Source organism: Hyla sarda, unplaced genomic scaffold, assembly GCF_029499605.1.
Source record: "Hyla sarda isolate aHylSar1 unplaced genomic scaffold, aHylSar1.hap1 scaffold_31, whole genome shotgun sequence".
Lineage (NCBI taxonomy): Eukaryota > Metazoa > Chordata > Amphibia > Anura > Hylidae > Hyla > Hyla sarda.
The window spans coordinates 57,923-202,101 of NW_026609824.1; the positions used below are offsets into that span (position 1 = coordinate 57,923).

Genomic DNA, 144,179 nt, shown 5'->3' on the forward strand with positions numbered 1-144,179 from the left:
GTGCAAGCTGGGAGTTGTAGTTTATACAACAGCTGAAGGTACACTTTTCCATAGAAAAAATGTGCCTCCAGCTGTTGCAAAACCATAAGTCCCAGCATGCCCATAAGGGAATGCTGGGAGTTGTGGTGGTCTGCCTCCTGCTGTTGCATAACTACAGCTCCCAGCATGCCCTTTTTGCATGCTGGGAGCTGTTGCTAAGCAACAGCAGGAGGCTGTAACTCACCTCCTGCTGCTGCTTCATCACAGGATTGTCCCTCGCCGCCGCCGTCGCTCCTGGGGCCCCGATCCCAACAGGGGCGCCGGGGATCGGGGTCCCCAGCACCTGGGGTGCACGTCCCGCACCCGCTCACGTCCTCCGGAAGAGGGGCGGAGCGGGTGCGAGAGTGACACCCGCAGCAGGCGCCCTGATTGGTCGGCCGGTAATCCGGCCGACGAATCAGGGCGATCGTGAGGTGGCACCAGTGCCACCTCACCCCTGCACTCTCTGGCTGTTCGGGGCCGTCAGAGACGGCCCCGAACAGCCAGTAATTCCGGGTCACCGGGTCACTGGAGACCCGATTGACCCGGAATCGCCGCAGATCGCTGGACTGAATTGTCCAGCGATCTGCGGCGATCGCCAACATGGGGGGGCATAATGACCCCCCTGGGCAATATGCCGGGATGCCTGCTGAACGATTTCAGCAGGCATCCGGCTCCGGTCCCCAACCGGCTAGCGGTGGGGACCGAAATTCCCACGGGCGTATGGATACGCCCTGCGTCCTTAAGGACTCGGGATGCAGGGCGTATCCATACGCCCTGCGTCCTTAAGAGGTTAACAGGTAAAAAGTGTGAAAATAAAATGTTTTTCAATAAAAAGTGTAAAAAACTATATAAATGTCCCTTTTCTAATAAAGCCCTGTATTATAAAATAATAATTAAATAAAGTTATTTATCCCGCACAGTTAACACTATTAAAAAAAAGAAAAACCCTACATAAAAAGACTCTCTCCTAGGACTGTATCCACCTTTTCCAGCCCACCGGAGCACCTGAAAGCTATGCTAATTTATGCAGGCTAAAGTCAGCACCTGAAAGCTGAACTAATTCATGCAGGCTAAAGTCAGCAACTGCCGAGCTGAGGAGTTTGTGACGAATGAAATCACTGTAAGTTCGCTCATCTCTACACATGATTTAATAAGGTAAAAAAAACGTTCACCTACACCACTCTTGATGAATACCCCCCAGTAAATAGACCCAGAAGGGCATGACTCTGTTCATTATGTAAGAAAAGAATTACAAAACGGGCAGCGCTCATCCAAACAGTCAATAATGCCATTTATGTAGTAGAACTCACCTGGTGTATATGGAGGGACACAGTTGACACGACACCTGTTGAGCCAAGACAATGTATGTAGGCACTCCCTTCTCCAATTTCCCCAAATAGCAGGGGAGTGAAAGATATGGTAGGAAAAGAGTATGAAAAGGGGGGAGGTGTAGAATGCATTTGACTGATTTCACATTGGGACTAACCGGCAGGCATCAGCGGAAGTAAGGAGGCGGCAAAGGAGCAGCGGTGGAGGCAGCCGTGAAGATCAGTGGTAAGTGATCTTCACTGCTGCCTTCTAGGAGTTGCCAAACTACAACTTCCAGCATGCCCAGAAAGCCAAAGGATGTCTGGGCATGCTGGAAGTTGTAGTTTTGCAACATCTGGAGGGCCACAGTTTGGAGACCACCATACAGTGGTGCCCAAGCTGTAGTCCTACAGATGTTGCAAAACTACCACTCCAAGCATGCCCAGACATGCTGGGAGTTATAGTTCTGTAACATCTGGCCCTTCAGATGTTGCAGAACTACAGCTTCCAGCATGCCTGGACAGTCTCACTACTTATATATACCGGCAGGGGGTATATATTTATTAATGCGCCGGCGGGGGGTATATATTTATTAATGCGCCGGCGGGGGGTATATATTTATTAAATGCGCCGGCGGGGGGTATATATTTATTAATGCGCCGGCGGGGGGTACATATGTATAAATGTGCCGGCAAGGGAATTTATGTATAAATGTGCCGGGGGGGTATATATGTATAAATGCGCCGGCGGGGGTCATATCTTTATTAATGTGCTGCAGGGGGCATATTATAAATGCACTGGGGGGCTAGATATATAGGCTATATGTCTGCCCCCCCCTGTAGCACTATATATATCTTGCCCCCACAGCGCTTTTAATATAGATATGGCCCCCTGCTACTCACAATGGTAATTTTTAAATCTCTCGCTGCGAGCCCTGAATGGCCCCTCGGTATCGGCCGCAGGGTTGCAGAGTGCTATCAATCCCTCAGCCCCTGTACTACAACCCCATCATGGAACAGACTCTGTTCCATGATGGGGTAGTAGTACAAACACTAATGTAGCCTCCCCAGCTGTCTGCAGACTCCCGCAGCCAGGGAATTACTACTCCGATCATGGAAATAAGTCTGTTCCATAATGGGAGTAGTAGTAGTCCCTCAGCACTGCAGGAGTCTGCTGATGTCACCTCAGAAATAACGGATATTATAAACCAGGTGCAAACGGATGACATAAAGGCTCATCCGTTTGCCATAGACTTCAATGTTAAAAATAACGGCCGTTAATTTATCCGTTTCTTGTGACAGAAGAAAAATTAGTGCATGTGCCGTTAATTCTTCCATCACAATTAACGTCCGCTAGTCATGACGGACTATAATGGGTCATAACGGATAATCAAAAAATCCCGTAGACTTTAATGGGATTTTGTAATGGACGTTTAACATCCTTTTTTAAAGCTTTTCTAACGGACGTTTATAACAGATGAATTTTTATAGTGTGAAAGCAGCCTTAGTGTTAGCCCCAAAAACAGCTAGCGCTGACCTCCAAATATTACCCTGGTACCCATCGCCCCAGGGGTGCCGAGAAGCGACGGTACCAAAAGGGCCAGATCGTCAAACATGGCGCTCCTGGGCCTAGGCAATAACAGGCTGACATATCTTAGGCTGGGCAGGACCAATAATAATGGTCCTCGCCCACCCTGGTAATGTCAGGCTGTTGCTGCTTGGTTGGTATCTGGCTAATTTATTTATATTGGGGGGGGGGGGGAACTGAATTGCTAAACAATTTCATACATGTGAAGACAAGACCTACATAAAGGACTTGAAGGAGAAGGGGGCGGGGAAGGAACATAAAAGATACCAAAACTGAAGAGTGCATCAAAAATGCCAACAAATAATAATGAATTTTGGTCCACAATGAAATAAAATAAAGTACCCGCCGCGCCACCCCCCGACCCGCCGCACCGCACCCCCCACCGTGATGCTGGGCGGTATACCGGTATGGATTTTTGCCCATACCGCTATACTGGTCGGGCCCCTCCCCCACCCTCCGAGTCAATAAAAAAATTTAACTTAATGGAGGTGGTCCGGGCCATCCATCCTTCCTGTAGTGTCCGGGGGCATTCCGGGTGAAGAGTGAACCGGTCCGGGCTGTCCTTCTTCTCCGGCGGTTATCTTCTCCACTCCGGGCAGATTCCGGCCTAGTACACTGCATAGACGCCGCTACGCCGTGACGTCAGGTGCGTCGCTGTGCACGGGCGTCACTGCGCAGCGGCGTCTATGCAGCGTACTAGGCCAGAGCCTGCCAGGAGTGGAGAAGATGACCGCCGGAGAAGGACAGCCCGGACCGGTTCACCCTCCACCCGGAACGCCCCCGGACACTACAGGAAGGAAGAATGGATGGCCCGGACCACCCTGACAGGTAGGGGGAGAGAAGCGGGTGGCGGCGGCGGCCTATGGCCCCGCAAAAGCCACTGCAGATCATTGATTTAATGCGCCCGCTTTAAATCAATGATCTGCAGCGGTGTCGCAGGGGGTAAATAGCCGATAACTTATACCGGAATATCGGTATAAGTTATCGGCTATGGGCCCTAACCTGCACCGATTATCGGTATCGGCCCTAAAAAAACGATATCGGTCGATCCCTAGTACCTAGCTTGAACCTCTTATATGGTATTAAAAAAACGATCATATACCAATGGTAAATGTATGGCAATTTAGTGTAGTACTATTTGCTGCATACTTTATTTCCCTCATTTGATGCCCTCTTTTTTCCCAATTTAGTGTAGTGTAGAGTACTGTTGTGTAAAAAGCAAAATAATATATTCTACAATCAGATATCAAAAACAAATGTTCACACAATGGAATTCCACACGGAGCATTGATATTAATGGGATTCTGCTGCATGGTTTACACAGCGGAATTTCCACTGCAGATGCTTCTGCTGCACAAATCCTGATTTTGCAGTCTGCAAAAAATGGGCGTGTCTATTCTTTCTGCAGAGTCTGCACAGAAATGCATTGCTATCTAGGAGATGCAGCATTTCCGAGCAGTCCTAGCGCTGGCTTGTTCTGCCAGCGTTCCGCTGTCGGGGAAATGTCTGCACAGAATTTTTCCATGTGGACATTGCCTGTGTGAAAGTAGCCTTATGGTATGATGAAATTAGGGAGGTATTATCTTACAGAGTAATTAAAAAGTATGTAATATGGTATTATATGGTAAAAGATGATAATATGCACGCTCATATGGAGCGTGCGTGCATATGCCATAATTAACAAAAACAGAGTATATTCATGGTAAATATATATAAATATATATATATATATATATATATGAAACTCAATGTGTGTGTGTGTATGTATGTATGTTCCAGCATCACCAAATGGCTAAAAATATTAAAATGAAACTTGGTATACATGTTACTTGTATGTCAACAACAAACATAGGATAGGTAATTTAGGTTTTTGTTTAAAGTCCCATACAAGTCTATGAGAATTACGGTATATGTTACTGCATAACTTCCAGCTGGAGATATTTTGATGATACTTGGTCACATGTTACTTTGTTCACAAAAAATATAGGATAGTTAATTTAACCCTAACCTACCCTTATTGAGAGGGTCAGGGTTTTTGTTTAACCCCTTAAGGACACAGGGTTTTTCCATTTATGCACTTTCGTTTTTTCCTCATCACCTTCTAAAAACCAATTTTGCACATACAGACCCATATGAGGGCTTTTTTTTTGCGCCACCAAATGCAATTTATAATGACATCAATCACTTCACCACAACATTTTTGACGAAACCACAAAAAAAAAAATATTTGTGGGGCAATATTGAAAAACAAAAAAGCAATTTTTGATAATTTTGTGGGCTTCCGATTCTATGTAGTGCACTTTTCGTTAAAAATGACACCATTGGGGAGATTTATCAAAACCTGTGCAGAGGAAAAGTTGCTGAGTTGCCCATAGCAACCAATCAGATCCCTTCTTTCATTTTGCAGAGGGCTTGTTAAAAATGAAACAAGAAATCTGATACGGGTACGCAAAGTGCAATTTTGGACTTTTGAATTTTTTTACGTGTACGCCAAGCATATCAAACCCAAAGGTTAACATGGGCCAAAAAAAACAAGGTTTAAGTTTATGTGGGCCGCATCAAAAAAAAATAATTTAACTTTACTATATGTATCAAGACCCCAACCCCCCTGTACAATAACCCAACCCCCCCTGCACAAGACCCCATGCCCTCCCTGCACAACACCCCATGTCCCCTGTGCACAACAAGCCATGCCCCCCTGCACAAGACCTCATGCCCCCCTACACAAGATCCCATGCCCCCTTTGCACAAGATCCCATGCCCACCCTACACAAGACCCCATGCCTCCATGCACAACACCTCATGACCCCTTCACATGACCCCATGACCCCTTCACATGACCCCATGCCCCTTTTGTACAACACTCCATGCCCCTTTGCACAAGACCCCATGCCTCCCTGCACAAAAACCCATGCCCTCCTTTGCACAAGACCCCATGCTCACCCTACACAAGACCCCAGCCCCCCTGCAAAACACCCCAGGACCCCCTTCACAAGACCCCATGACCCCCCTTCACAAGACTCCATGCCCCTTTGCACAAGACCCCATGCCCTTCCTTCACAAGACCCCAGGCCCCTTTTGGACAACACCCCATGCCCCTTTTGCCCCCATGACCCCCCTGCACAAGACCCCATTCCCTGTTTAAAAAATAAATAAATCAAACAACAATATTAGCATTAATATTTACTTTTCTCACCTTGTCAATCTGGTGTCCTGTGTCTATAGCCGCAATGGTGCCGTCCGCAGCATGTGTCAGAACTCCTTTAAGGAGCAGCCTGATGACGTCACATCAGGACATGACGTTGACCTCTGCGCACCTCCATCCTCTCCTGGACCGCCTCCAACAGCTCCTTGACTGCCTCTGACAGCCTCCATCCTCTTCTGGACCGCTTGTCAGCTACTGGACTGCCTCCAACTTCTCTTGGACTGCCTCCACCATCCTTCAACCGCTCCTGGACAGCCTCTGACTTTTTTATTTTATCTCTGCCCGTTTCCAGGTAACCAGAGCAATGAATATCTTTGCCGGGCCAGAAAGATATTCATTGTGGGCCGCATGTTTGACACCCATGGTGTATGCTATTGATTGTGAAGTTTAATTAACATTATGTTTTATAGTTCGGACATTTACACACGCGGTAATACCACATATGTTTATTTTTATTATGTTTACGTATTTCTTATATGGAATTTTGGAAAAGGGGGTGATTCAAACTTTTAATATTGAAGTGTTTACTGGGTGTTTTTTAAAACTTTTTTTCTTTTTTTTTACACTTTTAGTCCCCTTAGGGGACTTTTAGGAGGAATCGGTAGATTCCTCATACAGATCAATGTGGTTTAGCCAGGCTATATCAATCACAGAAGAAGAAGAAGAAAACAGAATGCTCCAATGTGTAGAACGATTTGACGGTAAAAAAAGGGGGGGACCCTTTAATGAAAGGACTCACCAGATATAGTTGTGCTAGGATAGAGGCACAACAATCCGATGTGGACTGCAGCTATATCCCGCCCAGGCAACAGCGTGGGAATAAGAACGGCAGAGTTTTCACACCAGCCAGGTGTGAGGGGATGAGGGATAGATGATAGCGCTGTCCACAAGCTAAGTATGGGTAACTTTTATTCACATGTAACACGTTTCAAGGACGCTCCGTCCTTTTCCTCAGACATGCTAAATATACATAAAAACAACACATATATACTCATTTGGTTATAGGAACCGGAAATGACATCACAAATTAATTAGCATAAAATGACGTTTTTCCATGTGATCCAAGATAATATAAAAAAAAAACTTTTTTCTTTAAAAATTCTTTATATACATGGATAAATAAATAAATAAGACTCCGAACCTATCATTGAAATGTTTTATCTATTGTCTCATTTAATCCCCTTGGCCACAAGGAGTTAAGGGAATAAATCCAAAAGGATTCCCTATTCACTAATTTTTGAAAGCGGTCATCATATTCTAAAGGGATACTTTCCAAGATAGTTAGTTTCAAACAATTGTGGTTACTGTTGTGTAAAGCTGTGGTGTGTCTTGACACACTATGTAGTATAACATTGTTTTTGATATTATATCTATGTTTATTTATGCGGGCACGTACAGTTTGTACGGTGCGGCCCACATACTGAAGCCCACACTCACATGTAAGGAGATAAATAACAAAGGAATCGGAGCAGTTAAATTTTTCTTTCAAAGAAAAAACTTTGCCTGTAGAGAAAGATGTTACTGAATCACAGGGAGGAAATGCAATCCATTCGCAGCACAGACAGCGTTTTTTATCGCAGCGGAATGTACCAATCATGGTAGGTTTACAAAAATTTGGTTTGATAATTTTATTTTTTAGTTTGCTTGGGGCTAAATGATTTCTTAATGTTTTTGATCGTCTGAATGTTAGGGTAGGACGTTTTGGGATTAATAATTTTAAAATAGGATCCGTCATAATAATTGGCCAGTATTTATTTAATATGTTTCTTATTTTGTTTGTGGCATTGTTAAAAGTAGTAATAAAATTAAATTTGGGTGTATTGTTTTGTTTTTGTTTTAGCTCATATTTAATTAAATCAGTCTGTTTTAGTCCCTCTACTCTTTTATATGTGTTTGTTAATATTCTTTTAGGGTATTTTTTTTTCTTTAAAACACTTATATGTAATTTTTGATTGTTCTTTAAAATCCTCGGAGGAAGTACAATTTTTTCTTATCCTCTGGTACTGTCCGTAGGGGATATTTGTAAGCCAAATGTGGTCTATCGCCAGACGAGAGGCTGTGCGATGGGCACACGTTTCGCACCAAGCTATGCAAATTTATATATGGGTCTATTTGAGAGTGTGTCCATCGCACAGTCTCCCTGGTATTTTAATAGTAATATTATGTTTTTTAAGAGAATTATAGATGATCTGTTTATTTTGTGGAAGGGGTCACGGGAAGAAGCTTTTGAATTTGTTGAATTTTTAAACAAAAATGATTGGGGTCTTAACCCCTTAAGGACACATGACGTTCTCATACGTCTCCATTTCCAAGTCCTTAAGGACACATGACGTATGAGAACGTCATGTGTTTTACCGGCCCCCCGCAACCATCTGGAGCGGAGACGGTCCCCGATGCCTGCTGAAATCGTTCAGCAGGCATCGGGGCATATCGCCCCAAACTGTACGTGCCCGCATAAATAAACATAGATATAATATCAAAAACAATGTTATACTACATAGTGTATCAAGACACACCACAGCTTTACACAACAGTAACCACAATTGTTTGAAACTAACTATCTTGGAAAGTATCCCTTTAGAATATGATGACCGCTTTCAAAAATTAGTGAATAGGGAATCCTTTTGGATTTATTCCCTTAACTCCTTGTGGCCAAGGGGATTAAATGAGACAATAGATAAAACATTTCAATGGTAGGTTCGGAGTCTTATTTATTTATTTATCCATGTATATAAAGAATTTTTTAAGAATTTTTTTTTTATATTATCTTGGATCACATGGAAAAACGTCATTTTATGCAAATTAATTTGTGATGTCATTTCCGGTTCCTATAACCAAATGAGTATATATGTGTTGTTTCTATGTATATTTAGCATGTCTGAGGAAAAGGACGGAGCGTCCTTGAAACGCGTTACATGTGAATAAAAGTTACCCATCCAGCTTGTGGACAGCGCTGTCATCTATCCCTCAGCCCCTCACACCTGGCTGGTGTGAAAACTCTGCCATATCAATCACAGAGCCGGGACAGCCTCAGAAGGGGAGGCAAGCCCTACGGGTACGCCCACAGTGGATTGCACTGCGGGGGGGGGGGGGGGCAATCCACTCCACTGGACCACCAGGGATGGTTTAAATATCCCTTTAGACGCTGCTGTCAACTTTGACAGAGGCGATCTAAAGGGTTAATAGCCGCCTGCGGCTATGTCGGTTAATAACGGCAGCCCCCAGCTACAGGAATCAGCTGGTGGCCGGCCGTTATGATGCAGCCTGAGTCATACATCGCTTGCGGTCTCATGACAAGCCGGCTCGTCCTTAGACAGCAACCGGTTAAAGTCCAGTAAAAATAATACTTGGTCACATGTTACTTATATGTCAAATAAAAATATATAATAGTTAAATTAACCCCTACCCCGATATGTGAAGGATGGGGATTTTGTTTCAATTCCCATGCATGTATATAGGACTTCTGGTACCTTACTCCACAATCTCCGCTCTGCATCTCCTGAAAAATGCGTCAGTCCGGCTGGCAGGCCACATTCCATGCCCCATCTTGCACTAGACACGCCCACCATTTAAACCACACCCCTTTTATTTTCAGCTTACAATATCTTAACCACAACGCAGCCCCCCCTGAGGACAAGATATGAGGATTAGAAATGAGGATTAGATATAAGGACAGGATATGGGTCGGCATATGAGGTCGGGATATGGGGATGTAATATGAGGTCGGGATATGGGGACAGGATATGAGGTCGAGATATGAGGGCGGGATACGAGGTCGGAAAATGGAGACGAGATATCGGGACGGGATCTGAGGACGGGATATGAGGTCAGGATATGAGGACAGGATATGAGGTTGGGATATGGGGACGAGATATGGGGACAGGATATAGGGATGGGATATAAGGACAGAATATGGAGGTCAGGATATGGGGACAAGATATGGTGACAGGATATGAGGTTGGAATAGGAGGAAGGGATTTGGGGTCGGCATATGAGGAGGGGATATGGGGTCAGGATTTAAGGATGGGATATGAGGACAAAAGCTTCCTCCTATGTTACTTTTCCTCCCCCACAAGGATAAGGTAGGAAAAACTGGGCAGCACCGGGTACTCAGCTAGTTAATACCAGGAATGGCATGTATGACATTATTTCACTATAGGCTGCTTTTTTTCCCGGCACATCGCCGAGGGGTGGCCTGAGACCCACCCATAACAGCAATCGCTGTTTTTCAGGGCCAAGCTGGTGACCCAATGGATCGGAAAATAAGGGTGACCGGTGCTGTCTGAGACAGCACCTATTACCCTGAAGGGATTGGAGTGAGGTGGCAGGGGTGCCACCCCTCCTATCCTTGGCATTGGTTAGTCAGGAGGGAGCGGGGGCAAAATTTAGTCCCTCCACTGGTAGTCCAGGAAGAGCAGGGGAGGGTGAAGATCAGCGGCAGGCAGCTCAACCCTGGCAGGCAAATATCAGCGGCACTGCCATCCTGACAGGAGGCGTCGTTGTTGCGGAAGAGGTCCTCAAAGATCTGGGAGCCACAGTTTGGAGACAACTGTGCGTAGTCTCTAAACTGTGGCCCTCCAGATTTTTCAAAACTACAACTCCCAGCATGTCCAGACAGCCATTTACTCTCTGGATATGCTGGGATTTGTAGTTTTGCAAGATCTGAAGGGCCAGAGTTTGGAGATCACTGTGCAGTGGTCTCTAAACTGTGGCTGTCCAGATCTTGCAAAACTACAAATCCAAGCATGCCCAGACAGCCGTTTGTTGTCTTCGCATGCTGAGATTTATAGTTTTGCAAGATCTGGAGGGCTACAGTTTGCAGATCACCGTACGGTGGTCTATAAACTGTAGCCCTCCAGATCTTGCATAACTACAACTCCAAGCATGCACAAACAGCAAACGGCTGTCTGAGCATGCTGGAAGTTGTAGATGCGTGCCTCCAGCCTATTGCATATCTAAAAATCCCAAAATTAGGTCTCAAATGCACATGGCACTCTCTCAAATCTAAGCCTTGTCATATTTCAAGGCAACAGTTTAGGGCCACATATGAGGTATTTCCAGACTCGGGAGAAATTGCCTTAAAAATGTTGGTAGCTTTTTCTTCTATTACCCCTTATGAAAAGGAAAAGTTTTTACACTAACATGCTGGTGTTGCCCCATACTTTTTATTTACACAAGAAGTAAAAGGGGAAAAAAAGACCCCAAAATTTGAAACACAATTTCTCCTAAGTACGGAAATACCCAATATGTGGACGTAAAGCGATCTGCGGGCACACAACAAGGCTCAGGAGTGAGAGCGCACCATATACATTTGAGGCCTAAATTGATGATTTGCACAGGGGTGGCTGATCATTACAGCGCTTCTGACATAAATGCAAAAAACAAAACACCCACATGTGGCCTATCTGTCGGGGACATTTTATGCCGCACATAAAGCTCTCTCAACTGTGCCAACAGCCGGAAAGCTGGGCTGCCCTAGCTCTTTTAATACGGACACCATGCTTCACTAATATATGCCTAACCATGCATTTATGAGCTTCCCTTGAGTAGGGACATTTTCTGTTACATTTTTCTTAAAAGAATTGTCCAGGGTGGATTTAATATCTTCCACCACCACTACATCATTCAGAAGGGATGGATTCATTCTCCATTGCCACTGCAGCGCATATGAAGAGGGAATCAGAATAGTGATGGTTACCAATGCATGATCTGAGAAACTTATCGTATCAATAGTAGCGCATTGCATTATCTTGAGGTCATGATGCTTCAGAAAAAAATAATCTAACCTAGAGTACATATGTATCATATCATGTGCATAGGCCTCTGCACTGGAGTCTGAGTGAATTTGGGGAGGGTACCCTGATTCTGGGGGGAGATTTTAATGTAGCTCTTGAGCCTCACGAGTCAGACTTTCAACGTTGAGGCGTATTGGTACACTTCTCCATGAACATCGATTTATGGACGCGTGGCGCATTTGACATCCTGGAGAGCGTAATTATTCTTTATATTCTACGATACATGATATGTACTCTAGGTTAGATATTTTTTTTCTGAAGCATCGCGACCTCCAGATATTACAATGCGTTACTATTAATACCATAAGTTTCTCGGATCATGCATTGGTAAGAATCAGAGGGGAATTAGCTCAGAAGAGGCAGGAGGTCCGCTCTCTGATGCTGGATAAGGCCAAAGCTACGCTTACAAAATGCAGACGGCAATTTTATGAGTACGGAAATAAATGTGGGAGGACCCTGCCGGGGGCACTACTAAAACAACAAGCAAGATCTTATATACCTTCTATAGGCACTCGCTCACACTCTGTGGTGCATCTCTCTATGGAAATCCCTAATTTTCGGGATATAGTACAAGACTATATTGCTTCTTCGGGTATGCTTCCTCTTTGTGAAGAGGATGTAATCAACTTGGAGAATCCGATATCTGCAGAAGAATTACAAAGGGCAGTTGAATTTTCTCAGTTAAATATTCCCCTGGGATACTATCAGACTTTTCTTGATATTCTCTCACCACACTTTCTACGGGCTTTTAATGCACTGGCTAAGGGAACCAACTTACCAGCTGATTCTATGCGTGCTCACGTGGTGGTGTTACCAAAAGAGGGAAAGGATACGCCCACATGTGCTGGGTTTTGCCCTATATTCCTGCTTAATGTGGACCTAAATCTTTTTGCTAAAGGTACTGGCGACGCTTATGGGAGTAGTTCACTCAGACCAAGCATGGGATAATACCATGAAAGCAATTAATCCGGATCCACATTGCAAAATCGGCAGCTATACCTGCCATGTTACTTTCAACAGACGCCGAAAAGGCATTTGATCATGTTCATTTTTTTAAATTTTTTTTTGGGGAAGAGACACTCAGATTTATACAGTCGTGTTTTTAAATTGGATAATGGCTCTATACTCCTCACCAACAGCATGTGTAAGGATGAACCACATACTCTCAGGGGACTTCTCAATACATAACGGCACTGGACAGGGGTGTCCCCTGTCCCCACTGATTTTTATTCTCACCATGGGACCACTAGTGTAAAATCAGGTGGTCGCCTGATATTGCAAGGATACAGATAAGGCATCCTATCCCCTTAAGGACTCAGCCCATTTTGGCCTTAAGGACTCAGATAATTTAATTTTTAAGTTTTCATTTTTTCCTCCTCGCCTTCTAAAAATCATAACTCTTTTATATTTTCATCCACAGACTAGTATGAGGGCTTGTTTTTTGCGCGACCAGTTGTACTTTGTAATGACATCACTCATTATATCATAAAATGTATGGCGCAACCAAAAAACACTATTTTTGTGGGGAAATTAAAACGAAAAACGCAATTTTGCTAATTTTGGAAGGTTTTGTTTTCACGCCGTACAATTTATGGTAAAAATGACGTGTTCTTTATTCTGAGGGTCAATACGATTAAAATGATACCCATTATTATATACTTTTATATTATTGTTGCGCTTAAAATAAATCACAAACTTTTTAACCAAATTAGTACGTTTATAATCCCTTTATTTTGATGACCTCTAACTTTTTTATTTTTCCGTATAAGTGGCGGTATGGGGGCTCATTTTTTGCGCCATGATCTGTACTTTTTTTGATACTACATTTGCATATAAAAAACTTTTAATACATTTTTTATTATTTTTTTTTAAATAAAATGTATTAAAAAAGTAGGAATTTGGGACTTTTTTTTTTTTTTTTTCGTTCACGTCGTTCACCGTACGGGATCATTAACATTTTATTTTAATAGTTCGGACATTTACGCACGCGGCGATACCAAATATGTCTATAAAAAATGTTTTTTACGCTTTTTGGGGGTAAAATAGGAAAAAACGGACGTTTTACTTTTTTATTGGGGGAGGGGATTTTTCACTTTTTTTTTACTTTTACTTTTACATTTTTTTACATTTTTTTACACTTGAATAGTCCCCATAGGGGACTATTCATAGCAATACCATGATTGCTAATACTGATCTGTTCTATGTATAGGACATAGAACAGATCAGTATTATCGGTCATCTCCTGCTCTGGTCTGCTCGATCACAGACCAGAGCAGGAGACGCCGGGAGCCGGACGGAGGAAGGAGAGGGGACCTCCGTCCGGCGTTCTGAATGATCGGATCCCCGCAGCAGCGCTGCGGGCGATCCGATCGTTCATTTAAATCGCGAACTGCCGCAGATGCCGGGATCTGTATTGATCCCGGCACCTGAGGGGTTAATGGTGGACGCCCGCGAGATCGCGGGCGTCAGCCATTGCCGGCGGGTCCCTGACTGCGATCAGCAGCCGGGATCAGCCGCGCATGACACGGGCATCGCTCCGATGCCCGCGGTTATGCACAGGACGTAAATGTACGTCCTGGTGCGTTAAGTACCACCTCACCAGGACGTACATTTACGTCCTGCGTCCTTAAGGGGCTATGCTGATGACCTTTTGTTTTTAATCACCAAACCACGGATTTCCCATCCTGTCCTTATGAAAGAACTGGAATGTTTTTCAAAGCTCCCGAATTTTAAGATAAACTATTCTAAATCAGAGCCATTAAATGTATCCCTTAGAAGATGATGATCTTACCAAAATTTCTTCACGCTTTCCAATGACTCCCAATTCTGCTCTTGAATCTCTTCAAAATAAGTTTGTATGGGGAGGGAAAGTGGTGAGATTGAAAAGGGCTGCTCTCTGTAGCCCAAAGGCGGCTGGAGGGATTGGCTTTCTGGACATGCGGTCCTATTTTTAAGCTGTATTGTTAACACGAGGGGTTGACTGGTGTTGCCATGCTCACAGCAAGCCATGGGTGGAGCTAGAACAATCATTTACTAAAATCCTGCTTTGCTGTTTGCCTTGTGTCCTACCAACAAAGTACGGCCATTGCGTTTGACCCCCATTTTGGGTCCCACATTGGGGGCATGCGCAGATAGAAAAAGCAGGGTTTGTTTGTTTACTACAAATTCCCTTATCACGCCAGTGTTGGGCAGTCCTTCATTCTCCCCGAGCTTGAATGACCCGGTCTTTCAAGCCTGGATAACAGCGGGTAAATTTTGGGTTGGACATCTTTTGCACGAACAGGATTGGTTGACCAGCTCCGCTTCGATGGAGGTGGTGGACCCATGCCCGCTGGGATAATGGAGGACTGCCTAATTGCGCCATTGTTTGTTGACTTTTCCCTTGCCTTCTGCATTTGTTTCCCTATTAACAGTGATGGAGGTGCTTTGCTCAGGGGATGGCTCCGTGAGACACTCGGTGTCCAGAATTTATGAGGTGTTGATGTTTCCCCCGGACCGGGGACCCCTGAGTTTTATTTCTAAGTGCGAGGTGGACCTACAGATCTCTCTGACCCCCGTGCAGAGGTCTCAGTTTTACACCAGTCCACGATTAGTTCCCACTCCTAGGAAGCTAGATATAAAATCTTATCTAGGTGGTACAGAGTGCCAACTCAACCTCATGCCATGTGGTCACATGTAGAGTCTGCTTTCTGGCGTTGTGGGGACGCAGAGGGCTTTTTTGGTCATGTCCTCTGTTGACCCAATTTTGGGAGGGGGTAACACGAATCATAAAGGCTGCAACAGGCATGAAAATAGATCTGTCTCCAGCTCTTTTTCTTCTCCATCACTGTGAGGTACCCATTAAGATATATAAGAAGCCTCTTTTGAGGTTTCTAGTTATGTCCGCTAGAGCCTGTGTTCCAATTCTTTGTAAAAAAAAAATCTAATGCTCCATCTTTGTCTCTCTGGGTTTCCAAGTTAAATGATTTAATGACTCTTTAAAATTTGACTTCTTTTATCCATGATGCCGGTGAACAGTTTCAGCAAACATGGTATGCCTGGAGGGAATTCTGTGAGACGTCAGAATATAAGAATATAGAGGGTTTTCCCTGACAAGCTTTTATATAAGGATGCTCTTTATGAGTTAAGCAAGTATGAGATTAGGTCCTAGCGTCCTCCTTTTTCTTTGCGATATATGATAAGCTGGACCTAGTGCTGAGGGAGAAGAGGGGTTTGGGGTGGGTTTTTTTTTCGGGGCCTAACTGGGCATGGGGGGGGGGGGGGTTAGGGATTGGGGTTGGTTATTTATATGTCTTCAGAGGGGTGGAATAGGGAAGAGAGTGGCGATTATATTTCATCAAGTTGTTGTTGAGGAGATTGCTGTATTGTTTTATTTCTCTTAAATGGAATGTTATGTCTTGGATTATTCCTTTATTGATGTTATAGGGGAGGCCCTTCTGGCCTAGTGTACCACCCTTTTGGAGACTAAAAAGTTACATAAAGATAAAAAAAAAAAAGATATGATAGCTGCAGATGACATTACACACCTGAAGGATGGCGGATGAACCCTTTGGATCATAGGAGCACAGGTAATGTTAAGACATACCTGTGCATTGGACTACTAAACAGGCAGGAGAGATTGGCTGATTGTCTGGCACCTAATGATGAGTTAATCTACCTAGGGCATGTTTGACCGGGAGGACCACGAGGAAGGGTGTTGCCTTATTATCCTCCTGAGGACGGTGCTGCTGCACCGAAAACTAGTAGAGGGGGTCAATATTATTGGTTTTAATTCACAATACAGCAATCATAGAACAGTGACTGCAGACCCCAGTACCTAAGATTTGTGGGTATATCCCAACTGTATATACATAAATAAATGGAGCAGTCCTGCCATGCTAGGGGTATAAGATGAAAGATGAAGAATAGAATATTAAAGAGATAGTAGATGAAGAGTTGTGTCAAATATTAAACATTTATTAGTAGGGATCGACCGATTATCTGTTTGGCCGATATTATCAGCCGATAATCACGATTTTGGGCATTATCGGTAATTACCTTGCCGATAAGCCGATAATGCCCCGCCCCCGCACCGCCCCCTACCCGCCGCAACGCACTGCGACGGCCCCCCCCCCCCCGACCCACCGCATCGCGTCGCACCCCCCACCGCACCACCCGGCCCCATTGCCTCCCCCATCCCGGTTTTATAATTACCTGTTCCCGGGGACCATGCTACTTCTGGCTCCTGCTGCGTCCTGCGTTACACTGTGCGCAATGACGAGTGACGTGACGTGTGCGACGTCACCGTCAGTGCGCACAGTGACAGCTCAGGAGGACGCCACCGGAGCCAGACGTAGAGTGGACCCCGGGCCCCGGGAACAGGTAATTATAAAACCGGGGATGGATGAGGCAATGGGGCCGGGGCGGAGCGGTGGGGGGTCGCGGTGCGGCGGGTCGGGGGGGCGGTCGCGTTGCGGTGGGTCGGGGGGGCGGTCGCGGTGTGGCGGGTCGGGGGGGCGGTCGCGGTGTGGCGGGTCGGGGGGCGGTCGCGGTGCGGCAGTGGGGGGAGCGATGGCGGTGACAGGACTCAGGACCCCCGGACAGGCAGGGGGAGAGAAGCGGGTGGCGGCGGCGGCCTATGGCACCGCAAAAGCCACTACAGTTCATTGATTTAAATCGCCCACTTTAAATCAATGATCTGCAGCGGTGTCGCGGGGGGATAAATAGCCGATAACTTATACCGGAATATCGGTATAAGTTATCGGCTATCGGCACTAACCTCCACCGATTATCGGCCCTAAAAAAACGATATCGGTTGATCCCTATTTATTTGATTACATTAATTACAATAGTTTCATAGTGAGGTCCTCGGCAGTGCCCTTGCTTCGGACGACACACAAATAATATTAACCATATATTAAAAAATGAGTAAAATACAATTGGGGCTAATATTGCACTAGAGGGATATATGGGAGAGAAGGTGTCAAGCAATAGTCCAGGGGATGACGGTGACCTATTTCTGTGGATGATAGGTAATGAAAGTAAAAGTCTTGTAATAGTCACATAGCATACATAGCACTGATAGGGTTAATCCACAGTAGTTTTGGCGCTCGGCGGCGCTGTATGCTTTCAGAAATTAGACCACTTTCCCTGTCTGCGCAGGGTTTACTTAAAATAGATGCGCGTAATAGCGCTGCAGGCGTATCAGGTTATATACAGTTGTGCAAGATGCGCTCTCCTATACCCCGGCGGCACGGGGACAAAATACAAGAAGAGGTCAATGAAGAACGGGCATTATGTGCCTCTTACCGGCTCCTCTGAATTTGAATGCGCGTGTCAGCGCTGGAGGTCCTCCGGTGCCTGCCATCTGTGACCCGGCAGCATGGGGAAACAGGAGCAGGAGAGGGATGGAGGTCCGGTGTGAGATGACGTTGCTGGCTGTAGCGCTGGGAGCCTGTGCTGTCTGCGGCTGATTAGCGGTGACTGTTCGGGACTCTGCTGTGGTAATAGAATGCTCTGATGTGTCCCGGTCTCTGTGCAAGTAAGCAGTCTGTACCAGACGCGTTTCAGGGAGCCACGGTAGGGATAAAAGAATGAATCAGTCTTTTATCCCTACCAGTTTCTTCTGCTTCCAGAGGAATTTAGAGAACAGAGGCAGTATAGAGGCAAAAAATGCTTCCGGCAGGGCTATTGGGACCACGTGCATCCTATATGTGAGTTTCAGGAGAACATCACATTGAAGCCATGATATGAGGGTGATATCGTACTCCTCCAGTAAGGATGGTATGTCATGTAAAAGTGGTTTGTAGTTGGCATCATAGAGAGTGCCCATCTCTGCTGTGATGTGGATACCTAGATATTTGAGGGAAGTGGGAGCCCAGGCAAACTGAGACTGAGATTTGAGCATGGAGGTTTTAGAAGATGGGAAGGAGACATTCAGAAGCTCCGACTTTTATTAGACACCAGACACCCCCCCCCCCCAACCCACCGAAACCCCCAGCCCCCCCCCCTCCGCGCGCGACACCGCTGCAGATCATTGATTTAAAGCGGGCGCTTTAAATCAATGAACTGCAGCAGCTTTTGCAGTGTCAGAGACTGCCGCCGCCACCCACTTCTCTCCCCCTGCCTGTCCGTTGGTCCTCCTGAGTCCTATAACCGCAACCGCCGCACCTCCCACCGCACCGCCCCGGACCCATTGCCTCCCCCATCCCCGGTTTTATAATTACCTGTTCCCGGGGCCCGGGGTCCACACTACATCTGGCTCCGGTGGCGTCCTCCTGAGCTGTCACTGTGCGCGCTGACAGAGAGGTCGCGTTGAGGACGTCACTCGTCATTGCACAGCGTAACACAGGACGCAGCAGGAGCCAGAAGTAGCGTGGACCCCGGGAACAGGTAATTATAAAACCGGGGCGGTGCGGTGGGGGGTGCGGCGGGTGGTGCGGCGCGGTGTGGGCGGGGGCCATTATAGGATTGTCGGCAAGGTAATATGCCGATACCAGTAACGCCCAAAATCGTGAATATCGGACGATAAAATCGGCCAAACCGATAATCGATCGATCCCTACTTCTAGAGACTGCTTAGGGAGAGGGGTACCCTGGAACAGTGAGGAGCACAGGATTTGTGAGATGGGGGTAGTAAGATATCTTGAAACTCCTTGTAATAAAGTAGTCGTAGTCTGTCTGGACTAGGGCTTTTTCCGGGAGGGGGGGAGGAGAGCACTACTTTTACCTCTTCTGGTGTAAAAGGGGTGAGAAGCTCTGCAGACATGACCTCATGCAGTTGAGGAAGAGATAGAACTTTAAGGAACTGCTCAATCAGCAAATTCCGCTCACTCACTTTGGATGGGGGACTTTTATCGTTAAGGTTGTATAATTTGGAGTAGATCCGCTGGAAAGCAAATTCAATGTCTGGTGTGGAGGTGCTAAGAGCGCCACCAGTGGTTCTCACCTCATGAATGTGTTGCTTATTGTCATGAGCGTAGATGCGGTGCCTGAAATGTAAGTATGCTTTGGATGATTTATGGTTGAGAAGTTTTTCTCAGAGGAAGCATAGTTCATAGGTGTCTGCTGTATGTGAGGCTTTGTGGATCCTCTCCAATGCAGCTATTTATTGCAAAAGGGAGTCATTCTCATGCTGGCTAGCTTTCGTTAGTTTAGAGCCCCAGGATATGAAAATTCCCATAATGCAGGCTTTGTGGGCCTCCCATATGACTGGTACAGGCGGGCCAGAGTCACAATTCAGCTTGAAATAGGAATCAAGATGAGACTGAATATCTGAGACGGCCTGTGGGTTCTCTAGAATGTGTTCATTTAGGCACAATCTCCATGTTTAGAGGTGGTTTTAGAAAGGAGAAGACAGAGGTGAACAGGAGCATGGTCAGAGAAATAACATCAATACTTGTGGCTGTGAGGTGTGGTAAGAGAGAAGAATGGACAAACAAGTAGTCCAGTCTCTGGTAAGAGTTATGAGCTGCTGAAAAGTGCAAGTAGTCTTTGACGGAATGATTCTGCAGGTGCCAGGCATCTATGAGAGATGAAACTGAAACCAAAACCATAATTTAGCAACTTATTCTGTAGGTCCATACGATTACAGAGATACCAAATGTTTATGTAAACATTTGTTAACCCCTTTAGGCCAATTTTCATTTTTACATATTCATGTTTTTTTGTTTTCTCCATATTTAGTTATTAACCCCTTAAGGACCATGCCCGTTTGACCTTAAGGACCAGGCCAATTTTAGTTTTGCATTTTCGTTTTTTCCTCCTCGCCTTCTAAAAATCGTAACTCTTTTATATTTTCATCCGCAGACTATATTATGAGGGCTTGTTTTTTGCACGACCAGTTGTCCTTTGTAATGACATCACTCATTTTACCATAAAATATATGGCGCAACCAAAAAACTACTATTTATGTGGTGAAATAAAAAAGAAAAACGCCGTACAATTTATGGTAAAAATGACATGTGTTCTTTATTCTGTGGGTCGATACGATTAAAAAGATAACCATGATTACATACTTTTCTTTTATTTTTGTGCTTAAAAACAAATAGCAAACTTTTAAAACCAAATTAGTACGTTTAATCACGGCATCTGAGGGGTTAATGGCAGACATCCGTGCGATCACAGATGTCGGCCATTACCAGAGGCTCCTTGGCTGCTATCAGCAGCCAGGACCTGCCGCGCATGACCCGAGCATCGCTCCAATGTTCGCGGTCATGTACAGGACTTAAATGTACATCCTGGTGCATGAAGTACCGCCGCACCAGGACGTACATTTACGTCCTTGGTCGTTAAGGGGTTAAAGTGTACCTGTTGTCAACAAAAACTTTTTAGACAATGTAGATAATACCATTATATGCGTATTTGTAATATACATTGGTTAAAAAATAAGGAGATTTTTTAATGCTTACCGTAAAATCTCTTTCTCGAAGGATCCATTGGGGGACACAGACCATGGGTGTATGATGATGTCTCTAGGAGGTATGACACTATGGCAACAAAAAAAGTCGGCTCCTCCAAGCAGGATATACCCGCCTCCAGGCCCTGAGCTAATCAGTTTTAGTACCAGAGCAATAGGAGAGGACCGACAGGTCAAGGAAAAAACACGAACTGTTCAAGAACCAGAAGAAAAAGCATAACTAAACACACCCTTGGACAGAGAACCAAAGAGAAACCCAAAAGGGTGGGAGCTGTGTCTCCCAATGGATCCTTCGAGAAAGAGATTTTACAGTAAGCATTAAAAAATCTCCTTTTCTCTATCGACTCCATTGGGGGACACAGACCATGGGATGTACCAAAGCCGTCCCTTGGGTGGGCAGATAATCAGTCAGGCAGGCGGCTGTTCCACTGCCGCCTGCAGCACTTTACGGCCCAGACTAGCATCAGCCGATGCAAAGGTATGAACCTGGTAGAACCTCGAGAAAGTGTGCAAAGACGACCAAGTAGCCGCCTTGCAAATCTGCGAGGCCGAGGCTTTGTTCTGGAGAGCCCAGGATGCACCAACAGAATGGGTAGAATGAGCCACAACCCTGATGGGAGGAATCTTCCCCATACAGCGATAGGCTTCCAAAATGGCAGACCGGATCCACCGAGAAATGGTGGCCTTGGAAGCAGGTTGTCCCTTACGACCTTCCGTAAGGACGAAAGGGATCGCACTGACGAAATGAAGAAGTGATAGAGAGATAGGACCTAACAGTGAATCACCAGAAACGGAGAACAGCAGGAGAGAGCTGCCAATTCAGACACTCTCCGAATGGAGGTGATCGCAACAAGAAACGCCACTTTCCAAGAAAGGAGGCGCAGGGACACCTTCCTAAGGGGTTCAAAGGGTTCACCTTGGAGGACACCCAGAACCAGATTCAAGTCCCAAGGGGGAGAAGGTGACCGATAAGGAGGGGCAGCATGCGCCACTCCTTGAATGAAGGTCTGGACATGAGAATTAGAAGCCAGAGGACGCTGGAAAAGAATAGAAAGGGCCGAAACCTGACCCTTAAGGGAACAGAGAGACAACCCAATCCCGACTGCAAGAAGGAGATAAGACGGGGAACAGAAAAAGTAACAGGAGACAAGACCTGAGCTTCACACTAACGAAAATAAGACTGTAAATTTTCGCCGAGGAGGGCTTATGAGCCCTGAGCATGGTGCGAATGACTTGGGAAGAGAAACCGTGGGCTCTCAAAACCGCGGTCTCATCCGCCACGCTGTCAAATGTAAATTGGGGTGGCAAAGAGGACCCTGAGACAGCAGGTCCGGACGAAGTGGAAGGCGCAGCGAAGAGTCGTCCAGGAGCCTGACCACGTCGGAGTACCACGTCCTTCGGGGCCAATCTGAAGCTACCAGTATGGCGGGAATGTCCTCCGCTTTGAGCTTCCTCAGAACCCTGGGAAGGAGCAGAAGGGGAGGGAACAGATAGGGCAGGGCAAACCCTGCCCAAGGAATCACTATGGCGTCCACGGCTAGAGCCAGGGGGTCCCGGGACTTTGAAACAAATGGAAGAATCTTCCGATTGTGCCAAGACGCGAAGAGGTCCACGTCTGTAATGCCCCAGAGGTCGCAGATCTGCGCGAAGACCTCTGGATGAAGGTCCACTCGCCGGGGTCGGCTGAGGACCGGCTGAGGAAGTCCGCTTCCCAGTTGAGCACACACGGAATGTAAATCGCCTAAATGGCCGGAACCTTGTTTTCCACCCAGATGAGAATCTTTGTCACCTCGGCCATGGCTGCCGAGCAGCGAGTGCCGCCTTGCCAATTTATGTACGCTACGGCCGTGGCGTTGTCCGACTGGACGCGGACAGGGCGGGTCTGAAGCAGGGACTCCCAATGAAGAAGACAAAGAAGAATCGCCCTCAGTTCCAAGATGTTTATCGGAAGAAGGGCACCCCGGGGAGACCAGAGGCCTTGAACCGTTTAGTCCCTGAACACACCGCCCCAGCCCGACAGACTGGCAACTGTTGTAACTACCTGCCAGTGGAGGGGAAGAAATGATCACCCCTGAAGAAGAAGGGGGGAGCGGAGCCACCAGAGCAGAGACTGACGGATCCGACAAGGGAGAGCAATCTTGCGATCGAGAGACAGAGGAGATCTGTCCCATCGAGAGAGAATCGCCAGTTGAAGGGGGCGGTAATGAAACTGGGCAAAGGGTACGGCCTCCATGGCCGCTACCATCCGACCCAAGACTTCCATGCAAATGTGGATGGAAACTGGGACCTGGGCCCGAAGGGAGAGGACTACTGACAGGAGAGTCAGACGTTTGTCCGGCAGAAGGCAAATCCGGGCAGATGGCCGTGTTGAATTGAAGTCCCAAGAAGATCAGAGACTGGGTGGGAGAGAGGTCAGACTTGTCCCGGTTGACCATCCACCCGAAGCGATCCAAGGTCTGGAGAGTGAGATCCACATTCTCCAGAGTCTGGACTCTGGTGGGAGCCTTGATGAGAAGGTCGTCCAGGTAAGGGATCACTGAGACTCCTCTCGACCGCAACAGGGCTATCACTGGCGCAAGGATCTTGGTAAAGACCCGAGGAGCAGTGGCCAGACCAAAGGGGAGGTCTACGAATTGAAAATACCCCTCCGGAACCGCAAAGCGGAGGTACCGCTGATGGCCGGGAAATATTGGAACATGGAGGTAGGCATCCTTGATGTCCACCGAAGAAAGAAACTCCCCTTGTTCGATGGATGCCACTACTGAACGGAGATATTCCATTCGGAAGTGGCGGATGAGAAGATGACGGTTGAGACGCTTGAGGTCCAAGATTGGCCACACAGAACCGCCCTTCTTGGGGACCACAAAAAGATTGGAATAGAAACCCCAAAAACGTTCCCCTGGAGGGACGGGGACAATAACTACTTGGAGAAGTAGGGACTGGAGGGCCTCCCGAAACTGCTTCGCCAGAGAAGGAGACCGGGGGGCCCGGGACTGAAAAAAATCGATCCCTCGGAAGGGAGGCAAATTCGATTCGGTATCCGTTGGACACCACGTCCCTGACCCAAGAGTCCTGAATGTGTGTGGTCCAGATGTCTCGAAGAAGTAAGAGACGACCTTACACCGGAGAAAAAAATCTGCGGGTGGGGGCATCACTTCATGCGGAAGTGGGTTTGCGGTTGCCCTATTTGGCCACAAAACGTCCGGAACGGTTGGTGTCTGATTTCCAAGATGGGCGCGCCCGGAACGAGGGAGCCGTCTTGTCCCGCGAAGGCGCCTGCCCAGACCCCTTATTGGGGCCAAAAGTCCGGCATTAACCCTCTAGACACCGCAATCAAAGTTGATTGCGGCATCTAAAATGAAATTGAAAGCATCCTGGCAGCTCAGCGGAGCTGATCGGGACTATTGCGATGAAATCGCGATGTCTCAATCAGCTAAATGGACAGTGGAGGGTCCTTACCTGCCTCCTCGCTGGACGATCGGTCCTCTGTTGCTCCCAGCCGTCCATGCAGGCTGAAGCAGTAGAGCACTGATAACACTGATAGATGCTATGCTATTGCATTGCATTGAACAGTGTATGCAATCAAAAGATTGCATGGTATAGCCCCCTATGGGGCTTAAAAAAAAGTTAATATACGTGAATAAGCCCCTCCCCTAATATGAGCCCTCATGTAGCCCTGTGTGTATGTAGCCCCTATGGGGGCTATAACATTGCAAAAAAAAAAAAGTGGATAAAGATGATTTAACCCTTTCCCTAATAAAATCATCCCCCTTTCACCATAAAAAAAAAAAAAACTGTGTAACTAAAAATATTTATGGAATAAAAACTGATGGAATAAAGACTTTCTGCACGGATACACAGGTGAGTGCGGTTCCTCTCTCTGCATATTACAGTAGCGCTTTGTGCTCTTCTACCTGCACTACCAGTTTTAGCAGCCTCTTTAACCTCACGCCAATCAAACTGTGTGTGCTACCAGTGCAATCTACGCACTACACCCTTGCAGTGCCGGACACGACAGTCTGTATCTCCTACGAACACAATAATAGAAAGGTATGTAAAGATGGGCATCATTTTAATTGTATTGACCCAAAGAATGAAGAAACTTAATTTTTACTGTAAAGTGTACAATGTGAAAACGAAACCCTCCAAAATTAGCAAAATTGTGTTTTTTATTAAAATTTCCTCACTAAAAAACTGTATTTTTGGGTTCATCGTACATTTTATGGTAAAATGAGAGGAGTTTTTATAAGTACAATTGGTCACGCAGAAAAACAAGCCCTCATATGGGACTGTGGATGGAAATATAAAAGAGTTATGGATTTTAGAAGGCGAGGAGGAAAAAAATGAAAATGCAAAAACAAAATTAGCATTGTTCTTAAGGTCAAACTGGACTTGGTCCTTAAAAGGGGTTAAACATACTAATTTTGGTGCATGTAATTATAATTTTTTTTAAGGGTGTCTTTTTTACCGAAAGGTGCACTGCGTAGAAACGAAAGCCTTAAAAAGTTGCTAAATGGTCTTTTTTTTTATTTTTTATTTCACCCCACAAATAATTTTTATTTTTTTTTGCCGCAGATTATGTTACAAAATAAGTGATGTCATTATAAAGTAAACTTATTGGCGCAAATAAAAAGCCCTCATATGGGTCTGTAGGTGCAAAATTGAACGCGTTATGATTTTTAGAAGGGGAGGAGGAAAGAACGAAAATTGCCCTTAAGAGTTCTTAACCCCTTAAGAACATAGGGCGTATCCATACGCCCCCGTTTCCAAGTGCTTAAGGACCGAGGGATGGATACGCCCTGAGCATTTCCGGCCCCCGCCGCTAGCCAGAGGGGAGCCGGGGCCGGATGCCTGCTGAAATCGTTCAGAAGGCATCCCGGCATATCGCCCAGGGGGGTCATTATGTCCCCCCATGTCGGCGATTGCCGCAGATCGCTGGAAAATTCAGTCCAGCGATCTGCGGCGGATTCCGGGTCAATGGGGTCTCCAGTGACCCGATGACCCGGAATTACTGGCTGATCAGCCAGAGCCAGCAGGGGTGAGGTGGCACTGGTGCCACCTCACGATCGCCCTGATTCGTCGGCCGGATTCCCGGCCGACCAATCAGGACGCCTGCCCCTCTTCCGGAGGACATGAGCGGGTGCGGGCAGAAGACCCCGGGTGCTGGGGACCCCGATCCCCGGCGTCCCTGTTGGGATCGGGGCCCCAGGAGCGACAGCGGCGGCGGGACTGACCTGTTCCCTGAGCAGCAGCAGGAGGTGAGTGACAGCCTCCTGCTGTTGCTTAGCAACAGATCCCAGCATGCAAAAAGGGCATGCTGGGAGCTGTAGTTATGCAACAGCAGGAGGCAGACCACCACAACTCCCAGCATGCCCTTATGGGCATGCTGGGACTTGTAGTTTTGCAACAGCTGTAGGCACATTCTTTCTATGAAAAAGTGTACCTTCAGCTGTTGTATAACTACAACTCCCAGCTTGCACAATCAGCTAAAGTGCATGCTGGGAGTTGTAGTGGTGCATCTGGTGGTTGCATAACTACAACTCCCAGCATGCCCGTTGGCTGTCGTGACTGCTGAGAGTTGTAGTTTTGCAACAGCTGAAGGCACACTGAGTTAAGTAGCAAACCAGTGTGTCTCCAGCTGTTGCATAACTACAATCCCCAGCATCCCCAGCCAATGTAGTATGCCTCCGGCTGTTGCATAACTACAAGACCCAGCATGCCCTTCCGCTGTCCGTACATGCTGGGGGTTGTAGCTTTTGCAACAGCTGAAGGCACACTGGTTGCAAAACACTGAGTTTGTTACCAAACTCGGTGTTTCACAACCTGTGTGTCTCCAGCTGTTGCAAAACTACAACTCCCAGCATGCACTGATAGACCGTACATGCTGGGAGTTGTAGTTTTGCAACAGCTGGATGTTCCCCCCCCCCCCCCCCCCAATGTGAATGTACAGGATACACTCACATGGGCGGAGGATTACAGTAAGTATCCGGCTGCAAGTTTGGGCTGCGGCAAATTTTCTGCCGCTGCTCAAACTGCCAGCGAGAAACTACTGTGAACCCCCCGCCCGTGTGACTGTACCCTAAAAACACTACACTACCACAAAATAAAATAAAAAGTAAAAAACACAACATATACACATACCCCTACACAGCTCCCCTCCCCAATAAAGATGAAAAACGTCTGGTACGTCACTGTTTCCAAAACTGAGCCTCCAGCTGTTGCAAAACTGCAACTCCCAGCATGCACTGCTAGACCGTACATGCTGGGAGTTGTAATTTTGCAACAGCTGGATGTTCCCCCCCCCCAATGTGAACGTACAGGGTACACTCACATGGGCGGAGGATTACAGTAAGTATCCGGCTGCAAGTTTGAGCTGCGGCAAATTTTCTGCTGCAGCTCAAGCTGCCAGCGAGAAACTACTGTGAACCCCCGCCCGTGCGACTGTACCCTAAAAACACTACACTAACACAAAATAAAATAAAAAGTAAAAAACACTACATATACACATACCCCTACACAGCCCCCCTCCCCAATAAAAATGACAAACGTCTGGTACGCCAATGTTTCCAGAACGGAGCCTCCAGCTGTTGCAAAACAACTACTCCCAGTATTGCCAGATAGCCACTGACTGTCTAGGCATGCTGGGAGTTTTACAACAGCTGGAGGCCCCCTGTTTGGGAATCACTGGCGTAGAATACCCCTATGTCCACCCCTATGCAAGTCCCTAATTTAGGCCTCAAATGCGCATGGCGCTCCCACTTTGGAGCCCTGTCGTATTTCAAGGCAACAGTTTAGGGCCACATATGGGGTATCGCCGTACTCGGGAGAAATTGGGCTTCAAATTTGGGGGGGTATTTTCTGCTATTACCCTTTTTAAAAATGTAAAATTTTTGGGAAAACAAGCATTTTAGGTTAAATTTTTTTTTTTTTTTACATATACAAAAGTCATGAAACACCTGTGGGGTATAAAGGTTCACTTATCCCCTTATTACGTTCCCCGAGGGGTTTAGTTTCCAAAATGGTATGCCATGTGTATTTTTTTTTTTGCTGTCCTGGCACCATAGGGGCTTCCTAAATGCGGCATGCCCCCAGAGCAAAATTTGCTTTCAAAAAGCCAAATGTGACTCCTTCTCTTCTGATACCTGTAGTGCGCCAGCAGAGCACTTTTCACCCCCATATGGGGTGTTTTCTGAATCGGGAGAAATTGGGCTTCAAATTTTGGGGGGTGTTTTCTGCTATTACCCTTTTTAAAAATGTAAAAATTTTGGGAAACCAAGCATTTTAGGTAAAAAAAAAATTCACATATGCAAAAGTAGTGAAACACCTGTAGGGTATTAAGGTTCACATTACCCCTTGTTACGTTCCCCAAGGGGTCTAGTTTCCAAAATGGTATGCCATGTGTTTTTTTTTGCTGTTCTGGCACCATAGGGGCTTCCTAAATGCGGCATGCCCCCAGAGCAAAATTTGCTTTCAAAAAGCCAAATGTGACTCCTTCTCTTCCGAGACCTGTAGTGCGCCAGCAGAGCAATTTTCACCCCCATATGGGGTGTTTTCTGAATCGGGAGAAATTGGGCTTCAAATTTTGGGGGGTATTTTCTGCTATTACCCTTTTTAAAAACGTAAAATTTTTTGGAAACCCAGCATTTTAGGTAAAAATGTTTACATTTTTTTTACATATGCAAAAGTCGTGAATCACCTGTAGGGTATTAAGGTTCACTTTACCCCTTGTTACGTTCCCTGAGGGGTCTAGTTTCCAAAATGGTATGCCATGTTTTTTTTTTTTTGCTGTCCTGGCACCATAGGGGCTTCCTAAAGGTGACATGCCCCCCCAAAACCCTTTGTCGCTCCTTCCCTTCTGAGCCCTCTACTGCGCCCACTGAACAATTAACATAGACATATGAGGTATGTGCTCACTCGAGAGAAATTGGGTTTCAAATACAAGTAAAAATTTTCTCCTTTTTACCCCTTGCAAAAATTCAAAAATTGGGTCTACAAGAACATGCGAATGTAAAAAATGAAGATTTTGAATTTTCTCCTTCACTTTGCTGCTATTCCTGTGAAACACCTAAAGGGTTAATACACTTACTTAATGTCATTTTGAATACTTTGGGGGGTGTAGTTTTTATAATGGGGTCTTTTATGGGGTATTTCTAATATGAAGACCCTTCAAATCCACTTCAAACCTGAACTGGTCCCTGAAAAATAGCGAGTTTGAAAATTTTGTGAAAAATTTCAAAATTGCTGCTGAACTTTGAAGCCCTCTGGTGTCTTCCAAAAGTAAAAACTCATAAATTTTATGATGCAAACATAAAGTGGACATATTGTATATGTGAACCCAAAATTTTTTTATTTTGAATATCCATTTTCCTTACAAGCAGAGAGCTTCAAAGTTAGAAAAATGCAAAATTTTCATTTTTTTCATCAAATTTGGGGATTTTTCACCAAGAAAGGATGCAAGTTACCATAAAATTTTACCACTAAGTTAAAGTAGAATATGTCACGAAAAAACAATCTCGGAATCAGAATGATAACTAAAAGCATTCCAGAGTTATTAATGTTTATAGTGACAGTGGTCAGAATTGCAAAAAATGCTCTGGTCCTTAAGGTGAAAAAGGGCTCGGTCCTTAAGGGGTTAAGGTTTCAAATTATGTGGTATCACTGTGTGCGTAAATGTCTGAACTATTAAAATATGACATTAAGAAAACCGTAAGGTCAGTGTCATTGAATGTGTCATTATTAGAAACAGAAGCCCCCAAAATTTACAAAATAGAATTTATTTGCCCCACAAATATTTATTTTTTTGTTTCACAGTAGATTTTGTGATAACATTTGTGATGTTATTACAAAGTACAGTTAGTGAAGCCAAAAAAGGAGCCTTTTATGAGTTTGTAGGTGTAAAATGTAAAAGGCTATTACAAAGCAAAGAGGAAAAAAATCAAAAATCCCAATGTCCTTAAGGGGGGTTACATTTTATTTTAATAGTTTGGACATTTCCACACGCGGCAATACAAAATATTTTTGTTAATCTAATTTTTTTCACTTGTAAAATGGAAAAGAGGGTTATTTATTATTTCATTGGGGTGGAAGCTTTTTTTACTTATATAAACATTTTTTTTTTCCTCTTAACTCCATTGGAGAATATTTATAGCAGTCATTAGATTATGCATAGGCATAGCAGTGATAAGTAATATCAGAGATCTGCTTCTATGGTCTGCCAGAAAAAGATTGCCAAAGTGGGCCAGGAGCAGGTGAGAGGAGATTTGGCTGCCATCTTGACTCATTATACCCCAGAGATTGTGCAGTGGGTGGTCTGATGGTGATATGGTGGCCTCATATTCTCTGTTATGCTTCAGAAGCCGTGATCAGTATTGATCATGGCATCTGAAGGGTTAATATAGGGTATCAGCATGATGGCTGATGTCTGCCATTAGCCGCAGCTCTATAAAGTAAACAGCTACTGCGCTCGATTCATAATCCAATAGAGACTCAGGACATACATGTACGTCCTGGTGCGCCAAGTACCATGCAGCCAGAGTGTACAGTAACGTCCTCTGTTCTCTAGGACCTGTGGCCTCCCCAGACATTGTGACTTTTTAATATCCCTTAAAATCTTAGGGCGCCCTAAATCTACCGGTGTTCTTAGTTAAAAAAAATTCTTCCTCCCCCATTCTCGAGATATGAAGGTTTTTGGATCCTCTCTGACTGACAGTGAATCTGTCAGATGAGCATACCCTTCATTACAATACTGTGTTCTGATGCTGCAGTGAGGGGCTGTGATTTACATAGGGGGTGAGCTGGAGCTGATTGTGTGATTTCAGAGTAGGATGTTGTCAGATCTCTTACAGCACCCTGCAAGTGTAAGGGATGACTACTTGAATGTACACAACATGGGCTCTAAACTGCCGAGACCAAAGAATGATTTGTAGTGTAAGGGTCCTGGCACTGTGGAGTCCACGGTTTGTACATTCCAGTGCAGAGCTATTGCTCCTGTTCTGTACACCTGCCAGGACCTGCAGCCTACAATACAAGTCTTTTAATGCACAGGACTGGGAGCCGGGATCTGGTGCTGCACTCGCTCCTTCTTGGGGAGCTGAAACAACATGGAGGAGCACAACGGATCACAAATCCCCCCTTACCCCATCCTGCAATCACCCTGCTGTGATGCTATCTAGTCCCCCACTACTTTACCTACTTCCTACTTAAGGGAAACACTCTTCCCCCTAGTGTCGAGGCTCAGACAATCAGATTCAAGAAGAGCTTGTCTCAGAATTAGGTAGATAGAGCTGAGGGAGACCAGATGACAGGGAGTCAGGTACACAAATATATGAGGAAGAGAGCGCATGCTCTTGAAACGCGTATGACAAGGGAGGGTGTCGGTTTTACCGTGGAAAGTTTGTTTGTCGGATTCGGACCAAAATAAAGCTGCAACTTTTTATCCAAGTGCTGGATCAGTTTCTACTTTCTTTGTTGACATAAATATATGTTTTGTTTTACTTTCATGTCACCCCTAACAATATATAAAGTTTTTTTTAGCATCTGGATAACCCCTTAAAGGGGTATTCCGGGATTTTTTTTTTTATTTGACTATGCTACAGGGGCTGTAAAGTTAGTGTAGTTCATAATATATAGGTTTTCTTATTTGATTTATTTTTAAACAGCATACAAAATGACTGTTGTCTCAGATTTTTCCCAGGTTGCAATCACTAGTCAGCTGATGACAGGGAGCCTGTCTGCTTCAATGGCTTGAGCAATCGCTTGGTGGGAGTGAGCTCAATCTGCAACTAATGCAACAGCTGTAGGCACCCTGATTGAAAACACAGGTCTTTTGAATGGATGCAGCTGATTTATGTTTTAATGGGTCGGGTGGCTGATGTGTGGGAGGGAGGAAAATGGAATTATAGGATTTGTAGGCAAAGAAGAAAACTCAAACAGGAAATACCAGTTCACAAAAAGCTAGCCACAGTGTTATGGTAATCTCACAACATAGCCATTTAGCCCCAAGACAAGCGCAGATCCTTCCTAAGCATGTCCATTACTGTCTGGCAGGTACGTACTAAAATCACCTTATGGTGGATAACCCCTTTAATTCTTTTAGAATGCTGTGCATTTTCATTTCTTGTGCTTCTCCTTTTATTTTCTATATTAAATCTCCATATTCTGAGCCCTATAACCATACCTCCCAACCATCCCAGATCCGGCAGGACATTCCCGCTATTGGCCCCCACATGTCCCGCATTTAACTGTAAATGCCTCTTAATGAGGCGTCTGTAGTTAAATGCGGTGCTCGGTGGAAGGTTTGACAGAGCCATTGGCTCCTCACCCTGTCAATCACTCTTGTGCTCGCTGGCTCAAGTTAGCCAGAGAACACAAGAGGCCAGGCTGAGCTCTTCCTGCTTCTGCGAACGAGTGACTTCATCAGATGCCGGAGCACAGAGGAAGAGAAAGGAAGAGCCCATGCTAAGGAAGCCCCCGCCGCCGGAGCCGCTGGGAAGAGGGTAAAAGAGTCGCAGAAGGTAAGCATCCAGGAGGGGGAGGGGAAGGGCACTGCTACTGACTACCATGTGGGGGAAACTGTCTGGTATCATGAATGGCTTCCAGAGGAATGTGTTTCCCAACCAGGGTGCCTCCAGCTGTGCAAAACTACAACTCCCAGCATGCCCAGACAGCCAAAGGCTGTCCATGCATGCTGGGAGTTGTAGTTTTGCAACAGCTGGAGGCACCCTGGTTGGGAAACACTGATCTAGGAGCACAAAGTCTGAGCTAAACTTTCAGGCCATAATATTGGTCAATGTATAGAATATTTCTTCGAAGCTAGATGGCTAAAGCTGATGAATAAGGGGAAAGAATTCTGCATCTTTATGCCACAATCTCATCATGTCATACTGAGGAGCGCCTAAGGTCCTGGCAAATGCCCACCTACAGCTCCATGCATATTTTGAGGCCAGTTGGTGCAACATCTGATGGTAGTGGTGTAAGTGCAATCTTTAAAAGTTATCCTCTATATATAGGGTAGGAGACAGGGCTGCCATCAGAGATTTCTGGCCCCCTTACACAGGTAAAGGCCGGGGTTCACTTCAACCTAGTGGCCTGTCCCTGAGTCTGCCCCCAGGGACCCCCCCCCCCCAAATGATTTTTCTAATTATACATTTTTAATTAGATTACAGCAGAGGGTAGTGCAGTATAACACTGTGCTGCAAAGTATGTAACTGCGCCACACTCTGCTATAATCAAATATACCCTATTCTGAATACTGTAAAACTGCCCTAAAAATTTGTGAATATTCCCACATACTGGGGGAGATTTATGAAAACCTGTGAGAGGAAAAGTGGAGAAGTTGTCCATAGCAACCAATCAGGTGGCTTTTTTAACCTGTTGGGGACCACGGGCGTATGGGTACGCCCTTGAGTCCTGGTACTTAATCTGTTGGGGACGAAGGGCGTATGCATACGCCCTTGCGTCCTGTTACTTAAGGACAAAGGGTGTATGCATACGCCCTTGCGTCCTGGTACTTAAGGACAAAGGGCGTATCTATACGCCTGTGGGAATTTTGGTCCCTGCCGTGCGCCGGGTGGGGACCGGACCGGGGTGACTGCTGATATCAATCAGCAGGCACCCCGTGCAAATGCCCAGGGGGGTCATTAGACCCCCCCCCCCCCATGTCGGCAATCGGCGCAAATCGCAAGTGAATTCACACTTGCGATTTGCGCCGATTCCGGGTCATACAGGTCTATGGTGACTAAGACACCTGCGATCCCCCTGAAGTGATAGGAGTGAGGTGGCAGGGGTGCCACCCCTCCTATCCCTGCTATTGGTGGTCACCAATATTGGTGGCGACCACCAATAGCAGATCGGGGGCGGGGGGGTTAACTTTCGTTTTCCCCGTCCTGCCCACCCACAATAAGCGGCGCAGAACGGAGAAACCGGCGGGGACCGGCGCCGAAGATCCACTTACCGATCCGGAGGCTGCGGGCGACGGTGATCGGCGATGTCGTGCGGCAGAAGAGGACGGCTCCCTGGATCCTACGGAAGCCGGTAAGTTGCCTAGCAACATCTGGAGGGCTACAGTCTGAGACCATTATACAGTGGTCTCTAACCTGTAGCCCTCCAGATGTTGCAAAACTACAACTCCCAGCATGCCCAGACAGCTGTTTGGGCATGCTGGAATATCTAGTTTTGCAACAGCTGGAGGACTGAAGTTTGAGACCATTATACAGTGGTCTCTAAACTGTATCCCTCCAGATCTTGCAAAACTACAACTCCTAGCATTCCCAAACAGCTGTTTGCTGTCTGGGCATGCTGGGATTTGTAGTTTTGCAACATCTGGAGGGTCACAGTTTGGAGCTCACTGTGCAGTGTTCTATAAACTGTAGCACTCCAGATGTTGCAAAACTGCAAATCCCAGCATGCCCAAACAGCAAACAGCTGTCTCAGCATGCCGGAAGTTGTAGTTAAGTACCTCCAGCTGTTGCATAACTATATCTCCCAGCATGCTCTTCGGTGATCAGTACATGCTGGGGAGTTGTAGTTTTGCAACAGCTGGAGGCACACTGGTTGGAAAATCCTGAGTTAGGTAACAAAACCTAACTGAAGGTTTTCCAATCAGTGTGCCTCCAGCTGTTAAAAAAATACAACTCCCAGCATGCACGGTCTGTCAGTACATGCTGGGAGTTGTAGTTTAGAAACAGCTGGCGGTTTACCCCCCCCCCCCCCCCCCCATGTGAACGTACAGGGTACATGGGCAGGTTTACAGTAAGTTTCCTGCTTCAAGTTTGGGCTGCGGCAAATTTTTCGCCGCAGCGCAAACTCCTAGCGGGAACTCACAGTAACACGCCAGTGCGAATGTACCCTAAAAACACTACACTATACTACCACATAATAAAGGGTAAAACACTACATATACACCCCCTTACACTGCCCCCCCCCCCCCAATAAAAATGTAAAACGTATTGTACGGCAGTGTTTCCAAAACGGAGCCTCCAGCTGTTGCAAAACAACAACTCCCAGCATTTCTGGACAGCCACTGACTGTCCAGGCATGCTGGGAGTTTAGCAACAGCTAGAGGCACCCTGTTTGGGAATCACTGGCATAGAATACCCCTATGTCCACCCCTATGCAATCCCTAATTTAGTACTCAAATGCGCATGGCGCTCTCTCATTTTGGAGCCCTGTCGTATTTCAAGGAAACAGTTTAGTGCCACATATGGGGTATTTCCGTACTCGGGAGAAATTGCACTACAAATTTTGGGGTGCTTTTTCTCCTTTTACCCCTTATGAAAAGGAAAAGTTGGGGGTTACACCAGCCTGTTAGTGTAAAAAAAATAAGAAAATTTACACTAACATGCTGGTGTTGCCCCATACTTTTTATTTTCACAAGCAGTAAAAGGAAAAAAAGACCCCCAAAATTTGTAACGCAATTTCTCCTGAGTACGGAAATACCTCATATGTGGGGCGTAAAGTGCTCTGCGGGTGCACAACAAGGCTCAGGATTGAGAGCGCACTATGTACATTTGAGGCCTAAATTGGTGATTTGCACAGGGGTGGCTGATTTTACAGCTGTTCTGACATAAACGCAAAAAAATAAATACCAACATGTGACCCCATTTTGGAAACTACACTCCTCACGGAACGTGACAAGGGGTATAGTGAGCCTTAACACCCCACAGGTGTTTGCCAAATTTTCCTGAAAATTGGATGGGAAAAAGGAAAAAAATAATTTTTTCACTAAAATGCTGGTGTTACCTTAAATTTTTCATGTTCACAAGAGAAAATAGGAAAAAAGCCCCCCAAAATCTGTAACCCCATTTCTTCTGAGTAAGAAAATACCCCATAGGTGGATGTAAAGTGCTCTGCGGGCAAACTACAATGCTCAGAAGAGAAGGAGCACCATTGGGATTTTGAAGAGAAAATTTGTCTGGAATTGAAGGCAACGTGTTTACAAAGCCCCCATAGTGCCAGGACAATGGACCCCCCCACATGTGACCCCATTTTGGAAACTAAACCCCTCACGTAATGTATTAAGGGGTGCAGTGAGCATTTATTTTTCATTTGCACAGCCCACTGTTCCAAAGATCTGTCAAACGCCAGTGGGGTGTAAATACTCACTGCACCCCTTATTAAATTCTGTGAGGGGTGTAGTTTCCAAAATGGGGTCACATGTGGGGGGGTCCACCGTTCTGGCACCACGGGGGGCTTTGTAAACGCACACGGCCCCTGACTACCATTCCAAACGAATTCTCTTTCCAAAAGCTCAATGGCGCTCCTTCTCTTCTGAGCATTGTAGTTCGCCAGCAGAGCATTTTACGTCCTAAAGTAGGGTATTTCCATACTCAGACGAGATGGGGTTACAAATTTTGGGGGGCATTTTCTCCCATTACCCTTTGTAAAAATGGTAAATTTGGGGAAAAAACTGCACTTTAGTGAAAAATTTTTTTTTTTTCATTTACACATCCGATTTTAACGAAAAGTCGTCAAACACCTGTGGGATGTTAAGGCTAACTGGACCCCTTGTTACGTGCCTTGAGGGGTAAAGTTTCCAAAATGGTATGCCATGTGGGGTTTTCTGCTGTTCTGGCACCATAGGGGCTTTCTAAATATGACATGCCCCCAAAAACCATTTCAGCAAAATTCACTTTCCAAAATCCCATTGTCGCTCCATCCCTTCTGAGCCCTCTACTGCGCCTGCCGAACACTTGACATACACATATGAGGTATTTCCTTACTCGAGAGAAATTGGGTTACAAATTTTGTGGGGCTTTTTCTCCTATTACCACTTGTAAAAATTCAAAAACTGAGTCTACAAGAACATGCGACTGAAAAAAATGAAGATTTTGAATTTTCTCCTACACTTTGCTGCTATTCCTGTGAAACACCTAAAGGGTTAACACACTTACTGAATGTCATTTTGGAAACGTTGAGGGGTGCAGTTTTTATAATTGGGTCATTTATGGGGTATTTCTAATTTGAAGGCCCTTCAAATCCACTTCAAAACTGAACTGGTCCCTGAAAAATTCAGATTTTGAAAATTTTGCGAAAAATTGAAAAATTGCTGCTGAACTTTGAAGCCCTCTGATGTCTTCCAAAAGTAAAAACATGTCAACTTTATGATGAAAATATAAAGTAGACATATTGTATATGCTAATCAATATATAATGTATTTGGAATGTCTATTTTCCTTACAAGCAGAGAGCTTCAAAGTTAGAAAAATGCAAAATGTTCAAATTTTTCATCAAATTTTCAAATTTTTCACCAAGAAATGATGCAAGTATCGACGAAAATTTACCACTACCATGAAGTAGAATATGTCACGTAAAAAAAATTTATAAGTAAAAGCATCCCAGAGTTATTAATGCTTAAAGTGACAGTGGTCAGGGGGGGGGGGTTAAGGACCAAGGGCGTACCTGTACGCCTGTGAGAATTTCGACCCCTGCCTCTAGCCAGATGGGGATCGGAACGGGATGCCTGCTGAAATCATTCAGCAGGCATCCTGTGCAAATGCCTGGGGGGTCCTTAGACCCCCCATGTCGGCTATCGCCGCAAATCGCCAATCAATTCAGATCGTCGATTTGATGACCCGAAAGCCCGGAAAATAGGGATGATCGGAGCTGTCAGAGACAGCCCCGATCATCCTAAAGGATAGGAGCGAGGTGGCAGGGGTGCCACCTCCTCCTATCCCCTGCGATTGGCCGGTCAGGACTGACCGGCGAATCGCAGGGGCGGGGGTGAAAGTTAATCCCCCCCCCCGCTCTGCCCGCCCCTGGATGTCGGGGCAGAGCGGGGAAAGATGGCGGCAAAGTGCGGGGGCAGTGGATGCAGCGGGGAATGCCGGTGCCAGTTACCTGGGTTCACGCGGGGGCCAGGGACGATGGACCAGTGGTTGACAGGAGACGGCAGGCAAGTGGAGGCAGGCAAGTGGCGGCAATGTCCCAGATGCAGCAGTGAAGATTGCCGTAAAGTGATCTTCACTGTTGCTTCTAGGAGTTTCAAAACTACAACTTCCAGCCTTTGGCTGTCTGGGCATGCTGGGAGTTGTAGTTTTGCGACCACTGTCCTTCCAGAGGTTGCAAAACTACAACTCTCAGCATGCCCAGACTGTCCAGGCATACTGGGAGTTGTAGTTCTGTAACATCTGGCCCTTCAGATGTTTAAGAACTACAACTCCCATCATGCCTGGGCAGTCTCAGCATGCTGGAAGTTGTAGTTTTGCAACATCTGGAAGGGCACTGTTTGGAGACCACTATACAGTGGTGTTCAAACTGTAGCGCTCCAGATGTCAATTCAAAGCATGCCAAGACTGTCCATGCATGCTAGGAGTTGTAGTTCGGCAACATCTGGCCCTTCAGATGTTGCCAAACTACAACTCCCAGCATGCCTGGGCAGTCTGGGCATGCTTGGAGTTGAAGTCTTGCAACATCTGGAGGGATATAGTTTGGAGACCACTACATAGTGGTCTCCAAATTGTTCTCCTCCAGTTCTTGCATAACTACGACTCCCAACATGCCCTTCGGCTGTCTGTGCATGCTGGGAGTTGTAGTATTGCAACAACTGGAGGCACACTGGTTGGGAAACATTGTCTGTATCCTAACTCAGTGTTTCCCAACCCGTGTGCCTCCTGCTCTTGCAAAACTATAACTGCCAGCATGCACTGACAGACCATGCATGCTGGGAGTTGTAGTTTTGCAACAACTGAAGGCACATGGGTAAGGAAACACTGAGTTAGGAATCAGACAGTGGTGCGGAAACACTTCGTTAGTCTGTTACCTAACTCAGTGTTTCCCAATCCCAGCTTCCAGCTGTTGCATACAACTACAACTCCCAGCATGCACGGTCTGTCAGTGCATGCTGGGAGTCGTAGTTTCCCCCCCCCCCCCCACGTGACTGTACAGTGTACATTCAAACGGGCGGGGGTATACAGCAAGTTTCTTGCTTCAAGTTTGAGATGCGGCACATTTTCCGCTGTAGCGGGAAACTCACTGTAAATTCCCGCCTGGGTGAACGTACCCTAAAAACACTACACTACACTAACCCTAAATGAAGAGTAAAACACTACATATACACTACACCCTTACACTGTCTCCGACCCCCCCCCCCCCCCCCAATAAAAAAAAAAAAACGCCTTGTACGGCAATTTTTCAAAAACGGAGCCTCCAGCTTCCAGTATTCCCGGACAGCCATTGACTGTCATGTTGGGAGTTTTGCAACAGCTGGGGCACCCTGTTTGGGGAAAACTGACGTACAGCATTTTTGGTGGAGGAGACAAGTGAAACGCTTGCATCCGGGTACACCCTTATGAAAATCCCTAATCCAGGCCTCAAATGCGCATGGCGCTCTCTCACTACAGATCCGTCGTATTTCAAGGAAACAGTTTACGGCCACATATGGAGTATCTCCGTACTCGGAAGAAATTGCACTACCAATTTTCCCCTTATGAAATGGTAAAGTTGGGGTCTACACCAGTATGTTAGCGCAATTTTTTTTTTTTTTTTACACTAACATGCTGGTGTTGCCCCATACTTTTCATTTTCATAAGAGGTAAAAGGAAATAAAGACCCCCAAAATTTGTAACACAATTTCTCCCCCACAGCCCCCACACACACACATACACAGCACCCATATACACAACCGCCATATACACATACACAGCCCCCTATACTCATACACAGCCCCATATACACATACACAACCGCCATATACACATACACAACCCCCATATACACATACACAACCCCCCATATACACATCCCCCATATACACATACACAGCCCCCACACACACATGCACAGACCAATATACACATACACAACCCTCATATACACATACACAGCCCCCACACACACATACACAGCCCCCACACACACATACACAGCCCCCATATTCACATACACAGCCACCACACACATACACAGCCCCCACACACACATACACAGCCCCCATATTCACATACACAGCCCCCACACACATACACAGCCCCCACACACACACATACACAGCCCACACACACACATACACAGCCCACACACACACATACACAGCCCCCATATTCACATACACAGCCCCCATATACACATACACAGCCCCCATATACACATACACAGCCCACACACACACATACACAGCCCCCATATTCACATACACAGCCCCCATATACACATACACAGCCCCCATATACACATACACAGCCCACACACACACATACACAGCCCCCATATTCACATACACAGCCCCCATATACACATACACAGCCCCCATATACACATACACAGCCCCCACTCACACATACACAGCCCCCATATTCACATACACAGCCCCCACACCCATACACAGCCCCCACACACACATACACAGCCCCCATATTCACATACACAGCCCCCACACACATACACAGCCCCCACACACACATACACAGCCCCCATATACACATACACAGCCCCCCCACACACACATACACAGCCCCATATACACATACACAGCCCCCATATACACATACACAGCCCACACACACACATACAAAGCCCCCATATTCACATACACAGCCCCCATATACACATACACAGCCCCCTATACTTATACACAGCCCCATATACACATACACAGCCCCCATATACACATACACAGCCCACACACACACATACACAGCCCCCATATTCACATACACAGCCCCCACACAAACACACACAGCCCCCATATACACATACACAGCCCCCATATACACATACACAGCCCCCACTCACACATACACAGCCCCATATACTCATACACAGCCCCCATCTACACATCCCCCCAAACACACACATACACAGCCCCCACACACACATACACAGCCCCCATATACACATACACAGCCCCCACACACACATACACAGCCCCCACACACACATACACAGCCCCATATACTCATACATAGCCCCCATATACACATACACAGCCCCCACATACACAGCCCCCACACACACATACACAGCCCCCACACACACATACACAGCCCCATACACATATACACTGCCCCATACACATATACACTGCCCCATACACATACACTGCCCCCATACACATACACTGCCATACCAGAACAGAACAAAACCCCATACCGCGACTGAATAAAAACGCTATACCAGAACAGAAACATACCACCATACCGTGACTGAATAACACTGCCATACCAAAACAGAACAATATCGCCGTACCGTGACTAAATAACAATGCCATACCAAAACACAACAATACTGCCATACCTTGACTAACACTGCAATAACATACCGTGACTGAAGATGCAGTAGATATTTCTCACACATGCACGTTTTATATATTTATATATATATATATATATATATATATATATATACATACATACACACACACACACACACATCAGCGTTTCCCAACCAGGGTGCCTCCAGCTGTTGCAAATCTACAACTCCCAGCATGCCCAATTGCAGTTTTACAACAGCTAGAGGCACCCTGAGAAACATTGGTCTATGTGTGTGTCTGTGTGTGTAAATATCAGTGTTTCCCAACCAGTGTGCCTACAGCTGTTGCAAAACTACAACTCCCACCATGCCCAATTGCAGTTTTGCAACTGCTTGGGGCACCCTGAGAAACAATGGTGTGTATATGTGTATATATATATATATATATATATATATATATATATATATATATATATATGAATCACCGTGAAAATTCTAGCACAGGACGACTTCTAGTGCGGTGCAAAGTGTCCCCCAGTATGCCACACTGGATCCCCATAAAACTTCCTCCTCTAGGAAACAGCACCCAACACGAAGTCCAGGTATTATGCAGGCTACAAGGTTTTTATTTGCATCAGAGCATAAAGTGCGATGTTTCGGCTAGCAAGCCTTTTTCAAGCAATGCTTGTAGTCTGCATAATACCTGGACTTCGTGTTGGGTGCTGTTTCCTAGAGGAGGACGTTTTATGTGTGTGTGTGTGTGTGTATATATATATATATATATATATATATATATATATATACACATACATACATACATACATACATACACAGAAAATCTGCAGCACTCCAGGCCCAATAATTAAGATTCTACCATATGTGACTGAACTTGCATCTCCATCTCAAACAGGCAGCGCCACAGAAGTGGCAACTTTTTTCCTGCACCTTTCTCATAGTGAGGAAGAATACACAATGACATCAGTGACTACAGGTGACGTCTTCTCTATAGTCTTCCCTTATCTAATTCAGATGGTACATACCAGTGGGTCCAGCTAAATCTTCTCTCTGCAGAACTTGACGCCCAGATGGCATTGGTTCATTACTTTGTCACCGGAGTCTGATCCTCTATATGAAAATGATAATTAATATAATGCTGCCAAACACGGACTTCTCTGAAAATAATACTACCACACACTTTATCCTCTGAATAGAATACAATCGCACACTGTACCCTCAAGATATATAATACTACTACACACTGTGCTCTCTGAATATAATACTACTGAACACTGCGCTCTCTGAATATAATACTACTGAACACTGCGCTCTCTGAAAATAAACCTGCCACACACTGTACTCTCTGAATATAATACTACTGAACACTGCACTCTCTGAAAATAAACCTGCCACACACTGTACTCTCTGAATATAATACTACTGCACACTGTGCTCTCTGAATATAAACCTGGCACACACTGTACTCTCTGAATATAATACTACTGCACACTGTGCTCTCTGAATATAAACCTGGCACACACTGTACTCTCTGAATATAATACTACTGCACACTCTGCTCTCTGAATATGATACTAATGCACACTGCACTCTCTGAATATGATACTACTGCACACTGTGCTCTCTGAATATAAACCTGGCACACACTGCACTCTCTGAATATTAAACTACTGCACACTCTGCTCTCTGAATATGGTACTACTGCACACTGCACTCTCTGAATATGATACTACTGCACACTGCGCTCTCTGAATATAATACTACTGCACACTGTGCTCTCTGAATATAAACCTGGCACACACTGTACTCTCTGAATATAATACTACTGCACACTGCACTCTCTGAATATGATACTACTGCACACTGCGCTCTCTGAATATAAACCTGGCACACACTGTACTCTCTGAATATAATACTACTGCACACTCTGCTCTCTGAATATGATACTACTGCACATGCGCTCTCTGAATATGATACTACTGCACACTGCGCTCTCTGAATATGATACTACTGCACACTGTGCTCTCTGAATATAATACTACTGCACACTGCGCTCTCTGTATATGATACTGCTGCACACTGCGCTCTCTGAATATGATACTACTGCACACTGCGCTCTCTGAATATGATACTACTGCACACTGCACTCTCTGAATATGATACTACTGCACATTGTACCCTCTGAATGGTACTACTGCACAATGTACCTTTGGAATATAATAATACCACACACTATACCCTCTGAGTATAATACTGCCACAGATTGTATCCCCTATATATAACACTACCACACACTGCGCTCTCTGAATATGATACTACTGCACATTGTACCCTCTGAATATGATACTACCACACAATGTACCTTTGGAATATAATAATACCACACACTATACCCTCTGAGTATAATACTGCCACAGATTGTATCCTCTATATATAACACTACCACACACTGCACTCTCTGAATATGATACTATTACATACTGCGCCTCTGAATATAACTTTGTCATACATTAAACCTTATATGATACACCATACCTCACCCTCACATATAGTGATAATGCCTCCTGACCTGTGCAGGGGTAATACGCACAGTGATGTCACAGTACAGCGATGAAACACCCAATAATGTCACAATACAGGGATAATATATACAGTGATGTCACAATACAGGGATAATACAAACAGTGATGTCACAGTACATGGATTATACACACAGTGATGTCACAGTACAGGGATAATACACACGATGATGTCACAGTACAGGGATAATACACACAGCAACATCACAGTACAGGGATAATACACACAGCAATATCACAGTACAGGGATAATACACACAGTGATGTCACCATACAGAGATAATACACACAGTGATGTCACAGTACAGGGATAATACAAACGATGATGTCACAGTACAGGGATAATACACACAGTGATGTCACAGTACAGTGATAATGCACACAGTGATGTCACAGTACAGTGATAATGCGCACAGTGATGTTACAGTACAGTGATAATGCACACAGTGATGTCACAGTACAGTGATAATGCACACAGTGATGTCACAGTACAGGGATAATACACACAGTGATGTCACCGTACAGAGATAATACACACATTGAGGTCACAGTACAGGGATAATACACACGATGATGTCACAGTAGAGGGATAATACACACAGTGATGTCACAGTACAGTATAATGCACACAGTGATGTCACAGTACAGTGATAATGCACACAGTGATGTCACAGTGCAGGGATAATACAAACAGTGATGTCACAGTACAGGGATAATACACACAGTGATGTCACAGTGCAAGGATAATACACACAGTGATGTCACCGTACAGAGATAATACACACATTGGGGGAGATTTATCAAAACCTGTGCAAAGGAAAAGTTGACCAGTTGCCCATAGCAACCAATCAAATCGCTTCTTTCATTTTGCAGAGGCCTTGTTAAAAATGAAAGAAGCGATCTGATTGGTTGCTATGGGCAACTGGGCAACTTTTCCTCTGCACAGGTTTTGATAAATCTCCCCCATTGAGGTCACAGTACAGGGATAATACACATGATGATGTCACAGTACAGGGATAATACACACAGTGATGTCATAGTACAGGGAAACTGCACACAGTGATGTCACAGTACAGGGATAATACCCACAGTGATGTCACCATACAGAGATAATACACACAGTGATGTCATAGTACAGGGAAACTGCACACAGTGATGTCACAGTACAGGGATAATACACACAGTGATGTCACAGTACAGGGAAACTGCACACAGTGATGTCACAGTACAGAGATAATACACACAGTGATGTCATAGTACAGGGAAACTGCACACAGTGATGTCACAGTACAGGGATAATACACACAGTGATGTCATAGTACAGGGAAACTGCACACAGTGATGTCACAGTACAGGGATAATACCCACAGTGATATCACCATACAGAGATAATACACACAGTGATGTCATAGTAGAGGGATATACACAGTACAGGGTTAGAACTCACAATGGGGTGAGGATTGGCAGGGGTCAGGGCACAGTATTTATAGTGTTACCTATGTAACCTGCCTGTCATGCCATCATCCACTGTTCACCTGCACTCTGGTCCTTCCTCTGACCCCAGCAGGCCTCCGTATGAGTCTATGATCACATGACCAGCAGGGGAGGAGCTGAGCTGGAGGTTGAGATCGCTGTGTGTATGGCAGTGTTTCCCAAGCAGGTGCATACAGATATAGCAAAACTACAACTCCCAGCATATCCAGACAACTTTTGGCTATCTGGGCATGCTGGGAGCTGTGGTTTTCAACAGCTGGATGCACACTGCTTGGGAAACACTGCTATAGGAAGGCAGTGAAGGGGTCCATATGTGTACACATAGGACACAACAGAGCAGGTATATTTCCCCTCCCCTGGATCTCCACTGATGGCAGGAGCGGCTCACAGTTGGGGGCCCGGCTGTATGAGTCATCTGTGACTGTGGGGACTCATAATGATGCGCACAGTCCTGAAGCCGCCGGCCACCGCGGTGCCTGTCACAGGAGGGGGGGGAGGGGTGTTCAGCGGTCGGGATTGCTGCCCCCATGAAAAGTGCCTTATAGGAAAAACCGGCCCTGGCTGCAGCGCAGTGGACCCGTGGGGCTAAAGGGCTAGCTGCTTTGGGCCCCCAGGAATGCCCCATACACATACACTGCCCCAGGGGTCAAGTCCTGGAAAAAAAAGGGGGGGGGGGGGGGTGTTGTATGCACAGCCGAGATCGCAGGGGTCCCCAATGGCGGGACCCCTGCGATCAGACATCTTATCCCATATCCTTTGGATAGAGGATAAGATGTCTAGAGGAGGAGTACCCTTTTAAAGGAGTACTCTGGGGCAGTATTCCTGCTCCGTCCTGCCCGGGCTGCAAAAAAAATGAAAATAAACCATCTCTCACCTTCCTGGGTTCCCGCGGAGCGCCACTACAGCTGATCGGTCCTCCGGTCCATCCTCTTCATACTTCCGGGTGTAACGAAGCGTCACATGGCGCTCAGCCTATCGCCGCCGCGATGTTCTGCCTCGGCCCATAATAGGCTGAGCGCCATGTGACGATTCGTTCACACGGAAGTATGAATAAGATGGACCGGAGGACCCATCAGCTGTAGTGGCGCTCCGCGGGAACCCAGGAAGGTGAGAGATGGTTTATTTTCATTTTTTTTGCAGCCCGGGCAGGACGGAGCAGGAAAACTCTGCACCAGAGTACTCCTTTAAGTACCAGGGCACCAAGATGTATATTTACATCCAATGGGGGAGATTTATTAAAACCTGTGCAGAGGATAAGTTGACCAGTTGCCCATAGCAACCAATCAGATCGCTTGTTTATTTTTTTAAAAGGCCTCTGAAAATGAAAGCAGCGATCTGATTGGTTGCTATGGGCAACTGCTCCACTTTTCCTCTGCACAGGTCTTTATATATCTCCCCCAATGTTCTTAAGGGGTTATCATTCTGATAATACACTGTAACAAAAACCTCCTCATGTCCCTATCATCATGATAACACACTGTAAGAAACCTCCTCATGTAATCTTCTTAGAATTGGGGTGACACACTGTAACAAACCTCCTCCTCATGTAATCACCTTACTACTGGGGTGACACACTGTAACAAACCTCCTCCTCGTGTAATCACCTTACTACTGGGGTGACACACTGTAACAAACCTCCTCCTCATGTAATCACCTTACTACTGGGGTGACACACTGTAATAAACCTCCTCCTCATGTAATCACCTTACTACTGGGGTGACACACTGTAACAAACCTCCTCCTCATGTAATCACCTTACTACTGGGGTGACACACTGTAACAAACCTCCTCATCATGTAATCTCCTTACTACTGGGGTGACACACTGTAACAAACCTCCTCATGTAATCTCCTTACTACTGGGGTGACACACTGTAACAAACCTCATCATGTAATCTCCTTACTACTGGGGTGACACACTGTGACAAAACTTCTCCTCATGTAATCTCCTTACTACTGGGGTGACACACTGTAACAAACCTCCTCCTCATGTAATTACCTTACTACTGGGGTGACACACTGTAACAAACCTCCTCCTCCTGTAATCACTTTACTACTGGGATGACACACTGTAACAAACCTCCTCCTCCTGTAATCACTTTACTACTGGGGTGACACACTGTAACAAATCTTCCATGTAATTACCCTACTGGGGTGACATGTCTCCTCCAGCTCCGCCCCCGCCTCCTCCACAGCATCACACAGGTCCTTCAACCACGATCTTCCCTCTCCACCACAGCTAAGCTCCGCCCCAACATGTGATGGTGACATCATCACAGGTCCTACATCTCCAGCATCTAGCAGTCTGGGCCAGGGGAGGAGACGGAGGGAGGGGTAAGAACAGAGAGGATGGTCCTGCAGGACTAATGTAAGGAACAGCATTCCTCCTGTGGAAAATGCAAAGGAACGCTGTTCCTGCAGGACTCGAGCCCTGCACTGCCCCCATACACATACACTGCCCCATACCATACACACTGCCCCCATACACATACACTGCCCCATACCATACACACTGCACCATACACATACTCTGCCCCATACACATACACTGCCCCATACCATACACACTGCCCCCATACACAGCCCCCATACACATACACTGCCCCATACCATACACACTGCCCCATACCATACACACTGCACCATACACATACACTGCCCCATACACATACACTGCCCCATACCATACACACTGCCCCATACCATACACACTGCACCATACACATACACTGCCCCCATACACATACACTGCCCCATACACATACACTAGCCCCCATACACCGCCCCCATACACATACACTGCCCCCCATATACATACACTGCCCCCATACTCATACACTGCCCCCATACTCATACACTGCCCCATACACATGTACTGCCCCCATATACTCACATGCACTGCCCCCCATACACAGCCCCCATACACATACACTGCCCCATACCATACACTGCCCCATACCATACACACTGCCCCATACACATACACTGCCCCATACACATACACTGCCTCATACACATACACACTGCCCCGTACCATACACTGCCCCATACACATACACTGCCCCATACCATACACTGCCACATACACATACACTGCCCCATACACATACACTGCCCCCATATACATACACTGCCCACATACACTGCCCCATACCATACACACTGCCCCCATACACAGCCCCATACCATACACTGCTACATACACTGCCCCATACCATACACACTGCCCCATACCATACACCACTGCCCCATACCATACACTGCCCCATACACATACACTGCACCCATACACATACACTGCCCCATACCATACACTGCCCCAATACACATACAATGCCCCCCCATAAGCATACAATGCCCCCCCATACACATACACTGCCCCCATACACATGCAGTGCCCCCATACACATACACTGCCCCCATACACATACACTGCCCCATACACATACACTGCCCCCATACACAGACACTTCCCCCATACTCATACACTGCCCCCATACTCATACACTGCCCCATACCATACACACTGCCCCATACACATACACTGCCCCCATACACATACACTGCCCACATACACTGCCCCCATACACATACACTGCCCCATACACATAAACTGACGACATACACTGTCCCATACACATACACTGCCCCCATACCTTACACACAGCCCCATACAAATGCACTGCCCCATACACATATACTGCCCCTATATACACACACGTACACAACCCCATGCACACATACACTGCCCCTATAAACACACACGTACACAACCCCATACACACATACACAGTCCCATACCATATAAACTGCCCCATACACATGCACTGCCCCATACACATACACTGCCCCATACACATACACAGCCACCATATACACACATACACAGCCCCCATACACAAAAACAGCCCCATACCATATACACTGCCCCTATATACACACATAGACACAGCCCCCACACACAGTCCACCATACACACAAACACAGCCCCCCCCACACACACATACAGCCCTGTACCATATAAACTGCCCCATACACATACACTGCCCCCATACACTGCCCCATACACATACACTGCCCCCATACACATACACTGCCCCATACCATACACACTGCCCCATACACTTACACATACACCCATACAAATATACTCGCATACACAGCCCCATATACTCACCTACACTGCCCCATACACATGCACTGCTCCCATACACATACACTGCCCCCATATACACACACATACAGAGCCCCCATATACACACATACACAGCCCCATACAAAATACACTGCCCCATACACATACACTGCCCCCATCTACACACACATACACAGCCCCCATATACACTGCCCCATACACATGTACTGCCCCCATATACTCACATGCACTGCCCCCCATACACTGCCCCTATGTACACGCACATACACAGCCCACATATATACTGCCTCATACACATACACTGCACCATACACATATACTGCCCCTATATACACACATACACAGCCCCATACCATATACATAGCCTCATACACATACACTGCCCCTATATACACACACACAGCCATACACATACACTCAGGACCAGTTTTAGATTTAATGTGGCGCTGGGCAAAATTAAAAGTGGGGCCGCAAAAGCCAAACAAGTTAGATTTTATTGTGAAACGACTGATGTCATTACAAAGTAAAATTGGTAGTGCATAAAACAAGCGCTTGTAGGGGTCTGTAGGTGGAAAACTGAAAGCGTTATGGTTTTTAGAAGGTGGGGAGGAAAAAACAAAAGTGCAAAAACGGAAAAACGCTGAGTCCTGAAAGGGTTAAATGATCAGGAGCACAAGCCACAAAGCGTATGTCCCTGTAGACACACAATATTTGCTAGACACACAATACCGCTATTGTTCCAAATTAAAAACCACGATAAAAAGACCAATATTCTGACATACAATAACATATACTGTAGTGGTAGATACCAACTATACACTGGCACCCTGCAGATCGAATGAGGCCGGGTTCACATATGTCAGGCGTGCACTGGAGGGAAACTAATGCTAGAACTGATCCCATTTATTTGAATGGGGCAGTTCACAATCATCCAGCGTCTTAATTTTGACACCGGATTGTTGGACACACCGGAGAGGGAGGTTTGGATTACACCCCCTGAAAAGCACTACTGTGCGTGTGTGTATGTATATATATATATCATAGGAAAGAAAAATAAAATATATATATATATATATATATATATATATATTTCCCAACCAGAGTGTATCCAGCTGTTGCAAAACTACAACTCTCAGCATGCTGGGATTTGTAGTATTCCAACAGCTGGAGGCACCCTGGTTGCGAAACATTGATATATACACACACATGCATAAATCAGTGTTTCCCAACCAGGATGCCGCCAGCTATTACAAAACTATCAATCCCAGCATGCCCAAATAGCCTAAACAGCTGGAGGCACCCTGTTTGGGAAACACTGTTAACAATATATATATATATATATATATATATATATATATATATATATATATATATACAAAGTCCCGAAATCACAGGACCAGTCAGGTCATGGATCTTGAAATACTGGATTATTTTATTCTTCCCCGCAGCAAATGCAACGTTTCGGAAGTAGTAGCCTTTATCAAGCATAATACAAATACAAAATGTGCATATATATATATATATATATATATATATATATATATATATATCACAGATACATTTCATTGGCTACAACTCATGTGATACAAATGTATAATTATCTAAAAACGCACCTCTATTTAAATTTAATTGGAGCAATGCTCTGTTAATCACAGTGATGTCAAGTTGACATAGCATCCGTCTATATACAATACAATCAATACACATATAAAGTGCCCTGTGCCATATGACATACAGTGCTATATAGTGTTAATTAGGTACCTTGAGTATCAGCCAAATATATAACTCGATCGCACCCAGAACATGCCGATCGCTGCCATCTCCGTTCTCATTCTTGTTTGTATACAAAGCGACTGCTCATGCGTCGGAAAAGTTCCTACGTATCAGCGCATCACTTCCGCTCTCGATCGCTCACAGTAATGTGTGCTGATCAGGTGCGCGTAATGCCCTTACCCACACTAATCACCATTTGTGTTCTGCGGCTGCGCAAACGGGTCCGGCGATCGTGTTATCACACTGGACATATCGCGATCCAGCCGGCCGGCTGTGCATGCGCATTGTAACCAAACACTTGTAACCTAGCAAATCATGTTTGAATAGTACAACAGTAAATGCTGACATCAAATTATCATGCAACTGATATTTTATTTCTAGATGACATGAATGAGGGCATATATTAGAAAAAATAATAATATATAAGAGGATGGCTGCAATGGCTGCGATCTTGGCTGTAGTGAAGGTCCCCACGCATTTGCTGTGGGGAAGAATAAAATAATCCAGTATTTCAAGATCCATGACCTGACTGGTGCTGTGATTTCGGGACTTTGTTTTTATATATATATATATCTATATTCTTTTATTTTATTGAAGAGCTGAGGTATGTGCTCTCAAGTCACCCAAGTGCAAGTATTCACACAAAATACCGTGCACAAGGATGCGGTCTATTGCAAGCCCTTTTTTTACACTTGATCTTAGCCAAAAGGCCCAGAGGTGATAACAGGTAAAGGGGTGGAACCAACCATGCCCCCTTCATGAGCACTCACACTACTTATAGGGAAGAAAGGAAGGCTGGCAGGCGGCCTCCCATGCATAGGAAAGGAGGGAGGCAGGCAGTCTCCCATACACTCTCTGGGTGGGTGGCAGTCAGCCACCCGTACATACAGCACAGGCTAAATCCACATCATTGCTTAAAAGAAGGACAGGAGTCCATTCCACTCTGATGGAGCAATAAGCAATGCAATCCATACCCTGGCTTTTACAGGAACCCCTGTAATTGTGTAATTCACATTTCTTGCCACAAGATGGCAGTGGTGTTTTAAAATCTTGAACGCTGTGCACAGCTAACTCCATACTGTTGAAATTGCTCAGTGTCTGTCAGACAGACTGGTATTTAGACTCTTCTATCTAGTTAGTTCCGGTGCCCTGCTTCAGCTCGGGCACGGGAGTTACTAACTAAGCTGGGACACTGGCACAGCGTTATTATTAAAACATAATCCTCCCTTACTTTAAAGGAAGGGAGGATTACGTTTTATATCATGAAAAACTATTTCGGAAACTATGTCGGAGTTAGCTGTGCACAGCGTTCAATATTTTAAAACACCACTGCCATCTTGTGGCAAGAAATGTGAATTACACAAGTCAAGAAATATTTTAAAGAAGCATTAATAAAAGTAAATTTTTAGGGGATCTTTAGTCAGGGTTAATCCTGAGGGGATTTATTTCCCCAAGTAGGTTGTTCATTAATAAGTCGGCCCAGAGATCCCTAGGGGATTTAGCTAGTGTAGGTTTTCGTGACATATTCTACTTTAACATAGCGGTAAATTTTTGTGGTTACTTGCATCACAAAATGTCATGAAAATTTAGAAAATTTTGCATTTTTCTAACTTTGAACTCTCTGCTTGTAAGGAAAATGGATATTCCAAATACATTTTATATTGATTCACAAACACAATGGGGGAGATTTATCAAAGGATTTAGACTGATTTTTCCTGTCTAAATTTGTCGCACAGAAAGTCGCAGTCTAAATATGTGCGACTTTTCTGCGACTTTTGCTCTAGATGATTTTTAGAACATGATGCATGCAAGTCTATTTTAGACAGAAATGCATTGGAAAATGCATTGGTGCTGAATTTATCAAGTGCGACTTTTGTGCGACAAGTCGCATCTGCCCAAAATACGCTGAAATGTCAGACCATGCTGGAGCAGGACTAAATGCAGTTTAAGCTGTAGACCCTGAAGTCTGAGCACAGAATTTATCAAGGGCTGTGAGACCTTTGATAAATTAGGAGCACAATAGACAGGAGACTACCACATACGCTGGTCTATAAGCATACCCAGAATAGACTAGATTAGTAAATGTCCCCCAATATGTCTAATTTATGTTGGCATCATAAAATTGACCAATTTTTTACTTTTTGAAGACATTAGAGGGCTTCAAAGTATAGCAGCAATTTTCTAAATTTTCATGAAAATTTTAAAATCTGAATTTTTCAAAGACCAGTTAAGTTTGAACTGGATTTGAGGGGCCATTCTGTGAGAAATACCCCATAAATGACCCCATTGTAGAAACTACACCCCTCACAGTTTTCAAAATGACATTCAAAAAGTGTGTTAACCCTTTAGGTCTTTCACAAGAATTGCAGCAAAGTGGAGGAGAAAAATCAAAATCTGCATTTTTTACACTAACATATTCTTGTAGCCCCATTTTTTTAATTTTTAAAAGTGGTAAAAGGAGAAAAAGCCCCCCAAAATTTGTAGCTCAATTTCTCTCGAGTACGTAAATACATCATATGTTGACATAAAGTGCTTTGTGGGCTCACAACATGGCTCAAGAGGGAAAGAGCAACTGTAGGATTTTTTTAAACAAATTTTGCTGTCATGGTTTTTGGGGCCATGTTGCATTTAGGAAGCCCCCATGGTGCCAGAACAGCAAAAAAAACATATGGCATACTATTTTGGAAACTACACCCCTCAAGGAATGTAACAAGGGGTATAGTGAGCCTCAACACCCCACAGGTGTTTGGCGACTTTGCGTTGAAGTTGGGTGTAAAAATGGAAAATTAGATTTTCTCTATCGGCTCCATTGGGGGACACAGACCATGGGTGTATGCTGCTGTCTCTAGGAGGTATGACACTATGGCAACAAAAAAAAGTCGGCTCCTCCCAGCAGGATATACCCGCCTCTAGGCCCTGAGCTAATCAGTTTTAGCTTAGTGTCTGAAGGAGGTGGACATGGTCTGGAATTCTCCAGACCAGGTCTTCTGTTTCTTATTTTTCCTAGTTAGGGTATGTGTTAGTTTTTTATTCCGTTTTCTTTCATGTTTTCAAGTGGGGACTGAGGAACTGCGGCTCACTGTTTCCTCATTGTGATTGAGGGGGCACAGACATTGCGTATATGCGCTGTTCACCCCCTCTCGCCAACGGTCAGCGTCTGGGGTTGTACCTCATGGGTCCGGGTCCCCCTATTCCCTGCTCGCTTTGCTCGCACATGGTAGCTCAGCGTGATGCAGGTAACAGAAAGCTGACTGAAGACCTCACAGAAGACTCCATTAGGTAAGTACTTCTGATTGAGGTGAGTATATATTCTTCTCCCTTTAGGTACTGACTTGCAACCTCTGGAGACCCTCATTTTTTGGCCCACCTTTCAGGGTCCAAGGGGCTGGCCTGTGTTAGGGGCTCTATCTTTTATTCTAAAAAAAAGGGGCGAGCAATGGCATATTGGGAATGAATGGTTTACTTTATTATTATGCACGTGTGTGTGTGTTATACTATGCGGCTGACATCCGCGGCGCTTACTATGTGGCTGACAGCCGCGGCGCTTTTACTGTTCGGGCGCATGAAGCGCCGACTTACTTTCGCTTTCGGCAGCAGACGACTGTCGGCGAATATGTGTATCGCCCGCTCACTTCCCCGTGGGCGCATATGCGGCTGACATGTGCGCCTGGGGCAAGGAGCGGGCGCCATTACTATTGTTCTTCTCGGCGGCCGGGGAGCTATAGCTCCGCCCACAGGGCCGCCGGAGCTCACTGGAGGCGCGGATTGTCCTCCAATCAGCGCCGTGCGTGCGATTTTCGGTGGCAGAGGCCAATCAGACAGGGCCCCTGCTCCAGGCACGCCCCTCTCTAGCTATTGGCTGGCCTGTTTCTCCCTCTCTATCTACACAGAGCGGAGTTCTCCTCACAGCAGCCACCACAGGGGACACAGACTCGGGTGAGATATTTTTTTTTTCATTATGTTCGTACCCAGAATTGTTCCTCCCTCTAAACAGACAACTGGAGCGTTAGTTTCCTATTTGGTCTGTAAGAACTGTAATTCCAAAATACCTGGTTCTGCTGAACCCACTTGCTCTGCCTGCTCCTCTGCTGCCCCAGACCCCCTGGTACCCTCGGATGCTCTTTCAGTTCTGGTGGATTCGGCCGCCCCTCCAGCCTGGGTTTCTTCCCTATCCCAGTATATGGGCTGACTTGACTCAAGTCTCCCGTTCGGTGGCTGAGGCTTCTCGTGACGTGGTGTCTGCCTTGAAGAGGTCTGCCCTGTGCCAACCCTCTAAAGGGCCCCGCTCCTCTTCTCCACATACTTCACCCTCTCACAGGCGTACTAGGGGTGTATCTTCTGACTCTTCCATTGAGTCTTCAGGTAGACGTGGGTGCTCCCCTCGTGGGTCCCGCCCCCCCCGTGTCATCTGGTCACAAACGTCGCTCCTCCAGAGGACGTTCCCGGAATCGCCACTCTGCCTCGCAAGAGTCGCGTACCCGGTCATGGTCGCCCCCCACTTGTTCACATTCTCCTGGTGGATGAGGCTTTCGAATTGGCATCTGACTCGGAGGACCACTCGGATACAGTTGAAATGGTGAACTCATTGGTTGCGGCCATAAGAGACACCTTTCACTTAGAGGACCCAGGATCTTCGGATGTGACTCCTGAAGTATCTTTTCATCATGCTAAACTGGCACCTCAAAGGTTCAGCTCTCACGCTGAATTTGACACCCTTCTGGAATCTGCATGGAAACATCCGGACAAGAGGCTCCCGGGAATGAAGAAGGTTCAGGTGCGTTACCCATTCGACAAGGACCTTGCCTCTAAGGTGGTTTCCCCTCCCTTGGTGGATCCACCATTTTCCCGCCTCTCTAAGGCTACTACACTGTCGCTAGCAGATATGGCTGCTTTCAAGGATTCAACGGACAAGAAGGTGGAGTCCTTAGCGAAGTTTGCCTCTGAAGCAGCAGGCTCTTCTCTGCTTCCCACCTTCGCCTCGGCTTGGGTGTCCAAGGCCCTATCGGTGTGGTGCTCAAAACTCCGTCAGGGTATCCAGGCGGGATCCCCCCAGAGGATCTGTCTGCTTTGGTTCTCCAATGCTCTAAAGCTGGGGACTTTCTGTGCACAGCTTCCATGCAGTCAGCCCGTTGTGCTGCCTTTGCTGTGGGTCACCTGGCGGCCCTCCGCCGTTCCATGTGGCTTAAGGCTTGGGATGTGGATGCGGATGCCGCTTCCAAAAGGTCTCTCACCGAGCTTCCTTTTACTGGTGCCCGTCTTTTTGGCAAGCGCCTTGATGAGATTATCTCTGAGGCGACGGTTGGCAAGAGTTCCTTGTTGCCTCAAAATAAGGCTCGCTCTACTTCCCAGAGGAAGTCCTCTTCCTTTCAGTCCTTTCGGACATTTGGCCCTAATAAGGGGTCTAGGCAGGCGCCTTCGCGGGACAAGAAGGCTCCCTCATTCCGGGCTTGCCCGTCTTGGAAGTTGGACACCAACCGTTCCGGCCGTTTTGCGGCCAAATCGGGCAAACGCAAACCCACTTCTGCATGAAGTGATGCCCCCACCCGCAGATTTTTCTCGGGTGGGAGGTCGTCTCTTACTTTTTCGAGACATCTGGACCACACACATTCAGGACTCTTTGGTCAGGGACGTGGTGTCCAACGGATACCGAATGGAATTTGCCTCCCTCCCGAGGGATCGTTTTTTTCAGTCCCGGGCCCCCCGGTCTCCTTCTCTGGCGAAACAGTTTCGGGAGGCTCTCCGGTCCCTGCTTCTCCAGGGAGTTATTCTTGGGGTTTCTATTCCAATCTTTTTGTGGTCCCCAAGAAGGGCGGTTCTGTGCGGCCAATCCTGGACCTCAAGCGTCTCAACCTTCATCTTCTCATCCGCCACTTCCGATTGGAATCCCTCCGTTCGGTAGTGGCATCCATGGAACAAGGGGAATTTCTTTCTTCAGTGGACATCAAAGATGCCTACCTCCATGTTCCAATATTTCCCAGCCATCAATGGCTTTTTTTCCTATTACTCCTTGTGAAAATGAAAAATTTGGGATAACACCAGCATTTTAGTGAAGAAAATAAAATTTTTCATTTTCACGTCCAACTTTAATGAAAATTTGTCAAACACCTGTGGGGTGTTAAAGCTCACTATACCCATTCTTACATTCCGTGAGGGGTGTAGTTTCCAAAATGGGGTCACATGTGGGTATTTATTTTTGTGCGTTTATGTCAGAACCGCTGTAAAAGGTAAAAGGAGAAAAAGCCCCCCAAAATTTGTTGGGCAATTTTTACCGAGTACGGTAAAGTGAGAGAGCGCCATGCGCATTTAAGGCCTAAATTACGGATGCAAGAGTTAGACTTGCCTCGGATACCAAAATTACCCTATGGCAGTGTTTCGCAAACAGAGTGCCTCCAGCTGTTGCAAAACTCCCAGCATGCCTGGACAGTCAATGGCTGTCTGGCAATACTGGGAGTTGTTGTTTTGCAACAGCTGGAGACTACGTTTTAGAAACCGTGCCATACCAGAGGTTTCTCATTTTTATTGGGGGGGGGGGGGGACTGTGTAGGGGTATGTTTATAGGTAGTGTTTTTAGGGTACATTCAGACTGCTGGGGGATTACAGCGAGTTTCCTGCTGGGAGTTTGAGCTGCAGCAGAAAATTTCCTGCATCTCTAGCTTGCAGCGAGAGACTAACTGTAAACCCCCGCCCCTTGTGAATGTACCCTGTACATTCGCATGGAGGGGGGGGAAAACCCCCAGGTACCACCACCATCTTCTCCCCCCCCCCCCCTCTCTGCCTGACATCCAGGGGCGGGCAGAGCGGGGAATTTCCATGGTAACCCCTCCGCCTTTAACTTCCATTGGTCAGTAGTCATTACTAATGGCAGGGGATAGGGGGGGATGGCACCACTGCCACCTCGCTCCTATCCCTTAGGAGGATTGGGGCTGTCACTGACAAATCCTTTCATCCCTATTTTCCGGGCAATCGGGTCATCAGAGATCCGATCAGCCCGGAATTGCCACAAACGTCGATTTGCCGCCATGGCCGACATGGGGGGTTCTCAGGACCCTCCTAGGCATTTTCACAGGATGCCTGCTGAAAGATTTCAGCAGGCATCTCGGTCCGGTCCCCGACGGCTAGCGGCGGGGACCGAAATTCCCACGGGCGTATCCATACACCCTCAGTCCTTAAGGACTTTGAAACGGGGGCGTATGGGCACGCTCTCCATCCTTAAGGGGTTAAGATCTGCATATGAAAACAACACGCCTACCTTTGTTGCCTGCAGCCACCTCCCTGGCTGTCCGGACACGGAATCAAACCAACTGTAACGAGAAACTGAAAATAAACAGTATTCACCTGCATCCTTTTGGACTCTTTGCTGAATCAGGGTAATCTGACAACCCATGGTCGTGCTGTTGGTGCTTCTGGTTCTTCCGCTGTTTACACCTGGCAGTGGCATTGAATGACATTTAATAGAACTAAAGGTCCTGGGTGCAACAATCCTCCCATGAGGACCAGCCTCAACAGCTTTGTAGATTGCCCTCATGTTTGCAACTCCATATACATTTTATTTTCTTCATACTTCTTTCTTCATACTTTTTTCTTTCTGTCATTCAGACTTTCATTCATTCTCACTCACTCACTCACTTTAATTCATTTGTTCTCTCTCTCACTCACTCAATTACTCACTCAATCACTCACTCACTCTCTCTCTTACTCACTCACTCAGTCAGTCTCTCTCTCTTTCTTTCTTTTTTTTTATTAATTTTTTTCCATCTTCTTCTTCTTCTTCAGACCCCATCATAGCACTAATGCTTATCCAATACCACCAGCAGATGGAGACACTCCATTGCAACATTGGTTGTGAGCAGCAGTTTCTAAAAACAAATGCCTCATGGCTGATTTCTCATCAATCAATGGATGGCAAATTTTGTTTTTATCATTCACTGACCACAGAACCAATGCATGGTCAAGCAACAGCAATGACGCACCCTTGTGAATAACCATGAGACCCTCACATCATTTAACAGGATTCAGCACCACCTGCAAGACAGCTACGTATCATGTCATGTCAAACCTGCACAGGTGTGCTAGATTAGTATTATTATTAATTTTTTAGTTTTTATGACATCAATCAGTGTGCAAACATGGTCAGTAAAATGCCAAATGGATAGACGTTCATAAACCAGTCAGTGCAACTCATTATTGTGGTCTCTAATTGTGGAACTCTTTTTTTTTTTTGTGAGGACACGATGAGCTTATCCAATTAAGGAGGCCATTCAGCAGTACTGGGTCTGGACAGCAGCGGCACCTTCTGCAGCCAGACTGACAGACATGACAAGGCAGGCAACAGCTGCAGCAGCACCCACAGAGGATTAAATAAGAATCTGTCTTTTTTAACACTGGAATGGGGTGGTGCACTGTACCCGAAGATACTGCCATATCGGGTCAATGCATTGGGCGACGGAAGCAAGTTTCCAAATCGGCTCCCATTCTCAAAAATCCATTTAATTTATGGTCCCCAGATAGGGGACGTATCAGATATTAAACTGATAAGAACAGATTTTTGATTGAAAAAACCTTTATTACCAATCAATTGTCAATCACACAATAAATATATTCACCATAACAGAACTGACTTTTTTTTATCTATCTATCTATCTATCTATCTATCTATCTATCTATATATATATACCGTATTTATCGGGGTATACCACGCACCGGCCTATAACATGCACCCTCATTTTACCAAGGATATTTGGGTAAAAAAAGTTTTTTACCCAAATATCCATGGTAAAATGAGGGTGCGTGTGTGCGCGTGTATACCCCGATAAACCCCCAGGAAAGGCAGGGGGAGAGAGGCCGTCGCTGCCCGCTTCTCTCCCCCTGCCTTTCCTGGGGTCTAGAGCGCTGCTGTCGGCCCTTCTCACCCCCTGGTTATCGGCGCCGACAGCCAGGGGGAGAGAAGGGGCAGCGGCACCCATTGCCGGCGCCGCTGCCCTGTTGCCTCCCCCCATCTCCGGTGGCAAAATTACCTGGGTCGGGTCCGCGCTGCTGCAGGCCTCCGGCGCGCGTCCCCTGCGTCATTGCTATGCACGGCGCGGCGCATGACGTCAGTGCGCCGCGCCGTGCAGCGCATAGCAACAGGTAATTATGCCACCGGGGATGGGGGGAGGCAACGGGGCAGCGGCGCCGGCAATGGGTGCCGCTGCCCCTTCTCTCCCCCTGGCTGTCGGCGCCGCTTCTCTCCCCCTGGCTATCGGCGCCGGCACCGTTAGTCAGGGGGACAGAACGGGCAGCGGCGCCGATAGCCAGGGGGTGAGAAGGGCCGGCAGCAGGGCTCTAGACCCCAGGTAAGGCAGGGGGAGAGAAGCGGGCAGCGACGGCCTTTCTCCCCCTGCCTTTCCTGGGGGTGTATCGGCGTATAACACGCACATAGAATTTAGGCTGAAAATTTTAGCCTAAAAAGTGCGTGTTATACGCCGATAAATACTATATATATATATATATATATATATATATATATATATATATATATAGATATAGATATATAAAAAAAAATATTTTATTGAAGAGCTGAGGTATGTGCTCTTAAAGAGTAGCTATCCTCAACTAAAATGTCCATATTCCCCCTCCCCATCTTTCCCTCACACTGTCTACATCTATCCCTGTTTTTTTTTTATCCTCTTAAAACATTAGAACAATACCTTTTTCCACTCCTCTTCGGTAGCTCAGAGTTGAGCAGTCTCACGATTGCAGGAAGTCGGCGGGCGGGCCGGCGTGACGTCATCTGAAGCCTCGCCGGCCACCACTTCCGCCCATCTTGCTGTATTCTGCGCTCAATGTCGGGAGCGCGCATACAGGCGCGCATACAGGCTGGGAGGGATGGCAGCCTCTGAGTCTCCTCCTTTCTGTTTAGTTTTGCACGTACCATTCAGAGAGGAGGAGAGTCTGAGAACGGAGCTGCTGTACTGTGCCCTGAGGGAATTTATAATATCAAAATGGTGGGTAGTACAATTGATTATATGCCCAAAACAATAAAAATAAAATTTCACAAAGCTGCAATCCCCAATGAATGACTGCAGACCGCAGTGCATTATAAATGGTGTGAATAATAGTGATTTTATCCCAATCAAAAATGATGCATCATTTTTGAATGGGATAAAATCTCCATTATTGACACCATTTATAATGCACTGCTGGCTGCAGCCATTCATTGGGGATTGCAGCTTTGTGAATTTATTTATTTATTTTTTCATATAAAGCTGCACTCCCAAATGAATAGCTGCAGCCAGCAGTGCATTATAAATGGTGTCAATAATGGAGATTTTATCCCATTCAAAAATGATGCATCATTTTTGTAATGGAATAAAATCTCTTTTTTTTCACTATCTATACCAGTGGTCCCCAAACTGTGGCCCTCCAGATGTTGCAAAACTACAACTCCCAGCATGCCTGGACAGCCAACGGCTGTCCAGGCATGCTGGGAATTGTAGTTTTGCAACATCTGGAGGGCCACAGTTTGGGGACCACTGACCTATACTGCATTGCTGCGGTTTTATCGTGTACATGTGCTCACTGATTGCATATTTTATTGCATTAGGAACACCGCAGCAATTCAGGATAGGTGGTGATTAAAAAAAAAGATTTTATTCCATTCAAAAATTGTGCATATTTATTGATGGAATGAATTCACAATTTATATCCCCATCTTGACTGTATTGCACATAACACCATAACCTCCCCCCAATGGAATAAATGCGCTTTTTTTGCTCACCATCTATACTGGAGTGATCCGGTGTTACTCAATAAAACCACAGCACTACAATATAGATAGTGATCCAAAGTCCCAAATGAGTCCAAAATCAGAAATTTACCGTGCATACCATCCACACTCAATATATGATAATGAGCGTGCATAGCATGCAGGCTCAAAACATGATAATGAGAGTGCATAGCATGCATGCTCAATACCTGATATTGAGCATCCATAGCATGCACACTCAATACATAATAATAAACATGAATATTTTGAGCGTACATAGCCTGCATGTTCAATACATGATATTGAGCATGCATAGCATGCACAGTAAGTATATGATATTGAGCATGCATAACATACACACTCAATACATGATAATGAGCGTGCATAGCATGCAGGCTCAATACATTGTAATGAAAGTGTGTAGCATGTATGTGTAGCATACATTGAGCATCCATAGGATGCATACTCAATATATAATAATGAACGTTAATATATGAGTGTGCATAGCATGCATGCTCAATACATTATATTGAGCATGCATAGCATACACACTCAATACATGATAATGAACGTGAATATATGAGCGTGCATAGCATGCATGCTCAATACATGTTATTGAGCATGCATAGCATCCACAGTCAATACATGATATTGAGCATGCATAGCATGCACAATCAATACATGATATTGAGCGTGCATGGCATAAACACTCAATACATGATAATGAGCATGCATAGCATGCAGGCTCAATACATCGTAATGAAAGTGTGTAGCATGCATGCTCAATAAATGATATTTTGCATGCATAGCATGCACACTCAATACATAATTAACGTGAATATTTTGAGCGTGCATAGCCTGCATGTTCAATACATGAAATTGAGCATGCAAAGCATACACAATCAATACATGATAATGAGCATGCATAGCATACATTTTCAATAAATGATATTGAGCATGCATAGCATACACACTCAAAAATGATATTGAGCATGCATAGCATACAGGCTCAATACATCATAATGAGAGTGCATAGCATGGATGCTCAATATATAATAATGAACATGAATATATGAGCGTGCATAGCATGCACAGTCAATACATGATATTGAGCATGCATAGCATACACACTCAATACATGATAATGAATGTGAATATATGAGCGTGCATAGCATGCATGCTCAATACATGTTATTGAGCATGCATAGCATCCACAGTCAATACATGATATTGAGCGTGCATAGCATGCACAATCAATACATGATATTGAGCGTGCATGGCATAAACACTCAATACATGATAATGAGCATGCATAGCATGCAGGCTCAATACATCATAATGAAAGTGTGTAGCATGCATGTTCAATATATTACATTGAGCATCCATAGGATGCATACTCAATACATAATAATGAACGTTAATATATGAGTGTGCATAGCATGCATGCTCAATACATGATATTGAACATGTATATCCTACACACTCAATACATTATAATGAGCGTGCATAGCATGCAGGCTCAATACATCATAATGAGAGTGCATAGCATGCACACTCAATACATAATAATTAGCGTGCTTATCTGATCAATACCTGATGTTGAGCGTGCATAGCCTGCACAGTCAGTACATGATAATGAGCCTGCATAGCTGAGTGTGCATAACATGCACACTCAATACATGATAATGAGTTTGCTTAGCTGAGCGTGCATAGCATGCAGGCTCAAAATATGATATTGAGCAGCCCTAGCTTGCTGTCGCTATAAATACAATGTGCAGAGTATTATTAAACCTTGTATAATTGATTATTGTACTGAAAAAGGATGATAGCCACTAACATGTTATCTCAACAAGACCAAAACCAAGTAATGGAGAATTTTGCTTTAGGCTATTACATACTCTATTAATCTATTTACTAAAGGCAACTGGATATTCATATGCTGCAGAGGAGGAAAGGGATGAAGAATATAATCCTGAAGAATCTTCTGATGAGGTAATTAATATTCTTTATTATATATATATATATATATAATTTTTTTTTAATACTTATTATTATATTAATTCACTTTTTTTTTTTTTAAATAGGAAGATTATAGTATTCAACAGGAGACGGAAAGTGACAGTGAGGAGGAAACAGCTGCAACAATACATGAAATAACGCCGGTAAGCATATCAACAAGCTACACTTGAAGATCATTTGAACACTGTAATTGAACCCACACCAGGGTCTAACCTACACATTACTAACAGCGCCCTGATGTTTAGCTTTCTACCCCGTTTGACAAAAGATCTCCATAGACCACAATGCGCAAAATAAAAAAAATAAAATAAAATAATGTTTTAGATCTAGCCCATTCATTCCTATCCACCAAAAATAGACACTGGAGGCTGACTTCCAGTACCCTGCTGTTTAGCTTCCTACTTCATTTGACACAGGATCTCCATAGACCACAATGGGCCATTGAATTCAATGGGCAAAAAATCTCAATATTATAGATCTAGCCCATTCATTCCTATACACCAACAATAAACCCTGGAGGCTGACTTCATACTCAGCCTCCAATGGTATTTTGACTAAACAAACCTCAAATGTTTAATGGGTTAATTTGTTGGTGTATAGGAATGAATGGGCTAGATCAGTGTTGTTCAAACAGTGGCCCTCCAGATGTCGCAAAACTACAACTCACTCACAGTCCAGGCATGCTGGGGGTTTTAGTTTTGCAACATCTGGAGGGCCACAGTTTGAAGACCACTTGGCTACATCTATCTTCTACAATCTTCACTATCACCAATCTCTTCTTTCTCCTGCCCTAATCTAGCAGCCAAACATTACCATGACACCCTAAAGTCTACCCTGGATCAAATGGCACCCTCTAAAACACGAATCTCCCGACACAGACGGCAGCAACCCTGGCACACGCTAACAACCCGCTTTCTCAGGCGATGCTCTAGGTGTGCTGAACGTCTCTGGAGGAAAACTAAGACTTCTTCAGACTATCTGCACTATAAATTCATGCTTAAATCCTATTACTCCGCTCTTCACCTTGCCAAACAAACATATTTTACCTCCCTCATCTCCTCTCTGTCTAACAACCCAAAACACCTTTTTGACACGTTCAACTCTTTCCTTCGGCCTAAAGTACAGACCCCAATCACTGATCTCTGTGCTGAAGACCTGGCCAAATACTTCAAAACTAAAATCGATGAAATTCGTGATGAAATCCTCTCCCAGTCCCCTAAAAGTTCTGATCCAATTCCCAGCCACGTCTCCTCTTCATTACAGGCTCAAAAACTGAGAGTGATGGAGGATGAGGTTTCCAAGCTCCTCTCCTCCGCCCGCCCCACTACCTGCTCTAGTGACCCCATGCCTTTACACCTCATCCAGTCTCTCTCTCCTGCTATCAGCTGTCACCTAACTAAAATCTTTAACCTCTCCCTCTCTTCTGGGGTCTTTCCCTCCTCCTTCAAACACTCTATCATAACCCCACTATTGAAAAAACCATCTCTGGACCCTTCCTGTGCAGCCAACTATCGACCCGTCTCAAATCTCCCCTTTATCTCCAAACTCCTGGAATGCTTGGTCTACTCCCGCCTTATCCGCTATCTCTCCGAGAACTCTCTCCTTGACCCCTTACAGTCTGGTTTCCGCTCCATTCACTCCATTCACAGAAACGGCCCTAACCAAAGTCACTGACGATCTTCTGATGGCCAAATCAAATGGCAATTTCTCTTTACTGATTCTCTTGGACCTGTCTGCGGCTTTTGACACTGTGAATCATCAACTCCTCCTCAGTAGTCTCCGCTCCATCGGTCTCAAGGACTCTGCTCTCGCCTGGTTTTCCTCCTATCTCTCTGGCCGCTTCTTTAGCGTCTCGTTTTCTGGCTCTACTTCTTCTCCTCTTCCCTCTGCTGTCGGGGTTCCCCAGGGATCGGTCCTAAGTCCTCTACTCTTTTCACTCTACACATCCCCCATTGGAAAAACAATCAGTGGATTTGGTTTCCAGTACCACCTCTACGCTGATGACATCCAACTTTATACCTCCTCCTCCAACATCACCCCTGCACTCCTACAGAATATCAGTGACTGTCTCTCTGCCGTCTCAGACATCATGTCCTCTTTATATCTGAAACTAAATCTTTCTAAAACAGAACTTCTTGTCTTTTCTCCATCAACTGATACTGTACCTAACCCTGACATTTCCATCTCGGTATGTGGTACTACCATAACTCCCGGGCAGAAGGCTTGCTGTCTTGGAGTTATACTTGACTCTGATCTGTCTTTCACTCCCCATATTCAGTCTCTTTCACGTTCTAAAAAATGAAAGAAGCAATCCAATTGGTTGCTATGGGCAACTGCACAACTCTTCCTCTACACTGGTTTTGATGAATCTCCCCCATAGAGTTCTGTGATTATACTCATATTAGTTTGAACTTTTGTGAACTAGGTCAATTGAATACAACACATTACCTCCTTTTTCAATTAACCTAGTTGCCCATTTATGGTATCCAATCAACCTAGTTTCCACGGTTCAAAGTATCAATTGACCTATATCTGTCAAACCTAATTAAAGAATAATCACACAACTTGAGCTGAACCCAGGAATTGAACCCACACCAGGGTCTCCCATACATATTACTACCAGTACCCTGCTGTTTAGTTTCCTACTTCATTTGACACAGGATCTCCATAGACCACAATGGGCCATTGAATTCAATGGGCAAAAAATCTCAATGTTATAGATCTAGCCCATTCATTCCTATACACCAACAATAGACCATGGAGGCTGACTTCATACTCAGCCTCCAATGGTATTCTGACTCACCAAAATGATAATGTTTAATGGGTTAATTTATTCCTAAATTTCTGTACTTTCCTTTTTTGTCTGTAGCTTGATGCATTGGACAAACATTTTAGCAGGAACTGGTGGGTTTGGATAAAACAGTCCCCCATAGGGCTACTGTAAGTGGTCCCCAAATTTTTTTGTGACACCCCTATGTCCATTTAATATATTGTTCAAGAGGATTACATTTTTTTATTGTATACAATTTTTTATCTTTTTGTATTCATTTTTAGAAACGAAAAGCTCTTCTGGAAAGACTAAGAAAAAAGGCAGAACTACATGGCGAGCTACATGAGCACTCTTTCCAAAACGACCCAGAGTGGCCAAGCATCAATGACATCCCAGGTGACATAGTTACATAGTTACATAGTTAGTACGGTCGAAAAAAGACATATGTCCATCAAGTTCAACCAGGGAATTAAGGGGTAGGGGTGTGGCGCGATATTGGGGAAGGGATGGGATTTTATATTTCTTCATAAGCATTAATGTTATTTTGTTCCAGGAATGTATCTAATCCTGTTTCAAAGCTCTTAATTGTTCCTGCTGTGACCAGTTCCTGAGGTAGACCATTCCATAAATTCACAGTCCTCACGGTAAAGAAGGCGTGTCGCCCCTTGAGACTAAACTTTTTCTTCTCCAGACGGAGGGAGTGCCCCCTCGTCCTTTGGGGGGTTTAACCTGGAACAGTTTTTCTCCATATTTTTTGTATGGGCCATTAATATACTTATATACGTTTATCATATCCCCCCTTAAACGTCTCTTCTCAAGACTAAACAATTGTAACTCCTTTAATCGCTCCTCATAGCTAAGATGATCCATGCCCCATATTAGTTTAGTCGCGCGTCTCTGCACCCTTTCCAACTCCGCAGTGTCCCTTTTATGGACAGGTGCCCAAAACTGAACAGCATATTCCAGGTGAGGCCGTACCAATGCTTTATAAAGGGGGAGTATTATGTCCCTGTCCCTTGAGTCCATGCCTCTTTTGATACATGACAATATCCTGCCGGCTTTGGAAGCAGCAGCCTGACATTTCATGCTATTCTGTAGTCTGTGATCTACAAGTACACCCAGATCCTTCTCTACCAGTGACTCTGCCAGTTTAATCCCCCCTAAGACATACGACGCATGCAGGTTATTAGTACCCAGATGCATAACTTTACATTTATCCACATTGAACCACATTGAACTATAATGATCCAAGAATTGGGAATACACATTGGTGCAAGTGCCAAAATTGCAAAATTATGCCAACAAGAAATGAGAGCATCTGCTGCCAGGAGGAGGATATTCTTAATCCCCACTTTGATAAAGGACTAACTTGTATTCTACAACACGAGGAGTTAGTCAACTTGAGATTTAAAGAAAAAAGTTCAGTGGATGGATAAGTGCCAAAGAATTGTAAAAAAATCGCAATAGGTAATAATATTGTATTGTATATTAATTTTTATATCTTTTTTAGAAACATTTTTTTTTTATGTTTTTAAATATTACTCTCTTTTTTTAACCTTTTCATAAAACTTGAAAAATTAAAAATGTGCATATCAGCATTTCTCTGTGTTTACATGAACATAATTGCAGTTGCTATTACAATTCATTTTATTTTTTATTTATTTTTTTGTGTGCAAATAATTTACCAATCTCAAAGGACATTTACACAAACTTTAGCGTATACGGCTGGGGGAGATAAAACCGGGGGATCACGTATCCCTGCCATATGCAACCGTATGTTAATTCCTTTCTATGAGCCAACTGAAGTGAAATGCCGATTATGGTTGGCTCATTTTTGCCCTGTATGCGCTTTTTCCACAGACCTAAAGCCATAGTCGACCATGGTTTTACTTCACCTTTTTAGGTACGGTTGAAAGTGCATACGGGACAAAAATGAGCCAACCTCACTGAGGATCACTCCGGTCGGCTCATTGAAATGATTTACCATACGGCAGGGATACGGTAGCACATGGTTTTAGCTCCACCACAGCCTTATGAACTCATGTCAGTGTAACAACATGATGTAGGTCTTTATAAGTCTTCGCCCAGGTTTGTGAAATTTGAATCTAAATCCACATATCTGTAAATTATTCATAATTTTTAAACTATTTTAATCTTATTTTATTTGTAGGGTTATTCGCAAGTCCGCATATAGATCCTACTCTTGTTTTGCCCATGGAATCCTTGGGCCTAAACGACGAAAGCCAATACCATCATGTGTCGTCAATTTTATTAGGTCTGAATTTCCAGATCCTGACGGGCAATATATTGGATTCCACTGGCCTGATGAATACCCAGCAAGTGACATGGCTGCTGATGTTTGATTCACTATGACACTTACTTTCTGCACTTTTCATGTTACTACAGTTTTACATTGCACTTTTATTGTTTACAATTTTTTTATGTTTATTTATCTTGTTATTTATATTATATTAATTAGTTATTTAAATTTTTATGGTGGTTATTTTATTTTGTCTATTTTAATCTGTCTACACCAGTCATTTCCCAAACGTGGTCCCTCGGCACACTGCTATTCCATTTGACACTTCCCATTGTTGGAGTTTATTTTTCCGTTGATTTTTTTATTTTTTTATTTCCAGCCCTGGCATGCTCGCTGATGACTGACGGCACAGGGTGGAAGGGAAGCCTGCGTGCGAACTGCGCACAGTGTCCCCCTCCCCCTTGCGGCCCAGTGAGGCAAAAATGGAGCCATGGTGAAGAAGATGTAATACCTGCGGTGCCACCGTCACTGCGGTGTCACCCAGGTCCACCCTCTACCCACCCCAACTGTCAACCCCCCCCCCCCCCGTCCACACCCGTGTCACCATGTTCATCCTCCTGTCCTCACTGTCACACATGTTCCCCCTCCCCGTCAATCATGTCTACCCCCTATTCACATCTGTCACCCATGTACACTCCTCTACACCCCTGTTACCCAATTACACCCCTCTGTTACCCATGTACACTCCTCTACACCCCTCTATAAACCATGTACACTCCTCTACACCCCTCTATAAACCATGTACACTCCTCTACACCCCTCTATAAACCATATACACTCCTCTACACCCCTCTGTCACCCATGTACACCCCTCTGTTACCCATGTACACTCATCTACACCCCTCTGTTGCCCACGTAAAATAATTGCGGATCCTAATGTGTTTGTTTTGCATGTTTAACAGTGAAGAATTGTGTGTGGAATAAATAGTCAAGATGGCAACAATTCAAAGTAGAGAAGATATTATTTGTCAGTTGCTATATAAAGCAGAAATTTAAAATACATACCAACTGAAAAATAGATAATCCATACTCCTTGTATCTCGGCCAGCTGCAGCACCTGGCGTATGAGATAACCCCCGGTTTTCTATAAAATTTTACCTTGTTTAAAGGTAGTCTTATATGGCATATAAAAAAAATATTAGTTCCTTAGAAACTGAATATTTTTGATTTATGTTTTTTTTTAAACAATTGATGATTAAAATTTATTTTCTGTAATGAAAACATTTCACAAAAACAAGTAGTAATAATATTTTTTAATAAACAACACTATAATAATAAACCATTAATAAAAAAAAGTATTTTTTACTCATGAAAATATACATGAATATGCATGTTAAACAATATAGCACATAAACAAGTATATAGCACATAACAAACAAGTATGGAACGGTCTACCTCAGGAACTGGTCACAGCAGGAACAATTAACAGCTTTAAAACAGGATTAGATACATTCCTGGAACAAAATAAGATTAATGCTTATGAAGAAATATAAAATCTCATCCCTTCCCCAATATCGCGCCACACCCCTACCCCTTAATTCCCTGGTTGAACTTGATGGACATATGTCTTTTTTCGACCGTACTAACTATGTAACTATGTAACTATGTAAGTAAAAAATTAAAATCTTGAGTGGTGTTTTTCAACCATTGATTGTTTGTCTGGTTTTTCAATTGGTGCTATATTAGAAGCCATTGTTGACCGGCGAGAGGTCCAGTCTATGGAAATGTTTCCATCGGCAAGTTCCATTACATCCTGCATGATTTTCGAGACGAATTCCTGAGTGGTTGGCTCATACACTGATCGTACAAACCACTCTTTCCGGGCTTTTGAATAGGCAAGATTGTACCTCGGTGTGCCTAAAGGTCCGCTAGTTTCAGTCTCTCTTGTAACAACTGCTTGCACTCTATTCACATTATAATTATGGTCAAGAGCAGCAAGCTGTGTTCGAGCATACACCCCGTCTGTACTAAAATGAAGTCTTTTAGGCCTGTATTTTGTTAGTGAACTATGAAACACTTCCAGATCTCCAGTGTGACAAAAGTTGCTAAGATGTCTAAGGTCTTTTTGTAGTCTTGTATCCATGACAATTTTTCCAAGTTCAACATAACAGGCACTTTGTATTTTTAACCATTTTCGGGTGGACTGAATGTCCTCAGGGAGATGGTCATGATGACAAGATGATTCCTGACCATTATCATCCTACCAAAAATGAACGTTGGTGACATGGTACAAGACAGAGTTCCATCTGTTTACAAGTTCATCTGGATTGCATTCACAAGTATTAGAACTCCACCATAAATGATTTTTAATTGGTCCTATCCATTCTGCTAAATCTTGGCAGTTTTTTTTTGCTGACGGCAAGTAGCTTTTTTCCAATAGATTTAGCTAAGTGCCAGACATCAAACTGGTGACCAATTGTTTTATATTCCTCACGCAGCATTTTTTTGATGGATACGTGCCGGTCAGTGCAAATGATGTCTATGTCCACTTTATTTTGCAGTAGAAATTCCATGGCATTCTTGCACGCTATTTTTTCAAGGGCAACAGAGGATAAACCAATACCGATTTGTTGAATGTTGTTAGTTTCTACATCCATCAATGTGTATATACAATATTTTGCACTGTGCCCGGGTGAATCACATTGTCCATCTCCAGCAACACATACTGCATGTTGTGATATTTTTTCCATTTCTAATTTTTGATTAATTGTCCAAGAGTTTTCAATTGCAGGAAATATATATATTTTTGGGATACGGTAGTAAGTAGCCTGGCTAATTCCCAAAATATTTAATATTTTTAGGAACTGTTGGATTTTGATGTAAGTGTTTCCACTAGTAATGATAGCAGTAGCTAACTGTAAATTTCCAATTGGTTTCTTTCCCAATCGGGGCTGGCTCTGCCATATGCGTTTTAAATGTTTGGCCTCACATTCAGCAAAGACTGAAATATATGATCCCTTTGTTTTTTTATACACTCTTAGTATTTTTTTGTTGCAGGGTGGATTAGAGGTACAAGGCATCTTGTGTAGTAATGTGTCCAAATAGCTTTCATAAACTATGAATTTTCTTTCTTCATGATGTGGTACATTTACATTTACAAATTTTTCACTTTGCACATGCTGACTGTCCTCTTCTTCGTAGTCTTCATCATCTGAATGAACTGAGTCTCCCTCATCATCACTTGAACTACTTTCATTTGTTGAGACTGGAGTTGTGATTGTTGATAAACTTTTATCTACTTCTAAAACAGATATAGGGGCATGCAGAGTAGATTCCTCCACAATAACAGTGACTTCAGGGTCTTCAATAGGTTGTATAGGTGAAATTGTCAATTCGGATAAAAGCGTGGCAGGTAGTAGTTCGTGTCTAGCTCTACAACTTTCTTGAAACTCAGGTACACTGTTAAGAGTTGCTGATCCAGTTGGTCCTATATTTTTTTTCGGAGTCGAAAATATTACACTGGCACCTTGCAATGGCTCCGAAGGCAGGTTTCCAAATACCAAGCTTTGTCTTGATTTTTTTTTCTCAAGTTTTTTTTTTAACCAGTCTTCTGCATTGTATTTTTATAGAGAAAGTTGTAGGTTTTACTTGTATACACTGATTTCCGGTTCCCCAATTCCTGTCAAATATAGTTGCTGCTTCCTTTTTCGTTATCTCTGAGGCTTGTGGCTCCGTTTCAGTTGGGTTAACATGAGGTACAATATTTCGGCAGGTTGGGCACATTTCCCCTGGCTTTAAACCATTGGTTGAAGCTACGTCTTCATCCAATCTTTTCCTCTTTTGAGGATTCAGGATTTCAGCCTCAACTGCCTCGGCAGCTTGAACTTGTATATCCTGTGTAGGGAAAATACTAGGAACGGCAAAGGGGGTGAGCCTCTGTTTTCCCGTATTTGGATTAAAGGTATAGTCAGTAGTTTTAAAATGGGCTGAGCAGAGCCGATAATTGTTCGTTTTAGAGAGATGAATGTGGTCAACCAGTTCATCAATTTTGGGAAACTCTTGATCTGTAGCCAATAGCCATGCCATGATACGATCCCTCTCTCTTGGGAAGGAATGCATGATGATATTATGGTCGCCTTTTACGCTCCTTGACTTGCAACCGTTGACAATGCAGCCCGGCATTTTCTAAAGAAGAAAATGGAATAATGGATTTTAAAATAAATACTAAATATGTCTATATAAAAATATTAAAATTACATTATGTTTCTATTTTCTAGGAGAACATTTGAAAAATAATATTTATTGAAAAAGCACCATTCAAATAATAAATACAAGATTAATATGTTAGTTCACTAGTACAGTAATGTAACTCCTTCCAAAATTTTACAAAGCTTTCTAAATAATTGTCATTTTTTTACTTGGCCTGTACTTATTACTGTTTATCCAAAATATGGTTACTCCGGTTGTTGCAAAACTTCATTGGCTGTCATGTATGTGTACCCTCTGTATGTCTGAGATTGCTGGGAGTTTTACTTTTGCAACAGCTTGTGGCACACTGATTGTGAAACACTGCTTTAGTGTGTCCTGTTTTAACTCAAATATTTTTACAAGATGAACACAAATCTTTTCAAATTATTATCGTTTGAGTTGAATCATGGCTTGTGTTTCTTTTGAGCCTTTGTGATAGTGCGGGAGCATTACATTATTGAACTGAGGCATAAGATAGTATCCACTATAATCTAAGAATGGTGCAGAATCACGTGGAATAAAATAGTGTCCATTAGTGGAAGATGTTCCCTATTGTGCATAGAGGCTAAAAAAATCTTTATAAATTATAGAGTAGTGTCATGTACTAAATGAAGATTGTAATTAACTATAAAACCCTTAAATACAGTAGAATATCTGAGAGCCTTTTAGTAATCTACTAAAACCACCCCCCCATATGATTTTAACCACTGTGCCATATTATTTCACCTTGATCCGCCACTATGTCTACTACTAATTTTCACCCTACTATTTCATTGCCCCTTTATTACCTCTGTGTGGCATGAAGAGGAAATACATTTATGTATCTAAAGGTTGTTGGGTTGCCCAAAGCAAACAATCATATAGCTTTTTTGATGAAAGAAGCGATCTGAACGGTTGCCATGGGACACTCTTCAGCTTCACATCAGGACAAGTTGTTCTAAAATCACCCACACTATATTTATGTATTACATAACTTTATGTAAAATTTTTATGCAAACCTGAAAAGCGGCTCTGATAAGTAGTAGACAATAAAGCAAAAGAAAAGAGCTGTTGATGAGTCTTCTGAAAAAAATCAAAAAAGGATAATGTCACATTGACACACAGAACTAAACATCATTTTATTACTTAGATTTTTGATCTATGTTGCACAGCTTTTAAAAAATTTAACACATAGACACCATAGGTGAACTAAGCCTAAATAGACAAAATTTATAACACAACAAATGACAACTTATCACAAGTTAACCCTACTAATCGCTTTTGAAAATGGGGATGTGGCTTCCATAAATGTGTGTAGCCTAGGACTGCACACACCAATACCAAAATATTATACACATAGTAGTACACGCAATTACGAAGCCATTACCGTCTCACTTGAGAACTGAGAGCACGCTCCACTGATCACAACATCACCGCTGTCCAGCCAAATCGTGGCATTGGTCCCTGAACCTAGTCCAATAACACCACCATCTGCATTTTCCAGCAAGAGGCACATACTGGCAAACCTTCATTCCGCTTGAAACTTGGTTAATATTGTAACAGCACTGCAAGGGTAAAAGAGTTCCACAGCGGAGGACTCAAGTAAAGCAGTGCGCCCCTGAATGACTCAGTACTCACCCCCACCCCACTAAATATCACTCATACAGCAGGGCTGTGACGACAGGGTATATTGGGCAGAAAATAGAGGGACTCCAGCACAGCTACTAAACTCATTTTTACGTTTTATTTCGACTACATTGGCACAGTGACGTCCGTGCCAGCTACATGTAATGCTAAGACATTGATTATAACAAAAAAAAATTTTTATGTACATTTAGTTTATATTACATAATACAATTATGTATGTATTATTAAATGCCAACCTGTATAGCTGTTCTGTAGAGTAGTCAACAATAAACACAAATAAGATAGCTGTAGATGAGTCTTCTGAAAAATGAAAAGGAAAATGTCACATTGACATACAGACCAATACATTATTTTCCTAATTATGGTTTTGATCTATGTATCACAACTTGTTCCAAATTGAATGCATAGACACCTTATGGTGAACATTAGAGATGAGCGAACTTACAGTAAATTCGATTCGTCACAAACTTCTCGGCTCGGCAGTTGATGACTTTTCCTGCGTAAATTAGTTCAGCCTTCAGGTGCTCCGGTGGGCTGGAAAAGGTGGATACAGTCCTAGGAAAGAGTCTCCTAGGACTGTATCCACCTTTTCCAGACCACTGGAGCACCTGAAAGCTGAACTAATTTATTGAGGAAAAGTCATCAACTGCCGAGCCGAGAAGTTTGTGACGAATCAAATTTACTGTAAGTTCGCTCATCTCTAATGTTCACCATAAGGTGTCTATGCATTCAATTTGGAACAAGTTGTGATACATAGATCAAAACCATAATTAGGAAAATGATGTATTGGTCTGTATGTCAATGTGACATTTTCCTTTTCATTTTTCAGAAGACTCATCTACAGCTATCTTATTTGTGTTTATTGTTGACTACTCTACAGAACAGCTATACAGTTTCGTGACGAATCGAATTTACTGTAAGTTCGCTCATCTCTAGTGAACATAGGTTAAAGCATAAATATTGACACAATTGACGCCACAACAGATGACCACTTATCATAAGTAGTATAGCATCTGGTGTCCATTTTTTCAAGACAGTGGACAGGGCAACGCATAAAGATGTGTTACCCTGTCAGGTGCCCTCTCAGATGTCCAACCATCCTGCCTCAAAATTGATGTCCTACAAAGTTTCCCTCTGGCGTGATTTGCGGGTAAAATCATGCAAGAACTGATACCAATCTTTTCTTTTTGACAGTTCACATTCATCAAGAATCTAAATTTAATGCCAGATGGGTGGACATGATGGAGGGCTTATGACAGGGTAACACAACTTTCTGCTTTCACCTGTCCGTTGGCAAGAAACAATGGACGCATGAGTCAATACAATTTATGCCAAGTTTTCATAAGTTATTCAATCAGTTGTGTCAATATTTAGGGTGAGACCACCTATGCAGGATACCTGATATATGTGAACCACACCATATAGCGCCACCTCTACCCTGTTAATATATATTTTGAATACTATGTTACACAATTAAATTATTATGTTTTATTTTCAAGTTCATTAATTGTGAGGAATACAATTTTGCATTCTGTTGCCTATGTAGCTGGCTCTCCTTTATTTTGGTATAAAAACAATAAAATGGAGGGGAGTGCTTATTTCTCTAAAATTTTATAATTTTTTCTTTTATTAATTTATATTATACGGTTTAGTAGTGGAACCAATCGTATAGATGTAGTCCATTACAAACGCAGGGATTAGCGTTTGTGCCAAAAAATAAATAACCAGGAAGCGGTAACCTCCAATTATTACCAAGTTCACAACCTAAAACGAGGTACCGGGAAGAGCCGGTACCAACAGGCTGGTGTTTTTTAGTCTGGGGAGGGCCAGTAACAATGGTCCTCGTCCACTGTGGTAATGTCAGGCTCTTGCTGTTTGTTTGCTATCTGGCAGAGACTGAAAAAATGGTGACACACACGTTGTTTGTCAAAAATAATTACCAAGATGGGGAAAAAAAAAAAACGTGTGCAGTTCACCATATTTTCATTCTCAGCCAGATACCAACCAAACAGCAACAGCCTGACGTTACCAGGGTGAGTGAGGACCATTGTTACTGGCCCTCCGCAGCCTAAATAATGCCAGCCTGTTACCACCTAGGCCCAGTAGCGCCATTTTTGATTCTCCGGCCCTGTTGGTACCGGCTCTTCCTAGCACCCCTGTGGCGGTGGGTACCAGGGTAATAATGGGGGGGGGGGATAGCACTAGCTGGTTTTGGCGCTAAAGCTAAGCCCTGACTTAGTAATGGATTCTGTCTACAAGACAGTTTCCACTACTAAGCCTTATAATGTAAATTTATTACACAAAAATAAAAAATTACAACACGTTTTATAAAAATTTTATTGAAAGAAACACTACCACACAAGCTGTCAAAATATTTTTTTGAATTTACATCAGAGTTGTAGCCCTTCACACGTATCTGAAATAAAAACTAAAAAAAAAGTTACTACATGCATGGCACTCACCCCTGTGGAGAACGTTTTTTAAATGTGGATGCTCCAACTTTTGATAAAAAACAACCCCCATTTCCTGTGTGGGAATGATGGGAGTTGTAATTTAAAAAACATGTTGAGCCTAAAGATTTGCGACAGCAGAAGGCAACCCTTATCATGGGAGTTGTTGTTTAGAAACAGTTATTCATGTGTCTACTAAAATTACTGATGATGAATATAATGAAGTATATGTTTATTGGTCTCAAGAATGTTTTTATCATGTCAGTAAGCAATACATACACACACACATATATATCTCTATGGATATATATATATATATATATATATATATATGGGTATATATATATGGGTGTGTATGTGTTAGCACACTTTTTAAGGATAGTTACTGGTCATATTTTATCCGTTTTAATACAGGTTTTTTTTATGAGGAGGAATGGGTGGTTTAAAACTGTTTTAAGCTGTCCTTATGCTTTTAATCTTCCCCAACAATACAAGATTTTAGAGAAAATTTTCAACCTGTACAACTTTAACGGAAAAAGTATGAATGAAATAACTAATAGCAAAAAACTGTTAAAATATATTAAAGAAAGTGGTTTTATTGCCCCTGTGAATAATTTTAATGGAGAGAAATGCAGGAAAATATGGAAGATGGCAAATATGATTTATCTTTTTAATTCACAGAAAGATCTGGCCTGCAGCTGCATACACGAGTGTCTTCCATGCCGGGGATTTCAAGCACCGAAAAAGAATGGCCAACACTGCAGTATGCCCGAGGGAGGGCTGCCAGGAACCCGAGACCGGACTTGTTTTTATGCAAAAAGGATATGGACTAAAATACTCCCTCTGGTGAAGAAGATAACAGAAATAAAGGACTTAAACTCTGCAGCTGTTTTTTATGGATGTCTGGAATGCCCAATACGGACTCAAGAGATAATGGCATGGAAGATCATAAACTATGTTAAAGCAGCTCTATGGAATGCCAGAAACATTTTACTTTTTAAACATGAGATTTTATCTGTGAATGATGTTTTAGCTCTTTGTTTTAGTGATATGTACCAGTACTTTTTATTAGACAAGAAATATTATCCTTTATTAGCTAGAAAATGGTATTTTAATGAATGGAACGCCCTTTTGTAAAGCCACCAAGTGCCCATTTTAAGTGTATTATAATTGTATTAATGCGAACTTTTATTGTTATATGTGATTTTATTATCAAAATTTGTTTTTATTGAAAAAACTATATTTAAAAATCGTAATGCACTTTGTAAAATTTTATGAATTCTAAATAAAAAGATACCCCTCAGGGGTAGCCAAGTTAAAAAAAAAAATCTGTTCTTATCTGATACGTCCCCTATCTGGGGACCATATATTAAATGGATGTTTGAGAATGGGGGCCGATTTCGAAGCTTGCTTCCGTCGCCCTATGCATTGACCCGATATGGCAGTATCTTCGGGTACAGTGCACCACCCCCTTACAGGGTTAAAAAGAAAGATTCCTACTTTCATTGCTACCTGCTTGCTGGCTAGCCAGCTAGCCAGCCCTGTGGGCCTTGCTGCTGCTGCAGCCGAAAAACAAAAGGTGGTGCTGCTGCTGCTTGTGTCTGGCCGCTGTTGGAGCGTCCAGGCACAGGACTTCTGCTGCTGGTGACTAAATGGCCTCCTTAATTGGATCATCTGAGCAGCCAGCACACCTGTGCAGGTAGGGCATGACATGATAGGTAGCTGCCTTATAGCGGGTGGGTGCTGAATGTTCCTAATTGACATAACATGGGGGGTCTCCTGGCTGTTCACACAGGTGTGTCATTGCTGTACATTGACCATGCATTGCTTCTGTGGTATTGCAAAGGCAAAGACAAATGCTTCCAGCCATCCATTGCACTAATGGATTGGTCATCAGCTGGCTGTCTATGTCCCGCATCAATATAGACCAAAGTACAGAGGGTTAGGCTATGCTATTGTGCACCTACCTAATGCATCAGAAGGTGCGAGGCCCTTGCTAAATTCTGTGCACAGACTTTGAGATCTATGCTTTAGACTGTATCTAAACCTGCTCCAACATGGACTGACATTCTGGCCTACTTTCAGCCGATGCGACTTGTCTGTCGCTGAACAGTCGCTTTTTATGTATTCAGCACCTATGTATAATGTTGTAAAAATGCTCTAGAAGCTAAAGTCGCAGAAATGTCACACATATTTGGCCTGCAACTTTCTGTGCGACAAATTCAGACAGGAAAAATCAGTACAAATCCTTAGAAAATTATCCCCCAGTGTCTCCATCTGCTGGTGGTATTGAATAAGCATTGCTGCACTGATAGGGTATGCATTAGACGAAAAAAAAGAAGAAAAAGAAGAATAATACGCCGAGAAAAGAGGCGAAAAGGAGAAAAACGTGAAAAAACGTGAAAAAAAAGTAAGGAGAAGGGAAAAAAAGGTGGAATTGGGTTTAAAAGTGATTTCGGCGGAGAAATATATATATATATATATATATATATATATATACGCGCACACACACATATATATATATAAACGTATTCTCCGTTGAGATATTGCAGCCGCTGCTGTGTCCAGGCCCAGGAGCTTTAGCACTGTGCTGTGATGTCACTCAATACCACTGACATCACTAGGTGTAAACAACATCTCACCTTAGCTGTGTATGTGACTATGGAGCTGGTTGGTGATGTCGTCTATTATGGCCTTCATAGAAGCAACAGGAGATTGTTGCATCCATCTAGAACCCTTAGAACTACAGTGCTAAGATGTCACTCACTTCCACAGGCCTTGCAGAGTGTAAACAACAACAACCCAGCTTTGTTGTGTATGTAACCATAGGGATTGTGATGTCGCCTAGAACCTTCACAGCAGCGACAGCTTTATGAGGAGCATCAGCACTGCTCTGCCTGAGCAGAACCATCACCGCCATAGGTTGTCAAATAACCCGGATTTAACCCACACAAGTAAGTCCAATAGGGTGCAGGCATGTCCTCTATGCTTACAGCTTCCCGTGGGTGTTGGTTTGATACCGTTTGGGGACAGCCAAGGAGGCATCTGCAGGCAACAAAGGTAGGTGTGTGCTTGTGTGTGTGTTTCCTATGCAGATCCTAAGCCCAGTGTCACATGCAAGTAGGAGGAGTAAGAAGGGTTCCTGGCAAATCCGGGTTATGGATTGCATTTAAAAAGGCCCCGTGGGAGTGCAATGGGCCCCTGTCTTGCTGCTTAGCAATAATGGTATGGGTTTAGGTTCTGCTGTGTATACTGGTGGTTGACTGCCCCCCAGCCCAGAGTGTGCATGGGAAATTGTCTGGCAGCCTCCCTTCCAGCAAGCAGTGATAGTGCCCATGAAGGGGACCTTGTTGGGCCCGCCCCTTTCACGGTTATCGCTTCTCGGCCTTTTGGCTAAGATCAAGAGGTGCGAGGTGGATTGCAGGAGCTATCCCTTGCGGGGGCTACTGTGAATTGTGCGATAATGGCTTTCCAGAGCCGAATTAATTACCTGAAAGATGGAGAGACCAGGATAAAGAATGGATTTCGTGTGGATATCCTTGAAAGTGCATTGGACAAGTTCAGCTTGGAACATCTTGTGAAGAACATCTTCCTAAAGACCTTGCTGGTGAAAAAGCAGGATATTCTATGTCTGCAGCAGCATGGGAGAGCTTCATATGTCCTTGTGCTTGAATCTCACAGCGCCTGTCAGAATCTGCACTACCAATTAAAGTCCAAGCTGAATTCACCTGAGCTGGATGGACTTACCTTCACTGTGTTATACACTGCAGGAGAGACAAACCTGGTGGTGTTCATGTACAATCCGTATGTGAATCTGGCTGACATTGGGCGCTTTCTCCAGAGATATTGCTCTGAGGTGAAAGGAGGAGAGAAAATCTTCAATACAGAGGATCTCTGGACTGGTAAATACAAGTTCCGTGTGAAGTTTAGAGCTGATCCTGATGGAATTGAGGGCATGCAACATCCGCCCTCCAGCTTTACAATTGGCAGAGACAGAGGCTACCTGTTTTATAACAACATGCCGGAATTTTGCAGAAAATGCAGGAGCTTTGGCCACAGACAGGATGCTTGCACTTCACCATCTGTGCAGTTCTGTGGTCATTGCGGCAAAGCTGGACATACCTCAGGAGGTTGCATGGAGGAGGTGGTGTGCAATCTCTGCGGGCAACGTGGACATGTGTTCAAAGACTGTCTGTACAGGTCCAGAACTTGGGCGGAGGTCGCTGCATCATCTTGTGACCAGGCTGCTGCTGCTGCTGCTGCTATTGCTGCCACACCCGAGGCTGGATCCAAACCTGTGGACACTATTCAGACTGTGGATCCTGTTGCTGTTGCTGTTGGGTCTGTTCAGACTGCAGTCTCTGCAGTTAAAAAGAAAGAGACTGTAAAACCTGCTGCTGTAAAGCCAGATGTTATCCAGCGGAAAGTTGGTGGCAGTGAACCCCGTGCTGTCCCTGCTGTCACCATGGGGGCGGTGGAGTCGGTGGTCGCTGTCACTGAGTCGGACTTTGCCGAGTCAGATATGGAGCAGGGATCATCTGTGGCTACACTTGCAAGAGACTGGTCAGAGGAGATGGAGGTTGAAGACGTGAAAAAAAAGAGAAAGAAAGATCCTGTTGTCTCAGATGTGAACAGTGGCCAAACAAAACGGTTACTGGTTGCACCATCTCAAGTTATCCAGGAATTTACATCTCCTGAGTCTGAGGCAGCAACTCCTGAAAAGGGTTAAATGGCTACCATCAGCATTGCCTCGCTTAATGCGAGAGGAATAAAGAGTCCTGCAAGGAGGGCTGCTTTTTTTGCATATTTGTCAACTTTGAATGCAAGAATTTTTCTAATTCAAGAATGTGGAATTGATCATCACATGAATTATGAATACCTGAGAACTGACTGGATATATGGCCCATCTATCTGGTCAGGTGACAACTCAAATAAGAACTCTGGAGTTGGAATACTTTTTAAGGGCCAGGACTTTAACATCATGTCCTTTGTGGAAATTGTGCCTGGGAGGGCATTGCTTGTGAATGTACAATATAATGGAGTGGAGTTGAGGATTATTAACATCTATGCCTCCCCTGTTAAAGAAGAAAGATCCTCCCTCCTAGAGATTGTGCAGTTGTATTTGCATGGAGCTTCCTCTCTTGTCTTGGGAGGAGATTTTAACTGTGTGTTGCCTGATGAGAGGAGAGTCTCTGGGTCTGTGAGAAAAGACAAGACTGAAGTGCAGCTGAAGAATCTAATTCAGGACAACAGATTGCAAGATGCCTGGAGAAGTCAAAACCCATCTGACCCTGGTTACACCTGGGAAAGTAACATCTATAAATCCAGAATTGACTTTGTCCTTATTTCTGAAAATATAAAAATTAAAAATGCTAAACTCACAGATAATGTCTTGTCTGACCACAAACTTCTCTCTGTGGAAATTTACTTACCTGATGTCATCAAAGGGAAAGGTGTTTGGAGACTGAACTCACAGCTCCTAGAAGATGAAGTCATAAAGAGAGACTTTGTTATTTATTATAAAAAACTAAAAAATCTCCAACAGCGGTTTGCATCAATGCTGGACTGGTGGGAGCATGCAAAGGCCAAAATAAAAGAATTTTTTATGTGTGCTGGTGTGAACAAAGCCAAGGAGAAGCAAAGGTGGTTTAAAAGGCTAAACACAAAACTGCAAACCTGTTACCAGCTGAGGAGCATTGGTGTGAATATGGATGAAACAATTGTAAAGGTGAAAGAGGAGATAAAGAAAGCTGTGGAAGGAAAAGGTAAAGAAATAATTTATAATGCAAAAGTGGAACATATGGAAAAAAAATTGACTTGCTCACGCTTCTTTTTAAAGAAACTTGTTGAAAAGAAAGAATTAATAAAAAATCTTGATGGTGAGACTACTAAAGATGGACTTTTAAATAAAGCACACAGTTTTTATCATGATCTTTTTAGTGAAAAACACATTGACTCTGACTTTTTACCCGAAGTAATGGACTCTGTGCAATATTGTCTGAGTGATCAGGACAAAGATGTTTTGTGCAATAGTGTGAATATGGCTGAAGTGGAAAGTGCAATAAAGAGTTTTTTAAAAGGGAAAACTCCTGGATCTGATGGATTACAAATAGAATTTTACCTGTCTTTTTGGGAAATTTTAAAGTCTGATTTTTATGCTGTTCTTAAAGAGGTTTTTAACTGTGAGAAGCTGCCTGAGTCCTGGAGGAGTGGTGTGGTGACTTTGTTGTACAAGAAAGGAGACAAGACAAAGCTAGAAAATTGGAGACCAATCACTCTACTCAATGTGGACTATAACATTTTTGCAAAAATCTTGGTCAACCGCATGAAGCTAGTGATTGAGACGGTGATCCACCCTGACCAAGTATGTGGTGTTCCAGGGCGTGCAGTGTGGGAGCATCTCAATGTCATTAGAGATGCCATCTGGTACCAGCAGGAGCGCCAACAGAAGCTTGCAGTGTTATCTCTTGATTTTATGAAAGCATATGACAGAGTTTCCCACCAGCATTTATGGACTGTTTTTTAAAAAAAGATGGGTTTTCCAGAGAGTTTTATCAAGCATGTTGCACTTTTATACAATGACTGCTTTAGCAAAATTTTAGTCAATGGGTTTTTATCTGAAGATGTTTTACTGAGTCCGGTGTTAAGCAAGGATGCCCTTTGTCACCGCTGCTATTTATATGTGCAATAGAACCCCTACTGGCTATGCTGAGAAAGGACAAGGTGATCAGAGGGGTCCCCATACCAGGGGGTAATGGACAGTTTACGAAAACCCTTGCATATATGGATGATGTGACCATTTTATGTGGCTCAGAAGTATCTGTCAGAAGAGCCTTGATGAAGACTGAATTTTTTTGCCAAGCGTCTGCTTTTAAACTAAATATTGCTAAATGTGAATGTTTGGGGATTGGGAAGTGGTCAAATACAGACATCCCCCAACTAAAGATCCAGAGTGAGAAAATAAAGGTTTTAGGAGTGGTTTTTAATGCAAAAAATGATGGAGAGGAGAGTTGGAACATTATTAAAGAAAAGGTACAGAAAAAAATTTACTTTTGGAAGCTTAGGAAACTATCAATTGAAGGGAAGCTTTTAATTATACGTTCCTTGCTTTTACCTGTTTTATTGTACCTTAACACAGTGTTTCCTCCATCAGAGACTGTTCTTAAAAACCTGCAAAAACAATTTTTTCATTTTATCTGGAGTTCAAGGATGGAAAAACTCAAGAGAGACATTATGTACAAGCTGCACAAAAATGGAGGTAAAAACGTTCCTAATCTTAAAAAAATTTTATACCTGAAGTTTTTTAGCATGTGTTTTAAGACTGTTTTATCCTCTAAACAATGGACATTTTATCTAAAGTATGCTGCTGGTGATATATTTAGAAAAAGAAAATGGATTCACCTACCTCAGACATCCCCTGTTTTAATCATACCTCCAAAGCACTATATGGTTTTAGAGAAAGTGATTCGTCTGTATAACTTGAAAGACATGGACATTGAGATTCTAAAGCATCCCAAAAGAATAGAGATGGAGCTCAGGAGATCGGAGCAAACCTCTGGGATTTTAAACTTCTCTAAAACAAAATGTGACAGAGTGTGGAGGATGGTTAATGCACCGTATCTGGAGAATTACAATAAAGATCTTGCATGGTCAATAGCACATGAGTGTGTACCTACCAGACACTTTCAGCACAGACGGGGATTGTGCAATACTTCAAGATGTCCAAGAGGAAGCTGTGGAGGAGAAGAGACAGTCTTACATGTGTTTTGGAACTGTTTTTATGCTCAAGAGGTGTGGAAAAGTGTGGCGAGTCTTTTAATGTTTCTTAACGGTCTAAAGACTTTTAATCATGAAGTTGTTTTATTCGGGAATTTTACGAGTCAAAATAAAGATACAGAGAGAGTGATATGGACTGTTGTGAATACCGTCAAGAATGCCTTATGGAAGTCTCGCAATATTTTGGTTTTCCAGAAAGACTTGATTAGTGAAAGTGACTGTTTTAAACTTGCACTGAGTGATCTTTTTGTCTACTATTTATTGGACAAAAAGAGACTGGGGGCCCAGAAAGCTAATTCACTTTGGCACTTTAGTCTTTGGAATGCAATAATGTGATATGTAATATGATGCATTTTGAATAGTAGTGAAAGTTTACTTGTATGTATTTTTTGTTTTTGCACTTTACTAATAAAAACGTAAAAAAAAAAAAATCTGTTCTTATCAGTTTAATATCTGATACGTCCCCTATCTGGGGACCATATATTAAATGGATTTTTGAGAACGGGGGCCGATTTCGAAGCTTGCTTCCGTCGCCCTATGCATTGACCCGATATGTATCTTCGGGTACAGTGCACCACCCCCTTACAGGGTTAAAAAGAAAGATTCCTACTTTCATTGCTACCTGATTGCTGGCTAGCCAGCTAGCCAGCCCTGTGGGCCTTGCTGCTGCTGCAGCCAAAAAACAAAAGGTGGTGCTGCTGCTGCTGCTTGTGTCTGGCCGCTGTTGGAGCGTCCAGGCACAGGACTTCTGCTGCTGCTGACTAAATGGCCTCCTTAATTGGATCATCTGAGCAGCCAGCACACCTGTGCAGGTAGGGCATGACATGATAGGCAGCTGCCTTATAGCGGTTGGGTGCTGAATGTTCCTAATTGACAAAATAAGATTAATGCTTATGAAGAAATATAAAATCTCATCCCTTCCCCAATATCGCGCCACACCCCTACCCCTTAATTCCCTGGTTGAACTTGATGGACATATGTCTTTTTTCGACCGTACTAACTATGTAACTATGTAACTATGTAACATAACATGGGGGGTCTCCTGGCTGTTCACACAGGTGTGTCATTGCTGTACATTGACCATGCATTGCTTCTGTGGTATTGCAAAGGCAAAGACAAATGCTTCCAGCCATCCATTGCACTAATGGATTGGTCATCAGCTGGCTGTCTATGTCTTTGAGATCTATGCTTTATATATATATATAAAACAAACAACAAAAAATGTGGTCTCAAATGGCTGGAGGTGCTCAACCCCAAATGCGGTTGTGCATTTATACTGGGGGAGCAGATCCTGCCCTTGTAGTCCGTTGCTAGGGGCAATCCCCAGCATAAAAATGCATACAATGGAGGATGCCTGCAGCGGACTACAAGTGCCACAATAGAATCCTACACCAGATAAACGGTGTGGATGTGTAACAATTAGAATACAATACAGGAATATGGGTGCACTACTGTGGTAGATGTAAACAATACATTGGCTATCCCTCAACACTGATGTTAAAATTGAGACATTCGCCAGAGTATCCTCATATGAAGGACACACCAGAGCCCGCACACCAACGCCAAGGTTTCTCAAATTGGTGCGAGACCTAACGCTAATCCTACCTGTGCTTGATAAGCAGAACAGGGGCCAGTGGGCAATTACGGCAGCATTCGGTTGACTCACAACTTCCTTCCAGATACCCTCCAGCGTGACTGAGCACACATGCAATGGGAGGAGGGAGGCAAGCTGCAAGCCCCACCTGAGTTGGCTAATATGGGTGCCTGGCCTCACAGGTGCTACCTTAATGCTGCCTTGTAGATATTCAAGGCGCATTAATGTTGGAGTTTACACACCTCCAAATATAAAATTTAAACAAACAACAAAAAACGTGGTCTCAAATGGCTGGAGGTGCTCAACCCCAAATGCGGTTGTGCATTTATACTGGGGGAGCAGATCCTGCCCTTGTAGTCCGTTGCTAGGGGCGATCCCCAGCATAAAAATGCATACAATGGAGGATGCCTGCAGCAGACTACAAGTGCCACAATAGAATCCTACACCAGATAAACGGTGTGGATGTGTAACAATTAGAATACAATACAGGAATATGGGTGCACTACTGTGGTAGATGTAAACAATACATTGGCTATCCCTCAACACTTTTTTCTTTTTTTATCTAAAGCCGAGGAACGTGCTCTCGATTCACCCAAAGTGCAAGAAAAAGTGCAAACGTGTTACACTAAAAAAACGTGCACAAAGGATGCGGTCTATCGCAAGCCCTTCTCCGATAGGAGAGAGGCCCCCCAACAAACCTTACCCTTCGCCTCCGGACCAAAAGGTACCTGCGAGGTTCCAGGTTCGATGTCCCTTTTCGCCGAAGCTACTTGGGGACCACAAATGCTCCCGGCATCCCCCTTGGCGTTAGCCAAGGTATCTGCCCGCAGAGCCGATTACGGTAGGTACCCTGCCAAAGCAGGAGTACCCGGGGTGTTTGCAGGGAGGTGCGGAACCTAATGGCCACACACACCTCCCCTAGACCGCCAGGAGGGACACCCAGAAGGGCTACCGCATCCTGACAAATCCTGTGAACACACAACACGCAAAAAGTGACACAGTGAGACAAAAAAGAAATAAATAAGTGAATGTGTGCAGATATACTGCCCGGACATCCGGCCAGATCTATAAAAATTTCTCTGATCCTAGCCAGAAGGCCGGGAATCAAGAGGTGAGTGCCACAAGGTGAAGAGATTATGGTGCCCGTGCTTCAACTCAGTGAGTCTATCCTCCCAGTGAGTTTCGGCACCTCGGGGTCACCACTCCCCGAGGCACAAAAGTACCTCGGCTCTAGACCCTCTCAGCCTCATGGCGAGACCCGGAGGGAACAGGTCACATTGGGGCAGCCGTCGAGCTGATTCCTCAGAACCAGCCCCGGAAAGCCCTGGTACACCTGCATCCTCCATGCAGCACCCATCCCCACATCGGCGTTACTGTCCACCGGCATGAAAAACTGATAAGAACAGCTACTACACTTGATCTTAGCCAAAAGGCCAAGAAGCGATAACCGTGAAAGGGGCGGGCCCAACAAGGTCCCCTTCATGGGCACTATCACTGCTTGCTGTCAGGGAGGCTGCCAGACAATTTCCCATGCACACTCTGGGCTGGGGGGCAGTCAACCACCAGTACACACAGCAGAACCTAAACCCATACCATTATTGCTAAGCAGCAAGACAGGGGCCCATTGCACTCCCACGGGGCCTTTTTAAATGCAATCCATAACCCGGATTTGCCAGGAACCCTTCTTACTCCTCCTACTTGCATGTGACACTGGGCTTAGGATCTGCATAGGAAACACACACACAAGCACACACCTACCTTTGTTGCCTGCAGATGCCTCCTTGGCTGTCCCCAAACGGTATCAAACCAACACCCACGGGAAGCTGTAAGCATAGAGGACATGCCTGCACCCTATTGGACTTACTTGTGTGGGTTAAATCCGGGTTATTTGACAACCTATGGCGGTGATGGTTCTGCTCAGGCAGAGCAGTGCTGATGCTCCTCATAAAGCTGTCGCTGCTGTGAAGGTTCTAGGCGACATCACAATCCCTATGGTTACATACACAACAAAGCTGGGTTGTTGTTGTTTACACTCTGCAAGGCCTGTGGAAGTGAGTGACATCATAGCACTGTAGTTCTAAGGGTTCTAGATGGAGGCAACAATCTCCTGTTGCTTCTATGAAGGCCATAATAGACGACATCACCAACCAGCTCCATAGTCACATACACAGCTAAGGTGAGATGTTGTTTACACCTAGTGATGTCAGTGGTATTGAGTGACATCACAGCACAGTGCTAAGGCTCCTGAGCCTGGACACAGCAGCGGCTGCAATATCTCAACGCAGAATACGTTTATATATATATATGTGTGTGTGTGCGCGTATATATATATATATATATATATATATATATTTCTCCGCTGAAATCACTTTTAAACCCATTTCCACCTTTTTTTCCCTTCTCTTCCTCTTACTTTTTTTTCACGTTTTTTTTACGTTTTTCTCCTTTTCGCCTCTTTTCTGGGCGTATTATTCTTCTTTTTCTTCTTTTTTTTCGTCTAATGCATACCCTATCAGTGCAGCAATGCTTATTCAATACCGCCAGCAGATGGAGACACTGGGGGATAATTTTCTGAGGATTTATATTGATTTTTCCTGTCTGAATTTGTCGCACAGAAAGTTGCAGGCCAAATATGTGTGACATTTCTGCGACTTTAGCTTCTAGAGCATTTTTACAACATTATACATAGGTGCTGAATACATAAAAAGCGACTGTTCAGCGACAGACAAGTCGCATCGGCTGAAAGTAGGCCAGAATGTCAGTCCATGTTGGAGCAGGTTTAGATACAGTCTAAAGCATAGATCTCAAAGTCTGTGCACAGAATTTAGCAAGGGCCTCGCACCTTCTGATGCATTAGGTAGGTGCACAATAGCATAGCCTAACCCTCTGTACTTTGGTCTATATTGATGCGGGACATAGACAGCCAGCTGATGACCAATCCATTAGTGCAATGGATGGCTGGAAGCATTTGTCTTTGCCTTTGCAATACCACAGAAGCAATGCATGGTCAATGTACAGCAATGACACACCTGTGTGAACAGCCAGGAGACCCCCCATGTTATGTTACATAGTTACATAGTTACATAGTTAGTACGGTCGAAAAAAGACATATGTCCATCAAGTTCAACCAGGGAATTAAGGGGTAGGGGTGTGGCGCGATATTGGGTAAGGGATGAGATTTTATATTTCTTCATAAGCATTAATCTTATTTTGTCAATTAGGAACATTCAGCACCCACCCGCTATAAGGCAGCTGCCTATCATGTCATGCCCTACCTACCTGCACAGGTGTGCTGGCTGCTCAGATGATCCAATTAAGGAGGCCATTTAGTCAGCAGCAGCAGAAGTCCTGTGCCTGGACGCTCCAACAGCGGCCAGACACAAGCAGAAGCAGAAGCAGCAGCAGCAGCAGCACCACCTTTTGTTTTTTGGCTGCAGCAGCAGCAAGGCCCACAGGGCTGGCTAGCTGGCTAGCCAGCAAGCAGGTAGCAATGAAAGTAGGAATCTTTCTTTTTAACCCTGTAAGGGGGTGGTGCACTGTACCCGAAGATACTGCCATATCGGGTCAATGCATAGGGCGACGGAAGCAAGCTTCGAAATCGGCCCCCGTTCTCAAAAATCCATTTAATATATGGTCCCCAGATAGGGGACGTATCAGATATTAAACTGATAAGAACAGATTTTTTTACTTTTAGATATAATATTCTTAGACTAAAAGACCTTACGCAGTCCAGATTACACTTAGTCTGCTAAAAGCATATTCCACAGATGTAGATTCCAAAGACTTTTAGCCACTTTGTGACCTAATCTTTTTTTTATCCAATAAATAGAAAACATACATCTCACTAAGAGCTAGGCGAACACAATCTTTAGAGGTAATAGTGTCTCTTTTAAAAAGAAGAATATTCCTCGTCTTCCATAGTGCAATTTTAATACAATTTATACTAATCCACAAAACCCGAGACTTCTCCACAGATAAAACATTATAAAATCCATATAAAATAACTTCATGATTTAAAAAATTAAGATCAGAAATGAATTTTAGTAAGGGTCCTATCAAATGCCATATCTCTTGGGCGTAAAAACAGTTCCAAAAAATGTGTAAAACTGTTTCCTCACTAGGACACCCCATTCTCGGGCACTTTGCACTACGACACAATCCTCTTCTGTGTTGGAATTCTCTGGTAGGCAAACATTGATGTGCTATCTGCCAGGCCAGATCTTTTAAGTCATTAGATAAGAATCCCATATTCACCATCCTCCAAACTCTTAGAGATTTCTCAGTGGAATAATTAGATATTAAGCAAATCTGTTCTATCTTCCTGATTTCAGGAACTAATTTTCGTGCATTACTACAAATTTCTTGACTAAAATTAGCAATGCCATAAATACGAATAATCTTTTCTAAAACCACATAGTGCGCTGGGGGAATAAATAAGATTGGGGACGTTAAAGGTAAGGTTATCCACTTTCTTTTTCTAAAAATGTGACCTGCAGCATATTTTAAAAAATAAGACCAATAACAGTTTCTTTGCAAGCCATTAAAACACATAGAAAAAAAGTGAATATATAAAAACCTTTTTAAATCAGGCACATCCTTACCCCCCAATTTCTTTGTCTTCATCATTACATCTCTCCTGAGTTTATCCATTTTAGACCCCCATAAAAAATGAAAGCAAATCTTGTTTAAAAACTTTAAGGTGCGTTCACTCGGTGGGAAAACCAAGCTTAAATATAGCATGATAGGTAGCAACAAAGCTTTCATTATCAGTACTTTTCCTTCTATTGTTAATTTCCTCATTTTCCAAAAACTTATTTTCTTTTGCACTTTCTCTTTGACGATAGACCAGCTTTCCTCTCCATTATTTTCATTGTCAAAGATGACACCCAAGATTTTGATTTTATCATATTGCACATTCACCTCCGTATTGCCCCAATTCCCTATTGCAAAGCAATCACATTTATTTTTATTTAATTTGAAGCCAGAGCCCTCACAAAAAAATTCTGTCTGTCTGATAGCACGTTTCAGGGTTGGTTCATCTGAACATAGAATATTAACATCATCCATGTATGCTATCGTCTTTACGCTCTGTCCTCCACTTCCAGGGATTGGCACTCCTCTAATGAGCTTATCTTTTCTCAAAACATTCAACAGAGGTTCTATTGCACATATGAAAAGAATGGGTGATAGGGGGCACCCCTGTTTCACCCCAGACTGTAAACATACCTCTTGGGATAAAAAAACGTTAATTAAAATACGACTAAAACAGTTTTTATATAAAAGTGCAATTTTTCCAACAATAAAATCAGGAAAATTCATTTTCTTTAAAACCAACCATAAAAAATCATGAGAAACACGGTCATAAGCCTTTTGAAAATCCAAGGATAAAATTGCCAATTTCTGATCACATTGTTTCTGATACCATAAAACATCTTTTACAAGGTTTAGATGATCACTTATTTTCCTTCCAGGTACTCCGCATACTTGGTCACTGTGTATAACCTTAGCAATTACCTGCTTGAGCCTATTTGCTAAAATTTTTGCTAAAACCTTATAGTCTGTATTTAGCAGGGTAATAGGCCTCCAATTTTCTAATTTAGAGATGTCTCCTTTTTTAAAAATCAGAGTAACAACACCATCTCTCCAGGACGCAGGTAAAATCTCAGATTTAAAAGCACAGTTAAAAATACCTAAAAGATCATCTTTTAAAATGGACCAAAAACACAAATAAAATTCAACTGGCAACCCATCCGAACCAGGTGTTTTACCATTTAAAAAACTCTTAAAAATGCTTAAAAGTTCAGGTAAAAAGATTTCATCACAAAGGCTGTCTTGGTCAGTTTTGTCAAGTTTTGAATCCAAGGTATCTAAAACATCATTAGTAAAGGAAATATCAATATCTTTTTTATTAAAAAGCTCCTGATAAAATACTTGTGCTTCTCGCAACATCTCTTCATTAGTTATCTTCCCTTCTATTACAGATATCATTTCTTTCTTTCCCACCACCTTCTTAAAAAAGAATCTCGAACACTTTTCATCATTCTCCAGACATTGCACCTTGCTGTTAAAAATCATTTCTTTTCCTTTTTGACTAATGGCATTTTTTATTTCATTCTTTGTCTGAGCAATAACATCATCCATCTCAAGCCCGGCTTGCTTTAGTTTATAATATGTTTGGATTTTAGTGTTTAACATTTTAAACCATAACTTTTTCTCCTTAGCCTTTTGGATGCCCACACGGATAAAAAACAGTTTAGTCCACTTTTTAACATCCTCCCACCAATCCAAAATATTTTTATATTGGGATTGACGCAATCTCCATTTGTTATAAGCAGCAATAAAATCATTTTTTGTTTTCATGTCCTCTAATAAAGTAGTGTTGAGCTTCCAAACGCCTCTGCCTTTCTCTAGGCCAGGTAAAGTGACATGTGCATATAATAACTTATGATCAGAGAAAATATTCGATAAAAGAGAAACATCAACTAGATTAAAACTTTCCGATAAAAAAATAAAATCAATCCTGGATTTGCAGACATTATTTTCCCATGTGTAACCAGGGTCGTCTGGGTATTTTCTCCTCCAGACATCGGTAAAGTTAAAATCCTCAGTCATACTCTTAATCTGTTTCTCTGTTTTATCCACTCTGACATGCACACTTCCACTCTCACGATGATCACCACTCATACAACAATTAAAATCTCCAGCCATTAAAATAGGTGTTGAACCTGGGATAAAAGCCTGAATATCATTAATCAAGTCGGCTCTCTCATTTTTTTCAGGAGAAGCATAGATGTTAAAAAGCTTAATCTCCGAGCCATTGTACTTAATATTAACTAATAGCGCTCTACCAGGTATAATTTCTAAGAAGGACAAAACTTGTACATCTGAACCTCTAAACAAGATCCCAACACCTGAAGATCTGTTCATATTGTCACCCGACCAGACCGATGGTCCCAAAGTCCAGCCACGACAAAGGTCCTCATAATTTGGACTATGTTCAATTCCACATTCTTGTAAAAAGAACAGAGAACAGTCCAAGGTCTCTAAAAAACTAAACAAAGCAGCCCTTCTCGTAGTGCTCTTTAGACCTCTCACATTAAGAGAGGAGCACTTTAAGGAAGCTATACTGGAGTTTGAGTCCGATATTTTTTGGATCGGACGCTGATCTTATAGAAGGCCTCCATGCATGTTGACTGTCCTCACATTCCTCTGAGCTTTTTTTGACAGGCCGTTTAATGCCAAGTTGTGGCTCATCTCCGAGTTCCTTCTTCCGCTTGATCTCCTTCACGCCAACCTCCATGGCTTCACTGCTCACTAGTGACCCTCCACCGCCAGAACCCTCCACAGAAGGTCTCCCCTCTGTCTCAGGCACAGCAGCAGAAAGGTCCATAAGCTCCGCCACGACATCAGAAGTTACAGCCGGCTTTTCTGAAGGCGCCTCAGACCGCTGGGGTGCTTTCGCAGGTGGTTCTTCAGCTTGCACTACACCCACTCTCCCCGCTACACGGTCAGCCCACGATCTAGCTACACTGGAACGGAGACTGCAATCTTTAAAGGCATGGCCTTCTTCACCACAAATGTTGCAGACGATTTTAGCACAGTCCTTAGAAACATGGCCTTCTTGATTGCACCGACCACAGCGAACTGTAGTGTCCGTGCAAACTTCCATAGTATGTCCGAATTTCTTACATTTCCTACAAAAAGTAGGCATCTCGGGATAAAACAAATAGCCCTTATCCCGACCGATAGAAAAGTTGGAGGGTGGATGACACAACCCTCCAATGCCAGTAGCATCCTCCTTCATTTTCACAAAAAACTTATGTTTCCCCGTCCATAGGTCTTCTGAATTCATCACCTTATGGGAATACTTAACAGAACTGCAGTATTTCCCCAAAAAGAGCTCAATATGGGACACAGTCACAAAGGGATTGTGCATACACACAACTAGAGGAATATCGCCTCCAGTATACAACACTGTGACCGTGATCCCATCAAGCTCAGCAAGGTCTTGATTGCTTTTCAGCTTCTCAAAAAGATTCTGGCATGCATAAGCAGAGTCCAGAGTTAGGATGAAGCTGCCCTTCCGAGGATCTCTGAGACAGACGATGTTCTCTTTCTTCACCCCAAGAAGCTTGTAGAGAGTTTCTTTCACAAAATAAGAAAGTTGGACGAGTTCTTGTTTGTCTTCATCAACATCAAAGCGAAAGGAAAAACGAATCCGCGTTTCACCGGATGTAAGGTAACGGATGCGAACACCCATCTTGTCGATCGCCTTTTCGGTTCCTCGTAGCAGCCCCCCTTGGAAAAGGTAGGACAAACTCCCAGGATCCTCCTGACCAGACACTTGATCTAGCCAAAAGGCCGAGAAGCGATAACTGTGAAAGGGGCGGGCCCAACAAGGTCCCCTTCATGGGCACTATCACTGCTTGCTGTCAGGGAGGCTGCCAGACAATTTCCCATGCACACTCTGGACTGGGGGGCAGTCAACCACCAGTACACACAGCAGAACCTAAACCCATACCATTATTGCTAAGCAGCAAGACAGGGGCCCATTGCACTCCCACGGGGCCTTTTTAAATGCAATCCATAACCCGGATTTGCCAGGAACCCTTCTTACTCCTCCTACTTGCATGTGACACTGGGCTTAGGATCTGCATAGGAAACACACACACAAGCACACACCTACCTTTGTTGCCTGCAGATGCCTCCTTGGCTGTCCCCAAACGGTATCAAACCAACACCCACGGGAAGCTGTAAGCATAGAGGACATGCCTGCACCCTATTGGACTTACTTGTGTGGGTTAAATCCGGGTTATTTGACAACCTATGGCGGTGATGGTTCTGCTCAGGCAGAGCAGTGCTGATGCTCCTCATAAAGCTGTCGCTGCTGTGAAGGTTCTAGGCGACATCACAATCCCTATGGTTACATACACAACAAAGCTGGGTTGTTGTTGTTTACACTCTGCAAGGCCTGTGGAAGTGAGTGACATCATAGCACTGTAGTTCTAAGGGTTCTAGATGGATGCAACAATCTCCTGTTGCTTCTATGAAGGCCATAATAGACGACATCACCAACCAGCTCCATAGTCACATAAACAGCTAAGGTGAGATGTTGTTTACACCTAGTGATGTCAGTGGTATTGAGTGACATCACAGCACAGTGCTAAAGCTCCTGGGCCTGGACACAGCAGCGGCTGCAATATCTCAACGGAGAATACGTTTATATATATATGTGTGTGTGTGCGCGTATATATATATATATATATATATATATATATATATATATATATATATTTCTCCGCCGAAATCACTTTTAAACCCATTTCCAGCTTTTTTTCCCTTCTCTTCCTCTTACTTTTTTTTCACGTTTTTTTACGTTTTTCTCCTTTTCGCCTCTTTTCTGGGCGTATTATTCTTCTTTTTCTTCTTTTTTTTTCGTCTAATGCATACCCTATCAGTGCAGCAATGCTTATTCAATACCGCCAGCAGATGGAGACACTGGGGGATAATTTTCTGAGGATTTATACTGATTTTTCCTGTCTGAATTTGTCGCACAGAAAGTTGCAGGCCAAATATGTGTGACATTTCTGCGACTTTAGCTTCTAGAGCATTTTTACAACATTATACATAGGTGCTGAATACATAAAAAGCGACTGTTCAGCGACAGACAAGTCGCATCGGCTGAAAATAGGCCAGAATGTCAGTCCATGTTGGAGCAGGTTTAGATACAGTCTAAAGCATAGATCTCAAAGTCTGTGCACAGAATTTAGCAAGGGCCTCGCACCTTCTGATGCATTAGGTAGGTGCACAATAGCATAGCCTAACCCTCTGTACTTTGGTCTATATTGATGCGGGACATAGACAGCCAGCTGATGACCAATCCATTAGTGCAATGGATGGCTGGAAGCATTTGTCTTTGCCTTTGCAATACCACAGAAGCAATGCATGGTCACTGTACAGCAATGACACACCTGTGTGAACAGCCAGGAGACCCCCCATGTTATGTTACATAGTTACATAGTTACATAGTTAGTACGGTCGAAAAAAGAAATATGTCCATCAAGTTCAACCAGGGAATTAAGGGGTAGGGGTGTGGCGCGATATTGGGGAAGGGATGAGATTTTATATTTCTTCATAAGCATTAATCTTATTTTGTCAATTAGGAACATTCAGCACCCACCCGCTATAAGGCAGCTGCCTATCATGTCATGCCCTACCTACCTGCACAGGTGTGCTGGCTGCTCAGATGATCCAATTAAGGAGGCCATTTAGTCAGCAGCAGCAGAAGTCCTGTGCCTGGACGCTCCAACAGCGGCCAGACACAAGCAGAAGCAGAAGCAGCAGCAGCAGCAGCAGCACCACCTTTTGTTTTTTGGCTGCAGCAGCAGCAAGGCCCACAGGGCTGGCTAGCTGGCTAGCCAGCAAGCAGGTAGCAATGAAAGTAGGAATCTTTCTTTTTAACCCTGTAAGGGGGTGGTGCACTGTACCCGAAGATACTGCCATATCGGGTCAATTCATAGGGCGACGGAAGCAAGCTTCGAAATCGGCCCCCGTTCTCAAAAATCCATTTAATATATGGTCCCCAGATAGGGGACGTATCAGATATTAAACTGATAAGAACAGATTTTTTTTTTTTAACTTGGCTACCCCTGAGGGGTATCTTTTTATTTAGAATTCATAAAATTTTACAAAGTGCATTACGATTTTTGAATATAATTTTTTCAATAAAAACAAATTTTGATAATAAAATCACATATAACAATAAAAGTTCACATAAATACAATCATAATACACTTAAAATGGGCACTTGGTGGCTTTACAAAAGGGCGTTCCATTCATTAAAATACCATTTTCTAGCTAATAAAGGATAATATTTCTTGTCTAATAAAAAGTACTGGTACATATCACCAAAACAAAGAGCTAAAACATCATTCACAGATAAAATCTCATGTTTAAAAAGTAAAATGTTTCTGGCATTCCATAGAGCTGCTTTAACACAGTTTATGATCTTCCATGCCATTATCTCTTGAGTCCGTATTGGGCATTCCAGACATCCATAAAAAACAGCTGCAGAGTTTAAGTCCTTTATTTCTGTTATCTTCTTCACCAGAGGGAGTATTTTAGTCCATATGCTTTTTGCATAAAAACAAGTCCAGAAAAGGTGGTACACGGTCTCGGGTTCCTGGCAGCCCTCCCTCGGGCATACTGCAGTGTTGGCCATCCTTCTTCGGTGCTGGAATGCCCGGCATGGAAGACACTCGTGTATGCAGCTCCAGGCCAGATCTTTCTGTGAATTAAAAAGATAAATCATATTTGCCATCTTCCATATTTTCCTGCATTTCTCTTCATTAAAATTATTCACAGGGACAATAAAACCACTTTCTTTAATATATTTTAACAGTTTTTTGCTATTAGTTACTTCATTAATACTTTTTCCGTTAAAGTTGTACAGGTTGAAAATTTTCTCTAAAATCTTGTATTGTTGGGGAAGATTAAAAGCATAAGGACAGCTTAAAACAGTTTTAAACCACCCATTCCTCCTCATAAAAAAACCTGTATTAAAACGGATAAAATATGACCAGTAACTATCCTTAAAAAGTGTGCTAACACACATGCTAAAAAACTTGGTAAAAAGGAACGCCCTGATGTCGGGGAAGTCCTTTCCACCCATACCTTTTGGCATCATGACGATCTCTCTTCTCAATTTTTCACTCTTGGAGCTCCATAAAAAGGTGAAACATGCTTTAATAATTTTATTTAAAATCATTTCGGGGGGTGGAAAGACCATGCTAAGATACAATAAAATGGGTAAAATCACCATCTTTGTAACTAAAACCTTCCCCTCCATCGTTAGCTTTCTCATGTTCCACATACAAATTTTTGTGTTTATTTTTTGAGCCACCAAGTCCCAGCTATTAAAACCATTGTTTGACTCACTGAAGGAGACCCCTAAAATCTGCACAGACTCAGACACAGGAATGGGTAAATCCCTTAAAAACAGTCCTCCTATATTTAAAACACTGCTTTTATTAAAATTGACCTTAAAACCGGAGGCGCAACAAAAAAATTCAACTTGCTTTAGGGCTTTTTGAAGCGATGGGGTGTCCCTTCCGAGCACTGCCACATCGTCCATGTACCCCACTACTTTAGCCTCTAGTCCCCCTCCTCCCGGCAGGGGGACCCCTCTTATTTGCTTATCTCTCCTCAAGGTGCATAGTAGAGGCTCAAGCGCACATATGAAAAGTAGTGGGGACAAAGGACACCCCTGCTTCACTCCGGAATTTAAAATCACATCCTGTGTCTTAAAACCGTTAACTAAAATCTTGCTTGTGCAGTTTTTATAAAAGGCCTTAAGAGACAATAAAAAGCCTTCAGGTATACCCATTTTCTCTAAAACCTTAAAAAGATAAAAATGTGACACTCTGTCAAAAGCCTTCTCGAAGTCTAAGGATAAAATGGCTAGTTTTCCGTTTCTAGACTTTGTGTCACTAATCACATCTTTTAAAAGGTTAAGATTTTCCCATATGCTCCTCCCAGGCACCCCACAGACCTGATTTGAATGGATTATTTTCTCTATTACACTTTTTAATCTATTTGCGCACAGTTTTGCCATCACTTTGTAGTCACAGTTGAGGAGGGTGATTGGTCTCCAGTTCTTTAGATCTGACCGGTCTCCCTTTTTGAACAGCAGGGAGACATCACCCTTCCTCCATGAACCTGGGAGGGCTTTTGTTTTAAATACTTCCGTAAAAAGGGAAAAAAGGTCATCTTTTAAAACACCATAAAAAATGACATAAAACTCAATGGGTATACCGTCAGGACCAGGCACCTTACCGGATTTAAAACTCCTGATCGTCTCTAAAACCTCCTGTTCCGAGATCTCCCTCTGTAAAAGAGACTGGGACACAGGGTCTAAAACATTGGTAATCTCCTTCAATGAGTCATTCATAAAATCAATATCAATATTTTTTGTATTAAAAAGATCTGCATAAAATGAATGTACCCTTTTTAAAATACCCTGTACATCTTTTTCTCCTTGTATATTATCAATTAAAACCTTTTTATCTGTTACTTTCTTAAAAAAGTACCTGGAGCAGGTCTCGTTCTCTTCAAGGTGCTTTATTTTGGATCTGAAAATTATCTCTTTTCCCTTCTGCTCCAGGCACTGTTTTATTTCTTTTTTTAAGTCAGTAATTTCTCTATAAACCTCTATACCATTGTCTCTGAATTTGTACAGGGTTTGCAGACGGGTATTTAGAAGGGAGTAAAACTCACGCTTCTCTTTAGCTCTAGAGATCCCTACTCTAATAAAAAACTCTTTTATTTTTATTTTCATTTTCTCCCACCATATACTGATGGGAGTGTTAGGATCTCTTACCCGTCTGCAGTCCCTGTAGAAGTTGATAAAATCGGATAAAACCTGCGGATCTTCTAAAAGGGATACATTCATCTTCCAGGCATTCCTCCCAGTCTTTTTTCTAAAATCACTCTTCACCTTAAAAGATAAAAGTTTGTGATCAGAAAAAAACATTGGTTAAAACATCACACTTAAAAGGCAGTACTTGATAAGAACAGAAGATAAAATCGATCCTGGAGCTGCAGTTTGCGTTGCTCCAGGTCACACCGTCTCTTTCTGGTAAAATACTATTGCATTTCTTAAAAACATCAGTAAGTCTAAAATCAATAATCATATTTTTTAACATAGAAGATGTTTTATCATAGTTTCTACTTACTGAATTGGTAAAACGGTGCCCCCCCCTTAAAATACAATTAAAATCACCTGCTAAAATAAGAGGTTCAGAATCATTGATAAAAAGGGGTAAAATCTCTAACATCCGTGCTCTATCATTTTTATTGGGTGAACCATAAAAATTTAAAAACTGCCATTTAATACCATCAATAAAAGCTTTAACCAATAAAATTCTGCCTGGTAAAATCTCATGAATAAAATCAATAAAAGCATTTCCTTTAAAAAGTATGGCGACCCCTGCTGATCTGGATTCGTTAGATCCAGACCAGACTGATGGACCGTGTACCCAATCTTTTTTATACTTTTCATAATTTAAACTATGCGGGATGCCGCACTCCTGCAGGAAAACCACAGAAGCAGCAAAAATAGACAAGTAGTTAAAAAGGGCAACCCGTTTCGCTCGTGAACTTATACTTCTTACATTCATAGACAATCCGGACAACTCAGCCATTGGAGATGTAAAAAAAAGGGAGGCTCAGATAACAAACTAAAAACCAGATTGCGCACTGGAGCTCTCGTTACCCCCCACCTCCGACTCTACCGTACACATAGAGGAAGCCGGAGAGGAACCACCATCGCTCGAGCAGCCCCCCTCTTCCAAGACCACAGGTGTATAGACGGAGTACATTGGTAAGACTAGCTTCTGGGCTCCATTCTCTTTTTCGGCGTCCACCTCTTGCCCCTCCATAGGGGTCGGGTGCGTACTTAGGTCCGTTTCCGGGACCTCGGAGATGGTCACCCCTGAAACCTCCTCCTGGCTGGGAGGAGGAGGGGTATCCACCGCTGGGACCTGTGGAGGAGCTTCACTTGGAGCCCCCGTCACGACAGGAACTTCCATCTGCTCCTCCTGGACCACCTCCGAGTCCGGACGCCCTTTGGAGCCCCTCCGTCTTTTCACCTTTGCTACTCCGTCCATGTTTTCACACTCAGGGGGACCCCGAGCAGGAGGACCTTCTGGGGTGGAATCGGGCACCTCTCGCTCTTCCACCTTCTCTGAGGTATCTGCCCGATCCCCTCTCGCATTTCTCTTCCCCGGCCTCCTCTCTATTGGGGTCCCCCTTTCCCCCTGTGCCTCTTTCTCCTGGGGTTCTTTTGGGGGGGCCGTGGTCTCCATCTCACAGCTTACCTCTTCTTGTGGGGGGTGCTCCTCCTCTCTGGCTTTTCCCCAGGCTGGTCTCCGGACGTCTCTCTTGGGTTGCCCTTGCTGTTCTGTGTTTTTTTTTGGTCTGTGGGGACAGGAAGCATACACGTGACCAAAGTGACGGCAAAAATTACATCTCAAACCCTTATCACATTTTTCTGTTTCATGTTGCATGCTTCCACATTTCTTACAGGAACTTTCACAATTTTCCTTTATGTGCCCATAACGTTGGCACCTTCTGCAGAAGTTTGGCATTCCCGCAAAAAAGAGGTCGCCACACACATTGTTTAATTTAAAACGTGCAGGCGGTAAAAGTATCCCCCCTGGGAGGGTGGGGTCTTTGTTACACGTGACTTGATATCGCCATTTTGAGGTCCAGACACCACAGTCGTTCATGATTTTTCCTCTGAACTCCACCTTTTTAAAGTAGGCTGTCAGGAACCCATCAATCTCTCTCTGATTTACAAAAGGGGAGTACATCTTCACGACAATCAACTTGGTTTCATCTAGGACGTGCTCGACAATTTGGATACCCTTAAGCCTCGGATCATCTTGCTTTGGAATTCTCATTATCGCATCTAAGAATACGCCTTCCCCTATGAAAGTGCAGTCGTAGATCCTCCGCTTAGGGTAATCCTGGATGGCCAAAATCTCTCGCTTACGAACATTAAGAATCTTGTCGAGCACGTCCTCTATCACGAACCTCATGCCACGTGCATCCGCCGCATCACCTGTGAGAATGACCCGCACAGTGTGTTTAATCCGGGCATATGCCGGTACCGAACCAGGATCTAGATCTTCATCCATGGTTCATTCGTGTTTTGGTCTGGTTCTCTCCGCTCCAACCAACCAGCCAATTCGCTCAAACCTCTCTCCACCCGAAGGCTTTGAGAGGCGATCGCAACCCGTTACCCTGGGACTAAGCCCTCTCCCCAATAGCAACAAGTGGGTGAAGCCCAGGCAATAAACCTGGGCGATCCCACAAGGCCGAGGAGAGGGGTACCCGAGTACCTTCTGACCAGATCTCCTGTATTACTACACTTGATCTTAGCCAAAAGGCCGAGAAGCGATAACCGTGAAAGGGGCGGGCCCAACAAGGTCCCCTTTATGGGCACTATCACTGCTTGCTGTCAGGGAGGCTGCCAGACAATTTCCCATGCACACTCTGGGCTGGGGGGCAGTCAACCACCAGTACACACAGCAGAACCTAAACCCATACCATTATTGCTAAGCAGCAAGACAGGGGCCCATTGCACTCCCACGGGGCCTTTTTAAATGCAATCCATAACCCGGATTTGCCAGGAACCCTTCTTACTCCTCCTACTTGCATGTGACACTGGGCTTAGGATCTGCATAGGAAACACACACACAAGCACACACCTACCTTTGTTGCCTGCAGATGCCTCCTTGGCTGTCCCCAAACGGTATCAAACCAACACCCACGGGAAGCTGTAAGCATAGAGGACATGCCTGCACCCTATTGGACTTACTTGTGTGGGTTAAATCCGGGTTATTTGACAACCTATGGCGGTGATGGTTCTGCTCAGGCAGAGCAGTGCTGATGCTCCTCATAAAGCTGTCGCTGCTGTGAAGGTTCTAGGCGACATCACAATCCCTATGGTTACATACACAACAAAGCTGGGTTGTTGTTGTTTACACTCTGCAAGGCCTGTGGAAGTGAGTGACATCATAGCACTGTAGTTCTAAGGGTTCTAGATGGATGCAACAATCTCCTGTTGCTTCTATGAAGGCCATAATAGACGACATCACCAACCAGCTCCATAGTCACATACACAGCTAAGGTGAGATGTTGTTTACACCTAGTGATGTCAGTGGTATTGAGTGACATCACAGCACAGTGCTAAAGCTCCTGGGCCTGGACACAGCAGCGGCTGCAATATCTCAACGGAGAATACGTTTATATATATATGTGTGTGTGTGCGCGTATATATATATATATATATATATATATATATATATATATATTTCTCCGCCGAAATCACTTTTAAACCCATTTCCACCTTTTTTTCCCTTCTCTTCCTCTTACTTTTTTTTCACGTTTTTTTACGTTTTTCTCCTTTTTGCCTCTTTTCTGGGCGTATTATTCTTCTTTTTCTTCTTTTTTTTCGTCTAATGCATACCCTATCAGTGCAGCAATGCTTATTCAATACCGCCAGCAGATGGAGACACTGGGGGATAATTTTCTGAGGATTTATACTGATTTTTCCTGTCTGAATTTGTCGCACAGAAAGTTGCAGGCCAAATATGTGTGACATTTCTGCGACTTTAGCTTCTAGAGCATTTTTACAACATTATACATAGGTGCTGAATACATAAAAAGCGACTGTTCAGCGACAGACAAGTCGCATCGGCTGAAAGTAGGCCAGAATGTCAGTCCATGTTGGAGCAGGTTTAGATACAGTCTAAAGCATAGATCTCAAAGTCTGTGCACAGAATTTAGCAAGGGCCTCGCACCTTCTGATGCATCAGGTAGGTGCACAATAGCATAGCCTAACCCTCTGTACTTTGGTCTATATTGATGCGGGACATAGACAGCCAGCTGATGACCAATCCATTAGTGCAATGGATGGCTGGAAGCATTTGTCTTTGCCTTTGCAATACCACAGAAGCAATGCATGGTCAATGTACAGCAATGACACACCTGTGTGAACAGCCAGGAGACCCCCCATGTTATGTTACATAGTTACATAGTTACATAGTTAGTACGGTCGAAAAAAGACATATGTCCATCAAGTTCAACCAGGGAATTAAGGGGTAGGGGTGTGGCGCGATATTGGGGAAGGGATGAGATTTTATATTTCTTCATAAGCATTAATCTTATTTTGTCAATTAGGAACATTCAGCACCCACCCGCTATAAGGCAGCTGCCTATCATGTCATGCCCTACCTACCTGCACAGGTGTGCTGGCTGCTCAGATGATCCGATTAAGGAGGCCATTTAGTCAGCAGCAGCAGAAGTCCTGTGCCTGGACGCTCCAACAACGGCCAGACACAAGCAGAAGCAGAAGCAGCAGCACCACCTTTTGTTTTTGGCTGCAGCAGCAGCAAGGCCCACAGGGCTGGCTAGCTGGCTAGCCAGCAAGCAGGTAGCAATGAAAGTAGGAATCTTTCTTTTTAACCCTGTAAGGGGGTGGTGCACTGTACCCGAAGATACTGCCATATCGGGTCAATGCATAGGGCGACGGAAGCAAGCTTCGAAATCGGCCCCCGTTCTCAAAAATCCATTTAATATATGGTCCCCAGATAGGGGACGTATCAGATATTAAACTGATAAGAACAGATTTTTTTTTTTTTAACTTGACTACCCTTACGGGGGCAACTTTATTAAAAATTAAATAATGTTAACAAAGTTGTGCAAATATGTCAATAAATACAGTTACATATAAATAACATATTTACAACATATTAAAACATAAAATGGGCACTTGGTGGCTTTACAAGATAGAATTCCATTCTTTTAAAAACCATTTTCTAGATAAAAGCGGAAATCTCTTCTTGTCTAAAAGATAGTACTGGTACATTTCATAAAAACAGATAGATAAAATGTCCTTCACAGATAAAACCTCATGCTTGAACAATAAAATATTCCTGGCCTTCCACAGAGCTGCCTTCACACAGTTTATGATCTTCCATGCAATAGTCTCTTGAGTCCGTGTTGGGCATTCCAGGCAACCATAAAAAACCACTGCAATATTTAAGTCTTTTAGTCCAGTTATCCTTTTTACCAGAGGGAGTATCTTTGTCCATATTTTCTGCGAGTAAAAACAAGTCCATATTAGATGGTGCACGGTCTCCTCTTGTCGGCATCCCTCCCTCGGGCAGGTTGCAGAGTTGGATAATCCTCTTCGGTGCTGGAATGCCCGGCATGGAAGACACTCGTGTGCGCAGCTCCAGGCCAGGTCCTTCTGTGAATTAAAAAGATAATTAATACTCAACATCTTCCAAATCTGTATACACTTCTGTTCGTTAAAATTTTTGATGGGAGTCACGGTACTGGTTTCTTTTATTTCCTTTAGTAGTTTTTTGCTATTGCACAGATCCTGAACACTTTTACCTTTAAAATTATATAAGTTTAAAATTTTTCCTAAAATCATGTATTGAGGGGGTAAATTCAAAGAATAAGGGCAACTTAAAACTGTAGAAAACCAGCCGTTCCTCCGCATAAAATAACCAGTATTAAAACGAACAAAATAAGACCAGTAGCTATCTTTAAAAACAGTAGTAAAACACATGCTAAAAAACTTTATTAAAAGGAAAGCTTTAAAATCTGGAAAATCCTTACCGCCCCTGGAGTTCGGTTTTATCACAATTTGTCTCTTTAATTTTTCGCTCTTAGAACTCCAAAAGAAAGTAAAACAAGCTTTTGTTATTTTCTTTAGAACCATTTCGGGGGGTGGGAAAACCAGACTTAAATACAATAAAATAGGTAAAAGCACCATTTTTGTAATTAAAACCTTCCCTTCCATTGTAAGTTCTCGCATGTTCCACATACATATTTTCTTATTTATTTTTTGAGCCACCAAGTCCCAGCTATTAAAACCATTATTAGACTCGTCAAAGGAGACACCTAAAATCTGCACCGACTCAGACACAGGGACGGGCACATCATACAAAGGCATTCCGCCTATGTTTAAAATGTTACTTTTGTTAAAATTGACTTTAAAACCGGAGGCACAATTAAAATATTGAATCTGTTTTAGCGTCTTCTGAAGCGATGGGGTGTCCCTGCAAAACACCGCAACATCGTCCATGTACCCCACTACCTTCGCCTCTAGTCCCCCTCCTCCTGGCAGGGGGACTCCATGGATCTGCTTATCCTTTCGTATTGTACATAAAAGAGGCTCTATTGCGCAAATGAAGAGTAGTGGGGACAAGGGACACCCCTGCTTCACTCCGGAATTTAAAATCACGCCCTGTGTCTTAAAACCATTTACTAAAATTTTACTAGTACAGTTATCATAAAAAGCTCTAAGAGACAATAAAAAGCCATCAGGTATACCCATTTTCTCTAAAACCTTAAAAAGATAAAAATGTGACACCCTGTCGAAAGCTTTTTCAAAATCTATGGATAAAACTGCCAGCTTTCCTTTTCTTAATTTGGTGTCGCTAATTACATCCTTTAAAAGGTTTAGGTTCTCCCATAAACTCCTCCCAGGCACCCCACAGACTTGGTTTGTATGAATTATTTTATGGATTACGTTCTTTAAGCGGTTAGCACACAGTTTCGCCATTATTTTATAGTCGCAGTTCAGAAGGGTGATTGGTCTCCAGTTTTTGAGTTCCGACCGGTCTCCCTTTTTGAATAGCAGGGAGACATCACCCTTCTTCCATGAGCCTGGGAGGATTTTAGACTTAAAGACTTCCGTAAAAAGGGAGAACAAATCTTCTTTTAAAATACCATAAAAAGTAACATAAAATTCAATGGGTATACCATCCGGCCCAGGCACTTTACCTGTTTTAAAACTCTTAACGGTCTCTAAAATCTCCTGCTCTGAAATATTCTGCAATAAAAAAAGACTGTGAGACAGGATCTAAAAAATTGGTGATCTCCTTTAACGAGTCATTCATAAAACATTCATCAATCAAATACAGATGGGGATTCCCGACTAAAATCATTGTGATGAGAAACGGCATCAATCATATCCTCACCTGTCCCATCAAAGCCAAAGAGACATTGGAACAATGGAACATAACGGTTGAGCCCTTCCCATTCCCACCACTGAAAGAAAACCAATCCCTGGAACGAACTGTAACACCAACTTGAACCATCTATCCGAGGTGGTGATGCTCTGTTGATTATCTATTCTAGGAAGTCACTACCCATGTCAAATTTATTTTCTCTCTGGATGCAAGCTCACCCCAACTTGCACATGTTAAATCAGCTCTGTATTGTTATCTATTTTTTCATTCTAGTTATCACATTCTATTGGTTTAATAACAACTACTGTATTTATGTTGTTCACACTCTATTTTCTCCATACTTATTTAGGACATTATGGTATGATGTCTACATACTGTGGTCCGAGGTGCTCAGCCGTCTACAACTGAAATGCTACACTCCACGTTCCCTAAGGTATTATCTACTACTTAGAACCTCCTCTACGCAAATCATTTTCTTACACAGATAGATGACGCTTAAATTTTATAGCCATAATGTTAGGGGCCTAAATTCACATAAACGTAGAACTTTCCTATGGAACGACATTAAGGAATCTAATGCAGATATTATTTGTATACAAGAAACACACATTAGGGATCAAGATAGCAACAAATTTAAATATAAGCATTTTCCAAATATATTCATGTCCTGTGCTCCGACGAAGAAAGCTGGTTCCATGATTTTGGTTAGAGACACTGTGACATTCCATAAGAAACAAATAGAAACAGATCCACTAGGACGCTTTATTATCGTATCCTGCACAATCAATAATAAGGACTACACAATTGCATCAGTATATGCCCCGAACTCAGGCCAGATAAGGTTCTTAAATAAACTAATGAAAAAAATAAATAAGATTAAACAAGGAAAACTAATTATATGCGGTGACCTAAACTTAACAAACGACTTTAAACTAGACTCTAATTCTCAGAGTTCAAGAAAAGTTCTAACACTCAACAAATGGTTATTCACTGAAGGTCTATTCGACATTTGGAGATGTAAACACGGAATTGAGAGGGATTACACATTCTACTCTCAGACACACAAGCCTTACTCGAGAATAGATTATTTTCTAACTACAATTCATACAATCTCTGATGTTGAATTATGCACTATTGGCAATATAACGTGGGCCGATCATGCCCCTTTGTCCTTAACTATCTCCACACCTGATTTTCCAAAGAATAAATTTATTTGGAGGAATAATTCTTACATTATGAACCTACCAGAGGTCAAAAACAGACTCTATAAAAACTTAACTGAATACTTTAAGCTTAATGTAAACTCCACTACGAAGTGCTCAACCCTCTGGAATGCACATAAAGCTTATGCAAGAGGGCTATTAATCCAAGAGACTGCTAGATACAATAGAAACACGAAAGAAAACATCAAAAAAGTTCTCCAATCCATAGCAACCCTAGAATCCCAAGATAAATCGAACCACTCTCAGAACTTGGATATAAACACAAAACTAAAAGCAGTTAGGATAAAATTAGCTGAGTTATTGTCCGCAAAGTTTGATAAACAGATTAAAAGACTTAAATACAATTATTATTGTAATTACAATAAAGCATCTTCATTGATGGCCATGAGAGTGAAGGGTATCAACACTAAAGCTAGAATCCCCCACCTGATTAACCCACAGACAAAAGAAAAAATACAAAACCCACAAAGTATAGCAGATTCCTTTAGTAAGTATTATGAATCCTTATATAACTTATCAAATGACCCCTTAACAACACAACCAGACCCTGACAAAATAGACCTCTTTTTGAAAAAATGCAACCTCCCTCAACTACCACAGAATTGCATTACAGAACTAAACAACCCTATCTCTCCAAAAGAAATATCAGAAGCCATTACCTCCATGAAACTAAATAAATCCCCTGGGCCAGATGGTTTTACGTCAGAATATTACAAAACGTTTGAGTCCATACTTCTCCCCTATTTGGAACAATTCTTCAATGAATCAAAATTGAATGGACATTTCCCTAACGAATCTTTAGAGGCGACTATAGTGACTCTTCCGAAACCAGGGAAAGATCCGTCATGGCCATCTAATTTTAGACCCATATCCTTACTAAATAATGATGTGAAAATTTATGCTAGGATATTAGCTAATAGAATTTCGCTAGTCCTGTCCCACATTATACACGATGACCAAGTAGGATTTATGATTAATAGACAAGCAAATGATGGGGTCAGGAAAATAATTGATTTAATTCACTGGTCAAACAAAAATAAACATCCATCCATATATTTATCATTAGATGCAGAGAAAGCTTTCGATAGGATCCACTGGACTTATGCGTCTAAAGCAATGAAATCATTCGGCTTTCCGGATGAAATTATAAAATCCGTCTTTGCCCTATACAGCAACCCGAGCGCCTCAGTCCTGGTCAATGGCATTCTTTCAGTCCCTTTTCAGATAACAAATGGAACTAGGCAAGGTTGCCCCCTATCTCCATTATTATTCCTTATCTCATTAGAACCATTAGCAAAAATGATAAGAGACAATCTTTCCATCAAAGGCATCCCTATATCTAAAGAGAGCCAGAAAATAGGATTATTCGCAGATGACATAATCTTATCTCTATCTGAACCTCTCACTTCTCTCCCGATAGTACAAAATATTCTACACAGATTCGGCGAACTCACATATTACAAAGTCAATGAACCTAAATCTAATATTTTAAGCATTCATATTGACCCACCCACCAAGGAGCAATTAATGAGACGCTTCTTATACCAATGGGACCCACCGAAAATGAAATATTTAGGCATAATCTTAAACAAAAACATTTCGTGCATGGGGAAAACAAATTTCTCCACCCTAAAGTCAGATCTCCAATCCTCTCTAGATAAATATACGAAAGGTGAATGGAGTTGGATGGGTCGTTCCATCATATACAAAATGTTTATTATGCCCAGGGTTTTATATGTTATGCGATCCCTTCCAGTTTACGTGCCAGCCAACATACTAAACAGTCTTAATAAACAAATGACATCATTTATATGGGGTCAGTCTAAACCCAGAGTTTCCCTAGTGGCATTACAAAAATCTTTTAAACATGGAGGAATGGGACTACCCAATTATCATGCCTATTATAAATCTATTATTATCAGGCAATCCCTGGAATGGCTAATACCCCTAGAACAACAGAAACCATGGGTTAAGCTTGAATCAAATATTACTAACATAGAGAACTGGAGCACTACCCTATTAAATAAATCACGCTTCCAATTACTTAATAGACCTGGAATTCCCCCAACCCTCTCAATAGCGGGAAAAGTGTGGAGTTCGAGTATTATAAACATTGACAAAATTGAGGGTACCATGGACTCCCCGATACCACTCCAATCTCTCCAGCTCTTTCTCCCTAAACTGAACATTCTACATTGGGAGGATCTGGGCATTAAATACATCTCTGATGTACTTAGGAACAACAAAATGCTATCATTTGATGAATTACAGTCAAACTACAAAATACCCAAATCCGATAAAAAATATTACAACATTCTACAGAAGCACTTGCAAAAATTCCCTGAATCCTATTCTTCGCTCCCAAAAAGCCTCCATACTTGGTTCCTTGATCCTGTAAAGGAGAAAGAAAAGGGACTTAAAAACTTTTATTCCTATTTTAATGAAGACAAATGGTTAAACAAAAATTCGGGGATGGTACGATGGGAATCCGACTTGGGACAATCCTTCTCTGAATCTAAATGGCTGAATACATCCTTAAAGATAAAAAAAGCAACAGTATGTGCTAATTTATGGGAACATCATTGCAAGTTTGTCAATAGATGGTACTACACACCTAAAAAATTATCTTTGATTTTTCCTCACCTGTCGCCACTATGTTGGAGGGATTGTGGGGAACAAGGCTCCCTAAAACATATCTTCCTCACTTGTCCGGCCATAGTTACCTTTGTTTCAGAAGTAAAAAGTATGATTTTGAAATTGATCCCTCATTGCTCACAACCTAAAGATGAATTACTTCTATTACTTCTGGGTCTGGAAGATCTCCCAAAAAACATACAAACTCCGATTGTACACATATGTTTGTCATATAAAATGTTACTAGCCTCCAAATGGAAATCAAAAGAGATTCCACACATTAACGAATTAATAAATACACTGCTATCTCATTATAACTATGAGCTAATATTTTTTGGTCAAAAGGGAAAAAGAGATGAGTGTACAGCCTCATGGGAATCCTGGATTAAGCTTTATAAACCCCCATAGACCCTTACTATCTAAACTAAGTTATGATACAATTTAGCTTACTACACACAAAAGAGCGGTTCTTCGAGTGTATAAGACGGCTGACCCTTGTGACACCCTTGTGACACCTCGATTCTGAATTCTACCAAATACCAGACAACTGCCTGATTCAGCAATTTTGATTAATTTTGTAGAAGTTATGGAGACTCACTATTTTATTGTTTTATTGTTTTCCTTCTTATTGTTATTTTCTTGCTCTCAAATTTGACCTGATAGATCCTTTGTGAATATGCATGACACTGTTTGGATGAACAATTATGCTCCACCAGTCAAGGTTGTTATGCATGTTCATATGTAAACTCTGACACATCTGATGTCATAATATGTTATATGTTACATTTCTTATGTTTATAAAATTCAATAAAAACATTGTGAAACATAAAACATTCATCAATGTGTTTTACATTAAAAAGATCCGCATAAAACTCTTGCACCTTTTTTAAAATACCCTGTACATCATTCACTCCTTCAATGTTTTCTATTAACCTTCTATTTTCATGTATTTTCTTAAAAAAATACCTGGAGCAGGTCTCGTTTTCCTCAAGATGCTGTATTCGAGACCTAAAGATAATTTCTTTTCCTTTCTGCTCCAGGCACTTAGTTATTTCTTTTTTAAGATCATGTACCTCCTTCTCCACCTCCATCCCATGTGCTCTGAATTTGTACAGGGTTTGCAGACGAGTATTTAGGATATTATAAAATTCACGTTTTTCTTTAGCTTTCCTAACCCCAACACGGATAAAAAATTCTTTTATTTTTAGTTTCATTTTTTCCCACCAGATACTGGTGGGAGTGTTGGGGTCTTTTACTCGTCTGCATTCCTTGTAAAAGGTGATAAAATCTGATAAAACCTGCGGATCTTCTAAAAGGGACACGTTTAACTTCCAGGCATTCCTACCAGTTCTCCTTTTAAAATCACTTTTAACTTTAAAATACAATAATTTATGGTCAGAAAAAACATTGGTAAAAAGATCACAGTTAAAAGGCAGTACTTGATAAGAACAAAAAATAAAATCTATCCTGGAGCTACAGCTTGCATTGCTCCAGGTAACACCGTCTTCCTCTGGTACGTTAAAATTACATTTTTTAAAAACATCAGTGAGATTAAAATCTAAAATCAAGTTTTTTAACATAAAAGACGTCTTATCATAGTTCCTACTCACTGCGTTCGAAAAACGGCGTTCTCCCCTTAAAATACAATTAAAATCACCTGATAAAACAAGAGGACTAGAATTGTTAATAAAAAGGGGTAAAATCTCCAACATTTTTATTCTTTCATTCTTATCAGGAGAACCATAAAAATTTAAAAACTGCCATTTAATACCATTAATAAAAGCGCTGACCAATAAAATTCTGCCTGGTAAAATTTCGTTAAAACTCTCAATTAAAACGTTCCCTTTAAAAAGTATGGCGACCCCTGCTGATCTGGACTCATTTGATCCAGACCAGACTGATGGACCGTGCACCCAATCATCTTCATATTCTTTATAATTTAATCTGTGCGGGATGCCACATTCCTGCAGGAAAAGGACGGAAGCAGCAAAAACCGACAAGTAATTAAATAGGGCAACCCTTCTTACTCTGGCGCTCACACTTCTCACGTTCAAGGACAGACCGGACAACTCAGCCATGGGAATGTACAAGAAAACGTCTTACACCTCTGATTCCCCCTCCGAAGCCTCATACCCCCCAAAATCTGACTCAACTGTACGCATAGAGGAAGCAGGAGAGGAGGCACCATCACTCAGCCGACCCCCCTCCTCCATCATGATTGAGGCATAGTTGTTCTCGGGCATCCTGGCAATCAGGGCTCCAGACTCATTGGGTTCTTCCACCTCTTGCCCCTCCATAGGGGTCGGGTGTTCACTTAGTTCCGTCTCTGGTACCTCAGAGACGGTCACCCCTGAAACCTCCTCCTGGCAGGGAGGAGGGGGGGTATCCCCTATGGGGACCTGTGGAGGAACGTCACTTGGGTTCCCTGCATCCGCAGGTACTTCCATCGGCTCCCCCTGGACCGCCTCCGAATAGAGTCTTCTGGAGCCCCTCCGCCTTTTAACCTTCACCTCTCCACCCGGATCATCGCTCTCAGGGGGACCCTGAGCCAGAGGTTGCTGAGGAGCGGATTCGGCCGCCGTCCGCTCCTCTCTTAACCCAGCATGCTCCTGGGGGCCAGTTTTTTCACCACTTGCACGTTTTTTGGCCATCCTCTGCTCTTTAGGGTCCCCTCCTTTTGCCTGAGGGGGGTCTTTCTCCTTCTCCATCTCACCGCTTACCTCTTGTGGGGGGGTAATCACTGGCTCTGCTTTCCTCGGCTGGTATCCCGGTTGCTGTCCTTGCTGCCTCCAGGGTTGCCACTGCTGCTCCGTCCTATGTCTGTGGGGACAAGAGGAGAAAAGGTGACCGAATTGTTGACAGAAATTGCACCTCCCTCCTCTTGTGCATTTCTCTGTCTCGTGCTGTGTGCTACCACATTTTTTGCATGTACTTTCACAGTTTTCTTTTGTGTGTCCATATCTGTGACACTTCCTGCAGTAGCTTGGCATCCCCGCATAAAAGAGGTCGCCACACATATTATTTATTTTAAAACGAGCTGGTGGTAGTTGTATACCCCCTGGCAATCTGTCATCTTTTTTGCATGTAACCTGAAATCTCCACTTAGATGTCCAGATGCCACAGCTGTTCATGATTTTTCCTCTGCACTCAACCTTACTAAAATAGACTTGTAAAAACAACTCAACATCGTGTAGGTTGGCGAAAGGGGAATACATCTTTACTACCACCAGCTTAATATCGTCTAGAACGTGCTCAATAATCCGGACACCCTGAAGCTTTTTGTCTTTACTTGCAGCAGCTCTGGTAACAAAATCTCTGTGGATGCCATTTTGTGTGAACGTCACATCAAAAATTTTACGCTTCGGGTAGTCCTGGATTGCCAATATCTCGCCCTTCTGTATTCCGAAAACTCCTCCGAGCACGTCCTCTACTACGAATTTCAAATCGTCCGCCCTTTTGGTATCATCCGTGAGAATGACTCTCACAGTGTTTTTGATCCTTGCGTATGCCGGCACAGAACCTGGATCCGGATCATCATCCATGGTTCTAACCTCTCTCCACCCGAAGGTCTTGAGAGGCGATCGCCACTCGTTACCCTGGGACTAGGCCCTCTCCCCAATAGCAACAAGTGGGTGAAGCCCAGGCAATAAACCTGGGCGATCCCACAAGGCCGAGGAGAGGGGTACCCGAGTACCTTCTGACCAGATCTCCTGTATTACTACACTTGATCTTAGCCAAAAGGCCGAGAAGCGATAACCGTGAAAGGGGCGGGCCCAACAAGGTCCCCTTCATGGGCACTATCACTGCTTGCTGGAAGGGAGGCTGCCAGACAATTTCCCATGCACACTCTGGGCTGGGGGGCAGTCAACCACCAGTACACACAGCAGAACCTAAACCCATACCATTATTGCTAAGCAGCAAGACAGGGGCCCATTGCACTCCCACGGGGCCTTTTTAAATGCAATCCATAACCCGGATTTGCCAGGAACCCTTCTTACTCCTCCTACTTGCATGTGACACTGGGCTTAGGATCTGCATAGGAAACACACACACAAGCACACACCTACCTTTGTTGCCTGCAGATGCCTCCTTGGCTGTCCCCAAACGGTATCAAACCAACACCCACGGGAAGCTGTAAGCATAGAGGACATGCCTGCACCCTATTGGACTTACTTGTGTGGGTTAAATCCGGGTTATTTGACAACCTATGGCGGTGATGGTTCTGCTCAGGCAGAGCAGTGCTGATGCTCCTCATAAAGCTGTCGCTGCTGTGAAGGTTCTAGGCGACATCACAATCCCTATGGTTACATACACAACAAAGCTGGGTTGTTGTTGTTTACACTCTGCAAGGCCTGTGGAAGTGAGTGACATCATAGCACTGTAGTTCTAAGGGTTCTAGATGGATGCAACAATCTCCTGTTGCTTCTATGAAGGCCATAATAGACGACATCACCAACCAGCTCCATAGTCACATACACAGCTAAGGTGAGATGTTGTTTACACCTAGTGATGTCAGTGGTATTGAGTGACATCACAGCACAGTGCTAAAGCTCCTGGGCCTGGACACAGCAGCGGCTGCAATATCTCAACGGAGAATACGTTTATATATATATATGTGTGTGTGTGCGCGCGTATATATATATATATATATATATATATATATATATATATTTCTCCGCCGAAATCACTTTTAAACCCATTTCCACCTTTTTTTCCCTTCTCTTCCTCTTACTTTTTTTCACGTTTTTTTACGTTTTTCTCCTTTTCGCCTCTTTTCTGGGCGTATTATTCTTCTTTTTCTTCTTTTTTTTCGTCTAATGCATACCCTATCAGTGCAGCAATGCTTATTCAATACCGCCAGCAGATGGAGACACTGGGGGATAATTTTCTGAGGATTTATACTGATTTTTCCTGTCTGAATTTGTCGCACAGAAAGTTGCAGGCCAAATATGTGTGACATTTCTGCGACTTTAGCTTCTAGAGCATTTTTACAACATTATACATAGGTGCTGAATACATAAAAAGCGACTGTTCAGCGACAGACAAGTCGCATCGGCTGAAAGTAGGCCAGAATGTCAGTCCATGTTGGAGCAGGTTTAGATACAGTCTAAAGCATAGATCTCAAAGTCTGTGCACAGAATTTAGCAAGGGCCTCGCACCTTCTGATGCATTAGGTAGGAGCACAATAGCATAGCCTAACCCTCTGTACTTTGGTCTATATTGATGCGGGACATAGACAGCCAGCTGATGACCAATCCATTAGTGCAATGGATGGCTGGAAGCATTTGTCTTTGCCTTTGCAATACCACAGAAGCAATGCATGGTCAATGTACAGCAATGACACACCTGTGTGAACAGCCAGGAGACCCCCCATGTTATGTTACATAGTTACATAGTTACATAGTTAGTACGGTCGAAAAAAGACATATGTCCATCAAGTTCAACCAGGGAATTAAGGGGTAGGGGTGTGGCGCGATATTGGGGAAGGGATGAGATTTTATATTTCTTCATAAGCATTAATCTTATTTTGTCAATTAGGAACATTCAGCACCCACCCGCTATAAGGCAGCTGCCTATCATGTCATGCCCTACCTACCTGCACAGGTGTGCTGGCTGCTCAGATGATCCAATTAAGGAGGCCATTTAGTCAGCAGCAGCAGAAGTCCTGTGCCTGGACGCTCCAACAGCGGCCAGAAACAAGCAGAAGCAGAAGCAGCAGCAGCAGCACCAGCTTTTGTTTTTTGGCTGCAGCAGCAGCAAGGCCCACAGGGCTGGCTAGCTGGCTAGCCAGCAAGCAGGTAGCAATGAAAGTAGGAATCTTTCTTTTTAACCCTGTAAGGGGGTGGTGCACTGTACCCGAAGATACTGCCATATCGGGTCAATGCATAGGGCGACGGAAGCAAGCTTCGAAATCGGCCCCCGTTCTCAAAAATCCATTTAATATATGGTCCCCAGATAGGGGACGTATCAGATATTAAACTGATAAGAACAGATTTTTTTATTTTTTTTTTTTCCTCAGTTACAGACTATTGTTTGGACGATCATCAGGTCACCTACCAAGACTCGTCACTTAAAACAATATCTGAAAAAACATCATACGGAAAAAACTAACTAAGGGAACCGAGTGCCAAGAAAAAGTGACCAAACAACAAAACAAAAAAACATGTCAAAAACAATCACAGAAATTGGTCAAAAACTTACAGCTTTCTCCTTTACGTACTTCTTATAAATTTTTCCATCGTGTATGCATCCAGATTTTCTCCGCTTCTTCTTCACCAATTCTCTTTTTGTCCAGTAGAAAGATAGTAAAAATCCTTCCTAAAAACAATCTTTTCAATTCCCTCGGAGAAATAACAACATTTTTAAAAACAAGCAAATTGCGTGAGTCCCATAAAACCTCTTTAAAAACAGAAAAAAGAATCCAATTAGTACGTGTATCTTCCTTTTTACTAAGATCTTGACCAATAAAAACTTTCTCAAAAGAAAAACTGTTATATCCAGTGAGTTGGATTAAAAACTTCTTTAAAAACATAAAAAATTATTTTGCATAAAAACAGTCCCAATAAAGGTGCACTAAGTCTTCTCTACCTCCACAACCCTCTCTTGGGCATCTGTCACTTATTCTCAAACCTCTTCCATTTAAAAAAGATCGGGTTGGGAGGCAGCCATGAAAGGACATCCAACTAACGTCTTTTTGTCTGTTTGATAGTCCAATAACTTTAAAAAACTTCCAAATCTTCACAGACTGAGCATTAGTGCAGAATGGTACTTCATATAATCTCTCATTTTTCCTTATTTCTTGTTCTATTTTCTTTTTATCAGGTTCACCTAAAGAGCTCAAACCAAATTGATCATTGAAAGACCTGAGGAGCACATAGAAGGTAGGTATCACATGTGCTATGGGTCTCCTCAAATCCCTCTCACACCAGCCCCATTTGGAAAACAACCATCCTGCAAGGTATTTACTCATGTCTGCCGCCCTATTATTGCACTGTATCAATTTAAAAATTAAAAGAAAATAGTGCACCTTTAAAAACAGATCAATGTTTGGAAAGTTATATCCGCCCAAATTCATACTCTTCATCACTTCTTCTCTTCTCATTTTCTCCATCTTAGACCCCCAGAAGAACACAAAAAGCTTCCTTGTGACTCTCCTAGTCCATAACTTCCCTGGAGGAAGCACCATAGCCGTATACAAGAGAAGCGGTAGGATTACAGACTTAATGATAAGAACTTTCCCTTTAAGTGACAAGTTCCTTAACCTCCAGAAGGATAGCTTCTTCTCAATTTTACTGTCCAAAGTCTCATAACTTTTCTTTCCTTTGAGGTCTTTATCAAATATCACTCCTAGCACTTCAATGTCTTCTTTTTCCTTAACACCATCCACTACTATATTCTCTTGGTTCCCAAAACTGCATAATTGGCACTTCCCCCAGTTCACATTCATCCCAGCCACACAACAAAAAATCCTCACATGCAAATTTACTCTGTTGAGATCTGCTTGGGATGTACAAGTAAAAACCACATCGTCCATATAACTTAAAACCTTTAACTTACTACCATCACTACCTGGAATAAAAACACCACTCACACATTTATCTTTCTGCACATTCTTCAACAGGCCCTCTATAACGCATATAAACAGAATTGGGGAGAGTGGGCATCCCTGTCTGACTCCAGACAAGACATTAAAAGCAGGCCCCACATGCCCATTTACTAAAATCTGACTTGTCACCCCATGATAAAAACTCATAATAACAGATAATAACTTTTCTGGAATACCTAAGTGTTTTAAAGCAATGAACATAAAATCATGTGCAACCTTATCATAAGCCTTTTCGAAATCTATGGACTCAACAAACAGTGCATTCTTGTTAAAGTTACTGTAATAAATAGAGTCTCTTAAAAGCAATAAATTATCTGTTATTTTTCTTTTCGGTACTGCACAAACTTGGTATTCTCCCACAAGGTGGTCCACTACATCACTCAGTCTATTAGCCACAATCTTAGCAATTATCTTGTAGTCACAATTTAATAAAGTTATAGGTCTCCAATTTTTAAGATCTCTGCCATCACCTTTTTTATGAATTAATGTTATGACCCCTTTCTTCATAGATTCAGCTAAAACACCTGAGTTAAAAACATATTGCACCACCCGTGTAAACTCTTTACTTAAAATATTCCAGAACGCGGAATAAAACTCAGCGGGGAGACCATCACAGCCTGGTGTCTTCCCTTTGGCCATCTTATCCAGGGCCTGCTTGATCTCCCCTTCACTAACATCATCAATCAAAAAATCTACTTTTTCAACAGGAACATTATTCTCCAAAATATTACAATAATCATTCATCTCCGTCTCACTGGCTCTGCTCTTATTACTAAAGAGTGTCTCATAAAATCTGCCAATCTCCTTCACCATCTCCTCTCCAAAAACTTCCCCCGTAGGGGTAAAAACAGATTTAAAAACACCTTTAGCATTAAAACATTTTTTAAAGAAATACCGTGTACACTGCTCATTTTCTTCTAGGTGCTGCACTTTAGACTTATATACAATATTCCTTCCCTTTTCCAACAACCTTTTTTTCATCTCCCCCTTCACCTTAACAATCTCATCCTCCACCTCCAAACCAACACGTTTAAACTTATAGAGAGTCTCTAACCGGGATACAAGCCTTTCATCACTCCTCCTCTTCTCTTGTGCTCTCTTTATGCAAAACATCTTAAAGAAATTAGAAAACTCTCCTTTAGCCCATTCCCACCACACTAAGACATTACTAAAATCAGGTTGTTTAGAAACACAGGATAAAAACACATGATTAAAACCAGCCATTACTTCCTCATCTTCCAATAGACTTACATTTAATTTCCAGAGCCCCCTCCCAAAATGAAGGGACTCTGTGACACTTATCTCAGCCGACACCATCTTGTGGTCTGAGAAAGTTGACATCATTTGATTGCACCGGACCACCTTAATCCCATCAGAGACCAGGATGTAATCGATCCGGGATTTACAGCAGCCACTATCTGATATGTACGTATATCTTTCATCAGTGCTAACCATCAGTCCAACATCAGTAAAATGCAAGTCTTGAATAATTTGATTTAAAACATTGGAAGTAATATCAGTTCTAACCTCAGCAGAGCTCTCACGATCATTGACGGATCTAATGCAGTTAAAATCGCCAACAATAATAGTATCTTCACGACCAGGGATAAAAAACTTAAGGGACTCTAAAAAAGACAAACGTGCTTGTTTTTCTGCTGGAGCATACACATTAAAAATTCTCATCCTCTGGCCCAAAACCATACAACGACCAGGTACTAAAGTTTGGCAATTTAAAACTTTAATGTCCCTGTTTCGCAATAAAATCCCAACACCTTCATTTTTGTTTTCTGCACATGTGGACCAGAAGGACTGCCCACACTTCCACTCATTTGCATAAGGTGCTGACTTTATTGCACACTCCTGTAAACATATCACATCACTTCTAACATTCTCAAGAATATCAAAAATTGCAGCTCTCCTAATTTCAGACTCAATACTTCTTACATTAATAGTTGTTACAACCAAAGTCATAATAACTAGGAAAAGAAAACCAAATGCTTTAAAATCCATCTTAACTTAGAAATTAACATTTTGGCCTTCAACTTTCCTATGTAAACTTGCAAAACAATCAGGCGACCCTATGTTAGAGTCCCTGTCTATTTCATTATCACTACCAAGAACAAGGGCTTCCTGATCCTCAGACCAGCTCCCTGTCTTACACCTTTTATTCACAACCTGCACATCCTCATCTTCCTCCTCCTCTTCTTCCTTACTGCGAGAAACTCTCTGACCAGGTGTTAGAGATCTCTGAGATGACCCAACAACTTCCATTCCCTCCTCCTCCCCCACAATTGGGTTTGGACATTCAATATCATCCATAGCCTCTTCACTAGAAAGAACATCACCATACACTGTCTCAATTTTCTCCACCACTTTCACTTTTTTTGCTTTTTTCTTTTTCACCAAGGTAAATTCACCTCCCACACCTGTCTCCTCACCAGTCACAGCAGTGGAAACACCCTCCTCCCCTGACCTCTCCTGAGTGCTAATGTGCTCCACTATCACAGAACTTTCCTCAGCCACCTGTGCCACATTAACACTCACACTCACACTCTCACCAACTCCAGGAACAAACCTCCCTCCCCCTTTTTCTCTTTGTTCTCCTCTATTCCCAGCTGCATCAGCATAACTTCTCTTCTTTTTATACCACATATCACAGCCTCTTGCCAAATGTTCCTCACTTCCACAGATATCACATGTCTTCTTCTCTGTACAAATACTTGCTTCATGACCAGTTTTCCCACAATTTCTGCAACATTCTCCTTTCTCAGGGCAATAATCCTGCACATGGCCATAGGCATGGCACTTTCTACAATATTGCAACTGGCCTTCATAAAAGCAGAAACCTCTCTCTCCTCCGATAGAAAACACCTGTGGTATGCTCTTCCTTCCATCTTGCATTCCTTCATCTTTTTTAAATTTTACAATAAACTTTCTCTTACAATTAAAGTACCCAAACTTGTTCTTAAGTCTTCCTATAAATTTCACTTCCTCGCAATACCGGAACAAAAAGTTTGTAACCATTTCATCAGAAACCTTAGGATTATACATGTGGACAATTACTACCTTTGTTGTATTCATAAATAACGGTTCCACTTTAATCTTCTTCATTATAGCAGGCTCACTTTTCCTCTTCATTTCTTCAAGATCCATATAGACTCTCTGGCAAATCTCAGAACCACAAAAAGTAATATCATAAATTCCTTGCCTAGGAAAATCCTGTATAGCCAATACATTCCATACCTGTAGGTAATCAAGCTTGCGAAGAATCTCCACAACGATTTGGTCAAGTCCGATCGTCCCCCGGTGCTCGCCAGGAACGTAGATCCGCACCGTGTCCTCAAGTCCACGCGCCTTCTCGCTCATTTTTGCAGGTAAAACCCACGATTGCAGCTCAGCAACAATCCAGGGCCCCCCGTAAAGAGGGCCCCGATCACCACTCCTTTCAACCCAAACCACGCACAGAAATCCACACGTGATCTTAGCCAAAAGGCCGAGAAGCGATAACCGTGAAAGGGGCGGGCCCAACAAGGTCCCCTTCATGGGCACTATCACTGCTTGCTGTCAGGGAGGCTGCCAGACAATTTCCCATGCACACTCTGGGCTGGGGGGCAGTCAACCACCAGTACACACAGCAGAACCTAAACCCATACCATTATTGCTAAGCAGCAAGACAGGGGCCCATTGCACTCCCACGGGGCCTTTTTAAATGCAATCCATAAACCGGATTTGCCAGGAACCCTTCTTACTCCTCCTACTTGCATGTGACACTGGGCTTAGGATCTGCATAGGAAACACACACACAAGCACACACCTACCTTTGTTGCCTGCAGATGCCTCCTTGGCTGTCCCCAAACGGTATCAAACCAACACCCACGGGAAGCTGTAAGCATAGAGGACATGCCTGCACCCTATTGGACTTACTTGTGTGGGTTAAATCCGGGTTATTTGACAACCTATGGCGGTGATGGTTCTGCTCAGGCAGAGCAGTGCTGATGCTCCTCATAAAGCTGTCGCTGCTGTGAAGGTTCTAGGCGACATCACAATCCCTATGGTTACATACACAACAAAGCTGGGTTGTTGTTGTTTACACTCTGCAAGGCCTGTGGAAGTGAGTGACATCATAGCACTGTAGTTCTAAGGGTTCTAGATGGATGCAACAATCTCCTGTTGCTTCTATGAAGGCCATAATAGACGACATCACCAACCAGCTCCATAGTCACATACACAGCAAAGGTGAGATGTTGTTTACACCTAGTGATGTCAGTGGTATTGAGTGACATCACAGCACAGTGCTAAAGCTCCTGGGCCTGGACACAGCAGCGGCTGCAATATCTCAACAGAGAATACGTTTATATATATATGTGTGTGTGTGCGCGTATATATAGATATATATATGTATATATATATATATATATATTTCTCCGACGAAATCACTTTTAAACCCATTTCCACCTTTTTTTCCCTTCTCTTCCTCTTACTTTTTTTTTCACGTTTTTTTACGTTTTTCTCCTTTTCGCCTCTTTTCTGGGCGTATTCTTCTTCTTTTTCTTCTTTTTTTTCGTCTAATGCATACCCTATCAGTGCAGCAATGCTTATTCAATACCGCCAGCAGATGGAGACACTGGGGGATAATTTTCTGAGGATTTATACTGATTTTTCCTGTCTGAATTTGTCGCACAGAAAGTTGCAGGCCAAATATGTGTGACATTTCTGCGACTTTAGCTTCTAGAGCATTTTTACAACATTATACATAGGTGCTGAATACATAAAAAGCGACTGTTCAGCGACAGACAAGTCGCATCGGCTGAAAGTAGGCCAGAATGTCAGTCCATGTTGGAGCAGGTTTAGATACAGTCTAAAGCATAGATCTCAAAGTCTGTGCACAGAATTTAGCAAGGGCCTCGCACCTTCTGATGCATTAGGTAGGTGCACAATAGCATAGCCTAACCCTCTGTACTTTGGTCTATATTGATGCGGGACATAGACAGCCAGCTGATGACCAATCCATTAGTGCAATGGATGGCTGGAAGCATTTGTCTTTGCCTTTGCAATACCACAGAAGCAATGCATGGTCAATGTACAGCAATGACACACCTGTGTGAACAGCCAGGAGCCCCCCCCCCATGTTATGTTACATAGTTACATAGTACGGTCGAAAAAAGACATATGTCCATCAAGTTCAACCAGGGAATTAAGGGGTAGGGGTGTGGCGCGATATTGGGGAAGGGATGAGATTTTATATTTCTTCATAAGCATTAATCTTATTTTGTCAATTAGGAACATTCAGCACCCACCCGCTATAAGGCAGCTGCCTATCATGTCATGCCCTACCTACCTGCACAGGTGTGCTGGCTGCTCAGATGATCCAATTAAGGAGGCCATTTAGTCAGCAGCAGCAGAAGTCCTGTGCCTGGACGCTCCAACAGCGGCCAGAAACAAGCAGAAGCAGCAGCAGCAGCAGCAGCACCACCTTTTGTTTTTTGGCTGCAGCAGCAGCAGCAAGGCCCACAGGGCTGGCTAGCCAGCAAGCAGGTAGCAATGAAAGTAGGAATCTTTCTTTTTAACCCTGTAAGGGGGTGGTGCACTGTACCCGAAGATACTGCCATATCGGATCAATGCATAGGGCGACGGAAGCAAGCTTCGAAATTGGCCCCCGTTCTCAAAAATCCATTTAATATATGGTCCCCAGATAGGGGATGTATCAGATATTAAACTGATAAGAACAGATTTTTTTTTTTTTTTTTTTTTGATTGAAAGAGCTTTATTTTCCGTTCAGTCATTACAAGTCGTACAATAAATTACAGTCACACAAAGCATGATAGTACAATACACAGCAAAGGTTCCCTAAGCTATACATCGCACACCATGCTACTCTAACATTCAGCTCAATCCTGCAATAGAAAGGCACAAGAGATCAAACAAAAACCAAATAATACAATCTGTGATCGGGGTAGGGGTGTGGGCGACTATGTGGGGGTAGGGAGGGGGCGGATCACAGGGCCAAACTGTTGGGCTGTATCTTCAGGGAGACATGGGAGAAGGAGAGGGGTCTTCACTCCTCTTCTTCCTCATCAACGGCCGAGCTGTCCAAGATGGAATAGTCTCTAAGCAGGTTCTTGATGAACCTGCGGCAGTCCCGGACGGACATGTTTTCCCTGTTGATCACGAGGCGGTTCCTGGCAAGCCACACTGCGTCCTTAAAACAGTTCATAAGGCGCCAGGCCTCCTGGATGGCCTCCACGTCGTGGGTCCCAGGGAACAGGCCGTAAAGCACCGAATGGTACGATAGGCAGCTCCTGGGCACTGAGTCTCTGAATTCCTGTTCTAGGGCGTCCAACAGACCCTGTGCAAAGGGGCACTGCCAAAACACGTGGAAAGATGTTTCCTCCACGTAGGGGCAACGGGGGCAGTACCGGGTCTTGCACAGGTTGCGGGCATGCATGAATGACCTGAGAGAGAGACCTCCCATGACGGCCATCCACGACAAGTCCTTGTGTCCATTGGTAAGCCGCTTTGAGGCCACATTGTTCCAAACTGTCTCTGCAGTGGCTTCGGGGAGTCCCGGAACCAGCTCGGTCGAGTCCTTAGCTCGGATGAGCTTGTGGATTGTCTTTGGCTTCCATAGGTCTGGTTTCAGTCCTTCCAGCTGGTGCTCCCTCACAAACCGGACAACATCCCCATAGAACCAGGGAGTGTTCCAGTTGTAAGGGATGGAGCTGTCCCACTTGTCCCAGCCCAGCTGTCTCCAGAGGGGCATGAGAAGCAAGCGAGACATGGACCTGCCCGCTGAGCCAGTCTTTTCTACAAGAGTCCGCTGCACCGTGACACATGCAAAGGAGGCCCTCAGCAGAGCGGGGATGTCGGGTATTCCCTTCCCACCCTTGCGGGGTTCCTTGTACATCACGGTCCTCTTGACTCTGTCCATTTTGCCCCAGACGAAGCCAAACACTGTCCGGGTGATGGCCTTGCAAACGGTGGTATGGGGAGGCCAGGCCTGTGCGGTATATTGGAGCACAGGCAAAACTTCACTCCGCAGGACAAGTGCCTTGCCTTCCATCGTGAGCTTTCTGGAGCTCCACAGTCCGATCTTCGAGTTTATCCTTCCTAGTCGGTCTTGCCAAGACTTAAGGGCCGCTCCTTCCTTCCCGAACCAGACTCCAAGAATTTGAATGAAGTCCGGCTTAACGGCAAAGGGGAAGGGGGCGGAAGAAGCCAGGTGCCATTCCCCGAAGAGCATGGCCTCCGACTTCCCGCAGTTGACTTTTGCCCCCGAAGCTCTGCCGAAGTCCTCGCAGGTCTGGACGAGTGCAGTCACCGAACGCTGGTCAGCGCAGAAGACGGTCACGTCGTCCATGTAGAGCGAGCACTTGACCTCGTGGCGATCTGGTCCTGGTGCGGTGATCCCTCTGATCTCTCCATTCTGCCGGATAGTCTCAGCGAAGAGCTCTATAACACAAACAAAAAGGAGAGGTGAAAGAGGGCAGCCTTGTCTAACCCCTGAAAGAATAGAAAAGGGGTCAGTCTTCCAGCCGTTCACCAACACCGTGCTGTAAATGTCAAAATACATAACGTTAACAAAAGAGCAAAACATCTTCCCCAGACCCAGCCTGCGCAAAACCCTGTCCATGAATGCGTGGGAGACACGGTCGAACGCCTTCTCCTGATCTAAGCTGACCAGGGCGGCGCGGCCCCCGCGGTCCTGGATGTAATGGACCGTGTCTCTCACAAGGGCAAGGCTGTCGGCAATCCTGCGGCCAGGAATGCTGCAGGTCTGGTCCGGATGGACGATCTGCCCCATGACAGGTTTCAGCCTGTTGGCCAGCACCTTGGCGAGGATCTTGTAGTCCACGTTCAGGAGAGAGATGGGACGCCAGTTTTTCAGGTCACATCTCTCCCCCTTCCGCTTATACAAGATCGTGATCATCCCTTCCCTCAACGACGGAGGCATTCTGCCCCCCACCACCATCTCCTCGTACACCTCCAACAGGTCCGGACAGATCAGGTCACCCAGCGCTACGTAGAGCTCGGCCGGGAGACCGTCACTGCCCGGGGTCTTGCCGGGCTTAAAGGATTTAGCGGCAGAGAGCAGCTCCCCCACCGTCAAGGGATCGTCCATAGCCGCTGCACCTGCGGGATCAACAACGTTAGTGACACCTGACAGGAACCTCTCGGCGGCTTCGGGGTCGGATGACTTGGGGGCGTAGAGGTTGCTGTAGAAGTCGTGGACGACCCCCATCACTTCCTCCTTGCCGCTCCTCATGTGTCCGGTCTCATCTCGTAGCTCAGTCAGGGGCGTGTGGCCGGCATGGAGCTTCCTGAAAAAGAAAGAGTTACATTTCTCACCCTTCTCCAGGTTCTCCACCTTGGAACGAAAGACGATTCGCTTGGATTCCTCCTCAAAGTGCCTTTTCAAGCTCTTTTTGGTCTCCTCCAGCTCCTCCCTGACGTCCCAGCCACACTGGAGCAGGTCCTGCAGGGACCGCAGCTCGCGCTGCAGTTTCCTCAAGTCCCACTTCTTCGCACACGCCTGTTGTCTGCCTTTTGCCTGAAAGAAACAACGGAATTCGACTTTAACATATTCCCACCAATCGCTGATGCACTTGAACAGACATTTGTCATTTCGCCATACAAGGTACGCATCCCTAAGTTCCTCCATGACCTCCCTCTGCTCCAACAGGGCACAATTCAACTTCCAGGAGCCTGGGCCAGGTGGGAATCCATGGCCCAGAGTCCCCCGGAATCGAATGGCCCTGTGATCAGAGAAGAAGCAGGGGACCATAGAGTACGACACCTTTCTGACTGCTCTCGAAGTGAAGATGAAGTCTATCCGAGAACGGAGCGAGCCATCGGGGCGGCTCCACGTATAGTTTACGGAGCCGTTCCCGATGGACCCGACAACGTCCTGCAAGGATGCCTCCGTCACCATCTCAATCAGCAGTTTAGACGTCACGTCCAGGTTGGCGGATGTGCCAGAACTGCGCCCGTCCACCTCAATGGGGCAGTTGAAGTCACCACCCAACACTACTGCCCTAGTGGTGGCGAGTTCACAACAAGGTGAGATGTTGTTTACACCTAGTGATGTCAGTGGTATTGAGTGACATCACAGCACAGTGCTAAAGCTCCTGGGCCTGGACACAGCAGCGGCTGCAATATCTCAACGGAGAATACGTTTATATATATATGTGTGTGTGTGCGCGCATATATATATATATATATATATATATATATATATATATATATATTTCTCCGCCGAAATCACTTTTAAACCCATTTCCAGCTTTTTTTCCCTTCTCTTCCTCTTACTTTTTTTTCACGTTTTTTTACGTTTTTCTCCTTTTCGCCTCTTTTCTGGGCGTATTATTCTTCTTTTTCTTCTTTTTTTTCGTCTAATGCATACCCTATCAGTGCAGCAATGCTTATTCAATACCGCCAGCAGATGGAGACACTGGGGGATAATTTTCTGAGGATTTATACTGATTTTTCCTGTCTGAATTTGTCGCACAGAAAGTTGCAGGCCAAATATGTGTGACATTTCTGCGACTTTAGCTTCTAGAGCATTTTTACAACATTATACATAGGTGCTGAATACATAAAAAGCGACTGTTCAGCGACAGACAAGTCGCATCGGCTGAAAGTAGGCCAGAATGTCAGTCCATGTTGGAGCAGGTTTAGATACAGTCTAAAGCATAGATCTCAAAGTCTGTGCACAGAATTTAGCAAGGGCCTCACACCTTCTGATGCATTAGGTAGGTGCACAATAGCATAGCCTAACCCTCTGTACTTTGGTCTATATTGATGCGGGACATAGACAGCCAGCTGATGACCAATCCATTAGTGCAATGGATGGCTGGAAGCATTTGTCTTTGCCTTTGCAATACCACAGAAGCAATGCATGGTCAATGTACAGCAATGACACACCTGTGTGAACAGCCAGGAGACCCCCCATGTTATGTTACATAGTTACATAGTTAGTACGGTCGAAAAAAGACATATGTCCATCAAGTTCAACCAGGGAATTAAGGGGTAGGGGTGTGGCGCGATATTGGGGAAGGGATGAGATTTTATATTTCTTCATAAGCATTAATCTTATTTTGTCAATTAGGAACATTCAGCACCCACCCGCTATAAGGCAGCTGCCTATCATGTCATGCCCTACCTACCTGCACAGGTGTGCTGGCTGCTCAGATGATCCAATTAAGGAGGCCATTTAGTCAGCAGCAGCAGAAGTCCTGTGCCTGGACGCTCCAACAGCGGCCAGACACAAGCAGAAGCAGAAGCAGCAGCAGCAACACCTTTTGTTTTTTGGCTGCAGCAGCAGCAAGGCCCACAGGGCTGGCTAGCTGGCTAGCCAGCAAGCAGGTAGCAATGAAAGTAGGAATCTTTCTTTTTAACCCTGTAAGGGGGTGGTGCACTGTACCCGAAGATACTGCCATATCGGGTCAATGCATAGGGCGACGGAAGCAAGCTTCGAAATCGGCCCCCGTTCTCAAAAATCCATTTAATATATGGTCCCCAGATAGGGGACGTATCAGATATTAAACTGATAAGAACAGATTTTTTTTTTTTTAACTTGGCTACCCCTGAGGGGTATCTTTTTATTTAGAATTCATAAAATTTTATAAAGTTCATTATGATTTTTAAATATAATTTTTTCCAATAAAAACAAATTTTGATAATAAAATCACATATAACAATAAAAGTTCACATAAATACAATCATAATACACTTAAAATGGGCACTTGGTGGCTTTACAAAAGGGCGTTCCATTCATTATAATACCATTTTCTAGCTAATAAAGGATAATATTTCTTGTCTAATAAAAAGTACTGGTACATATCACTAAAACAAAGAGCTAAAACATCATTCACAGATAAAATCTCATGTTTAAAAAGTAAAATGTTTCTGGCATTCCATAGAGCTGCTTTAACACAGTTTATGATCTTCCATGCTATTATCTCTTGAGTCCGTATTGGGCATTCCAGACATCCATAAAAAACAGCTGCAGAGTTTAAGTCCTTTATTTCTGTTATCTTCTTCACCAGAGGGAGTATTTTAGTCCATATCCTTTTTGCATAAAAACAAGTCCAGAAAAGGTGGTACACGGTCTCGGGTTCCTGGCAGCCCTCCCTCGGGCATACTGCAGTGTTGGCCATCCTTCTTCGGTGCTGGAATGCCCGGCATGGAAGACACTCGTGTATGCAGCTCCAGGCAAGATCTTTCTGTGAATTAAAAAGATAAATCATATTTGCCATCTTCCATATTTTCCTGCATTTCTCTTCATTAAAATTATTCACAGGGGCAATAAAACCACTTTCTTTAATATATGTTAGCAGTTTTTTGCTATTAGTTATTTCATTAATACTTTTTCCGTTAAAGTTGTACAGGTTGAAAATTTTCTCTAAAATCTTGTATTGTTGGGGAAGATTAAAAGCATGAGGACAGGGGGGCGTGGCTTGGACGCTGAGCCGAACGGACGCATGCTGAACTTGCTCCGCTCTGAACCGTGTTGTTTAGCATCCTGTTTTCATCCTGGACCTCAGAACTTTGCCTCAGAGACTTCGGAACCGCAGTGGATCGGTGGGGTCCATCATGCCAGCTAATAAGAGCGGTGTGGCGGCAGCCGCGAAGTTGCAGGGTTTCGCGCGCGGCCAAGACCAAGATGGCGCCGGGCCTTCTTCCTCCGCTCCTGCTGAGCCGGTCGCTGACTCCCGCCCGGAGACTCCCTCTACACTGGCCGCTGCCCCGGGGGAGATGACCCTAAGCGAGGTGTCTGCGCAACTTCTGGCTGCCATTACCATGTGCAAAACTTCCCTGACGAGTATGCTGGAGGAGGTGAAGATTGATATTGGCCTAATCAGGCAGGACCTGCACAACCTCCGAGACAGGGTGAGACAGGCTGAAGCTCGTATCTCCTCAGTCGAGGACTCGGTGGCGCCCTTACCTGCTGCGATTTCAGACCTTGAGCGCACTGCGTCGCAATGGAAAGAGAAGGCAGACGATCTGGAGAACCGGCTGCGGAGGAACAACCTCCGAATTGTTGGCCTGCCGGAGCACTCAGAGGGACAGGACCCCGGCTCCTTTGTTGAAAAATGGCTGCGTGAGCTGTTGCCTGATGCCCCGTTCACTACCACCTTCGCGGTGGAGAGGGCACACCAGGTCCCGACTCGCCCCCTCCCGCCAGGGGCCCCGCCGAGGCCGCTTCTAGCCAGAATGCTGAACTGCAACGACCGGGACATCGCCTTACGTCTGCTCCGTCGCCTGCCAGAGCTCACCTTCAATGGGTCTCCGGTGTCGATATTCCCTGACTTCTCCCAGGACCTGCAGAAGAAGCGTGCCACCTTCCAAGCAGTGAAGCGGAAGCTGAGGGACATGGCGATACCCTATTCTATGGTGTACCCAGCCCGACTGAGGGTCGTGGACGGTGAGAGGGCCATCTTCTTCATTACCCCGCAGGAGGCTGACGAGTGGGCCTCAAGGAGGCGCAATGTGAGGCGCTGAGGTCCTGAACGCCATCTGGGCCCGGCTGGGCCCTGCTGTTTATTGCACTGGAGCTCCCGGACTGCCGGTGAACTGTGAGTACTGCTGTCTACAGTGACTTGCTTTTGGGCCCCCTGGTGTACCCCTGTACCCATCTCCCGGTCCCCTCATGGCCTACTCCCCCTTGAGCATATACACTCTGGGAAGCACCCAACTGCCACCTTCACCCGTGGACTTTTACTCTCCGTACCTGCATACCCCACCTGGATACCCCACCCGACCTTGCTGTCTTACCCCCCCCCCCCCCCCCCCCGTGTACTGCCCCTCAGTAACTGTATGCTCCCTCTCATGCCGGACCCATGCAGACCCCTTCCTCATGCTGCCCTGTGCCCAACGGACCCTGCATCCTCTCTGTACCGTTTATCCCTTTCCCCTATGCTGGACTTCCCCGCAGGGGACCTGGTAATACACTGGTGAATGCTGCCATACACCCGTGACTGCAGCAGTTCTGATGACCCGCTACCGCTCTGCTGACGGGACTTGAAGCCCGGTTGATACCTCGGGACTGCATGTTACTCTGAACTGCTCATACTCGCTACACTGTGCGGCATATTGCCCGGATTATGGCCCACCCGTATTTCCCCTTGTTTATGTACCCTAGTTAATTGATGGTGCTGCTGTTTGTCCCTGGTGGCAGATTGTGAGGTCTCGTTTCCCTGCGACCTTGATTTACACGGTTCCCCCCGTATTATACATCTTCTCTGGGCCTTAGGCCATTGGCCTTTTGCATGTTGCATCTGTTTATGACCCTCTTGTTTTGTCTTTGTCTAGTGTTTTGTGTCTGTTTCGTTTTGTGTACGTCCCGGTCGGGCTGCCTGCCCTTTTTCCCTCCTCCCTGCGTTCCTTCTCTGTGGTTTCCCTGCTCCTCCACTCCCTTCTGTCGCCCCCCTACTTGCCCCCTCTTCTACTTTCACGTCGTGTACTCGTTTTACCCCTGTTCCTCTTCTCTCACCATTCCTTTCATTTCAGCTTCACTCTCTCCACATGGCGAATGTTAGGTATCTTTCGTGGAATGTGAGGGGTCTTGGCTGTCCTCGTAAGCGATCTCTGGTGTATGCCACTATACGTAAGTACCAACCAACTGTGGTTTGTTTGCAGGAGACGCACTTAATTGCCCCTAACACTCGGTGGTTGTCTAGGCCCTGGGTGCAATGGACGCTACACTCTTGCCACACCTCACATTCCAGGGGAGTCTCTTTTATGATACACAAATCCCTGAGATGGGAGGCGAGGCACACTCGGGTTGACTCTGAGGGCAGGTTTGTTTTCATTTTTTCACTTATTGACAATTCCCCCTATGTCCTCTTGGGTATTTATGTCCCTCCTCCTGGTGCCCTGGAGGTTCTCCACCAAGCTGCAGTTTTCGCTGCCTCTTTTCCAGGGGCTAGAGTTCTCTGCATGGGTGACTTCAATAATGTGTTGGACCCAGCTTTGGATAGGAGAGGGGTTGGCATTGTTCCTTCCTCTTCCCCGACTCCGCTAAGCGCCCTGGTTCAGGAACTAGGTTGGAGGGACACTTTTCGACATTTGCATCCCCATGCCCGCGTATATTCTTGTCAGGCCGCTAGCGGCAATTCCCTTTCGCGCATAGATATGATGTTGGGTAACCCACTTGTACTCCCTATGGTCCAGGCTGTGGCGTATGTTACTAGGGGGGTCTCCGATCACTCCCCTCTCCTACTGACCCTACAGACCCCTGGCCCTTCTAATATCCGAAGCTGGAAATTAAATCCTTATTGGCTGTCCTTATTTGGCCCTCATGATGGTATACCTGTACAACTATCCATGTTCTTTGTAGATCATAATGGGGTTGACGACCTCATTTTAGTATGGGAAACCACTAAAGCATTCCTACGGGGGTGTTTACAATCGGCCATATCTTATATTAAAAGGGAGGCGATGAGGGAGGAGTCTGAGCTGGGGGACCGTTGTGCTGACCTGGAGAGGACTTACATCACTGACCCGACCGATGACAATAAAACTGTATGGCTGCATGCGGGGCGATAGTACCTACATTGTTTGCAGGAGAAAGCGGCTCGTTAGCTTTTTTTTACCCAACAGAAGGCCTTTGAGATGGGAAATCAGTCCAGTAGATTACTAGCCCACCTTATACACCAGAACGCCCAGTCTCCGACGGTACTACAGGTCCGTTCGGTGGATGGGACTGTATTGACCACTACTTCCCAGATATCTGACAGATTTGTCTCCTTCTACTCTGATTTATACACCTCTCAGGCCACATACTCCTCACGGGAACTGTCTGACTACCTGGATGACATCACATTCCCTCGACTGTCCGCTGTCAGTGCCTCCTCTCTGGAGTCGGAGCTGACTATAGAAGAACTGGAGGATGCCTTGGGTGCCCTGGCGAGAGGTAAGTCGCCGGGCCCCGATGGCATTCCAGTGGAAGTTTACCAGCAATACAAGGAGCAGCTGTCTCCGGTGTTTTGCTGGCCATGTATAACTGTGCGTTTGCCTCTGACGTGCTGCCTGAGTCCTTTTATGATGCTACTATAGTGGTCATTTTGAAGCCGGATAAGGACCCTCTGGAATGTTCTTCGTATAGGCCCATTTCCCTCCTCAATTTAGATTATAAGTTGCTCGCTAAAATACTCTCCCTCCGGTTGAATCGAGTTATTTTGGAAATCATTCATGCAGATCAATCAGGCTTTATGCCTGGGAGGTCCACATCTGATAACATCAGGAGGGTCCAGACACTCACCCAAATAGGTGCTACTGGGGGGAGGGATTGGGCGCTGGCCTCTTTAGACACGGCTAAGGCTTTTGACTCCGTTGAGTGGTCCTTCCTGCTGGAGACTCTTCGGAGATTTGGATTCGGACCTAACTTTATAAAATGGATTTCCCTTTTATATAGATCCCCAAGGGCGCGTATGTCCATCAACGGTGCTCTTTCTCCTTATTTTTCCCTGGGCAGGGGCACGCGACAGGGGTGCCCTATCTCTCCCCTATTATTTGCTATTGCTATTGAACCTTTGGCCCTCCGGATCCGTCAGCATCCGGGATACGCTGGTATAAGCATTGGCTCGAGGGAGGATAGGGTAGGCCTGTATGCTGACGACATGATCTTATTCATGTCTGATCCTGCGTGCACTCTGGCTTTGGGGATTGGCCTTATTGACAACTTTGGGGTTTACTCGGGTCTTAGGATCAATTGGAGCAAGTCGGTGTATATGCCCATCAGAGATTCTCCGGTAGGGAATTGTTTACATGGCCTACGGGTTGTAGATCAGTTCAAATATTTAGGCATCATTATCAACAGGCGGTTTGGGGAGGATCACCAGACGAACATTCTACCTCTTCTATCCTATGTCCGTGCCAAATTCCGGACCTGGGCTGCCCTGCCCCTTTCTGTTGCGGGCCGCATTAATCTCATCAAAATGGTGGTCCTCCCCAAGTGTCTTTATCTGTTAGAGCATGCGTCAGCCATAGTACCAGTCTCCTTTTTTAGGCAGCTGCATTCTCTCTTTCCCCCGTTTATTTGGGGCTCTAATAGATCCAAGCTGAAACTGACCACATTGCAACGACCTAGAACTCAGGGAGGTATGTCACTACCCGATCTACAGCTATACTACATGGCTGGCCAGCTCAGGTATCTTAGACACTGGGTTTCCTTGCAGCCCCTCCCCAATAGTGAGCATCACCTTGCCCACAGTCTACACCTCTCTCACCTGTGGCCCGTCTTGGAGGGTAGGGTTGGTCTGGGGGGCCCTTGGCTTCCTTTGCATAGACTGGCCCTGAAACTCTGGACCTATGCTAAACGTTTATTTGCCTTTACGGACAACCTGTTGGATAGACAACTGTGGCATGATCCTACGTTGCCGCACTTCTCTGACCAACTGGATCCGCACTTTTGGAGGTCCTATGGTGTGATCTCCGTTGGTGATGTCTATGATGGTAGTGCCTTTAGGGACTTCCAGTACTTTATTGACGTTAAATCTGTCCCCAGACGATCATTTTACCGATACCTCCAGCTCAGACACGCCTTCCAAGTACAATTCCCTGGGTCTAGTGCTCCATTCTCTCACTTCCCAGTTATTGGGGTGTTCACCACTCAGGGGCCCCGGGGACTTATATCGGCTCTATATACTGCCCTTTTGAATGCTAAGATGGGGGGGAGCCGCTGTCGGTCGAGGCGCGCTGGAGGAGCTGTGTAGCTGACATGACTGATGAGGAGTGGGATGATGCCCTCTCCTCACATCTGTACGTCTCACCTTCTATCAACAACAGACTGATTCAGCTGTACATGTTCCACCAGTCGTACCTCACCCCGATACGCTTGACTAAAATGGGTAGGCGCCCAGACTCATCTTGCCACCGTTGTGGACATCCTGACTCTGACTTTATGCACATGATGTGGTCCTGCCATTATATAGCATCATTCTGGTCCGAGGTGATACAGTTTCTTACTTCCTTAACTCGACGACCGGTGCCGATGCTCCCGAGGCACTGCCTTTTGGGTCTTTTTGATGAGGAACTGTGGTCGCCAACTGAGATCATCTTCCTCAGGGAGGTTCTCTTCCTTGCACGCAAGGCCATAGCATTGCGTTGGATGGACTCTAGGACTCCCACGGTTGCTGGTTGGAAGGCCCTCGTGAACACCTCAGTGAACTATGAATATCTGGTTTACAAACATCGTAAGAACCCTGCCAAGTTCTATAAAATATGGGCGTCCTGGTGTGCCTCCCCCCATGCTCAATACACGGTGTCCAGGTTCTTGGCAGCAAGAGACCTCATTCTATCACAGTCTTCTTCCCCGGCTACTTGATTTCTCTTTTCTCGTCTGACCTAGGCTGATATTTCCCCCCTTCTTTGTTTCTCTTTCTCCTTTCCCCCTTACTTTCTCTTTCCCCCCCCTTTTTTTTTTTCTTTTCTCTCTCTCCTTCTCATCTCCCTCTTCCTCTTCCCCCTTCCTCCCTGACCTGGACGGATTTGTGTGATGTTTTTGCGTTTGTAGTGTCTCGTCTTTGTGTTTGTCTTTGTTTCCCTTTCCATAGTTCTTGAGTTCCCACCAAACGGTGGTTGGTTTTAATGTTTTCTGTGTTTTAGTTGATTCATTGCTGATGTAACTGCTCGTGTCATGCTGATGAATGATCATCCTTCTTCCGGCACGGTGTCGGATGATACCTGTATTTCTCACCGCCAGCTTTTGATACTTTTCGTATGTATTTATTGTGTTGAGCACTTACATTGCAATAAAAACAGTTTAAAAAAAAAGCATGAGGACAGCTTAAAACAGTTTTAAACCACCCATTCCTCCTCATAAAAAAACCTGTATTAAAACGGATAAAATATGACCAGTAACTATCCTTAAAAAGTGTGCTAACACACATGCTAAAAAACTTGGTAAAAAGGAACGCCCTGATGTCGGGGAAGTCCTTTCCACCCATACCTTTTGGCATCATGACGATCTCTCTTCTCAATTTTTCACTCTTGGAGCTCCATAAAAAGGTAAAACATGCTTTAATAATTTTATTTAAAATCAATTCGGGGGGTGGAAAGACCATGCTAAGATACAATAAAATGGGTAAAATCACCATCTTTGTAACTAAAACCTTCCCCTCCATCGTTAGCTTTCTCATGTTCCACATACAAATTTTTGTGTTTATTTTTTGAGCCACCAAGTCCCAGCTATTAAAACCATTGTTTGACTCACTGAAGGAGACCCCTAAAATCTGCACAGACTCAGACACAGGAATGGGTAAATCCCTTAAAAACAGTCCTCCTATATTTAAAACACTGCTTTTATTAAAATTTACCTTAAAACCGGAGGCGCAACAAAAAAATTCAACTTGCTTTAGGGCTTTTTGAAGCGATGGGGTGTCCCTTCCGAGCACTGCCACATCGTCCATGTACCCCACTACTTTAGCCTCTAGTCCCCCTCCTCCCGGCAGGGGGACCCCTCTTATTTGCTTATCTCTCCTCAAGGTGCATAGTAGAGGCTCAAGCGCACATATGAAAAGTAGTGGGGACAAAGGACACCCCTGCTTCACTCCGGAATTTAAAATCACATCCTGTATCTTAAAACCGTTAACTAAAATCTTGCTTGTGCAGTTTTTATAAAAGGCCTTAAGAGACAATAAAAAGCCTTCAGGTATACCCATTTTCTCTAAAACCTTAAAAAGATAAAAATGTGACACTCTGTCAAAAGCCTTCTCGAAGTCTAAGGATAAAATGGCTAGTTTTCCGTTTCTAGACTTTGTGTCACTAATCACATCTTTTAAAAGGTTAAGATTTTCCCATATGCTCCTCCCAGGCACCCCACATGTCACGATGCCGGCTGGCAGGAGGTGGATCCTCTGTGCCAGAGAGGGATTGGCGTGGACCGTGCTAGTGGACCGGTTCTAAGTCACTACTGGTATTCACCAGAGCCCGCCGCAAAGCGGGATGGTCTTGCTGCGGCGGTAGTGACCAGGTCGTATCCACTAGCAACGGCTCAACCTCTCTGACTGCTGAAGATAGGCGCGGTACAAGGGAGTAGACAGAAGCAAGGTCGGACGTAGCAGAAGGTCGGGGCAGGCAGCAAGGATCGTAGTCAGGGGCAACGGCAGGAGGTCTGGAACACAGGCTAGGAACACACAAGGGAACGCTTTCACTAGGCACAAGGGCAACAAGATCCGGCGAGGGAGTGCAGGGGAAGTGAGGTATATATAGGGAGTGCACAGGTGAACACACTAATTAGAACCACTGCGCCAATCAGCGGCGCAGTGGCCCTTTAAATCGCAGAGACCCGGCGCGCGCGCGCCCTAGGGAGCGGGGCCGCGCGTGCCGGGACAGGACCGACGGAGAGCGAGTCAGGTACGGGAGCCGGGGTGCGCATCGCGAGCGGGCGCCACCCGCATCGCGAATCGCATCCCGGCTGGAGGCGGTATCGCAGCGCACCCGGTCAGTGGATCTGACCGGGGCGCTGCAGTAGCGAGAGTGTAGCGAGCGCTCCGGGGAGGAGTGGGGACCCGGAGCGCTCGGCGTAACAGTACCCCCCCTTGGGTCTCCCCCTCTTCTTTGAGCCTGAGAACCTGAGGACCAGACTTTTATCTAGGATATTGTCCTCAGGTTCCCAGGATCTCTCTTCAGGACCACAGCCCTCCCAGTCAACCAGAAAAAAGGTTTTCCCTCTGACCTTTTTGGAGGCCAGTATCTCCTTTACAGGAAAGATGTCCGAAGAACCGGAGACAGGAGTGGGAGAAATAAGTTTAGGAGAGAAACGGTTGAGGATGAGTGGTTTAAGAAGAGAGACATGAAAGGCATTAGGAATACGAAGAGAAGGAGGAAGAAGAAGTTTGTAAGAGACAGGATTAATCTGGCACAAAACTTTGAAAGGACCAAGATAGCGTGGTCCCAATTTGTAGCTGGGAACACGGAAGCGGACATATTTAGCGGAGAGCCATACCTTGTCTCCGGGAGAAAAAATGGGGGGAGCTCTTCTTTTCTTATCAGCAAACTTCTTCATGCGTGATGAAGCCTGTAAGAGAGAATTTTGGGTCTCTTTCCATATGGTGGAAAGATCACGAGTTATTTCATCCACAGCGGGCAAACCAGAGGGCAAGGGAGTAGGGAGGGGGGGGAAGAGGGTGACGGCCGTACACCACGAAAAATGGGGATTTGGAAGAAGATTCAGAGACTCTGAAGTTATACGAGAATTCGGCCCATGGTAGAAGATCTGCCCAGTCATCCTGGCGGGAGGAAACAAAATGCCGTAAATAATCACCCAGGACCTGGTTAATTCTTTCTACTTGCCCATTGGATTGAGGATGATAAGCAGAAGAAAAGTTTAATTTAATCTTGAGTTGTTTACAAAGAGCCCTCCAGAATTTTGACACGAATTGGACGCCTCTATCCGAGACGATCTGCGTGGGCAACCCGTGAAGACGAAAAATGTGTATAAAAAATTTTTTGCCAACTGAGGCGCTGAAGGAAGACCAGGAAGAGGAATAAAATGTGCCATCTTGGAAAATCGATCAACGACCACCCAAACAACAGTGTTGCCACGGGATGGGGGTAAGTCTGTAATAAAGTCCATACCAATCAGAGACCAAGGCTGTTCGGGGACAGGCAGAGGGTGAAGGAGACCAGCAGGCTTCTGGCGAGGAGTCTTGTCCCGGGCACAGACAGTGCAGGCCCGCACAAAATCAACAACATCCGTCTCCAGAGTCGGCCACCAATAGAAACGAGAGATGAGTTGCACGGATTTCTTGATGCCCGCATGGCCTGCGAGATGGGAGGAGTGACCCCATTTGAGGATTCCGAGGCGTTGGCGTGGAGAGACGAAGGTCTTCCCTGGAGGAGTTTGCCTGATGGAGGCTGGAGAAGTGGAGATCAGGCAGTCAGGAGGAATGATGTGTTGCGGAGAGAGCTCTACTTCCGAGGCATCCGAGGAACGAGAGAGAGCATCGGCCCTGATGTTCTTATCGGCAGGGCGAAAGTGAATTTCAAAATTAAACCGGGCAAAGAACAGAGACCACCTGGCCTGGCGAGGATTCAGCCGTTGGGCGGACTGGAGATAGGAGAGATTCTTGTGATCGGTGTAAATAATAACTGGAAATTTTGATCCCTCCAGCAGATGCCTCCATTCCTCAAGTGCTAATTTAATGGCCAGTAGCTCTCGATCCCCGATGGAGTAGTTCCTCTCCGCCGGAGAGAAGGTCCTAGAAAAAAAACCACAGGTAACAGCATGCCCGGAAGAATTTTTTTGTAGAAGAACCGCTCCAGCTCCTACTGAGGAGGCATCAACCTCCAATAGGAAGGGTTTAGATGGGTCAGGTCTGGAGAGCACGGGAGCAGAAGAAAAGGCAGACTTGAGCCGTTTAAAGGCGTCTTCCGCTTGAGGAGGCCAGGACTTAGGATTGGCATTCTTCTTGGTTAAAGCCACGATAGGAGTCACAATGGTGGAAAAATGTGGAATAAATTGTCTGTAATAATTGGCGAACCCCAAAAAACGTTGGATAGCACGGAGTCCGGAGGGGCGTGGCCAATCTAAGACGGCAGAGAGTTTGTCTGGATCCATTTGTAGTCCCTGGCCAGAGACCAAGTATCCTAGGAAAGGAAGAGATTGACATTCAAACAGACATTTCTCCATTTTGGCATAAAGTTGATTGTCACGAAGTCTCTGAAGAACCATGCGGACATGCTGGCGGTGTTCTTCTAGGTTGGCAGAAAAAATCAGAATATCGTCCAGATACACAACAACACAGGAATATAAGAGATCACGAAAAATTTCATTAACAAAGTCTTGGAAGACGGCAGGGGCGTTGCACAGGCCAAAGGGCATGACCAGATACTCAAAGTGTCCATCTCTAGTGTTAAATGCCGTTTTCCATTCATCCCCCTCCCTGATGCGGATGAGATTATAAGCACCTCTTAAGTCCAGTTTGGTAAAGATGTGGGCACCTTGGAGGCGATCAAAGAGTTCAGAGATAAGAGGTAGAGGGTAGCGGTTCTTTACCGTGATTTTATTAAGACCGCGGTAGTCAATGCAAGGACGTAGGGAGCCATCTTTTTTGGACACAAAGAAAAATCCAGCTCCGGCAGGAGAGGAGGATTTGCGGATAAACCCCTTTTTTAAATTTTCCTGGATGTACTCAGACATAGCAAGAGTCTCTGGGGCGGACAGAGGATAAATTCTGCCCCGGGGTGGAGTAGTGCCCGGGAGGAGGTCAATAGGACAGTCATAAGGCCTGTGAGGAGGAAGAGTCTCAGCTTGTTTTTTGCAAAACACATCAGCAAAGTCCATATAGGCCTTAGGGAGACCGGTTACAGGGGGAACCACAGGGTCACGGCAGGGAGTACTGGGAACCGGTTTAAAGCAGTCCTTGAAACAAGAGATACCCCAGCTCTTGATCTCCCCTGTGGACCAATCCAGGGTTGGGGAATGGCGTTGGAGCCACGGTAGTCCAAGGAGAATTTCGGAAGTGCAATTGGGGAGGACCAAGAACTCAATTTTTTCTTGATGAGGTCCGATGCACATTAGAAGGGGCTCCGTGCGGTAACGTATGGTACAGTCCAATCTTTCATTGTTAACACAATTGATGTAGAGGGGTCTGGCGAGACTGGTTACCGGGATGTTGAACCTGTTGATGAGAGAGGCCAAAATAAAGTTTCCTGCAGATCCGGAATCCAAGAAGGCCATAGTAGAGAAGGAGAAGGTAGATGCAGATATCCGCACAGGCACAGTAAGACGTGGAGAAGCAGAGTTGACATCAAGGACTGTCTCACTTTTGTGCGGAGTCTGCGTGCGTCTTTCCAGGCGGGGAGGACAGATAGGACAATCCTTCAGGAAGTGTTCGGTACCGGCACAGTACAGGCAGAGATTCTCCATGCGGCGTCGTGTCCTCTCTTGAGGTGTCAGGCGAGACCGGTCAACTTGCATAGCCTCCACGGCGGGAGGCACAGGAACGGATTGCAGAGGACCAGAGGAGAGAGGAGCCGGGGAGAAAAAACGCCTCGTGCGAACAAAGTCCATATCCTGGCGGAGCTCCTGACGCCTTTCGGAAAAACGCATGTCAATGCGAGTGGCAAGATGAATGAGTTCATGTAGATTAGCAGGAATTTCTCGTGCGGCCAGAACATCTTTAATGTTGCTGGATAGGCCTTTTTTAAAGGTCGCGCAGAGGGCCTCATTATTCCAGGATAGTTCAGAAGCAAGAGTACGGAATTGTATGGCGTACTCGCCAACGGAAGAATTACCCTGGACCAGGTTCAGCAGGGCAGTCTCAGCAGAGGAGGCTCGGGCAGGTTCCTCAAAGACACTACGAATTTCCGAGAAGAAGGAGTGTACAGAGGCAGTGACGGGGTCATTGCGGTCCCAGAGCGGTGTGGCCCATGACAGAGCTTTTCCAGACAGAAGGCTGACTACGAAAGCCACCTTAGACCTTTCAGTAGGAAACTGGTCCAACATCATCTCCAAGTGCAGGGAACATTGTGAAAGAAAGCCACGGCAAAAGTTAGAGTCCCCATCAAATTTATCCGGCAAGGATAGTCGAAGGCCTGAAGCGGCCACTCGCTGCGGAGGAGGTGCAGGAGCTGGCGGAGGAGATGATTGCTGAAGCTGTGGTAGTAGCTGCTGTAGCATCACGGTCAGTTGAGACAGCTGGTGGCCTTGTTGCGCTATCTGTTGTGACTGCTGGGCGACCACCGTGGTGAGGTCAGCGACAACTGGCAGAGGTACTTCAGCGGGATCCATGGCCGGATCTACTGTCACGATGCCGGCTGGCAGGAGGTGGATCCTCTGTGCCAGAGAGGGATTGGCGTGGACCGTGCTAGTGGACCGGTTCTAAGTCACTACTGGTATTCACCAGAGCCCGCCGCAAAGCGGGATGGTCTTGCTGCGGCGGTAGTGACCAGGTCGTATCCACTAGCAACGGCTCAACCTCTCTGACTGCTGAAGATAGGCGCGGTACAAGGGAGTAGACAGAAGCAAGGTCGGACGTAGCAGAAGGTCGGGGCAGGCAGCAAGGATCGTAGTCAGGGGCAACGGCAGGAGGTCTGGAACACAGGCTAGGAACACACAAGGGAACGCTTTCACTAGGCACAAGGGCAACAAGATCCGGCGAGGGAGTGCAGGGGAAGTGAGGTATCTATAGGGAGTGCACAGGTGAACACACTAATTAGAACCACTGCGCCAATCAGCGGCGCAGTGGCCCTTTAAATCGCAGAGACCCGGCGCGCGCGCGCCCTAGGGAGCGGGGCCGCGCGCGCCGGGACAGGACCGACGGAGAGCGAGTCAGGTACGGGAGCCGGGGTGCGCATCGCGAGCGGGCGCCACCCGCATCGCGAATCGCATCCCGGCTGGAGGCGGTATCGCAGCGCACCCGGTCAGTGGATCTGACCGGGGCGCTGCAGTAGCGAGAGTGTAGCGAGCGCTCCAGGGAGGAGCGGGGACCCGGAGCGCTCGGCGTAACACCACAGACCTGATTTGAATGGATTATTTTCTCTATTACACTTTTTAATCTATTTGCGCACAGTTTTGCCATCACTTTGTAGTCACAGTTGAGGAGGGTGATTGGTCTCGAGTTCTTTAGATCTGACCGGTCTCCCTTTTTGAACAGCAGGGAGACATCACCCTTCCTCCATGAACCTGGGAGGGCTTTTGTTTTAAATACTTCCGTAAAAAGGGAAAAAAGGTCATCTTTTAAAATACCATAAAAAATGACATAAAACTCAATGGGTATACCGTCAGGACCAGGCACCTTACCGGATTTAAAACTCCTGATCGTCTCTAAAACCTCCTGTTCCGAGATCTCCCTCTGTAAAAGAGACTGGGACACAGGGTCTAAAACATTGGTAATCTCCTTCAATGAGTCATTCATAAAATCAATATCAATATTTTTTGTATTAAAAAAATCCGCATAAAATGAATGTACCCTTTTTAAAATACCCTGTACATCTTTTTCTCCTTGTATATTATCAATTAACACCTTTTTATCCGTTACTTTCTTAAAAAAGTACCTGGAGCAGGTCTCGTTCTCTTCAAGGTGCTTTATTTTGGATCTGAAAATTATCTCTTTTCCCTTCTGCTCCAGGCACTGTTTTATTTCTTTTTTTAAGTCAGTAATTTCTCTATAAACCTCTATACCATTGTCTCTGAATTTGTACAGGGTCTGCAGACGGGT

At 44.3% G+C, this 144,179-nt stretch overlaps 1 protein-coding gene, 1 long non-coding RNA gene, 6 other non-coding genes and 6 pseudogenes across 8 annotated transcripts in view; 4 read left to right on the plus strand and 10 right to left on the minus strand.

The window, feature by feature from the left end:
• LOC130328548 (uncharacterized) overlaps positions 1–7,169 on the plus strand; it is a 20,496-nt gene extending 13,327 nt beyond the window's left edge. The window contains exons 2-3 of the long non-coding RNA XR_008872498.1: positions 993–1,141; positions 6,142–7,169. This is a non-coding gene — a long non-coding RNA (uncharacterized LOC130328548). The remainder of the gene's footprint in view (positions 1–992; positions 1,142–6,141) is intronic.
• Positions 7,170–30,518: 23,349 nt separating this feature from the next.
• On the plus strand, positions 30,519–78,937 carry LOC130328549 (uncharacterized). The gene is made up of 7 exons (XM_056553470.1): positions 30,519–30,560; positions 32,670–32,825; positions 64,176–64,247; positions 64,340–64,417; positions 67,329–67,440; positions 69,215–69,319; positions 78,310–78,937. The coding sequence occupies exons 1-7, from the start codon at positions 30,519–30,521 to the stop codon at positions 78,459–78,461; spliced, it is 717 nt and encodes a 238-aa protein (XP_056409445.1). The 3' UTR covers positions 78,462–78,937.
• LOC130328558 (U2 spliceosomal RNA) lies at positions 59,901–60,087 on the minus strand. Its single transcript, XR_008872505.1, has one exon. It is a non-coding gene; the product is annotated as a U2 spliceosomal RNA (small nuclear RNA).
• On the plus strand, positions 78,922–79,098 carry LOC130328559 (U2 spliceosomal RNA; annotated as a pseudogene).
• A 6,686-nt stretch (positions 79,099–85,784) lies between these two features.
• Positions 85,785–85,984, plus strand: LOC130328557 (U2 spliceosomal RNA). The gene has a single exon (XR_008872504.1). It is a non-coding gene; the product is annotated as a U2 spliceosomal RNA (small nuclear RNA).
• A 2,280-nt stretch (positions 85,985–88,264) lies between these two features.
• On the minus strand, positions 88,265–88,443 carry LOC130328564 (U2 spliceosomal RNA; annotated as a pseudogene).
• Positions 88,444–90,524: 2,081 nt separating this feature from the next.
• On the minus strand, positions 90,525–90,701 carry LOC130328575 (U2 spliceosomal RNA; annotated as a pseudogene).
• A 6,768-nt stretch (positions 90,702–97,469) lies between these two features.
• On the minus strand, positions 97,470–97,658 carry LOC130328556 (U2 spliceosomal RNA). The gene has a single exon (XR_008872503.1). It is a non-coding gene; the product is annotated as a U2 spliceosomal RNA (small nuclear RNA).
• Positions 97,659–102,827: 5,169 nt separating this feature from the next.
• On the minus strand, positions 102,828–102,960 carry LOC130328571 (U2 spliceosomal RNA; annotated as a pseudogene).
• Positions 102,961–105,038: 2,078 nt separating this feature from the next.
• Positions 105,039–105,245, minus strand: LOC130328580 (U2 spliceosomal RNA; annotated as a pseudogene).
• Positions 105,246–115,028: 9,783 nt separating this feature from the next.
• Positions 115,029–115,161, minus strand: LOC130328570 (U2 spliceosomal RNA; annotated as a pseudogene).
• A 2,086-nt stretch (positions 115,162–117,247) lies between these two features.
• On the minus strand, positions 117,248–117,437 carry LOC130328581 (U2 spliceosomal RNA). The gene has a single exon (XR_008872507.1). It is a non-coding gene; the product is annotated as a U2 spliceosomal RNA (small nuclear RNA).
• Positions 117,438–124,590: 7,153 nt separating this feature from the next.
• On the minus strand, positions 124,591–124,779 carry LOC130328552 (U2 spliceosomal RNA). Its single transcript, XR_008872500.1, has one exon. It is a non-coding gene; the product is annotated as a U2 spliceosomal RNA (small nuclear RNA).
• Positions 124,780–129,417: 4,638 nt separating this feature from the next.
• LOC130328553 (U2 spliceosomal RNA) lies at positions 129,418–129,607 on the minus strand. Its single transcript, XR_008872501.1, has one exon. It is a non-coding gene; the product is annotated as a U2 spliceosomal RNA (small nuclear RNA).
• Between the last annotated feature and the right edge of the window lie 14,572 nt (positions 129,608–144,179).

Excerpts from the sequence above, each read along its gene's own strand:
- LOC130328549 (XM_056553470.1), top strand. The coding sequence starts at position 30,519 with ATGGTCTGCCAGAAAAAGATTGCCAAAGTGGGCCAGGAGCAG. Across the intron at positions 30,561-32,669 it reads CCAAAGTGGGCCAGGAGCAG|CCAGAGAACACAAGAGGCCA; the intron begins GTGAGAGGAGAT and ends GGCTCAAGTTAG. Across the intron at positions 64,248-64,339 it reads CTGAAGAATCTTCTGATGAG|GAAGATTATAGTATTCAACA; the intron begins GTAATTAATATT and ends TTTTTTAAATAG.